Source organism: Rana temporaria, chromosome 2 (assembly GCF_905171775.1).
Source record: "Rana temporaria chromosome 2, aRanTem1.1, whole genome shotgun sequence".
NCBI lineage: Eukaryota > Metazoa > Chordata > Amphibia > Anura > Ranidae > Rana > Rana temporaria.
In genome coordinates this window covers 290,154,379-290,298,557 of record NC_053490.1, presented here as the reverse complement: position 1 = coordinate 290,298,557, position 144,179 = coordinate 290,154,379, and the positions used below count along the sequence as shown (strand labels likewise).

The 144,179-nt window shown below is 43.2% G+C and overlaps 1 protein-coding gene across 1 annotated transcript; it reads left to right on the top strand.

The window, feature by feature from the left end:
• Positions 1-48,147: 48,147 nt before the first annotated feature.
• FHL3 (four and a half LIM domains 3) lies at positions 48,148-123,191 on the top strand. Its single transcript, XM_040337214.1, has 6 exons — positions 48,148-48,289; positions 109,996-110,165; positions 113,703-113,877; positions 119,589-119,758; positions 121,476-121,662; positions 122,449-123,191. Exons 2-6 carry the CDS (start codon positions 110,010-110,012, stop codon positions 122,598-122,600), a joined length of 840 nt encoding a protein of 279 aa, XP_040193148.1. The 5' UTR covers positions 48,148-48,289; positions 109,996-110,009; the 3' UTR covers positions 122,601-123,191.
• Positions 123,192-144,179: the final 20,988 nt, after the last annotated feature.

Below are 144,179 nucleotides of genomic sequence, written 5' to 3'. Positions count from 1 at the left end.
GGGGGATATCAGAATCTGGAAGCCCCCAAAGGGTCTGCAATGGACTAGAGGAGGGGGACCCCATGCCGTTTTTTTATTTGTTTTTAACTTTTTTTTTACTGCAGCTTTATTTTTTATTTAGCTGTCGGCCCATTGACAGCTGAAGACTCATCAGTTGTTAGGGACGCCGGCTTCCCAGCCCCACTCTCTCATCGGGTGGCTGTGTCAGTTTCATTCCAGGACACTGTATTGTCCTGGAATGAAGGTGCCTGGGACCTGGGACAGAACTGCAAAATGTGGGACTGTCCCGGGCAATCCGGGACACGTGGTCACCCTAACTAAAAAGTAAGTAAGGTCTGAAGAGTCCAGGGGTCACAAGTAAGTAATGCAGTGTTTGGAGGTCAATAGTAAGTAACACCGAGTTCAGGGGCCAATAGTAAGTAATGCAGAGTGTAGAGATCAGTAGTAGATAATGCAGAGTGCAGAGGCACCAGATCTGATGACTGGCTGAACACACATATGCCATGGTATGAGGATGCAGGATGTTTAACTTTAACTTGCCTATATGATCTGAAAGTAGAGTATGCCAGGTGTATTGCACCCTGGTATGTACTGTAAATTATATATACAGTATTTTGCTGTTACTTTATTTGGTTTTGATTGCTTTATAGATTTGAGACAGTGATAATTCCCTGAAGAAGAGGGCAACACTTTTTCCTCAAAGCATTGGTTTCAACACCCTGTGCTTTCATCCTCTGTAGAGCCTAGGGCGTCTTTCACTAAACCATGTGGGGGCAAGTGATACATGGCCTCTGTATGTTATAGGCATTGTTTTTATGCTATTTTATATGTTTGGAAATATTTTACCATATTTTCCGGCGTATAAGATGACTGGGCGTATAAGACGACCCCCTAATTTTCCAGGAAAAATGTTGGTTTTGGGATATACTCACTGTATAAGACTACCCCCTTCTTACTAGTCTTTCTGGAAGCTGATGGGTAGCCAGAACCGCTGACAGAAACAGGCTTTTTCAAATCTCACTGTGCCATTACATTACATTCCTCACTGTGCCATTACATTACATGCCCCGACTGTGCCATCACTTGCCCCTCACTGTGCCATCACTTGCCCCCTCTCTGTGCCTGAGCTTGCCCCCTCTCTGTGCCTGATGTTGCCCCCTCTCTGTGCCTGATGTTGCCCCCTCTCTGTGCCTGATGTTGCCCCCTCTCTGTGCCATCACTTGCCCCCACTGTGCCTGAGCTTGCCCCCACTGTGCCTGAGCTTGCCCCCCAGTGCCATCACTCACTTTTTTTTCAGGCGGTGCGGTGCGGTGACAGTCTCCGTGCTGCGCGCATCAATGATTTAAGAGACGCGCCTTCTCCTCAGACTGTCCTGTGTTAGGCGGAACACAAATCTTCCCAGCAGCGCCTCTGTTCTGTGTTCCGCCCATCAGGGATGTCTTCTCATCTCGTCCGAGGATGAGAAGGCATCTGTGATAGGAGGAACACAGAACAGAGGCGCTGCTGGGAAGATTTGTGTTCCACCTATCACAGAACACGCTGAGAAGAAGGAGCGTCTTTTAAATCATTGACGCTCGCAGCACGGAGACTGTCACCGCACCGCCTATTCAGGAAAAAAGTGATGGCAGAGACCTTACCCGGCGTATGAGACATACGGTATATGTAATTAATAAAATTGAATATTTACTCTTTAATACTCTTGTTACACATTCTCTGTTTACCCATGAAATCCCTGGGGGTCAATTTCCTTTTGGAATTGCTATTTTGGAATGTGGGTTCATATTAGGGTTGGTCTTTTCCTTCCATTCATACTATATATGACTTTCGGCTCATTCCTGGTTATCACATGTACATAATTGGACATGTCCATAATTGCCAGGTAGCTTTCAATAGGTAGCTTGTGATTGATTTGTTACCAACACATGCCCTCGGGCACTTGCTAATTCGTGGGACTCTGGTATATGAACTTGGTGGGGGAATACAAGGGAAGTTCGTGTCAACAGTAAGGCTCGATTCCCACCTGTGCAGTTTGCTTTTGATCGTTTCTGCAGTGCTTTTAGCGTCCTTGCACACGCTATTCTGCCACAATTTGCCACAATTTGCGTTTTGCATTTTAATTGTTTTTTAGTCCAATCTTTTGTTGGGCAGATAAAAAAATTTGAATTGCGGTAAAATCACAGCAACTTGCAGCAAAATTGCAGAAAATGGCGGCAAAACCACACTACATGCTTTTCTACAGCTTTTCCATTGAAGTCTATTAAACCAAAAAAGCAAAAAAAGTTTTGTATATAAAAAAGTCCACGACCAAAAAGTGTTTCATGCCTCCCATTTTTCTGACATGAGAAAGAGGGACACCTTCCAGCACAGTGCATTTTTGCAATGGACACACCCCTGTCACATCCCTAAGAAGGAAAATCTAGAAGCTTCAAAAAGTAAAAAATATTACTGCAATGTGATAATAACCAAAGTAAAATAAAGCTGCTTGCAATATCACAACAACCAATTGTGCAAAAACATACATAATAAAAATTGCAGAGCTTAATAAATGAAGTTCAAAGTAAATCATTAAATATAGTGCTTCAAAAAATATATATAGTGCTTGAACATTAAAGTGCATAGTGACAGATGACAAAAGTTCATTGAAATAAAGTAAAAAAAAAAAGTGATTGTTAAAGCGGAGGTTCCGCCGACTTTTTTTTTAAAAGTCACCAGCTACAAATACGGCAGCTGCTGACTTTTAAAAAATGGACACTTACCTGTCCAGCGGCCCACGATGTCAGCAGCCGAGGCTGAGCAATCGCTCGGACCTTGGCTGCTTCTGCCGCCATCCTCGGATCGTCACTGGTCCCCGCTCTCTCCTGGGAACAGTGTTTCCCAGAAGAAAGCGGGGGGGGGACGTCACAGGCTAGATTCCCCGCAGGGATCAGACCCGGAAGTGGTACAAATACACTTTTTGTGTGAATCTCCACTTTAAGATAAAAATCCACCTGGAGCACCTCCACCGTGATAATAAACAGGATGTGAGCTCACTAGTTCTCTAGACTCCAGGTTATAGGAGTCGAGGATTCTATCTCTGTCCACACACTATACACATGTAAACAGCCTTATATAGTGTGACTTAAGCCCAGTACACATGATCGGTCCATCCAATGAAAACGGTCTGATGGATTAACCGATGATTAACCGATGAAGCGGACTGAAGGTCAGTCGTGCCTACACACCATCGGTTAAAAAAAACGATCGTGTCAGACGTAAAACACAACGACGTGTTGAAAAAAACGAAGTTCAATGCTTCCAAGCATGCGTCGACTTGATTCTGAGAATGCGTTGATTTTTACATTTAAAACAAGTTGGCTTTTTTTTAACCGATGGATAAATAACCGATGGCGCCCACACACGATCAGGTTTGGACCAATGAAAACGGTCCATCAGACCGTTCTCATCGGTTTAACCGATCGTGTGTACGCGGCCTTAGTCCCCCTAAACCATGATTGGCCAAAGTCACCCTGCCTTTGGCCAATTATGGCTCTCTTACCAGAGTGCGCTATAAATGGCCAAAGCATGCAGGTCTCGCAGTGCATTATGGGACATTCTGCGGTGCTCGAATTTCCCACGAACGCCCCATATGTTCGGTCCATTTTAGAACAAACGAACACCCGATGTTCGATTTGAACTTACGTTCGCCTTGAACCGTGGGCTCCTCCCTAATATCTGTATATCAGACCAAAAGGGGAACAACTAAGGAGGAAAAAGGGACAGAGGTAGTTGGATCCAAAAGATGGACAGTCCCTCCAAACTCATCTTCTCCTTGGTACAGTAATGCAGTAAAAAATCGTCACATTAAAATTTTCTTCTAAATTAACATTTTCATCTACAAATACACTACCTGAGTCAATACAGATAGTAACTTACTCTAAATACACTGAAGGTATCAGACTACAAAATTATTAATATTTTCATGCAATGTTTTATATACTCTGCATGATCACATGAAACCAAAGCTGATAAATAAAAATGAGTCATCGCAATGTTTATTTCATGCTGATATATGATTCCAAATAATAAAAGGACATCAGGTCTGGACTTTGTCATACCACAGATGTTTCCTTATCTTAATTGAAACAATGGGGAACTGCCATCGTAACAACCCACTGGGCCACTATAGGGCATAAGACCAAAGAGGATTATAGGAAATTCAAATTTACAATCCTTTAATCATGAGCTCATATACAGGGTCTAGGAAATGTCTGTATCTTGTATATTTTTAAATAAGGCATATTGTGCATATACAGATTGTGTGCATGCAGGCAGGATGGTGTGGTGGGTAGGTGGCAGGTTGCGTGACAGAGTGGTCATCACGTCCTCCATGTTTTCCTCCTCATTGGGTGCCAAGCAAGGGTCACATGAGAGGCTTTGCCCAGGGTGGGTACTTCTGGGCTATGCTATGTACTTTGTACAAGGTCACTGCCATACACATAGAGTACCTTTACTTGAGCCCCGCTTATGACCCGGTAGATGATAAACATGAATGAACACTAGTAAACTCTCTGGATGTCATAAACAGTGACATGGTCCCTTCTGCATTTAGGAAGGACATGCAAAGCCAATGCCTTCTCAATCTGTCCAGAGTATCACCGCTATCTCACTCCCAATAATGGTATAGATTGCATGCGCGCACATACTTCACTTAACTCTTCCATGCCTGTGTATGGGATGAGGTTCTCGGAGGTGCAGATCTGCTCCCACAGAGGCACTGGGCTCACCCAAGCTCCATTTGGGTGTAGACTGAGCTAATCCTTTGGCCAAAGCAGGGGCCAATAGGAGGCCTCTTTGGCATTTTTGCTATGGGCAGACAGTCCTAAGCTGTGGCAACAGCTAATCACAGTCCTTGTTTTTTCCTTGTCATATGTAAGGTTAAGGGAGAAGAGCAATAGGAGAGGAGAGTTTTGTGCAGCAAAGGAGCAAACATCTGTTGAGTGGCATAAAAGGGCTTCTGGCAGCCAGCACTCGTTCCCCCCACTGAAATTCTTAGGTCTGCAAATAACAAAAATGTTTATACACACATTTACCTGAACAAAGCTCAATATAGTGAGCACTGGGATCAGAAATGTCAGCATTTTTTTCTTTCGTCAAGTGTCTTTTATCATGACTGATGAGGATCCTCATCACTCAACGACGTGATAAAAAAATGTTCCATGATATAATTCCATTGTCTAAGTTTTTTTTTTTTTTCCTAAAAGTACTTGCTAAAAAGTGTGTGTTTTTACTAATTACATATTTTTCTGAATGGGTAGGGTTAATATACAGTATCTGACAAAAGTGAGTACACCCCTCACATTTTTGTAAATATTTTATTATATCTTTTCATGTGACAAGAAGTTGTAAGAAATTACACTTTGCTACAATGTAAAGTAGTGAGTGTACAGCTTGTTTAACAGTGTAAATTTGCTGTCCCCCTCAAAATAACTCAACACACATTCATTGATGCCTAAACTGCTGGCAACAAAAGTGAGTACACCCCTAAGTGAAAATGTCCAAATTGGGTCCAAAGTGTCACCATTTTTTTTTCCAGCACTGCCTTAACCCTCTTGGGCATGGAGTTCACCAGAGCTTCACAGGTTGACACTGGTGTCCTCTTCCACTCCTCCATGACAACATCACGGAGCTGGTGGATGTCAGAGACCATGCACTCCTCCACCTTCCATTTGAGGATGCCCCACAGATGCTCAATAAGGTTTAGGTCTAGAGACATGCTTGGCCAGTCCATCACCTTTACCCTCAGCTTCTTTAGCAAGGCAGTGGTCGTCTTGGAGGTGTGTTTGGGGTCGTTATCATGTTGGAATACTGCCCTGCGGCCCAGTCTCCGAAAGGGAGGGGATCATGCTCTGCTTCAGTATGTCACAGTACACGTTGGCATTCATTCCCTCAATAAACAGCAGCACTCATGCAGCCCCAGACCATGACACTCCCATCACCATGTTTGACCGTAGGCAAGGCACATTTGTCTTTGTACTCCTCACCTGCTTGCCGCCCCACACGCTTGACACCATCTGAACCAAATAAGTTTATCTTGGTCTCATCAGACCACAGGACATGGTTCCAGTAATCCATGTCCTTAGTCTGCTTGTCTTCAGCATACTGTTTGTGGGCTTTCTTGTGCATCATTTTAAGAAGAAGCTTCCTTTTGGGATGATAGCCATGCAGACCAATTTGATGCAGTGTGTGGCGTATGGTCTGAGCACTGACAGGCTGAGCCCCCCCCCCCCACCCCTTCAACCTCTGCAGCAATGCTGGCAGCACTCATATGTCTATTTCCCAAAGACAACCTCTGGATATGACACTGAGCACGTGCATTCAACTTCTTTGGTCGACCATGGCGAGGCCTGTTCTGAGTGGAACCTGTCCTGTTAAACCACTCTATGGCCTTGGCAACCATTCTTTTTTTCAATTCCTCAGAGAGGAATTACGTGTTACATGGTACACCCTGAATATAGGTGTAACATGTTACAAAAGATTAACTTATTCTTTAAAGGATAACTGAAGTCCAATTTTTTTTTTTTTTTTTTTTTAGATTTGGATAGAGTAGTGAATGATTAGAACCAGTCAGTTCTTTAGTGCTCTGTTTTGCCATTAGGAAGATTTACTCTCTCTGATTGTCCTAATCTGGTGATGTCACTGGGATTAAAAATAAGGTTAAATGCAAACTTTGGAGTAGCCACAAGAACAGGAACAAAAGGACACTTGTTAACCTGACTACTGTCTAAAAGCATATTTCACCCACAGTGGAAACATTTCCTTCCACCTCTTTTTGAGTCAACAGGACATAAAGGTAAAGATAGCAAAAAATACTTAAAAAATTGAAAGTGGTTTTAGCCCTACCCTACTCTGTTCAAGAGGAAAACAAAGTTTTACCTTTAGATTCACTTTAAAAGCAGTATTTAACCAAGGCCACATAAACCACACGCATATCCCAATTCTGCTACCATAGATCGCATTTCTTGGAATTTATTACCTAAAAACTGCTTAAGATGCCCTTTTTAATACCATAGCAACACCCTTGGCAAATGGTGTTATTTTATTATGCATGCCGAACATTTTCTCTAATGCCAGTCACAATTTTCAGAAGTACTTTAAAGTGATACTAAATGTAGCACCCTGGTGTTTAGGCAGGGTTGATAAGTAAATTTAGTTTGCCAGAAAGTAGTTTCCCTGGTTAATTGTTAGTAGATCCACTGATTCCTCTCTAGTTTTGGACTTGTTGCACCCTCTCTCTTCTGTCGCTAGGTGGCTTATACTGGTGACATTAGACAAGGGCTTAGTAAGGTCATGTTATGAATAGTGTTGCTCACGAATATTCGCATTGCGAATATTCGACTCGAATATAGCATATTCGAGAAATCGCGCTATATTTCGAAATTCGCGGTGAATATTCGCAATTCCGAATATTCGATTTTTTACAATTTTTTTTTTGAATCAGATCACATCCTAGATATCTCCATCGACGTCTAAAAGCATTGCTGGTATAATTAGAGACCCTGGGCCGAGTAGCTGAAGCGTTCATTGAATTTTCCAGAAAGATCGCAATGCGATTATTCGGCAAACGCAATATCGCGCGATTATTTTCCTCGCCCCGATCTTCCGCATCAGAGCGATTTTTACAGTTTCATTTTTAAAACAGATCACATCCTAGTGATCTCCATAGACGTCTGAAAGCATTGCTGGTATGATTAGAGCCATTGGGCCGAGTAGCTGAAGCGATCATTTTATATTGCCGAATATTCGCAATGCGAATATTCGGCAATAGGAATATTGCGCGATTATTTGCTCCGCCCTTTTGCATCAGAGCCAATCAGAGTTCTCCTTCCACACTCGTCACAGGTTAGCAACCAATAGGAACCTGCCTGCATGGACATTATATAAGCTCACTCCCAGCACCATTTCATTGCAGATTCAGAAGCTTGCTATAGAGTGTGGAGGCTGTTTCTGTGTTCCTGGTTTCCTGGTTTCCTGTGTCTTTGTTCTTGATTGATTTAGATCATCACCAGCATTGCTATTTAGTGATTCCAGTGGATCTTTTCCAGTATATCAACTGCTTTTTTCAAAGCAATAGACCCAAGAGCTTTTTTCAAAGCTACGTTTTGTGCTGTTTTGTGCTGTTTTTTTCATTTGTGTTACTGTTTGATCCTGCAATCCTCCCTGTTCAGTTATATTTGCAAGAGATTTCAGAACACATATTGATCTGAGCTTTATAAAAGAGCTTTTCTAAAAGCTAAGTTTTGTTCATCTTGTGTTACTGTCAGATCTTGCAGGTTCACTGTTCAGTGATATTTGATAGGCATCTCAGTTCAAATTTTGTTTAGTTTTCCCTAAAGAGCTTTTATAAAAGCTAAGTTTTGTGTTCAGTTTAGTTAAATTTTGTGTAGTAAGTGTACACACTGTTAGTGTACATTTATTTCATCTAGCTTAGCTTAGTGTGTGTTTAGTGTCTGTGTTTAAAAAAAAAAAAAAAAAAAAAGTTAGTGTTTGTTTAGTGCTTTTTTTTTTTTTCTTTAATTTTGTAGTCCTTGTCTGGTGTACTACTTTTCTTATAGTTTAGTAGCTGTCTGTGTACGTCTTTGTCTGCGTGCCTGTCTTGTAAAAAAAACACAAAAACACATTTTGTTCACATTTTCCCCCCCAATAAAGTTTAACCCCCCCACACACATATCAGCAATTATGAGCGGCATCCGTGGCCGTGGCAGTAGGGGTAGGGGAGTTACTCCCAGTGCTGGATCGCTGCCAGCACGGGGTACCTCTCGTGCCCCTACTAGTGGTAGAGGATCGGGTGCAAGGGGAGTACGCCTGATCCGGGAGTTCTTCCCATCGGGCAGCCGCCCGATATTGCCATCTCAGGCTCAAGTAGTGGTGGACTACATGGGGCACAGCAGTGCCACTGAGTCGTCGGTCCCGACTCACAGTAGTACCACCATTACACCGTTGCCTGTACTACCCCCCCCCAGCCCCCAAGAGTCCAGCATCTTACTGTTCGACAGCGACAGTGATAGGGATCTCTTGGGGGAGGCCATGCATCAGGCAGACCTCCAGCTCTGTCCTGATGGTCAGGACCTTTTTGAAGGGATGGATGAGGAGGATGGGATACCTGCTGGCAGTATCCCAGAGACATCCCTTCAAACTGGTGCTGCTGTTTTGGTGCAGGAAACAGCAGCACCTAGTCAGACCCAGGCGTGGGTGAGGGGACAGCGGAGCCAGGCTAGAGGCTCCATGTCACGTGGTTCCCTCAGACCAACACATCTCAGCCCTTGGTCTGACATCTCTGGGGGCGAAGAGGGTGACCCATCATGGTTGCCATCTGACGCGTCGGCTCACTACGTCAGTGACGACGGGGAAGGTAGGCACCCTGGTGAAACGGTGCGCCAGGTCACCACCAGGGAGACCATCGTCAGGGTCTCCACTGGTGATGGCAGCAGGAGGTGTCAGGAGGAGGAGCAGCAGCAGCAGCAGGCAGCTCCACCTGTGCGCACCGAATCCCAGCAGGTGCAAGTAAGCGTCACCCCATCTGACAGGAGGGCGGTGCTGAAGTCACCTGTCTGGAATTTCTTTACCCTGGTGGCAGACAACCCTACCGTGGCCATCTGCCGGATTTGTAAAGTGAGGGTGAAGAGAGGGAAGTGTTTGGCTCGGGTGGGTACCACAGCCCTGAACCAGCACCTCAGGATAAACCACTGGGCGTTGTATGAGGAGATGAAGCGTGGTGGTGGTAGCAGCGCCACCACCACAAGTGAGCAGGGTACAGCAGCCCCTGCCACATCTTCATCTGTTTCCAGCAGGTCATGCCCCCCCGCTCCCTCTAGTAGAGGTACTGGTACCGGCAGCCAGACCTCTACTTCCACAGCACCCTCCACGTCTGTGTCCCGCACTGCCGTCCGGCGCCAGGCGTCGATTTCAGACGCCTTTGACCGCACCACTCCCTTCCCCCCTGGAGACCGACGTGTGCGTTCCCTCAATGGGCTCCTGGCAAGGGTTATTGCCCAACATCTGCTGCCCTTCAACATAGTTGACAGCAACCCCTTCAGGCAGATGTTGGAGCAGGCCCAACCCCAATGGCGTGTCCCCAGCCGCCATTTCTTTGCCAGGACTGGTGTCCCTGCCCTACACCAGCACATTGTTCAGAATGTAACCCTGTCGCTGGATCACGCTGTCAGCGACAGGGTTCATCTGACAATGGATGGCTGGACCAGCAGGCATGGGCAGGGACGCTACATCAGCTTCACGGCCCATTGGGTTTCCCTCCGAGGCGTCGGTGAGGGATCGTCGGCAACCGATCTTGTGGTGCCGCCCCGGGGTGTCCAGGGGAGAACTGCTGGTCTCCCTCAAGCCACTGTCTCCGCAGCTGCTGAGCCTCCCAGCAAGCGCCCCCGTAGCTACTCAAGTGTGGGGCACGTGCGCTGTCAGGCCGTGCTCCAGCTTGTTAGTTTAGGGGACCGGAGACACACTGCAGAAGAAGTGCTGAAAGCACTTCAAGCTCAGGTCCAGAAGTGGCTGACACCCCGAAGGCTCCAGCCAGGTATGGTTGTCTGCGATAACGGCAGCAACCTACTCGCCGCCCTCCATGCTGGCAGTCTGACGCACGTGCCCTGTCTGGCACATGTCCTCAACCTGGTGGTGCAGAAGTTCCTGCGCACTTATCCAGGGTTGAGTGACATTGTGGCAAAGGCGCGTAGGATTGCCAGCCACTTCAGGCGCTCCCCAACCGCTACCGCGTCCCTGTCCAAATTGCAGCGGAAGTACAATCTGCCCCTTCACAGGCTGATTGTGGACAGTGTGACGCGGTGGAACTCCACCCTCCACATGCTGAAGAGGTTGTGGGAGCAGCAAAGGGCGGTGAGGGAGTACCTGATGGAACTAGGCACTCAGAGGGCTTCACCACAACTCCCTTTCATCGCCTGTGCGCAGTGGGGGCAGATAAACCAGGTCTGCCAAGTGTTGTCCTCCTTCGAGCAGGCGACCAAGATGGTCAGCAGTGAGCAAATTGGCCTCAATAGCGTGCTGCCAATACTGTTCATGCTGGAGAGGACACTAGATCGCCTGCTCGAGGCTGGGGAGAGTGCCTTGGTGGAGCAGGAGGAGTCAGCAATGCTCCACCGAGACCAGGGCCAGGACCAGGAGGAGGAGGAGGAGGAGGAGGATGATGATGAAGAGGAGGAGGAGGTGGTTGCTGGTGTCGTCCCGGAGTCAGGGCCTGGTCAGGAGGGAGAGCCGGTGTTGGGGGCACCGATAGTCCGGGGGTTGGGCATGTCTGAGTTTGACCAGCAGCGCCTCAGGGAAGAAGAGTCGCACCTCATTCACCTGGCCAGCATTGAGGAGTCACAGCGGGCTGTGCTCTTCCCCATGGCTGCCCACATGCTCAGATGCCTCAGGAGGGACCCCCGGGTTAAGACCATCAAGACGAGGGATGATTTCTGGATGGCCACCCTTTTGGATCCCAGGTGCAAGGGGAAACTGGAGCAGTTCATCCCAGCCAGCCGGAGGCAGCACCGGATGGAGGAACTGCAGGCAGCCATTGTCAGACGGTTGGAGCAGGCAACTCCCCGGCCTCCAGTTGTCCCCCCTCATCTCACCCAGCAGGTGGCTGCACCCAGCTGCAGCCGAGCAGGGGACCTAATGGAAGAGATGAGGATGTTCTTCCAAACCGAGCGACCCAGTACCACCACCAGCAGCAGCAGCAGCAGTCACCACCAGCGGCTGGCCCACATGGTGGCAGACTACATGGCGTCCGTCGGTGCTTCTGACAGTATGAGCACCGACGACCCCATGGAGTACTGGGTTGCCAGATTGGACACCTGCCGCGAGCTCGCTCAGTATGCGCTGGAGTTATTGTCTTGCCCCCCCTCCAGCGTACTATCTGAGCGGACATTCAGCGCGGCAGGTGGGGTGGTCACGGACAAGAGGACCCGTCTGTCCACAGAGTCCGTGGACAGACTCACATTCATAAAGATGAATGAGTCCTGGATCGGCGGTGACTTTCTGGCACCCGTCGTCGGTTCAGGGCGCTGAAGGGTCCCTTGCCATGCATTCCCTGATGAAGCCCCGGACCTGATGTATTTACAGTGCTGAATATAACTATTTCAACATCAGAGAAAATCAATGTTAATATTTGGTACAGTAGGCTTTCTTTGCAATTACAGCGGTCAAAAATTTCTTTTATTTTTACACCAGCTTTGCACACACTGGAGGAGGGATTTTGGCCCACTCCTCCACACAGATCTTCTCTACATCAGTCATGTTTCTGGGCTATCGCTGAGAAACACGGAGTTTGAGCTCCCTCCAAAGATTCTCTATTGGGTTTAGGTCTGGAGACTGGCTAGGCCACGCCAGAACCTTGATATGCTCCTTACAGAGCCAATCCTTGGTTATCCTGGCTGTGTGCTTTGGGTCATTCTCATGTTGGAAGACCCAGCCTCGACCCATCTTCAAAGCTCTAACTCAGGGAAGGAGGTTGTTGCCCAAAATCTTGCAATACATGGCCCCGGTCATCCTCTCCTTAATACAGTGCAGTCACCCTGTCCCATGTGCAGAAAAACACCACCAAAGCATGATGCTACCACCCCCATGCTTCACATTAGGGATGGCGTTCTTGGCATGGTACTCATCATTATTCTTCCTCCGAACACGGTTAGTGAAATTATGATCAAAAAATTATATTATAGTCTCATCTGACCACATGATTTTCTCCCATGACTCCTTTGGATCAGTCAAGACAATTATGTCAGCAGTTATTTCACACCCTATATACTCTTATTAAGACTGCTGTACATCATGGCAACTCCTGCCCATGTGATATGACTCTGTATCAACTACTACTGTTAATACTACTACTGCTGCTTCTGCTGCTGCTGCTGCCCAGTCAAGACACCTATGTCAGCAGTTATTTGACACTCTATATACTCCTATTCCTACTGCTGTTCATCATGGCACCTCCTGCCCATGTGATATGACTCTGTATCAACTACTACTGTTAATACTACTGCTGCTGCTTCTGCTGCTGCCCAGTCAATACACCTATGTCAGCAGTTATTTGACACTCTATATACTCCTATTCCTACTGCTGTTCATCATGGCACCTCCTGCCCATGTGATATGACTCTGTATCAACTACTACTGTTAATACTACTGCTGCTGCTTCTGCTGCTGCTGCTGCCCAGTCAATACACCTATGTCAGCAGTTATTTGACACTCTATATACTCCTATTCCTACTGCTGTTCATCATGGCACCTCCTGCCCATGTGATATGACTCTGTATCAACTACTACTGTTAATACTACTGCTGCTGCTGCTGCTGCTGCCCAGTCAAGACACCTATGTCAGCAGTTATTTGACACTCTATATACTCCTATTCCTACTGCTGTTCATCATGGCACCTCCTGCCCATGTGATATGACTCTGTATCAACTACTACTGTTAATACTACTGCTGCTTCTGCTGCTGCTGCCCAGTCAAGACACCTATGTCAGCAGTTATTTGACACTCTATATACTCCTATTCCTACTGCTGTTCATCATGGCACCTCCTGCCCATGTGATATGACTCTGTATCAACTACTACTGTTAATACTACTGCTGCTGCTTCTGCTGCTGCTGCTGCCCAGTCAAGACACCTATGTCAGCAGTTATTTGACACTCTATATACTCCTATTCCTACTGCTGTTCATCATGGCACCTCCTGCCCATGTGATATGACTCTGTATCAACTACTACTGTTAATACTACTGCTGCTGCTTCTGCTGCTGCCCAGTCAATACACCTATGTCAGCAGTTATTTGACACTCTATATACTCCTATTCCTACTGCTGTTCATCATGGCACCTCCTGCCCATGTGATATGACTCTGTATCAACTACTACTGTTAATACTACTGCTGCTGCTTCTGCTGCTGCTGCTGCCCAGTCAATACACCTATGTCAGCAGTTATTTGACACTCTATATACTCCTATTCCTACTGCTGTTCATCATGGCACCTCCTGCCCATGTGATATGACTCTGTATCAACTACTACTGTTAATACTACTGCTGCTTCTGCTGCTGCTGCCCAGTCAAGACACCTATGTCAGCAGTTATTTGACACTCTATATACTCCTATTCCTACTGCTGTTCATCATGGCACCTCCTGCCCATGTGATATGACTCTGTATCAACTACTACTGTTAATACTACTGCTGCTTCTGCTGCTGCTGCCCAGTCAAGACACCTATGTCAGCAGTTATTTGACACTCTATATACTCCTATTCCTACTGCTGTTCATCATGGCACCTCCTGCCCATGTGATATGACTCTGTATCAACTACTACTGTTAATACTACTGCTGCTTCTGCTGCTGCTGCCCAGTCAATACACCTATGTCAGCAGTTATTTGACACTCTATATACTCCTATTCCTACTGCTGTTCATGATGGCACCTCCTGCCCATGTGATATGACTCTGTATCAACTACTACTGTTAATACTACTGCTGCTTCTGCTGCTGCTGCCCAGTCAATACACCTATGTCAGCAGTTATTTCACACCCTATATACTCTTATTAAGACTGCTGTTCATCATGGCACCTCTTGCCCGAGTGATTTGACACTGTATTGTCAATGTCTACTACTACTATTACAGCTCAGTCAAGACACCTGTGTCCCAATTTTTTGGTACACTATTGACTACTATGACCACTACTGATGCTGTACAGTATTCCCCAAGTGTTTTTATGCTATGTATTACTATTACCACTACTGCTTGTAAATCATGCCTGTGTGATACTTAGTGGGAATGCTTTAATAAGCATTCCCAGTATGGATACCCGTAAATATATTAATCTTAATTAGTGTGAATGCTTTAATAAACATTTCCAGTATTGATATACGTAAATTTAGTAATCTTATTATTCCTTACGTTTTTTGGTTCTGCGTAACTTCGGCATACTTTCAGCTATTGAGACCATTCAACTGTAAAAATGTTCGTCTCTTTCAGCTAATGATGGGACTTCTTCAAGTTTTTTTCTACTTTTTACACTTTTATAAATTTTAAGCTTTTAGACCCTTTTTTTAACATTGAAGTCAATGAGAACATCCTTTTCCCCTTTGAATTCACATGCCCTGCCAAAAGTTTCAGCTACTTCATACTTTCACTTACAGACACTGAAAAAACTGTAAAGCGGTCACAAAATATTTAGCTATCCGGCTATGAATTTTCAGATCTTCATCGTTTACAATTTTTTGTTGAAAACGCAATTTACGTTTTGCGAATTTTTCACAAAAATGCGATAGGTTATAATGTAATCCTATGGAGGGGATTTAGAGTCTGTCATGTGACCTTAACATTGGAGATCTTTGTAATTAAAAATATCTTTACAAAAAGGGGAAACAAAATGGTCTCACGCCCACAAGATCTACTTTTCATACACAATTTTTATATCAAAACGTAGCTATGCTTGTCTGGTTTCTGGCAATGTGATCAATTCTGCGATACGTATTTTAGTTTTAGTTATTGGAGCAACAGCCAGAAATTATGTCTCATAGACTCTCATGTTAAATTATCTAAAAAATGTTGCTGCAAAACTCACAAAGACGCTGTTTTCTAAATCGCAGACATGGCCACATTTTTAAGTTTATCAACATAAATTTAATATCAATGCGTTCACAAGGGCCGTGTATTTCAAACGGTGTAGTCGTTGTATCGATCGCATGTACGGTTGAGGATTTATTAAGCTTTGTTTGGAGGCTTAAATCATGTATTTGATCTGTGAATTAAAAGCGTTTGTAATGTTATTTCTTTCCATAAATAACTTTCCTGACCTCAGTGCAATATTCCTCCTCACTGACCTGGGGGGGAGGGGAAACCTCTTGAGGGGGGAGGGGCGACCAGGAAGTCAGCATACTCTATACTTTGCAGATAGAGAAAGAAGCTGTGTGTCCTAAAGATAGTGTAGTGGTTATGGTGAATGACTTTGGCAAGGGGCTCAGCAATTAAGCTATTCAGCATTCCCACTCGCATTTTCCTCAGGAAATGCATTGTCTAGTTACATTATATTTTAATACTACTGCTGCTGCCTCCATGCTGAGTAAAGCTTCATGACCTCTCTGGCACAGCGGATTCACCAACAGCCTCCGCTTCAAGCTACCAGACCGTATCGTAACAGCAAGTGTAACTAAAACAATTAACCTTATGTTAAACCCTGGTTTGCGGCCTTTATACTGCAACCATTAGGCTGTCTGCAAGAGCAAATCTGCACTCTCTCTCTCTTTCTTGCTCTCTCTCTCTCTCTCTGTATATATATATATATATTTATTGTTGCTTTTGTTATGTTCATTTTTCAACAGTTTATTTTGTGTTCGTCGTGTCTGTGTCCGTGTGCTTTAGTTTGTCCTAGGTTTGTGTTAAATAAAATGATAGTATAAAATGTTTTTGCTTATTATGAAGTTAGATGTGTTGATGTTGATTTGTTCGATGTGAAGTTTGATGTGTTGAAAAACCTAAAAATCGATCTCAAAAAGAAATGAAACATTTCCAAAAAAAAACATTTTTTAATCAAAAAATTAATTCAGACATAGCTGAGCATGAGCTTCTGAAGCCTTTCCAGCTCAGCAATATATTCTAATTGCTGCTGTTCTAGCTGCGTATTTTGCTGGACCAGGTATTTAATTTGTTCATGATTTCCCTTTATCCTCTGATGTGTCTTCTTTAGCAGCGCGTGCTGCTGCATCATCTTTCTTGCTACTGTTAGGATATAATAAAAAAACATTTGGATTTCAAAGAACGTTACCAAATAAATAAAATATTTTTTTTGCTTATTAATCAATCATTATCATGTGTATACACTTGTTATGTGTCTAACACATCCCGGGAGTGCAGAATTATTAGGCAAATGAGTATTTGGACCACATCATCCTCTTTATGCATGTTGTCTTACTCCAAGCAGTATAGGCTCGAAAGCCTACTACCGATTAGGCATATTAGGTAATGTACATCTCTGTAATGAGAAGGTGTGTGGTCTAATGACATCAACACTCTATATCAGGTGTGCATAATTATTAGTCAATTTCCTTTCCTTTGGCAAAATGGGCCAAAAGAAGGACTTGACAGACTCTGAAAAGTCCAAAATAGAGAGATATCTAGCAGAGGGATGCAGCACTCTTAAAATTGCAAAGCTTCTGAAGCGTGATCATCAAACAAAAGAAACGTGTGGAAAAACAAAGGCGCAAACTTAACTGCCCATGACCTGAGAAAGGTTAAGCGTGCAGCTGCCAAGATGCCACTTGCCACCAGATTGGCCATATTTCAGAGCTGCAACATCACTGGGGTGCCCAAAAGCACAAGGTGTGCAATACCCAGAGACATGGCCAAGGTAAGAAAGGCTGAAAGACGACGACCACTGAACAAGACACACAAGCTGCGACGTCAAGACTGTGCCAATAAATATCTCAAGAAAGATTTTTCTAAGGTTTTATGGACTACTGAAATGAGAGTGAGTCTTGATGGGCCAGATGGAAGAGCCCGTGGCTGGATTGGTAAAGGGCAGGGAGCTCCAGTCCGACTCAGACGCCAGCAAGGTGGTGGTGGAGTACTGGTTTGGGCTGGTATCATCAAAGATGAGCTTGTGGGGCCTTTTCGGATTGAGGATGGAGTCAAGCTCAACTCCCAGTCCTACTGCCAGATTATGGAAGAGACCTTCTTTAAGCAGTGGTACAGGAAGAAGTCACCATCCTTCAAGAAAAAAATGATTTTCATGCAGGACAATGCTCCATCACACGTGTCAAAGTACTCCACAGCGTGGCTGGCAAGAAAGGGTATTAAATAAAAAAAAGTAATGACATGGCCTCCTTGTTCACCTGATCTGAACCCCATTGAGAACCTGTGGTCCATCATCAAATGTGGGATTTACAAGGAGGGAAAACAGTACACCTCTCTGAACAGTGTCTGGGAGGCTGTGGTTGCTGCTGCACGCAATGTTGATGGTGAACAGATCAAAACACTGACAGAATCCATGGATGTCAGGCTTTTGAGTGTCCTTGCAAATAAAGGTGGCTATATTGGTCACTGATTTGTTTTTGTTTTGTTTTTAAATGTCAGAAATGTGTATTTGTGAATGTTGAGATGTTATATTGGTTTCACTGTTAAAAATAAATCATTGAAATGGGTATCTATTTATTTTTTGGTTAAGTTGCCTAATAATTCTGCACAGTAATAGTAGTCACCTGCACACACAGATATCCCCCGAAAATAACTAACACTAAAAACAAACTAAAAACTACTTCCAAAAAAATTCAGCTTTGATATTAATGAGTTTTTGGGGTTCATTGAGAACATGGTTGTTGTTCAATAATAAAATGAATCCTCAAAAAATACAACTTGCCTAATAATTATGCACTACCTGTATACTTCTAGCATCAATACCATATTATGGTTCTATAATCTGACAGGTGCGCTTTATATGTTGTCCATTTTTATATCTACATTTTGTTGTTGAAATGTTATTAATCATTGTGCACATATTTACCTTCCTGAGCGAGGCTCACAGGACCGCTCTCTTCCTCCTGCTCTTCCGCTTGAGAAGCTGGGGTGGTGGGGGGGGGAATCTCCTCAGCTTGCTCCTCAGCAGGAGCTGGGGTTGGGGAGTGGGAGGGCCCTGGCTGCTCCTCTTCATCCATCTCCTCCTCTGCCGCATCCTCCTCTGCCGCATCCTCCTCCTCCTCCTCATCGGCCTGGCGCCTTCTGCGCTTGGCGCGGATAACTGGCATTGGAGCTCCTATAATAACACAATGTTCATATATTATAAAAATGTTTTCTAATGACGTATGCAAATTCTGTGTACTCTGCTGTATTGTATATGAATACAAATTGATTTATATAGACAGTTAACCAATGGGACAATGTTATATTAAAGGGTCTTGTGGGCACTACAGGGGACTGAGCGTGAGCTGGGATGCAACCATGTTAAAATGAGCTGTTTTTGTCTCCTTTGTTTTGTTCAGACCATCTCATGTTAAAAAAGGGCCTGATGGAGCACACGGGATTACTATAACAACCCCACTCCTAACACAGGAATTTAGTGGTAATCTATATATATAAAACTCAACGTGTGTGTGTGCATAAATGTATGTATGTATGTATGTATGTATGTATGTTCCAGCATCACGTACAAACGGCTAAAGATATTTATATGAAACTTGGCACACAGGTTACTTATATGTCAGCCACAAACATAGGATAGGTGGTTTAAACCTTACCCACCCCCACTTGCCATGGTCGGGGTTTTTCTTTAAAGTCCCATGCAAAGCAATGGGAAAATTATGTTCCCACATAACTTCTGTGTTCCTGTCTGCTGCCCCATGTCTTTTTTCAACAGTACTATGAATACCTTGGCCGGTGGTGATATATGTTAGCACAACATGGCATCTTGGTTAACAACATCTGACCTTACATGAATTACATATGACCTTACATAACTGTCACCAAAGGAGCTGCGGTGGCTCCACGCGATTGCCACTGCACTGACAACTGATTCACCTCTGCAGCTAGGGGTTCGGATCCCGCTCTCGGCTACCTGTGAATTGAGTTTGGTGGTCTCAGCCCCGCCACTGGTGGGTGTGCTATGCGAGGTTGGGTTGGGAGGACCCCCTCACACCCGCCATTGCCAACCGGGGCATGGAGAAAGGTGGCAGATTGCCTCTGGGGGAGGCCTCCCAACTCCTGCAGGCCGGCTCCTCTCTCTTTCGAGTTCACGCACAAAATACACTTTTTTAAAAAAAAACATAACTGTCAACAATAACTTACCTGGATGATATTTAGCCCGAAGACGTCTGACATTACCCATTTGGCGCCTCTTGAGGTCAGACCACTTCTTAACAATGGCCTTGTGGTCATGTTGGCCGCCAAAGTCAGCGATTAGGGCGCTGACCACAGCCCTTTTCTGTGGCTGCCGCCGCAGGTCATCATATCCTGTTTCCAGGAACTTCTGCAAGATGAAGAACAAAGTATATTGTAATACTTCTGTTGACAGCCTTATGGATATATGACGTAAATGTATGCTATTCAACAATTGGAAGCATTCTCGCCTTATTAATCAATGACAGGGGTAACATGAAAGATTTTATATCCTGCCATTTCGGTCGCCACCTTTTTTGCATAAATATAGCAGCCATTATCATTTGCATAATTATGAATATATTATTAACAACACAGGATACACGTATAGGGGAGATATGCGTTGCTAACTCTTTTCCCTGTCAGGAGCCTAACGCCCCGGGGGGTCAGAGACGGGACCTTTTTCGGAGGACCACTGACGTATGTACCAGTCGCAGTTTTTTGTGATGTCACTCTTTAGGTGTGTGCACATTTTTCACTGCATCCGGGTGGAGTTTTTGGGTTGTGTTTTGCACGCCACAGGCTTTTCAACAGGAAAAATACAGCTGGAGGCAGAATGGTTGCAAAACACTACGTGTTTGTTACTTTACTCTGGGTTTCAAGACCAGTCCACCTCCAGCTGTTGCAAAACTACTACTCCCATCAGCCACGGTCTGTCAGTGCATGCTAAGAATTTTACTTTTGCTGCATTTAGGGTGCCACAGTTTAGAGACCCGTGCATAAAGGCCTGAAAAATGGGGGCCTGCAGAACTTACAATACTAGAAGTGCCAGCATTCCCAGGCATGCTGGAAGTTGTAGTTCTGCAACATCTAAAGGGCAATATGTATTCGAACGTCCTTGGGCCTTGAGGACACTGAAGTCAGGACGTTCGCATACGTCCTATGTCCAAAAAATTTTTAAATTCATTATGCTAAATAACAAGGAAAAGTGCCTAAATACACATTTGCCAACCAGGGTGTCTGCAGCTGTCCAGGCATGCTGGGACTTGTAGTTTTGTAAAAGCAGGAGACACATTTTTTGTGAAATACTAATATATGATCATATATACTAACTTTTAAACTAGACTAAAATGCTGGGCTGGGCTGGGACTTGTAGTTTTGTAAAAGCAGGAGACACATTTTTGGTTAAATACTAATATCTGATCATATATACTAACTTTTAAACTAGACTTAAATGCAGTTGAAGATGATGAAATAACAGTGGTCAAAATACTTACACAAATCAGCAACTTTTCCTCAGACTTAGTGAAATTGCTTCCAACCATGTTGCTGTGTGATTGCGCTGCGATCATAAGTTGGAAACTGGCAAGGCTCCAGGAAATGGTCGCGTGTTGTTCGCGTGTTGATTGCGCTGCTTGGACCGAGATGGGTCCATATGGCTTCGGCTGTATGGACCACAGTAACTCTTTTCCCTGTCAGGAGCCTAGGAGCCTAACGCCCCGGGGGGTCAGAGACGGGACCTTTTCGGAGGACCACTGACGTATGCAACCGTCGCAGTTTTTTGTGATGTCACTCTTTAGGTGTGTGCAAATTTTTCCTTGCACCGGGTGGAGTTTTTGGGTTGTGTTTTGCACGCCACAGGCTTTTCAACAGAAAATAACCAGCTGGAGGCAGAATGGTTGCAAAACACTACGGGTTTGTTACCTAACTCTGGGTTTCAAGACCAGTCCACCTCCAGCTGTTGCAAAACTACTACTCCCATCAGCCACGGTCTGTCAGTGCATGCTAAGAATTTTACTTTTGCTGCATCTAGGGTGCCACAGTTTAGAGACCCGTGCATAAAGGCCTGAAAAATGTGGGCCTGCAGAACTTACAATACTAGAAGTGCCAGCATTCCCAGGCATGCTGGAAGTTGTAGTTCTGCAACATCTAAAGGGCAATATGTATTCGAACGTCCTTGGGCCTTGAGGACACTGAAGTCAGGACGTTCGCATACGTCCTATGTCCAAAAAAATTTTAAATTCATTATGCTAAATAACAAGGAAAAGTGCCTAAATACACATTTGCCAACCAGGGTGTCTGCAGCTGTCCAGGCATGCTGGGACTTGTAGTTTTGTAAAAGCAGGAGACACATTTTTGGTTAAATACTAATATCTGATCATATATACTAACTTTTAAACTAGACTTAAATGCAGTTGAAGATGATGAAATAACAGTGGTCAAAATACTTACACAAATCAGCAACTTTTCCTCAGACTTTGAGAAATTGCTTCCCACCATGTTGCTGTAATATTGGGAAACTGGCAAGGCTCCAGGAAATGGTCGCGTGTTGTTCGCGCAATTGCGCATGCGCGATCGAAAAAATCGCAATCGCAATATGTATTTTGGTTAAAATATCATACATATTCGATTTCAGAGTGCTGCTACAGCAGTTTTCGAAATATCTGCAATAAATTTCGCATTCGCATGTTGCGATATTTCGATAAAATATCAGGAATATTCTGAGCCAATCAGAGCGCTCCTCCAGCATATCTCGAAATTGCGCAATAAATATCGCATTCGCATGTTGCGATATTTCGATAAAATATCAGGAATATTCTGAGCCAATCAGAGCGCTCCTCCAGCATATCTCGAAATTGCGCAATAAATATCGCAATCGCATGTTGCGATATTTCGATAAAATATCACGAATATTCTGAGCCAATCAGAGCGCTCCTCCAGCATATCTCGAAATTGCGCAATAAATATCGCATTCGCATGTTGCGATATTTCGATAAAATATCACGAATATTCTGAGCCAATCAGAGCGCTCCTCCAGCATATCTCGAAATTGCGCAATAAATATCGCATTCGCATGTTGCGATATTTCGATAAAATATCACGAATATTCTAAGCCAATCAGAGCGCTCCTACCGCAGTTATTAAAAAAATCGCAATTATTTTCGCATTCGCAATAGCGAAAAATCGCATTCAATTAATTTCGATAAAATATCACGAATATTCGAATTTAGCGAATATATCTCGAATATTCGAATATATATTCGAGATATATCGCGAAATCGAATATGGCATATTCTGCTCAACACTAGTTATGAATGGATGGGGTGTCTCCGCCAATTGACGGGGGGTTTCTTTGGGTGGAGTCAGACACACTTGTTTATTTGGGTGGAGTCAGGTGATCAGGGTTCTGTGTCACGGTATATTGACGTTTGGCATCGCTTCTGCCATCCAATGGTGTGGAGTCATTTCCTCACTCGACTTCATGCCTCAGAGTAAAGGACCGCATCGTCTCCGCAGCTACCAACGGCTCCAGTAAGAGCCCACTGACCGCAGTCTGAAAGCGGACTGACCGCAGTTTTAAAAAATACAGAGATTATGGCAGCTATCTGCTGCCATAACAACAGTATTCAACGTCAAAGTACAGACTTATAATGACAAATTAACAACAAATTAAAAAAGGGATTAACTCCAGAGATAAAACGATAATTCTCACACTCTACAAGACTCTGGGTTGGGCTGCATCTAAAATATGCCCTCCAGTTCTGGGCACCAGTGCTCAGGAGGGATGTGCTGGAAATGGAGAGAGTCCAGAGAAGGGCAACAAACCTAATAAAGGGACTGGATGATCTAAGTTTGGGGAAAGACTACAAGTACTGAACTTATTCTCTCTGGAGAAGAGATGCTTGAGAGGGGATATGATATCAATTTACAAATACCATACTGGGGACCCCACAATAGGGATAAAACTTTTTTTGTGAAAGGGAATTTAAAAAGACACGCAGCCATTCACTAAAATTAGAAAAGCGGTTTAACCTTAAAGTGTACATTCACCTTTACAGAAAAATCTATAAGGTGAACTTACACAGGTCCACCTCCTTGCCCCTCCCCCCGTCCCGCTGACCCGGACTGTGGCAATCTCGGGTTCTAAGCCCCAGTGAATCCACAACAGGAGCCCAGGGCTTAGAAATCCTCTCTGCATCCACGCATCTTCTGCATAACTGACAGGACGGGCTATGCGGCTGTTGATTGGTCGGCGTCGCCCATGTGACGGCACTGACCAATTGGAATGCTCCAAAACATCCCTCCTGACGAGGGACAATTTGGACATTCAGTTCAGCGGATTTGTAAGCCTTGGAATCCTGTCGCGGATATACCATGGCTTAGAACCAGAGATTGCCACAGTCCAGGTCAGCGGGACCGGGGGGGGGGGGGGGGCGAGCAGGGGGACCTGTGTAAGTTCACCCTACAGATTTTTCTGTAAAGGTGAACTTACTCTTTAAACTGCGTAGAGGGTTCTTTACTGTAAGAGCAGAATGATGTGGAGTTCTCTTCCACAGGCAGTGGTTTAAAGCAGTAAGCATCGATAATTTAAAAAAACTGATAGATAGGCACCTGAACGACCATAACATACAAGGATATACAATGTAATACTGACATAAAAGCACACACACAGGTTGTACTTGATGGTCTTTTTTCAATCTCACCAACTATGTAACAGAAGGTAGAGATAGAGAACAGCAGGAGCAACCAGTTTTTTTGCAGAATTCAGAAAACAAATCTCAAAGTGACTCAGGGAGTATGAACGGCATGTAATACAGCATTTATTGTTTTGTTTTTTTATGTGAGTTTAGTGACACTTTAAATCTACTCTATGGCAATAAATGAACTGTCCACACCCTTATACATACCAATGATGTGGCTAGAGAATGGCACCTGGCACATGTAACTATATTCAATCATAAAAAATAAGTTACACAGGATAAGAAATAACTCTATCATATAAGTAGTGTGATATAGCTTTCATTCTATACTAGCTTGTTTAGACATAGGGTTAATGTGTTCTTTTGTGGATTCCACGGATCCACCTTAAGCTACGTGCTGAAGTTTGTATGCAATACTTTATGAGTACATAAAGCTGCATTTTCTCAATAAACTGCCAAAGTAGGAGTAAAAAAAGGGTTGCTGTTAAAAGCACTGGCCATGTTCCAATTACGCCAAGGTTTAGTCAAATTCTGGCTAATCTGCAATCATACAAAAGAGTCAGTGGAAAGCAAAGGCTGCTATAAAAGCTGTAAAAATATGTAACTGCAAAAAAAGGCAGCTAGCCGCCCACATCATCTGTAAGATTACTTCAGCTCCATGTATCCCAGCCAAATCTTTCTCATTATAAAGTGCAAAACTTGTTCCGTTTCTCATAAGCAGAGCTATCCTGCAAGTGTGATCCGACCTGATAAAAGAACAACACAAATTAGTTAAAGGAAAAAAAAAAGATTATTTTGGTTAAGGTAAAGTAAAAGCATCTGTGCCCATTTCACTTGAATGGAAATTTTGCAGAGGAGTAGCCTTGAAAATGATCAGTATCAACAAGACAAATCAAAGCAGAAAGCTTTCCTGCTTGGAGCCAATAGTAGGCATTCTGTCTACTACTGCTTGGCCATGTGAAGTGTAACAAAGAGGTAAATTCCTGGTTACAATTATTTAATTGTGGATAGGTTGTATGCTCACCCTTTCGGTGTAATAATTAAAAAAAAAACTCACAAGTAGCATAGTAAAAGTTTACAACCACTTTAAAGATGGAGTACAGACAATAAACTGAATAAATAAATACAGCTTCAGTTCAATCCAGGGAGCTCTTCAACTTCTGGAAACATCAGAAAGTCATAGAGGCAATGGCGCAACTACCATGGTCGCAAAGGTTACAACCGGGCCCTGACATTCCGCCACTGTCGGGGGGCAGCAGCGAGGTTGCAAGCCACAGGCCTCTGAGCTGAGATCATCTCTCTCATACAACCCAGAACCTGCACTGACAGTTACCCCTCCCTCCCTCACTCCCTCACACGGATGGGAGAGGAGAGAGACGATCTGCTCCTTCTCCTCCTGCCCCTCTCCTCCTTGTTGCACTGCGTGAAGAATTTGATCATTCAGCTGCTGGACTTACACTTCCCATGGTGTATACACAGGAGGAGAGGGGCAGGAGGACAAGTAGCAGATCGGCTCTCTCCTCTCCCATCCGTGTGAGGGAGAAGGGAGGGGTAACCGTCAGTGCAGGCTCTGGGCTGTATGAGAGAAATGCTCTTGACTCAGAAAATTGGTGAGGAGGCACTGATAGGCAACACCGATATTCTGATAGGCTGCACTGATGGGCACTGATAGGTGGCATTGATGGGCACTGATAGGCTGAACTGATGGGCATTGGTGTGCACTGAAAAGCGACACTGATAGGTGGCATTTATGGGCACTGATAGGCTGAACTGATCATCAGGTCATTGATGAGCACTGATAGGCACTAATAGGCAGCATTGTTGAGCACTGATAGGTGGCACTGATAGGCAGCATTGATAAGTACCAATAGGTGGCACTGACAGGCAGAATTGATAGGTGGCATTAACACTGATAGGCAGAGGAGGCAAAGTTCTGAAAGGATGTCCATGGATTCCCTACCAGAACTGAAAGCACAGGGCTCAGATGGAAGAAAGGGTCCCTTCATGCTTTCTTGCACCGAGCCCTGAAGGTTCTAGTTACGTCTCTGCCTGGAGGTGACAATCTTCACATAAGTTTCACATTTTTACCAGCTGAAAATAAATAAGCTAGTAGTATGTGTGCCTACTCTGTAAGGTAGGGAAGTGGGGCTATTTAAGTGGTATTCCCACAAAATGAAAGATATTAAAGTAAACAGCACCCTTTAATATGCCCTACAAGACTGAATAGACTGAAAACTATGGCTGTCATTGCTTACTCAAAATAAGTAAATTGCAACATAGCTGTGCATTGTGACTGAGGATGCAGAGGATCTCTGCCCACAAACTTGAACACTGGAGATAAGAGGTTAGCGCTGACTTCCAGGGGAGTGAGGAATACGGTAAGTAGGATTTTTTTTACAGGAACCCCAGAAAAACGAGCAGCTAGCCCTTGCAGTTTAATTTGTCAGGAGTTTAACTTTAAGAAATATTTAAAGGGAATACACACATCCATTCCTATACATAAGTAGCACAGACACAATAGGAAAAAAGAAAAGGATTTCTGCTACAATGAAAGAGTTAAGACCGAAAGGAAATTACAGTTGTCTGAGTCACATATTGGAAATGTGATGAAGGTCCAAGAGAAATAAAACATTGGCTGATGGCCTTTCGTTTTGCCCCCTTTGTCATGACTTTCAGATAAATGATGCAGAATGCTTGGTAAAGCCAGTATGAAAGCGCTAGTTACAAATATGCCGTATAATCTGAACGTCAAACCATTTAGTCTTTCACAGATCTGCTAAAACTACCGTAATTGTACTGATGCAAAAGTTACTGTGCAATAGAACTACAACATGTTGTAGGGGATTTAAATGTATGTTTTTTAGGAATATCTTTATTTTAATTGTGAGACCTCCAGTACCAAAACTTACCGTTAACCTGCCTTTAACCTTTATCCTAATTCTAAAGCCCCCATACACACGGTCTGACTTTTTGATAACAAACTTCAAAATGAGCAGGTTTTCAAAAAAATCAGATCGTGTGTATTCTTTCAATCGGACAAACATTTTCAGGTTTCATCGGGCAAATGTTTGCTCTGCAAACGGACAAACTTTTCGGCAACAAAAGTCCTACGATACAAAGTCCTATCGTGTGTACAGAAATCCATCGGACTTTTGTCCAATATACAAACACGTATGCTCAGAACCAATGTTAAAATCAAGTTGACCAAAGGATGGCGGTAAAGAGCAGAAAAGAGCTGAAAAACCATGTGATTTTGGGAAAGATTGCTGAAAAAGTCCTGACGTGTGTATGCATACCAAGTTCACGGCCAACTTCCTTCAAACAAAAATCCACTGAAAAGTTTGTTTGAAGTCCAATCTTGTGTATGAGGCTTTACATAGCATTTGTGCCATGTTCCTACATGCTTTTGTAAGCCTAGCTATGACAAAGAACAGGGTGCAGAGGGCCCCACAGTCATTCCACAACATAGCTAGCAAGGAGATGGCTATTTGATAACTGCCACTTGTCGTGGCTTCAAGCTCTAGTCCGAGACAAATGGCGGCAAGACTAATGCAGGGGGATAGGAGGCTGACATGCCCCCACTAAATTTAAGTCACATAATTACGGTACCCCTTTAAGATATTTTGTCACTGGAGAAAAAAAAACATCTGCGGGTATCTGAACGCATGTGACGGGATCCCCAGTGTGTGTGCAGATGAGGAGTGGGGGGGGGGGTGGGTTGGGGGAATGATGCTGCACTGAAGTTACAAAATGTGGGTGCTAAATCCAGCACTGCTAACTTGCCCAAAATCCTCTTCCTCTCCTGGTCTTCTAAGAGCCAGGGGCATACTGTACCACTGTACTTGGCTATGTCACTTTTTCCAACGTGTTTTGTCATCTGGGCTTTCTGAAAAGCAGTCACAAGGGTCCTCATTTTGCCTTTTCAGCATTTGTGTGCTCATCTCATCTCCTGTAACTCACAGGCTGAACCCCTGTGTCTGTGGGTATTTAGACTTGGTCTCCATAGGACAGCACTTACATGTTGCAGGTCCTAAACCTCCAGGAAAGTTTGGGAGTTTTGGCCAGCAGGTCAAGTAGCCCTACATTGTACAGCACTGAGTGTCCTACTTTTGATCATACTTTCTTCTTTACAGACAAGGCATTGCCATCTGGCTCGTCTCAGCTGGTGGCCAGGGCAGCCATCAGGAATTTTACTGAGCTTCAGACATGAGCCCCCTGGAGCAGAGTACCGAGGTGGGGGTGCTGCCACCGCAAATTTAAAAATGGGGGGAGTGTCGCAAGTTGAGAGGCGGGGGGGCTCCATTAATTGAGAATGGGGGGGCCGCCGCGAATTGAGAAGCTGGGGGGCTGCTGCCACAAATGAAGGTCGGGGGGGCTTTGGGTGCTGACGGAAAAAAAAAAGAAATGTAAACAATAAGGTGGATGCCATCCGGGGGCCCTGGGGACCACCTGGCCCCTTAGAGGTCGGGGGGGGCTTTGGATGCTGACGGAAAAAAAAAGGGGATGCCATCTGGGCCCCTTAGGGGGGGGGCTTTGGGTGCTGACGAACAAAAAATAAATAAAAAAATAAGAAGGGGATGCCATCCGGGCCCTGGGGACCATTGGGCCCCTTACAGGTATACTGCCTGTACCCCCTGATGGTGGCCCTGCTGGTGGCCTCCACACTGCAGAGTGAAAGTTCCAAAGCTGAGTGCTTTTCATCTCGTCAGGTCACCTGTGGCCAGGTGACAAGTGCACCCCGTTGGGGTCAGGGATGCACCACAGGGTAGTGAACCCTCTAGCAGACTGCTGCTATCAGAGAGGAAGCGTGAACCCAAGATTCCCCAGGGCGCGGAGTCTAAGACCCAGCTTTGTGTTCACCAGAGCCTCTAGTGGTGAGGATGGCCTTCGCCGCAGCTGGATCCAGGTCACGACCCCTGGGATCCCCTCGGTCACGCTCCGCAGGGAGAGAGGGGAAGCAGCAAGCAGGACAAGTGATAGTGATGGGTAAGCCAAGGTCAGGGCAACAGGCAGACAAGGGTATCCGAGGGACAGGCAAAAGGTCAGGGTCACAGGCAAACAGAAGAAGTCAGGGACGAGCCAAAAACGGTACACAGGAAGGTAATCGTAGCACCCTGCAGACAGGAACTTAAGCTAACAACACGGTTGAACAGCACTGCAGACCTGTAGTGCAACAGTTAATATAGACTTCCTGGGTGGGGCCATACAGGAAGGAGAGGTGATAAAAAGGCAACCAGAACATAGTCAGGCCTCTAATGAACAGATGGAGACAGGTAAGCTGCCAGACTTTATTGCATATCCATGACACATCTCCTGCATTGCAGAAAGTTTATATCGCTGTATGGTCCTGTGCTTCCCTAGAGTATCAGAAGGCAGACCACACTAGGATTCCACTGCAAGTGCCCACTGTAGGGGATAAATTACACATTATTGATGAATGCACACAAAGTATATGGAGGGTGGAAGGAGAGGGAAAAAGGGGCATGGGGGAGGGAAGTGGGAGGAGAGAAGGAAAGGGAAAGAGAGGGAAGAGTGAGGGGGGAAAGGGGGGAACCAGTTGGTTTAAGAAGGGATCTGTAATACAGGTAAGAGTTTTATGTCTCCAGGAAAACTTTCAGACTAAGCTCAATATTAAGGCCTTTTGGCTGGAGAGTCTGAAGGAAAAAATCCATAGTTTTTCCTTTCGGATAAGGACTGTGTCGTAGCCCCCTCTTCGTTCCGAAAAATCAAGTGTATAAAAGCCCTTTACTGTCAGTCCAAGTGTTTTGCCCTGGTGAAATTGGAGAAAATGTCTGTTGGCCCAGAGCACAACCCATATTAAATGTATGAAGGCTGACTGATTGAATCAGACATAAATGTGCTTCACTGTTGCATCTTAACATTCAATATCAGGTGTTTGGTATTTTATCGAACCATTGGAAAACACTGGGATGAGCTCCCTAGTTTAGCGGCGCTGTATGGCTATTACGGATGTATTTTTCTCAGCTCTTTACATGAAGGATATATTTACGGACTGACGATTTGATCTATATCTATTAGCTGTGCTTTCCATCCAATGGTGCTACATCGTTATTAATGGAAGTAAGGCATCAGCCGTGAAACCAGAGGATACATTCTACAGACTATCCTGTATCCTCTTGCTGTGCGTTTCACTCAGTGGTAATATACCACAACCTCGGACAGTTGCTGATTAGCTACATACAAACACCTTGGAGACAATCCAGCCCAGGACTTATATATGTGATCCATTACAGCTAACAGCCTCTATTCCACAGGACTGCTACTATTTTCATACATTGGATGCTTGACTTTCATAGATTAAGAGGGGTCAATATTCATTCTTCATTCAGGTATTGCGGGGCATGCATCCCAAATCCACTTTTTAACATAACAACGTTGTTTTTTCTATTGTATGCAGTGTTTTTATAGATTATTGATACTCTGGAGGAACGTGTCTCATCTGGGGGGTCTGAGTACTGCCCCAGTGGGACTTATTTATACTTTGTGTGCATTCATCAATAAAGTCTATTTATATTTCTGAATTACACTGTGTTTGATTTTCCCCTAGACTATATTTTGAGACTCTTTCTTGTCTCAATACCCCCCTTCTTTTTCATCAGTTTCCATTGTCATTAGGGGAGGTATCCCGTCTATAAGACAAATTCAGTCACTCAGATATTATGTCATATCATGCAAGTTTGGATTCCAGTGCTTTTATTATATTTAGGATACCAGCCAACACCACCCACACCATGGTGTCCCACATACCCCCCCCCCCTCCTTACTAGTGTTCCAACATCCTGTAGGCGGCAGCATAATCCAAATATTTCTGAATTCCTGTGTCCCTAAATAGACTCAAAGAAGAGGATTCTGTGGTAATTACAAAAGTTTAGGTTTTTTTAAACAACACTCTAGTCCAATTTTTACCACTTGGTAAATCATAATTAATTTTTTTAACTCTTTCATAGCCTTCTCCCCTTACATTTTTTTTTTTTTTTTAATCATAACCTTTCATTTGCATTTGTTCCTGTTTGTTAAGACAAATGTAAAACAAATGATTTGTACCAGTAACATGATTCTAGTACTTTTCTAAATGACATCACATTTTATTAACTTCTTCATTCCATTCCCTTAGGTTTTTTTTGTTTCTTTTTACCATTTTAAATGGGGGGCACACTTTGGCATCCTTACATTGAGTGCAAGAGGAAAATATACCGACGCTGTTCACTATGAATTGAGTTCAACTATGCATTGATGTGAAATCCATTCATAAGTTGCAGATGATGCTTGACTCTGTGTCAGGTCTCAGTGCAGGGGTAAATTGAAATGCTTCAATTAAAAAACCTGTTCACAGGAGCGGAGTGACCCATGCCTGGTGCCCAGGCTTTCAAGCCCTGGCTATTGGAAGGAATGCAGATGAAGAAATATTAACATACTAAAGCAGGATTGGAACTTTTCTATTGCCAAAAACGGCACTGAAATCTGAAAACGTTGTGTTTGCCTGTGACATTGATATTAATTCAATATTAAAGACAGATTGCCTGATCCAGATTTTTTATTCTTATCAATAATAGAATACATCTACTGCCAATCAGCCATGTTGGATATCATCATTTACCCTGAGATCAGCATGGTGTGGAAGGCTTCTGACTACACTTCAACATTTCTCATCGCTAGACATTAACATGTATGCTTAGATTGTCTGAGTGTGTTAATATTCAAAAACATATTGCAGTGTACAAACAAATGGCAGTCAACTCTTCTGATCTCCTTCAAAAGTCCACCCTTTATATAGGTTCCATTTACAAAGTCCATGTTTTTCTGCTTATAATTAGCTAAGGGCAGTACAGAAAAAGGTCCTCTTGCCCAGGTTGTAAGGTGTTGGGAGACTGCCTTCCCCTTATCTTGTTGACTCTGAATCCTTTTTAACTTCTGCTTATTCCTGAGAAACTGGATTCAGGGAAAGATATCCAGATGGTCCCTATGGCCCCGGATGTCCCTGATATGTCCCATCAGTCTCCTTGTGAGAATTGGGGTATTCTCTTCTACCTGCTCTGTGTGAACTTCATACCTGGGATTTAAAGGCTAAGCTCAAATTTTATCAAAAAAAAAAAAAAAAAAAAATGCACACGATTTTGCAGGTAAAATAATGTTGTTGTTTTGCATATTTGATCAGTGGATCATGTGTGCAATGCCAGGCTCCTGATGACACTCAGTACAGCAATCTGCTCATACCTCCCATATCAGCACCCTGGTAGTTCATTAAAAACTACAAGCCGACTGCCGCAATGGAAGACAGGCCTTGTAGTTCATTCATTCACAGATCTCTGTGAATGAATGACCTGTTGTGTAGGCAGGGCCCCCACACAGCTGTGCTGTTTTAAAAATGTAACAGTGAATGTGAGCAGCAGAAACCTTGCCTACTGTCAAAGGGGGTGAGGGGGAAGAGGTAGGCTGCTACACAGTATCATGTTACATGTTGCACCCTAAATACAGGTGTAACATGTTACAAAATCTTATCCTTTAAAGTGGAACTAAAGACAAGAAATGCTCACCTATGCTCCAACACTCTGATGGTCCCTCACTGGTGCTGCCATTGTGTTTGTTCTAAATTATTCATTTTTTGCAATTGGTTTTGCTTTAAGTCTGGTTCCAAAGAACAGAGGGCCCCCTCTTCATCATGGAATCCCATTGTGAGTTGGCTTCCTGACCTGGATTCTGTTAAAAATTACATAAATGTTGCAGGACCCTTACCTCTGGTAAGGTTTCCTGACCTGGTACCTACGCTGAAGTATGATGAGAGTACTACTACCAACTGCACTGATCCCCTTAGAGACAATGCTGACTTCTGGCTCTCTTTCATTAATAGTCTCCACACTGAATGGAGAGGTGTGCACACCTGTATGCTCCTAATCTCCTGCATAGTTAGAATAAATCATTGTTGGATAGCTCTGTGCTCCCCTGGTGTATCAACAGGCAGAACACACTGGGATCTTGCTGCTGATACATCCTGTTAGGGGCAGTGTCTGGAGGCCTTTAGAGGACCTAATCACCTCAAGATATGTCCTGCATCCACAGTCTCTTGGGAAAGCTCCTCCAGATCCCTTCCTCAGTTCTGTCTTAATCAGGTATAGGTTCTTAGAAGTTCCTGCCCCTTGTTGCTTGACTATGTATGCTTCAGTAGACCATAGTGGGTCACAAGATTCTTAGAACCTAGGTTTGTGCTCAAGGTTAGAAAGATTCTGCAGAGTTTTTTTGTCAAGCCCCAAAGAAACCCTAAAGTGGGTGTGTATTTTTGCTCATCCTTTGTTTTGGTGTTCCATTGTACCAGTCTGGGGTTGCGATCCTGTATACTCGTTATTCCTGCCTCCCTTTGTAGGAATCTCTCTCGTGCACTGAACATTTTTTTTTTTAGTCAGGCCGACTTCAGAGTTAGTACCCTTGAGTTCACTACAAGTCTCAGGGGTCTCTTAGCTCTTCTTTTGGCATATTACACGGTAGGGATTCTCACATTCTTTGGATATCTCTTTCAGGTAGTTATTTTGTTTAAAGCCGGCTTTTTTTCACAGCATCCTGCTGGTTTAGGTTCAGTGTTCCATTGACAGAAGAAACAAGGTAGCTATACTGCATCAGAAAGGTCTCTTCAAGGCAAAGATTTCAAAGCAGACTGAGCTTTTAAGATGTACTGTTTAAGCTCCTTTGAAAAATCACAAGGAAACCCACAACACTGATGATCGTAGATGCAATGGCAATCCAAAAAAACATAAAGCTGAGGTCCACCCTAAAAAAAAAAAAAATACATAAAAATGCTCAATTTTTTTTTCTTTTTTAAATGTTTTACTTACCAGAAATTGCAGTTGCTAGGCAGATCTTCCTAATCTGCCTCTTCCTAGTCAGCGGCTGGTCTTTATTCTTGTCCTCCTCTCGTTGTCTTCTGGGGAATGGGGCGCGCTGTCTTCTGGGAACTGTGTGTATCCCAGAGAACAGCCGCCCATTCATAAAGCGCAGTGCGACTCGTGCATGCGCAGTAGGAAACGGGCAGTGAAGCCGCAAGGCTCCACTGCCTGTTCCGCTTCGTGAGGATGGCGGCACCAGGACCTGCCATGATCAAGGGATCGGCCTCGGGGGGCTGAGATCGCGGGCGCCTAGGACAGGTAAGTGTGCTTATTAAAAGTCAGCAGCTACAGTGTTTGTAGCTGCTGACTTTTAAATCTGGAACACCACTTTAATGCAGTAGATAAAGACACATCATGCTTATTTTCCTTTAACATTGGAAGATTTCCAGCAGTGCCATCAGCACAGAACTGGTAGAATCCCGTAGGACCCAGGTACACCCATCTACTGTCTGGTCAGAAGTGGTCTTCGTGGAAGCCATACCTTTGGTGTAGAAACAAGGCTAAGTGACTTACAATAACTAAGTATGAAAACATAGGAACTGGGGTGCATAAAAATGGCAGCAGGTGCTCTGGTTAAAATTAGAAATGTGTCTGTAGCAGGAGGCAGTTTGTTCACCAACGTGCCGAAGAATAGTACAATAATTAGTGTCTGCAGAAAACAGTGAAGCATGGTGGAGGTTCCTTGCAAGTTTAGAACTGCATTTCTGCTAATGGAGATTTGGTCAGGATCAATGGTGTCCTCAATGCTGAGAAATGCAGGCAGATACCTTTCCATCATGCCATACCATCAGGGAGACGTGTGATTGGCCCAAATGTATTCTGCAGCAGGACAATGACCCCAAACATACTGCCAATGTCATTAGTAACTATCTTTAATGTAAACTAGAACAAGAAGTCCTGGAAATTATGGTTTGGCTCCACAGAGCCCTGATCTCAACATTAATGAGTCTGTTTAGGATTACATGAAATATTTAAGTCAGCCTACATCCACAGAAGATCTGTGGTTAGTACTCCAAGGCCCCGTACACACGAGAGGATCTATCCGCTGGAATTGATCTGCAGATCAATTCCAGCGGATAGATCCGCTGGTGTGTACAACCCAGCGGATATTTTTCCGCTGATTTTTTTCGGGCCGACCGATTTCCAGCGGATAAAAATTTCTTAGCATGCTAAGAAATCTATCCGCTGGAATCGGCTCCAGCGGATCGATCCGCTGGTCTGTACAGACTCACCGGATCGATCCGTCTGAACCCATCCCTCGCATGCGTCGTAATGATTCGACGCATGCGTGGAATTCCTTATATGACAGCGTCGCGCACGTCGCCGCGTCATCATCGCGGCGGCGGCTGTCTCTGGTCCTCCTCGCAAGTACTGACCACAGTCATGCGAGAGCGCTCGCATGGTGGTGAGTAATTGCGGGCGTGCTCCCGTGATACAGCGAGCGGCCATAGCCGCTCGCTGTATCACTCGGCCCTGCCCCTCGGCGCACCGCATCACTGGATGTGACTGACAGCAGCGCCAGCCAATTGCTGCGCTTCTCTCAATCCATCCGCTCTAGCCAATCAGCGGCCAGGCTGAGCGGCGAAGAGGATCTCGGGACCGCGCGCAGGACTTTCGATAGGTCAGGTAAGTAAAACGGGGGCTGGGGGGGGGGGCGGTACACACTGACGTTTTTTCACCTTAAAGCATAGATTGCATTAAGGTGAAAAAACATTTTCCTTTACAACTCCTTTAATCTTTACAAAAAACACTGTTTAGCAGTAGCAGTATCACCCCCCCCCCCCCCAAATACTTATCTAAGACATCACTTGATCCGGCGCTGTGCCCATCTGCAGCCTCTCCCCTCTCCACAGTCTTTGCTAAGGGAGCCATTGGCTTCTGCTGCTGGACGCACACAGCCAAGCTTGAGATGGAGCCTGCATGTCTGCCCCCATAGAAAGGGGCTTGCTATGAAGACAGGCACAGGAGAAGTGGAATGGTCAGCGCCATCGAGGAACCCCCAATAGTGGAAGTTCGGGGCTCCTAACTATTAAATATTTAGTATTTTAAGGGAAAAAAACAACCCCCGATAACCACTTTAACAGAGATTGTTTTATTTGTATGCATTATTGCACTTTATTTAGTTGTAATATCCAATATTGAATAATATAATTGTATAGCACTGTATACTATTTCTTTAAGAAGTGTATTTTATTGTATAAGGGATAGGGATGAGCTTCGTGTTAGAGTCGAGTCGAGTCGTAGTGTGTACTGCCTGGGTCCTCTGCAGTGTGCACCTAAATCTACGTGGTGTGTACTGCCTATGTCCTCTACAGTTTGCACCTAAAGCTACTTGGTGTGTACTGCCCATGTCCTCTGCAGTTTGCACCTAAAGCTACGTGGTGTGTACTGCCCCTGTCCTCTGCAGTTTGCACCCAAAGCTACTTGGTGTCTACTGCCCGTGTCCTCTGCAGTTTGCACCTAAAGCTACGTGGTGTGTAGTGCCCGTGTCCTCTGCAGTTTTCACCTAAAGCTACGTAGTGTGTACTGCCTGTGTCCTCTGCAGTGTGCACCTAAAGCTACGTGGTGTGTGCACTGCCTTTGTCCTCTGCAGTTTGCACCTAAAGCTACTTGGTGTGTACTGCCTGTGTCCTCTGCAGATTGCACCTAAAGCTACGTAGTGTGTACTGCCTGTGTCCTCTGCAGTGTGCACCTAAAGCTACGTGGTGTGCACTGCCCGTGTCCTCTACAGTTTGCACCTAAAGCTACGTAGTGTGTACTGCCTGTGTCCTCTGCAGTGTGCACCTAAAGCTAACGTAGTGTGTACTGCCTGTGCCCTCTGCAGTGTGCACCTACAGCTACGTGGTGTGTACTGCCTGTGTCCTCTACAGTTTGCACCTAAAGCTACTTGGTGTGCACTGCCCGTGTCCTCTGCAGTTTGCACCTAAAGCTACTTGGTCTGTACTGCCCGTGTCCTCTGCAGTTTGCACCTAAAGCTACGTGGTGTGTACTGCCCATGTCCTCTGCAGTTTGCACCTAAAGCTACTTGGTATGTACTGCCCGTGTCCTCTGCAGTTTGCACCTGAAGCTACTTGGTGTGTACTGCCCGTGTCCTCTGCAGTTTGCACCTAAAGCTACTTAGTGTATACTGCCCGTGTCCTCTGCAGTTTGCACCTAAAGCTACGTGGTGTGTACTGCCCGTGTCCTCTGCAGTTTGCACCTAAAGCTACGTGGTGTGTACTGCCCATGTCCTCTGCAGTTTGCACCTAAAGCTACGTAGTGTGTACTGCCTGTGTCCTCTGCAGTGTGCACCTAAAGATACTTGGTGTGTACTGCCCGTGTCCTCTGCAGTTTGCACCTAAAGCTACGTAGTGTGTACTGCCTGTGTCCTCTGCAGTGTGCACCTAAAGCTACGTGGTGTGTGTACTGCCTTTGTCCTCTGCAGGCTATTAGTATGTCTGGAAGGACAACAAGGAGAGGCAGAGAGTCACGAGCCAATAAAAGAGGGCAAGCAGGCTCTGCGTCTAGAGGCAACAGTGGACACGGTGCATCCTCATCAGCACATGGCCGTGGGACACGCTCGTCCTTTTTTTCGGCAGCTGGTCGTGTTGAGCCGCAACATTCCGAAGACTTGGTAGAGTGGATGACCAAGCCATCCTCATCCTCTCTCACCCAGGCTCAGGGTACTTTGTCTGGCAAAGCAGCTGCCAAGGCGTCCTCTTCCCTCTGCTCAATGGCATCAGTCACTCCTTCCCTAGCCCCACCATGTCCTCCTGAGGAGTCCCCCGAACTGTTTGAACATAGTGTTGGGTACATGCTGCATGAGGATGTGCAGCGTTTTGAAGGCTCTGATGATGGTACACAGCTAGAGGAAGGCAGTAACGTGAGCCCAGAGAGAGGGGGTGCCCAAGAAGGACAGTAATCTGGCAGTCATATTCCCCCAGCTGCAGCATACTGCCAGGTTTTCTACAGTGATGAGGAGGGAGGGGATGATGAGGTCACTGACTCTACGTGGGTGCCTGATAGTAGAGAAGAGGAGGAGGAGGAGGCACAGGCACATCTCCAATGAGGCAGGATGCCCTCCAGGGGCCAGCTTAAGGGCAGCACACCGACTGCATCACAACACAGAGCTACGCATGTGCAGGGTGCTGCTGTGTCTTAGCGTTATTCCAAAAGTTCTTTGGTGTGGGCCTTTTTTGAGACAAGTACATCAGATCGCACCCCTGCTATTTGCAACATATGTCTCAAGCGTATATCACGTGGCCAAAACATCACCCGCTTGGGCACCACATGCTTGACCAGACATATGTCGACCTGCCATGCAGTTCATTGGCAAGCGTACCTCAAAGACCCACACCAAAGAACAAAGCGGACCTCCCCTTGCCCCTCATCAGCTGGGATCTCCAACCCCACTATACCCTCAGTCCTCTCTGAAGCCTGCACTGATAGGACTTAAGGTGTAGAATTAGGTGTGTCACAGCCTAGTACATGCGGGCAATCTACTATTGGTACACCGATGGCAGATTGTACCAGGCAAATTTCCCTGCCCCAGCTGCTGCAGCGCCGAAAGAAGTTCTCTCCCAGTCATCCACATGCCCAGCAGTTGAATGCTAGCTTAGCTAAATTGCTAGCACTTCAACTGCTGCCTTTTCAGTTGGTAGATTCTGCCCCCTTCCGTGAGTTTGTGGAATGTGCGGTACCTCAGTGGCAAGTTCCCAAAAGCCACTTTTTATCACGGAAGGCGATTCCGGCTCTCTACCGCCATGTGGAAGGCAATGTCCATACCTCGCTGGACAGGGCGGTCAGTGGTAAGGTGCATATTACCGCTGACTCATGGTCCAGCAGGCATGGACAGGGACGTTACCTATCTTTCACGGCCCATTGGGTGACTCTGCTGGCAGCTGGGAAGGACGCAGGACAAGGTACAGTAGTGTTGGAGGTTGTTCCGCCACCACGCCTCCAAAATGCTACTACTGGTTGTGACACATCTCTCTCCTCCACCCCCTCCTCTTCTTCTTCCTCGGTGGCCTCTTCCTCTGCTGATGTGTCCTCGGAACCAGCGGTGCTCCGTCGGCGTTCAAGGGGCTACGCAGGTACGCAGGCAATGAGATGCCATGCGGTGCTTGAGCTGGTGTGCTTGGGGAACAGGAGCCACACTGGGGCAGAGGTTCTGTCAGCTCTGCAGGGGCAGGCTCAGAGGTGGTTGACGCCATGCCAGCTTAAGCCAGGAATGGTGGTTTGTGACAATGGCACCAACCTCCTCTCCGCCCTGTGACAGGGACAACTGACCCATGTGCCCTGTTTTGCTCATGTCCTTAACTTGGTGGTGCAGTGGTTCTTTGGCAGGTCCCTGGGCTTACAGGATGTCCTGAAGCAGGCCAGGAAAGTCTGTGTGCATTTCCGATGGTCATATAATGCCAGTGCTCGGCTGGCAGACCTCCAAAGGGAATACAACCTGCCCAAGAACCGCCTAATCTGTGACATGCCCAGCAGGTGGAACTCTACGTTGGCCATGCTGCAGCGGCTGCGCACGCAGCAGAGCGCCATCAATGAGTATTTGTGAGAATATGGCAGCAGAACTGGGTCAGGGGAGCTTGTTTTTTTTCCCCACGCCAGTGGGCCATGATCAGGGATGCATGTACTGTCCTGTCACCATTTGAGGAGGCCACGAGGATGGTGAGCAGTGACAGTGCATGCATCAGTGAGACTGTCCCTCTTATTCACATGTTGGAGCACACGCTGCGTGGAATAATGGACAAGGCCCTCTTTATCCAGACAGTGTTCCTGCTTGCCTGCCTATCACACAGGAAGAGGACGAGGAGGAGGAGGATTGTGTCAGCATGGAGGTGAAGCCTAGCACTCAGCATCAGCAGCAGTCTTCAAGGGATCAATTACAGTCCCAAGAAACCCATGGACTTGTACGTGGCTGGGACGAGGTGGCTGTGGATCATGTCGTCCTCAGTGACCCAAAGGACTCTGCACCGAATGCCTCAGCAAACCTACGCTGTATGGCCTCCCTGATCCTGCAAAGCCTGCGGAAGGATCCTCGTATTCGTGCTATCAAGGAGAGGGATCATTACTGGCTGGCAACTCTCCTTGATCCACGTTACAAGAATAAGGTTACGGACCTTATCTTGCCGGCACAGAGGGAGCAGAAGATGAAACATCTTCGGGAGGCCTTGCAGAAAGGTCTGTGCAACGCATTCCCAGAGACTGGGAGGTTACAAAATCCTGGTCCTGGACAACGTGTTGCTGAGGCTTCGGTCAGTCACAGAAGGAGCAGTGGAGAAGGTGGCCGTCTGACCGATGCGTTCAGACAATTTTTTAGTCCGCAGCCCCAAGGTATGACCGGTTCCAGCAACCATCACCAGCATCTGTTTTACATGGTGCGGGAATACCTAGGGGCAAGATCAGACTTGGACACCTTTCCTACCAAAAATCCTCTGGCTTAGTGGGTCTTGAGGATGGATCACGGGCCAGAGCTTGCACAGTACGCAATTGAGCTACTGGCTTGTCCTGCATCCAGCGTTCTTTCAGAACGCACATTCAGTGCTGCTGGAGGCTTTGTAACTGATCACGCCTCTCCACCGACTCGGTCGATCGACTGACCTTCATTAAAATGAATCAGGCTTGGATCACCACCAGCTACCAAGCACCTGATGCTGATGTAACTGAATAATTATTTTTTTTTAAATGTCAGATCCCTTCAAGACTGCCTATGCTGATGCTGAGTGACTATCCTGTTATGCTGAGTGACTATCCTTTTCCTCCTCAATGATCATGCTGATAGCTTGTAAGAACATTTTTGGTTCTGGGCACCGCCACCAGTGGCTAAGGCCCAATTTTTCTGCCCCTGTTTAACAGGGGCGTGTAATTACAATTTTTGATGCAATGCTTTGCAGCGGGCTCATTCCTGCGCTCCAACTAGAGTATCTGTGAGGGGTTGCAGTGTTGTGGCACCAGTGGCTAAGGCCCAATTTTTCTGCCCCTGTTTAACAGGGGCGTGTAATTACAATTTTTGATGCAATACTTTACAGCAGGCTTATTCCTGTGCTCCAACTAGAGTATCTGTGAGGAGTTGCAGTGTTGTGGCACCAGCACCATTGCCTAAGGCCCAATTTTTCTGCCCCTGTTTAACAGGGGCATGTAATTAAAATTTTTGATCCAATACTTTGCAGCGGGCTCATTCCTGCGCTCCAACTAGAGTATCTGTGAGGGGTTGCAGTGTTGTGGCACCAGTGGCTAAGGCCCAATTTTTCTGCCCCTGTTTAACAGGGGCGTGTGTAACAGGAGTGACTTTTGGGCACAGATTGAGCCAGGAGATGGGGTGGCGAGTGAATCATAATTCATCTATTACATGAGATGGGACATTAATAATAATTCATGTTTGCAGGATGTCTTGAGATATCACAAGTTGTTGGCTTATTCAATGTGGGGACACATTCTTTTGAAAGGTGTTAATTGCATCTTCTCCTAGACATTTCATTGTCCATTGTGTAAAGGTGTTAATTCAGGTCTGCTCCTAGACCTTTCCATCGTGTGATAGCACGGTTTGGAGCCTGTTGATGCAGAGGTGTGAATACCTTTCTGTCAAGCTGTATGCGGAGACAGAACGTCTGTCTAGGGATGTGGATTGAGAAGAGATCATTGTGTGATGGTGTTTTGTTTGAGTTCTGTTAATGAAGGAATGTGCAGTGATTAGGTCAGGATAATTATAGCCCGGCTCATTTCTTTGCTCCAACTAGAGTATCTGTGAGGGGTTGCAGTGTTGTGGCACCAGTGGCTAAGGCCCAATTTTTCTGCCCCTGTTTAACAGGGGCGTGTAATTACAATTTTTGATGCAATACTTTACAGCAGGCTTATTCCTGTGCTCCAACTAGAGTATCTGTGAGGAGTTGCAGTGTTGTGGCACCAGCACCATTGCCTAAGGCCCAATTTTTCTGCCCCTGTCTAACAGGGGCGTGTAATTACAATTTTTGATGCAATACTTTGCAGCGGGCTCATTCCTGCGCTCCAACTAGAGTAACTGTGAGGGGTTGCAGTGTTGTGGCACCAGTGGCTAATACCCAATTTTTCTGCCCCTGTTTAACAGGGGCGTGTAATTACAATTTTTAATGCAATACTTTGCAGCAGGCTCATTCCAAACAGATGTCCACTGGCCTAGACACATATCAGAGGAAGACTGAATTGTGCAGGCACATGGTATTTAAAAAAAAAACAGGGGCAGGAAGTCAACCACACCTTCCACCTTCGCCGAGATGGGGGTTGGTTGAGCATGCCACAGGAAAAGGTGGGTCAGGGCCAAATTGAACAAACAGTGGTAGGGTCTTAAAGGTGCATTAAATATACCAGGAGTGTGGTTCATACAGAGTGCAGAGTTCCAGAGTGTGCTACATACATAGTGCAGGGTTCAGGAGTGTGCTACATACAGATTGCAAGGTTCAGAAGTGTGCTTTGTGCAGAGTTCCGTAGTGTGCTATATACAGAGTACAGGATTCAGGAGTGTGCTTCAAATTAACTAATACACTGCCCAACAAGAATTATCTTGCCTTTGTGGCTGTGTGTGACGAAGAGTCTAAGGATGAGCTTGGACGTGTTATTTGGATATACCGTATTTATTTGCGTATAACACGCACCTTGACTTTAAGATAAAGAACTGTGAAGCAAAATAAGGGTTAGTGTCCATCAATGCAACCTAATCAGTGCCCATCTGCATCTTTGCCATTGCCATGAATGCAGCCTCACCATTGCCATTAATGCAGCCTTATCATTGACATGAATGCAGCCTCACCAGTGCCATGAACGCAGCCTCACCAGTGCCATGAACGCAGCATCAATGGTGCCATGAATGCAGCCTCACCATTGTCATGAATGCAGCCTCTGAATGCAGCCTCACCACTGCCATGAATGCAGCCTCACCATTTCCATGAATGCAGCCTCACCATTGCCATGAACGCAGCCTCACTGGTGCCATGAATGCAGCCTCACCATTGTCATGAATGCAACCTCACCATTGCCATGAATGCAGCCTCACTATTGCCATAAATGTAGCCTCTGAATCCTGCCTCACCATTGCCATGAATGCAGCCTCACCATTGTCATGAATGCAGCCTCTGAATGCAGCCTCACCACTGCCCTGAATGCAGCCTCACCACTGCCCTGAATGCAGCCTCTCCATTGCCATGAATGCAGCCTCACCATTGTCATGAATGCAGCCTCTGAATGCAGCCTCGCAAAAAAAGGGGGAGGGGGAAACAAAAGGGTTGCAGAAACAATTAGTCAGAGAGGAATATGGATTAAGACTGCATTCATTAATTATCCACATAAAAACACATTTAATTACACAGAGGTACCAGTGTCTCCACAGCACTAATAAAATTAGAAGTTAGAAGTTAGTCTAAAAAGGATAGGTGGCCACCACAACCACGCACACAGCTTGCATACTTAAACCTAAATAAATGCAGCCTCACCATTGCCATGAATGCAGCCTCACCATTGCCATGAATGCAGCCTCACCATTGCCATGAATTCAGCCTCACCATTGCCATGAATTCAGCTTCACCAGTAGGGGAAAGAGACCGCCGCTCTAGATGAGTGCACCTCGGTGGTGAGTTATCTTAGCTATGACTAAGCATTGTATAACAATGTGAATCGCGTCAGCTATGTGAAAAAAATATATATCATCCCACTGTTTGCTGTTTCTCTGTTTGTGCAGTGTTTTTTTACTGGATTAAAGGCTTTTATTGTTTTTTACATTTATGAGTGCGGCTGTCCATACCTTTTTGCTTCTATTTATAATTCAGCTTCACCATTGACATGAATGCAGCCTCACAAGTGTCATAAATGCAGCCTCACTATTGACATGAATGCAGCCTCGGAGGTGACAGGGATGGGGGCGGGACGAGCGCCAACAGATAACATACAGGAGAGTCTCCTGTTTACTCAGCGGCCTCTTTATTACAAATTCCCGCCTACTATAATAGACAGAACAGTCGTCCAATGCCAGCCCAGGAGACAGGGTTTTCCTATTACAGAGGCCGCCAAGTAAAAAGAAGATTATCCTGTATGTAATCTGATGGCACTTGTCCCGCCCCCTCCCTGTCCCCTTATGTTAATGTTAGCCATGCATTTTAATTTTATTATCCGATCGATGTGCAATTCAACCGAACCAATAAAATCTGCAAACAATAAAAGACCCATAACTTTTCATCGGATTTGATCAAGATCAACCAACTAATCTGGGCAGAAAATGATTAGTCATTTTGCATCCGTCGGCAGCACTGAGATATTCTGTTTATGAATACGACTGTATTTTGCGTGATCAGATTATGAGATTACAGAGATGCGATCGATAATTTACAATTGTAAATTAAAATCTTATTTTAACCTTTTACCCAGCTGTGGTGTCCGTTTAAAGTGGAATTAAAAGCTAATTTTTTTTGCCTTACAGGTAATTAGTAGATGTTCACAATGTCTTCAGCTAATTATATCATTGCACCATGTGCAGTATGCTCTGTTTTCAGTGCTGAGTGTACCCTGAATGCAGAGAGCACTATGCCATCATGATGACTGCCATTTACAGCAGTGATGTCATTGCAGTTCGGCCAATCAAAGGTCCAGAGCATGCAAACCTGGAAGAAAGACCAGGTGGGGATGGAAGTGCTGGAAAAAAAGGTGACAGTGTGCCACTGGAGCGCTCCATTTGAAAGGTAAGTCTGTCATAATATGCTAGTATGCAGCACAAACCTGCAGGTGGCGCTTTTTTAAATACTGCTTTAACAGGATCTTGGCTGTCACAGTGCTGACATGATTGCAAACTGGTCCCAGCTGAATCCAGACCATTACTAGAGGTGGGAGCTGTCTTTGGCATCTCAGTCACTGTGGTAAGAGCGTGCTCACAGCACAGAAACCTCAGCTGGTCATGGACGCACCACTGTTGGGGGCAGAGGACACTACTTTGGGGGAGCAGAGAGGACGAGGACATTACTGTGAGGGGTGGCAGAATACACTGCTTTTGGGGGGCAAAGGACACTACTGTGGCAGGGAGGGAAGAGGGGGCAAGGACACTACTGTGGGGAGGTGGGCAGAGGACACTGCTTTGGGGGGGGAAGAGGAGCAGAGGACACTGCTTTGGGGGGGGCAAAGACACTACTGTTGGGGGCAGAGGACACTGCTTCGGGGGAGCGGAGGGGACAAGGACACTACTGTGGGGGGTGGCAGAATACACTGCTTTGGGGGGGACAAAGGACACTACTGTGGTGGGGGGAAAGAGGGGGTAAGGAAACTACTGTGGGGAAGGGGGCAGAGGACACTGCTTTGGGGGGCAGAGGGGCAAAGGACACTACTGTGGGGGGAAGAGGACACTGCTTTGCGGGAGCAGAGGGGACAAGGACACTATTATGGGGGGTGGCAAAATACACTGCTTTGGGTGGGGGGGGCAAAGAACACTACTGTGGCAGGGGGAAGAGGGGGCAAGGACACTACTGTGGGGAGGGGCGCAGAGGCGCAAAGGACACTACTGTGGGGGGCACAGGACACTGCTTTGGGAGAGCAGAGGGGACGAGGACACTACTGTGGGGGTGGCAGAATACACTGCTTTGGGGGGGGGGGGGTTTACAAAGAACACTACTGTGGTGGGGGAGAAGGGGCAAGGACACTGCTGTGGGGAGGGGGCAGAGTACACTGCTTTGGGGAGTGCAAGATACTACTGTGGGAAGGGGACAGGGGACACTGTGGGGTGGCAGAATACATTACTTGGGTGGGGTAATGTAAAGTGGGGCAGAGGATACCACTGTGGGGTGGAGTGATGTGAAGGGGGCAGAGGATACTTCTGTGACACAGTGTGGGTTATTTTCTAAAGGCAAATCCACTTTGCACTACAAGGACCTACTACAAGTGCAAAGTGCACTTGAAATTGCACTGAAAGTGCACTTGGAAGTGCAGTCGCTGTAGATTCGGGGGAAAATGCAAGGAAAATAAAAAAACAGTATTTTAGCTTGCACATGATTGGATAATAAAATCAGCAGAGCTTCCCGTCATTTCAGATCTTCCCCTCATATCTACAGCGACTGCACTTCCAAGTGCACTTTCAGTGCAATTTTAAGTGCACTTTGTACTTGTAGTGCAAAGTGGATTTGCTTTTTGGTAATCCCCCCCCCCCCCCCCCCGTGTTCTTCGTGCCGTCTTTATATAGCAGACTTGATCGTTTGCGCCTTGTGGTATCTTTAATTTCCTCCATGTTGTCCAGGTAGACCTCAACCTCTGATAAGTTGCCTACCCCTGCCATAGAGGAACCCCGTTCCTCTTGACTTCCTTTCCAAATATAGTGCTACTGCGAAAGAGAGCCACCTACAGGGGAGAAAATAGACTGCACCTGCCTACATATTGTTGGAATAAGTCATCTCATAGAGATCGATCCTATGTGGAAGTGTGTATAGCCACACCTAAGGCTGCCCATACATTATTCAATTTTCTTTTTTAACCACTTAACGACCGCCGCATGTATATGTACGTCCACAGAATGGCACGTACAGGGAGATGGGCGTCCCTGCCTTTCCGCGGGTCCGATCGGGACACCCCCCCCAGTACATGCGGCGGTCGGTTCTTCCGTGGGAGCGATCTGGGCCGCCCCCTCGCGATCGCTCCCCGGAGTTGAAGAACGGCTTCACTGTGGCGGCTGCATCGATCGTGTCATCCCTTTTATAGGGAGACTCGATCGATGATGTCAGACCTACAGCCACACCCCCCTACAGTTGTAAACACACACTAGGTGAAACATAACTCCTTCAGCGCCCCCTGTGGTTAACTCCCAAACCGCAACTGTCATTTTCACAATAAACAATGCAATTTAAATGCATTTTTTGCTGTGAAAATGACAATGGTCCCAAAAATGTATCAACATTGTCCGAAGTGTCCGCCATAATGTCGCAGTCACGAAAAAAATCGATGATCGCCGCCATTAGTAGTAAAAAAAAAATTATAAAAATGTAATAAAACTATCCCCTATTTTGTAAATGCTATAAATTTTGCGCAAACCAACCGTTAAACGCTTATTGCGATTTTTTTTACCAAAAATATGTAGACGAATACGTATCGGCCTAAACTGAGGGAAAAAAAAAGTTTTTTTATATATTTTTGGGGGATAAAGTAAAAAATATTGGATTTTTTTCAAAACTGTCGCTCTATTTTTGTTTATAGCGCAAAAAAAGAAAAACCGCAGAGGTGATCAAATACCACGAAAATAAAGTTCTATTTGTGGGGAAAAAAGGACGCCAATTTTGTTTGGGAGCCACGTCGCACGACCGCGCAATTGTCTGTTAAAGCGACGCAGTGCCGAAACGCAAAACCTGGCTTGGGCATTTAGCTGCATTTTGGTCTGGGGCTTAAGTGGTTAATATCATTTAGATTCCCTTTTTAACTAAGAAGTGCAAGGATCTGATTGCATACACATTGAAGGTGTTTAGGTTTGTATTGTATAGTTTTGGTAAAATTGTATAATGTATGGGCAGCCTAAGAAAGCAGCAAGCAGAAGCAATGCGATCTAACCCGTGTGAGCCTTTTAAGGTAACATGGAGAAGAAAGGAGCCTATAAAGTTTCCATGATTGAAGAAGAGGAGGGCGAGCTCTTCCAGGAACACCATCATAAAGCATATGGGAACGTCATTGTCCTGATCATTTATTAAACCGCACTGTCCTCCTTGGAACACTTCTGATGAAAGTCAGCTGCTGCTGTCCCATCTGGAAAATCGCTGTGATGTTGTTGTGCAATAGTCCCCCTCTCCTCTCCCCCCATTCCTGAGCCCAGGCTGTGGCAGTGAAGGGGTTAGCACAGCAGAGATCAGCGAGCCAGGTACCAGTCTGGTCATTGTCACTCCCCGGGCCCCGCCCCCTGTCATAGAGCAGACAGTGGGGTGGGCGGGGTCTTGTCTATGCTAATAGCCCTACCTTAGGAATTAGGGCTAGTCATTTCCTCTGTGAGTAACTGATCACATCTCTCCTCTATAGAGTACGGCGCGTGTGTGTGCGCCAGGAGCTCACTTACTGCTCTCTCATCTCTACAATACACACTGGACACCTGAGGATCACAGCAAAGGTAAGTGATCACTGGACTCATCCCTGCACACACACTCTTGTCTTTGTTATTACACTCTCTGATCAGTCCTGATCTCTTTCTTCAATTGCTCCATCCCTTCAACTTCTTCTCCCCAGGAGATGGAATCTGCCTGCAGCCTTGTGTGTAACAACATACACATGGAGCAAGACCTGGGCTAACACTTGGAACTTATTCTCATTAACAGGGGGGGAGAATTCCATATGTTTACTAAGACTGGAGCAGCTTTGCCTAGTAACCAATCAGCTTCTAGCTTCAGCCTGTTCAGTTAAGCTTTAGAAATGAAAGCTGTACGCTGATTGGTTGCCATGCACAGTGGCTTTTGTCTTATGCCCCGTACACACGATCCGAAAATCGTACGGAAAATGCCGCTTTCGAAACGATCGTACAATAATCGGATCATTAGTACAGCGCTTCCGAGAGCCGATCAGGACAGTTCATCCGATTTTATTTATCGGACATGCACGAAAATCTTTTTCGTACGATGCCAGATCGTCCGATTTTCGTATAATCAGTACAGCTGTCGTTCGAAAATGCAATACAAATGCATTACAACACATGACATCACTTCCGATTTTTTTATTCTGCCATACGAGAATTTTCGTGACTTTAGTAAACTCATCAGATTCGACATGTGATTAGCATACAAAATAAAACGGAGGATCATTCGTCCGATAATCGGATTGTGTGTACGGGGCATAAGTTCAGGGCCTTTCTTGGTATAGATGAGTATGAACTTTCCCTGTGTACGTTTTTATGTCATCTGATTATAGAAATGATCGGCATTTGAAATGAATAATGCTTTAAGCCTAGTGCACACAATCCAGAAAATTGGATGAAAATTACCCCTTTTGTAGTGATTGTATGATAATCTGATCGTTCGTACACAGCTTTCCAAGTCGAAGTGCAGTCACTGCAGAACTGAAATGAGGGGAAGCTCTGCTGATTTTATCAACCAATCATGTGCAAGCTAAAATTCAGTTTTTTTTTATTTATTTTCCTTGCATGTCCCCCTTAGATTTACAGCGACTGTAGTGTAAAGTGATTTTTGCCTTTCGTAAATAACCCCCATGGTGTGTGTATGGGGTCTTCTTAGTAAACTCTTAATTTTCAATATGAGGCTAGCATGCAAAAAAATAATGGACAATCTTATTCTTTGTGTGTGTGTGTGTGTGTGTGTGTGTGTGTGTGTGTACACACTAGGCTTAAGGGTCACCATACTCCCCACATTCTTGTCCATACAAGCTTTGTACAATCAACCTTCGATATACCAAAACTTTGTAATGTGGGGACTAAGGATGAGCTCTGGCGTGTTTGCATGGTACACGTGCAGAGCCCGCAAGGAAGTGTGCACGGCGCTGCGCTAATCACAGCCAGGGAGACATTTCCCGATCTCTGCAGCCGAGCATCGGGACAATGTCTCCCTGGCTGTGATTAGCGCAGCGCCGTGCACACTTCCTGGCGGGCTCTGCACGTGTAGCATGCGAACACGCCGGAGCTCATCCTTAGTGGGGACTTGCCTAGTCTATCCAATCAATTTGTATCTAATTTGCGAGGTACTTGCACTACGTAGATGTTGGTAGGTCTAAACTATGGTGTACAATCCAACAGAAACGTGTAGTGATCACCATACACAGTGCAGTAAAACTGAGCGGCCAACAAAACGTTCAAATCGGACATTGATTGAGCGAGACAAAAATGGCTTTCAATTGACCCAAGTCGATCAGTGGTGACAGGGGGGGGGGGGGGGGGATCATATAGGGTCAATCAATGGTGTGTTTTTGTGTCCTAAGCTGTTTCCATGGGTCATACCTTCCAGTCAGTTGAGAGTACAAAAGACAACCTATGCTTTTATTAGATTGACTTAATACAAGTAAGCCAGGTATTTGCTCCCACTTCCAGGCATAGATCGCTTCGGTGACCTACGCCATGTCCGGCGCCTTTTTTGTCTCCCCCCCCCACTGTCTTCTGGGAGACACACAGGTCCCAGAAGACAGCAGGGATCGCACAACGCAACATGCGCAGTAGCGGCTTCACTTCCTGATTCCCTTACTGAAGATGGCAGGAGCCGAGGGACAGATCAGCTTCGGGTGCCAACATCGCGGGCGCCCTGGACAGATAAGTGTCCATATATTAAAAGTCAGCAGCTGCAATATTTGTAGCTGCTGGCTATAAAAACAAATTTGACGGAACTCTGCTTTAAGGTTTTAAAGCAATTTGTCGCTCGGCAATCAAGATTCACCAGCGATTTGAGTTGGCGGTAAAATCACCAGTGACAGTTGCTTGTTTACGAAAGCACCACTCTCTCTATTTGTTGGTGGATTACTTATCAGCAGTAGAGCAGTGGCTGCCAAAGATGGTTCAAATCTCGCCTGATTCAGCAGGAACCAGCCAAGATTTGAACCATGTATGGGCAGGCTGATCGATCAACTTGGGTACAAACAGCCTGTCAGATTTTACATGTGATTATTGCTAGCGCCTGTTTAAAGCCGCTAGCAATAATCACTGTATTCTCCTGGTGGGGGTGGCTTCCCTGGCCACCCCCCCCCCCCCCCCCCCCATCGGGGAGACACAATGGCTCCATGGGAGAGATTCCCCCATCAACACTGACTGTTATGATGAGGGAATCTAGTGATTTTTTTTTTTTTTTTGCAACCTGTGGTTTCAGGAAAGAAATCGCTCCATCTATGGCTGGCCCAAGTATTTGAGACAATTTTGTCACCTCCTAAATGCCCTTTTTTTTCACCCATATGACATTAGCCCAAGGTTGATGACCAATGGGGCATTTCTGACACTAGTGACAAATTGCCAGTGCCAAGATCACAAAAAAAAAAGGCTGTGCGTGTGCCTATGGGATGTCTCCTTTTGTAGCGAGATGCAGTGAGGTGTCACCCTCTCGCTGGCGTGCTGAATCTCTATACCATAGGAATAAACAGGCAGCCTCTTGTCGATCCTGCCACTCCCATTTTGACAAATGGTCAGTGGCAAGATCTCAACAGTCACCCCTGTGTAATCAGCATTAAGCTGATGTCAGATGGGCACTTTTATTATTTATTTTTTTGTGAATCGCTTAAATTTTTTAATCGCTTTGTCACTTAGCGATCAAGATTCGGCAGCATTTTGTGCTGGCAGCAGATTTGCAGTTTTGCTCCCAATGCATCGCTATGGAAAGTTGCTATAAGGAGAGTGATTTGTAGCAGAGCACAACCCGATGCTGTAGCCCTCTCCCTGGTGACTGGCAATTAAATCGCTGGCATTGGCAATTTGTAGCAGCGATTAATCTCTGTTACAAATCATGTATTTGGCATCAGCAGAAGCCAATCTGTTTAGATGAAAGGTGGTTGCTGAGGAGGATATGCTTGTGATCATTTGTCTGTACTGTAGCATGTTGTGTGCTTTACTATTGCAAAATGTCTATATATTTATTGTACAGGTAGATGTGTAGGTGTAGGGTAAGGCTTTATCAATGTAGTGGAACTTCCTGTAGGTAATATTACATAATACATGTATGAGAAAGCATGTGTCATGTTAATCTAATGTACAGTGTTACCAGGTTTCATTAAACTTGCATATTACAGTTTTTGTCAGCTGACACTGCTCAGGACATTACAACTCTTTTTAAACTAAGCGGAAGTGATTCAGTAAGGCTGGCCATAGATGCCTAGTTTTTTTTTTTTTTTACTGAACAGTCAGAGAGCTGATCGGAAAAAAATAAAATAAAATTCTCCCATCCACCCTTGCTAGGTGAATGGAGGAAACCTCCTTTCTGTGACATTTGAGTTCTGACAGCGGGAGCTCCTCCACTATCCGAAATACACTGATCAGCCTGCTGATCGACAAAAGCTTTCCAACAGTCCTGTTTGACAGAAGTCGATCATTTAGCTTGACTTCTGTCAAGTGGGAATGGCTATAGATGGATCAAAGTCTGGCTGGTTCAGCAGGCCATCTATGGGCAGCTTAGGGCAACACATTCCTTCCGGTGTATATGTAGTTTGGAAGTTTTGTGCCAACTTATTGAAAACTATTTTCATTGTTCGTACCAACACAAGCAACAAAATTTGAGTAGTTTTTATTTGCAACACTTTTTTTTTTTTTTTGCTGTATGGTGCTATTGTTGTAACAGATTAAAAATAAATAAATTCAACAATATCCACGTAAGTGCTGGTTCCCACAGGGGGAACCCGACTTACAGGGCAACTTTTCAAGGCGACTTCAGTGCGACTTTGAGCAATTTACATCGCGACTTAAAGTTGCCTCCAGGACAGGTGACTTTGGCTGTGGCCAATCAAAGAATAATCAGCTCTGTGGGAGGGAGGGGTTTGTCTGGGTAAACATTTTTTTTTTTCCTTTCTTTTCCCTGTAAAGTTGTTTCAATATAAATGGAGATCCAACTTGGAGGCAACTTTCAGGGGTCAAGTCCTGGGGAAAAATGTGTAGGAACTCCCACCCAAGATCCACTCCCCCACCAAAAAAATAAATAAAAAATGATACGCTCATATGCATAATTACTAAACCGCATGTGTGTGTGTTTTTTTTTTTTTTTAGATCCACTGTACCTTAGTAATTATTTATGTTACTGGCCGCTTCCTGTATATGGATTCATCGGGTAGTATATTCGGATATATTACGTCACTTCCTCGATGCCGCAATGTCTCCTGGGAGCTTTTGTCATTGTTCCCAGGAGACATTGCGGAGGTCTGCCGCGAGTTATCCCGGGATTTAGAAAGAAGCAATGTCTCTTGGGAACAATGACAAAAGCTCCCAGGAGACATTGCGGCATCGAGGAAGTGACGGAATACCCGCACACTACCCGATGAATCCATATACAGGAAGCAGCCAGGAACATAAAGGATTGCTAAGGTTCACCTGCCCCTGACAGTGACTCGAGCTGGGCATCGCCGCTTAGTGAAGGATCGGCTCGGGCGGCTCGGCTGCTCTAGTCCTGCAAAGGGAACGGAGTTCCTGCTGTGAAAATAGTGCAGGAACTCCGTTCCCACGCGTTCCCGCAGGACTTGAGCCAGTGTGACCCGGAACTGAAAGTGGAGGTTAAAAAATTGAATGTTGGAGAAAATTCTTGATTGTGTCACAAATGTAACTATTTTGTTGAGACAATTTTGTATATAGGGTTTGCCTGCAAACCGCTCCAGTGTAAAAGGGGTCTTACTAAAATCATCCATTCTAAGCCAGGGTTCAGTAGAACCCTAGGGTTCCTCTTTGGATTGACCTATGACCGTGCTTTGCCAGTCAGGGGTCTCAGGCCCACATCTTTGGTGGAGACATTGAGGTTGATTGGATAATAAGGCTTCTAGTTTTGTTCTTATTATTTTGTTTTGTAATCTAGAGATGAAGTTCTTTTTTTGTTGCTGTTTTGTAATTTAACTTGTCAAACAAAAAAGAATTAAAAAAACAAACAAAAGTTCTATTTAGGAACTACTGCTCTAAATAAATTAAATAACCTGGTACCAATTACTGTGATTCAAAATTCAATTTCTAAATTGCTGCATTTGTAAATTTTAAAAGCCAGTATAAAGGAATAGTAGTGGTAAAAATTACACTTGTGAATTTAACTACTTTTTTTTTTTTTTTTTTGTATATGTCTCCTTTTAAGGGGGGGCGTGTCCTATGTCTACATACTTTTCATAATGGGTGTCTCTTGTTCATGGGTGTACCCAGATACACCCTAATCGCCCTGTGCAGCATAGATTCCCCCTTCTGTCCTAGCCACGCCGCTGCTGGTATCCCTCCTCTCCCAGGGGCTGATACTGCAGGATTTTTTAGGATGAATGGGGGAAGGGGCTGGTAAATATGTAATTTACTGACCCCCTTCCCTTTCTGAATAAACATATAGCTAGATTCAGGTAGGCAGGCAGGCTTATCCTTGCGGCGTCGTGTATCGTGTTTACACTACGTCGCCGTAAGTTAGCGAGGCAAGTACATGATTCACAAAGTACTTGCCTGCTAAGTTACGGCGGCGTAGCCTAAAGCGGGCTCAAGGGCGCCTAATTCAAAATAGGCTGAGGGGGCGTGTTTTATGTTAATTTGGGTTGACCTGACGTGATTGACGTTTTTTTGGAACGGCGCATGCGCCGTCCGCCTAAATATCCCTGTGTGCATTGCGGCAAAGTACGCCGCACGGGCCTATTGGTTTCGACGTGGACGTAAATCCCTATTCACGGACGACTTGCGCAAACGACGTAAAATTTTTGAATTTCGACGCGGGAACGACGGCCATACTTGACATTACTATTCCAGCTATTTGATGGAATAACTTTAGGCCTGATAATGCGTTACGTAAACGGCGTATCTGTACTGCGTCGGGCGTACGTTCGTGAATAGGCGTATCTAGTGATTTACATATTCTATGCCGACCGCAATGGAAGCGCCACCTAGCGGCCAGCCTAAATATTGCACCCTAAGATACAACGCCCTAATAGGCTGCGCACACCTAGGCTTGTTCCCATCTCAAAAAGGTGTGTGTGTGTGTGTGTGTATGTATGTGTGTGTGTGTATGTGTATATATATATATATATATATATATATATATATATATATATATATATATATATATATATATATATATATATATATATATATATATATATAATTTTATTAAAACCTAAATGAAGAAATGTATGTATGCATATCTATGTGTAATTCAGCGACTGTATTATCACCATTGTCTTCATATTTAGTTCCTAGTTATGTACATACATTTTATTACATAGCAGTGCTAGAAGGCTGGGTTTGGTTCTGTAACCGAATACCTACAAGATAAACACAAGGGGAGCCCTTGGATCTGAGAAAAATGGATATCGTCTATGAACACTATGTATGCTGCCAAAACAGTTTCTGTAATGATTTATTTTCCTTAGCTTTGCTGTCACTACTGACAAGTATAAACTTATTTCTCTTGGATGACTTTGTTAATTTAACAAGAAAATAACTCTAAACATTGTTTATTAGTGCTTTTTGCCTTGAGAACCTTTTAAGCAGTGCAACTCCAGACAAATCTTCTGTGGTTTTTTTTCTGGGGGGTGGAGTACAGATGGATTTGAACCCCCTTTTATTATTTTTTTTACTGCAGTCTGTATCCGTGGGATGTCCTTTCACTTCCTGCTTGGTTTGACATCTATCTCCTAGACAGGAAGTGAGGGAAATCTTCCCAGTGAGAACAAAAAAAATACACTCAAAGCCTGGTAATGCCCAAACCTTTCCCCACTGGTAAAAAAAAATCTTTTCTTTTTGGATTTCCCTATGTGGTGATGGAATCCTTGATGGTGGTTCTAACAGTTTGCCATTTTATTCAGATTCCATTTTTGGATGGAATTTTTGGTTTTAAAAAGTCAGATGTTTGAGGATTCTCCATTTTCAAGTCCTGTGCGCAGTGTAGTTATTCCCACGCCTGCAAGCCTCCAGCACCATAGTTATTTCATAATTGGATTTTGCTTACTAAAGACAGAACTGTTATTCGCCCATATATGTGTCATCTGTTGGATGACTTGATGAGGCTTGGACTGGCATTCAACATGCTGATGTGTTGGCAAGCCAGGCTACTACGTAGTTGTTAGAACTTGTCTCTTCATGACATCAATTAGTATGAAGCCTCAAGTGCTTTGCAATTAACCATTCGTTATGACTGCTCTTAATATAAGGTAGTGGTTCCCAACCTGGGGTGTGCGTACCCCCAGGGGTAAACACCGGTACATTTAGGGGTACACAATTTTTTTTTTTTTTTTTTTTTTTTATAATGGCAGGCAATTATTGATAACGTGAATGAAAACAAAGTGTCACTTGGTCACCGAGGGGTTTAATTACTAAAGCTGGGGAGTGCAAAATCGGGCTAACTTCACACCAATCATCTTCTAATCTCGTTTCAATTAAGCTTTGGCAATACAACCTGGAAGCTGATTGGTTTCTATGCAGAAGTGAGCCTGATTTTGCACTATCCAGCTTTAGTAAATAAACCCCCTAAGCGACACTAGGTAGGCCTCTGTAGGGAGGAGCAGAGTGATCTAAGGTCAACACCTTCTTTTCATGCTCCACCCATCAACAGAAGTCCCAGCATGCAGCCATGCCGCACATTATACAGGTGCCCACCTCTCCCCTTGAGTCTGTACAGGAGCGGGCCATAGACTGTGCAAATTTCGCACGATTCCCCCATGAACACACAGTGTTAACAGAGGAATCCCTCCTGCCGAGCAATTGTCTTCTCCCAGCGGCAGTGGTGGGTGAATCCGGCCTCACCAGGAGAAGTCATCGATTATGGATAGCGGCTATAGCAGTCGCTTGCATGTTAAATCCAGACGAGCTGGTTGTACTCAAGTTGATTGAATAACGTACATTAAGGTTAGAATTTTGAGATTCTAACTGTCTATGGCCAGCCTAAATAAAACAGTCCAATAATGTAATTAAATAGCAATGGAACATTAAAGTGGTTGTAAACCCAGTGAAGTGACTGGCCTCAGTCGATGCATAGAGATGAATCAAATGCTTCTACCTAAGTTTTACCATTTGTATCTGCACAACTTTCTTCTCTACCTATAGATATGAAATAATAGCAACTATATTGACGACAAACATGTTTGCTAATATGGAAATGGACTGTCAAGGGGTAAAGTTTATAAAAAGAGGGTGCCAAGAGATACGCCAGTAGAAAAAAAAAAGTTGAACTGCTGATGAAGGGAGTATGGACTGCTTTAGAAGTTTGAACGGATTCCCTGTTATGAGTGCTGTGTCAAGGCCAAAACAAATTTCATGCTACATCGCATGTATCCAAAATCGTTATGGAATGAAGGAGGAGAGACCATTGGTTGAATCCTTCTTCTTTTCTTTTTTTTTTTTTTTTTTTTTTTTTTTTTCATATTTTCCATTTTCATCCCACGTAAAGGGGATTTCCATTAAACAGAAATTCCTCGCCAAAGCAACCCTTTCTTGTATTACCAAGATGCGTCATAGCACTTAGTGGTCACTGCCATCCACAACTCACGTCCTCCACTCTTGCCCATCTAAAAAAGAAAAATATGCGCATGCTTAAATTGATGATTCACAATTTTGCTTTTCTTTAAAGTTTGCTCTATATATTTTGTTTTATAGTTTCCTCTCCTGGTAATGACCTAGAGTTTGCAGTGTATGGACAGGATTTTGGCAGTTGCAGGAAATGTGTGTTTTATCATCTGTGTTGCTTATCTCTAACACAAGTGTTTGAGCTGTGACTGCTGATGTTTGCATTTAAAACCTCTGTACTGTGGACACATATATACACACTTACTGGTAAAAGCCATTACTGAGTTGCATCCAATCCAGTAACTTCCTGTAGAGTGACAATTGCAAATCTCCGTGTCTGCCCCAGGGACACTTTCTTGGTACATTGTTTCTGAACATAATACTAATCACAGTACATCTACCTTGGCATCTAGCTTTCTAGAACTTTAACACAGTTGTTGACTGTGTTGAGATGCCAAAATAGATGGGCCTGGTTACAGATCTTTGGCTAGTCCCCATTTGTCAGTGATTCATCTCTATACATGCTTGTGATGTTCTTAAAACAAATGATTTCAGAAGGCCATTGATCATTTCATATGGAGTGGTCAGAACTTGATAAAATACTTTTGCTGTGTGTGTGTGTGTGTGTGTGTGTGTGTGTGTGTGTGTGTGTGTGTGTGTGTGTGTGTGTGTGTGTGTGTGTGTGTGTGTGTGTGTGTGTGTGTGTGTGTGTGTGTGTGTGTGTGTGTGTGTGTGTGTGTGTGTGTGTGTGTGTGATTAAAAAAAAAATATATATATAATATTATATTGGTATAGATCTGTTTTGCCCATTTGTGTGAATCCACTTACTGTCAACTTACTCATTATGTCTGGTAGAAGTCTATTCCAAGCATCAACTACCCTTTGGTAAAACAAAATGGCTTATGTAGTATCTTCTATCAATGTTGTAGCGAACAAGAGGTTTACTTTTTAAATATTGCTCACTGCAGACAAAATGTTGTTTGTTTTTGCATGTATAAGCTAGTTTTCCAGTATAAACATGTACGGTATATGCTTTTGTGGTATTATTAGACATTCTTAAAAAATGAGGAACAGCTGGGCTGTCACTCCCGTACATGTGACCCATCTCACCAGCTGACTTTCATGAAGGGTTAGTAGAGATTTCTGGACATTGAGGAAGTTCATTATAGCTGACTAAAGACATGTATGGAGGAAGACTTAATTCTATTTTTCTTATTCTTCTATTATCTGTATTGCCCAATTTCCTTTTCTATCAGTAGTGCTGTTTGTGCAGCAATGTCCTGTGTTGGACTCGGCACTTCAATGCATGGTTCATTTGTATCTTCATTTAGCTAATTGTTATAATCTAGCAAGGTCATTCAACCCCCAGGCCTAGTTTGTTAAAATATAAACCCGGTTTTTCAAATGGCTAAGTTTACTGCATGTGATTATAGTAGCCAAATCCCAGGATTGTCCTGCAGGCTATCTTGCAGGACCTAAAATGCTTGGAACCAGTGCAAAGTGGCAGCTGGGTGCCAGGCAATGGACGGCGCTCTGTGTTCCAGCATCCAACACTGTAAGAACTTCCTGAATGTCAGGCGGAGTTACTGTGTCCCCACTTCACAGTAGAAATATAGTCTTGTGCGACATGCTCATGAGATATACAATGGCAGAGAAGTGTGGAACTGTTTAATCGGGTATGGAAAACCGCTGACCACCAATGAAAGGGATGGGAGGGTTAATTATTGCAAATTACCACAAATGAAAGGGGTTGGGGGACTAATTACCACTGCCATAAGACACCAATGAAAGGGGTGGGGGGATTATCACTGGCACTGACCACCATTGAAAGAGGTGCACATATTACTAATTACTGCCGACCACCAATTAAAGGAAGTGGCGAGGTTAAATATTACTGCCACTGACTGCTAATAAAAAAGAGGGGGCTTAATTATCACTGCCACTGACAACCAATGAAGGGTGGGGGGGGTGATTTATTATTTAAGAGGGTGTGGTGGTGGTGGTGTTAAATGCTAGAGACCACTAATAAAAGAGGGGTCAATTATGATTTACACTGACCACCAGTGAAAGGGGAGAAGGGTTCATTATTTATACTGTTAATGACCACCAATGGAAGGGGCTTTAATTATCACTGGCACTGATCAGCAAAATGAAAAAGGGGTGGGGTGTGATTAAGTATTACTGCCACTGACCACCAAAAAGTAAAGAACGGAGTGAAGCTCTTCTTTAACTCTAAAAACCTAACACTTCATATTCTAAAATGTAACCTCTTGTCCACCTAAAGCATAACCCTAACTCTAATGTTTTAATCACTGACTTGTACCTTTTAATACTGCTCTTTACATGAAACCATACCTTCCCTGAAATGGGAACAAGGGATACCTATTAACAAAAGTATGTAGGACACGCCCCCTTAAAGGAGAATTCTAAAAAACTAAAAAAGGTTAAATAAAACCCACAAGTTTTACCTACGTTTTTTTACAACTACTATTCCTTTTATGCTGGCTTTTGAAATCTGCAATAGAGCCATTTAGAAATTGGATGAAAGGGTTAGCAATGTGAAAAACTTTTGGAAAGATAAATTGTGTGTATGTATGTGTGTATATATATATATATGTGTGTGTGTGTGTGTGTGTGTGTATGTGTGTATATATATATATATATAATTATATATATATATATATATATAATATATAGAGAGAGAGAGAGATATATATATATATATATATATATATATATAATCTCTATCAAAATGAGGGACAGAGAGACTTTGTTTCAAATCGGGGATAGTCCCTCCTCCCTTTTCAGGGACCACGCAACAACATGTTTTAAAACCAAGACTACTGAAACTTGCACCAAAAAAGTAATGCCAGGTGTTTTTTTTTTTTTTTTTTTTTTTTTGCCCTTTATAAAATGAGCCTGCGCATGTCTCATTTGAGGATAAGCATTTGTAAAACCGATTTACAGTAAATGAAGCAGTGTGTGTAATGGCAATCAAGTGTCCATCTTTTCTATCATGTACAGTAAAGCTGAATGTTGGGCGGCATCGGCCAGTTCAATAGACTCTAGCAGACATTCGGCCAGTGTGTACTGGAGTCGGTTTTACGGAAGCCAGCCATTTTGGCTTCTGTTGAAGGGGCATGACCGGAAAAGAGTTTCTGATCGGCAAATTTAGCCAATGGCTGAATGTGCTGACCAAAGTGTTCTGGCGGGGGGGGCCATTCCCCTGTCAGAACACAATAGCGCAGCAGTGGAGATCGCTGTACTAATGCCATGGCTCCTCCTAAGCTTTCAATTTTTTTTCGTTCAGCCCTGCTGGGTTGAACGAAAAAAAAAAAACTGCTGGTGTGTACTAGGCTTAGGTTTGCTGTAGTTGCTATAATTTTATTTTAGTATTTATCAATTTAGGCCACCAAATTTAGCAAATCTTAGAAAGCAATAGAAATTCTTGTATTGCCGTTTCAATAATCTCCTTTTTGCTTCCCACTTCCCACTGTGCCTCCTTTTTATTAACAGCTCTGTTCAGGCACCTTCATGAATTATGAAAACTTGTGCTAACTTGATGGTGCATTACATAACTAAAATAACTGCCCTAATTTGATTTTATGAATTGGCCTACTGACATCTTTAGTACATAATGGCACCTTCGAGGTCTATCACATTTTCCAAAATGATCAATCAGAATAACATATTTTCCCACAGAGAAAAAAGATTGGCGCGAGTGTATAAATCAATGTTCATTGCACAGTTACTACTTTCGAGGGGATGAAGACTTCGATCTTGCGCTGGGGTTTTTGTGTTAATTTCTAATTTATCTCCCGTACAGTAATTGTGGTGTGAATAACCTCTATCATAGTAGATTTGTATTGCTCTAAATTTGGAAGGTACATGCCCTATTTCAAAGGTGGCTTGCACCTATGCCGACAAGTATACTGTTTTTGTGATTTGTTGTAGGTTCACGTTTTTTATGTCCTTGTCCATGAGAAAACAGTCAGAAGAAAAAAACCTCAAAGATCGATATTGCATTGTTTGTTTATTTTACAGGTCTCTAATATGTTGATGCCTTATACATTTTTAAAAAGGGTAAAAACATTTGTAATAAGAATATTTTCAGCTAGGACAGAAAATACCTGAAATGAAAGCCCTCTCTTCCCTCTCTTCCCTCTCTTCCCTCGGGTGTCAAACTTAATTTCTTTGTGGGCTGCATTATGATTGCCCTCACAAGGACTGGTTGTATCTGTAGGATTAGATGTCCAGCGCATCCCCCCCTTCCCCTTACATTGTCAAGAGCCAATTTACCATCAGAAGTTGAGTCTCCCACTCTCCCTTACATCACAGTGCACCCCCCTTACCTTATGCTGCTGAGAAGAAGCTGGATGCATTGCTTGAATGCAGAACGTAAGGGTCTGGAGGAGGACTGGAGCTCTCCGGCAGCTGCAGGAGAGGTGCGAGGCCCGGATTCGGCCCGCAGGCTTTGTGTTTGACACCTGTGTCTTAGGCCTCGTACACACGACCGAACATGTCTGCTGAAACTGGTCCGCAGACCAGTTTCAGCGGACATGTTCGGTCGTCTCTGCGGCCGACCGGACCGGATTCCCGGCCTAGCGGACAGGTTTCCAGCGGACAAATGTTTCATAGCATGCTATGAAACATGTCCGCTGAAAGCCTGTCCGTCGGACATGTTCGGTCGTCTGTACGACTCACCGGACATGTCCGCTCGGCCGAAAGCCCTCGCATGCGTCGAAGTGATTCGACGCATGCGTGGAAGCATTGACCTTCCAGGGTCGCCGCTTCATCGTCGCGGCCATGTCACCGTGTATCCTGTCCACTGGGATTTCGGTTTGATGGTGTGTACAACCATCAGACCGAAAACTGCTAGCAGACATGTCCGATGAAACCGGTCCACGGACCGTTTTCATCGGACAGATCCGCTCGTGTGTACGAGGCCTTAGGGAATAGCAATAAAGAGAGGAAGACGTGTTTTGAAGTCCAGCCTGGGAAACAAACATGGATCACTCCATGGTGGTCAAAGAAGAGTAAGTGAGGACCACCCAGGGACAGGAAGTGTGTTATTTGTAGGATTACCAGGTGGAGACAAAGGGGGCAATAAAAATGGGGGGAAAAAAATAATCTAACAAAGCCACCACAGCTAAGGACTGGTTCTCTGCGAAATATTACATTTTTAGTTTTTTAGATATGCTTTAATAGTTTACTATACATGATGTACGATAATATATGTACACAATTTCATCCCATCCATCTAATCACAGAAGCAGAAAATATATATATATATTTTTTTTATTAAAACAACAAACCTGTTCTGTGCAATGCCCCAATCCTTCTCTTCTTGGGTCCCCTGCTGGCAATCCTTGCTCCCCCCCCCCTTCCACCTGCCCCCACAGAAAACCTCTTTCTATGGGGCACTCATACAGGTCCCGAGCTGCAAGATGCATTGCTAGACTCTACCCCCCCCCCCTTTGCTTCCCCTTTCCAGGATTTGATTGACAGCAGGAGGAGTCAATGGCTCCTGCTGCTAGTAGTCTGCCCAGTGAGGAGAGAGCTGCTGCTTTCATGCACGGCACAGGATTGAGATTGGGCACAGGTACATATAAGGGGGGTTGGGGGTTGATGCTGTGCATAAAGTGCATTAGAGTAAAAAACCTTTGAGGTTTTAGAACCACTTTAAATCTGTGGTCCAATGTCTTCTATCTTCTCTCCTCCAAGTGTGGGAAGGTCCTAGGTTATGTGGACACCTCCCATTAGTTGTTCAGCGGCAGAGGCCTCGTAGGTTTTGTTTATGCTTGTGGTGCCCTCTGAAAGGTGATTCACGGTGGAATGTTTTTTACAGAGCAGATGACAGGAGGCTCAGAGGCCACATATCACCTCCTGGATGCCTGTGTTAACCATTGAAATTCCATCACCAAGTAGCAACTGTGTTACTTTTAGATGCAGTTGCAGTGTGTTTCTGGTGCAGTCTCGTTCACCTTAATAGGTCGAGTTTGGCAGCATTACTGCCTGCTGAACACGACATGTGGTATATTTTTGCTCCGGCTGGGCAGCAAAGAATGTACCACCCTTTCAGGCTTTCATGTTTGTTTAAGGCAGGCAGGAACAAGGCTTGAACTAGAACCACACGCAAGTTTCTAGATTGAAAATTCTCAGTTATGTATTGCCATGCAAGTTAGTGCACCACATTTTAATTCCGCAGCTTAATAGACTGTACCAAGGAATTTCTAAAATGACACCGCTCGGTTACAAATCTTGTGTCCTTTTTGAGCTGCAGAAGTATCTAATTTGGGGGTTGGCAAACAGTTGGTTATGCAAGTTATCGGTTATCTGCCTTTTGCCTTTGTATTTGCGTTGGACTACTCCTAAAAGTCCTTGACTGATCTTTATTTACAACTGACATGTGCATTTCATATGACTAGACAGAAACCGGAATTGCTTTCATGAGCCCATGAATACCCCTACTTTGTAACACTTCCAGGAAACGAGAGCATACCACAGAGACCGTCTTGATACAGTACACAAAAGATCTTTTTGATAAGCTGCAAACATTTTCAATTTGTTATGGTGTAATGTTACTTTTACAGGATTAACCAGTTTTTCAGCAAAGCAGTAACATTCTAACCCTATTTCATACCATTGTCTGTTTTCCTTTCGCAATAAAATGAAAAATGAGCTTGCATCGTCCTATTGATCTAAAAAATGGCTATTCCATGCCGAACATCTAAATCTGTTTTTCTTTCCATCTTTAAAGGCCAACTCCTATCTATTTGCACCATGTTGGATATTGTACTCATATTTAGGGTGTAACATTGTGCAAATGGGCCCCCTCTGTGCCTGCTGAAGGTGTGAGCAGGGAGATCCTCAGCAGTCCACGCTTGCCACTCCGGCTAATTTATCAATATCTTTATCCTGGTATAACAATCGCAGAGTTGGAACTCTTGCTGCAAAATAACGGTAATCGTATAGAAAAAGCTTCACACATACCAGCCAAGAAAAGTTCCAGAATTGCGATCTAAAAGGAAAAAAGTGGTACAAATGGGGTGTAATTTTACTTGATCTGAACAATGGTGGTCATGTTTAGTGGGCTGGGAGCCAGACAGATCACATTTGAGGTGGTGATCCATGTCATTCGACCTGAAAATGCATGCCATCTCAAATAATTGAGTTAAAATTAATGCAATGAGTAGGATTAGGTTTTTATGCGTTTTGTACAGAATAAAGTTTTAACAATATATGTGTGTTTTTATATATATATATATATATATATATATATATATATATATATATATATATATATATATATATATATATATATATATATATATATATAGGAACCTCCCTTAGCTAAAAAGGCTTTTATTAATACCATGTCATTGATATTGATTTAAAGCAGCTGTGCAAAGGAAAACCTGAAAACATGGCTCATTGGGGGTTCTTGAGGAGTGAGGTTGAGAACCACTACTCTATTGAGATCTGGTAACTGTGGAAGCCATTGGAGTACAGTGAATTCATTGTCGTGTTCAAGAAACCAGTTTGAGATGATTTGAGCTTTGTGACATGGTGCATTATCCTGCTGGAAGTAGCCATCAGAAGATGGGTACAGTGTGGTCATAAAGGGATGGACATGGTCAGCAACAATACTTGGGTAGGCCGTGTTGTTTAAACCATGCTCAATTGGTACTAAGGGGCCCAAAGTGTGCCAAGAAAACATAAACCACACCATTACATCGCCAGCCTGAACCATTGATACACACGGCAAGATGGATCCATGCTTTCATGTTTACGCCAAATTCTGACCCTACTTTCTTAATGTCGCTGCTAAAATCCAGACTCGTCAGACCAGGCAGCGTTTCTCCAATCTTCCATTGTCCAATTTGGGTGAGCCTGTGCGAACTGTAGCCTCGGTTTCCTGTTCTTGGCTGACGGGAGTGGCACCTGGTGTGGTCGTCTACTGTTGTAGCCCATTTGCTTCAAGGTTTGATGTGTTGTGTGTTCAGAGATGGTATTCTACACAACTTGGTTGTAACAAGTGGCTATTTGAGCTAATGTTGCCTTTCTATTATCTCAAACCAGTCTGCCTATTCTCCTCTGAGCTCTGATATCAACATGGCATTTTTTTTTTCCGCACAACTGACTGACACTGGATATTTTCTCTTTTTCGGATCATCCTCTGTAAACCCTAGAGATGGTTGTGTGTGAAAATCCCAGTAGATCAGCAGTTTTTGAAATAATGAGACCAGATTGACTGGCACCAACTACCATGCCACGTTCAAAGCCAATTCTTTCCCATTCTGATGCTTAGTTTGAACTTCAGCAAGCCATCTTCACCACGTTCTAGATGCCTAAATGCATTGAGTTGCTGCCATTTGATTGGCAATTTGTGTTACCAAGCAATTGAGTGTGTATATATCCAGAATAGCGGGCAGTAGATGTGGTATGTGGTTTGTCCTCTTCTATCATGCCAATCCTCTTCTACCTTTTTTAGAACAGTTCCACTGCTGTTCCCACCTTTTGCTAGAAACCAATTCTGTACGTGAAGAAAGTGCCTAGCTCTCTGATTCTCTTAATCACAGTGACACATCCAGGATTTGTATGCAATGTCTGTAGGGTGTTTCATATCTAAGGGGCAAATCAGATTAGACTGTGTTGAAGAGTCAGTCCTGTCATATCATCTGCCTAGAATGCTTAGGATCCATGTCATGACATTTTTACTGAGCTGTTATAACACATTTTATTACTTACTGTTTGCATTTCATCATGTTCTAGCGTTGTAGCAGTTAAGTGTTGAAAGAAATCCTTGCTCACCTGAAACCAGACTCAGACTTGTCAGTTGTTGCTTTATTTACTAATGCAGTGTATATACGGTAATAGATCTTTATGATGCATTGCTCTCTGTAATTGTAGTGCGTTCTTTATAATTTCTCTAGTTCTTGAGAAACCATGGACTGCACTGTAGGGTGTGGCTGTATCCATTGACATCAGCGACTAGTTAGTTAGTGTTTCCACTTAAACTGATACCATGAGGAATGTTGGAAAAGCAGTGCATTTATTAGGTCAATTTAGTATAATAATTCTGCATACTGATGCTCACTCATGAAGTGAAGAGAATTTCCTCTTAAAGAGCACAATGGAAGACCCTCCCCTCTAGACGACTCCTTATCAATACTTGGTTGACTAAAGCTGGCTTTAGATGGATAGAATTTCGAAAGAAAATTTGTGGGAAAAGTCTTTGTGCTAAAATTCTTGCTCGAGATATTACATCAGGTGTCCCCCATCCCCCCCCCCCCCATTGGACCCCTTCTATCAGGTATCCCACAGCGTTGTATCCGCCGCCATTACAGAAGTAAGAGGCTGAGGGGGAACAAAATGGAGGCAGAGCTGGCCACCTACAATAGAAATTGAGCTGTGGCACTTCCCGACCCTTTCCACAACAGGTCACAGACAGACTGGGGGCAGGGTGTGGGCAGCTCAATTTCTATTGTAACCACTCGGCAGGCTCCGCTTCTTGTTTCTAACTTTGTCTGGTCTTCTAGAAATTAATGTCTGGCAGAGAAATTGTCTTCGCTGGCCGCGGCCCTTTATCACCAGGCGAAAAATTGGGGGGGGGGGGGAGAGAGTGTATTTCCCGGGAAAAGGGTCTAAATCCCAGGAAATTCGGGACGATTGGCAAGTATGTGTTGGGCTGGCCATACATTTTGTTTTGTACAGTTTTCTTTTTAAATTCATCAAAACCTTTTATAATAGGAGGTCAAACCAAAACATTTTCAATCTGTATGAGATCAGGTGGGCCCTTGCACTACATGGTTGAAGGTAATCTAAAGAAAATTGAACAAGAATGTTGTATAATGTATTGGCAGCTTTAGAAATTGGTTTACGAAAAAATTACCACCTTGCTCCTTAAAAATGTGTCATCACTGCAGTCGAAAACGAATGTTGATTTGACCCACCAATAATTAGAAAAACAAGCAAACTTTCTGAGAACATTCTTTTTCTAAGAATTTGTGTCCAGCATTCTACCCATCTACTGTATGACCAGCTTAAGGCTAGCCATAAATGCAAAGATTTCACAAAAAAACATAAAAATAGATTATAGTAAAAAAAATATATATTCTCTATCTCTGGTTAGACAGAATGGCTGGCACCAACTTCCCTGCCAACTATTGTATCCAGACAGCTTGAGGTAAATGCCCGAACAGTGACTGCAAGTTTTTTTTTTTTTTTTTTTTTTTTAGGCCGGGTGGTGGGCTGGTGGCAACCGAGCCACCCACAGCTTGAATTTGAAGCCAATTTGGCAAAAATTGTAAAGAATTCTAGCCATGTATGGCTAGCATTAGACTCGGGCAATCCTATCCTTCAGTGTAAGAAAATGAGTTATATGGAACATTTCCTATTGTTTCTAGACCTCACCCTTGGCTAGGGATGAGCTTGGTTTCAGTCTGACCTCAGAAGTTGGCGATCATTGCTGTGCCAATAAATGCAGGTCGGTAGCGTACTTGCCTCGCAGCTGCACGTAAATCAAGGGGTAGAGATCCTCGTCAGATCCTAGACTTGATATAGGAAATCAATGACATTCATCCAATATGGACATGTGCCCATATTGGGTGAATGTCGTCAGCTACCACGTCTTTTTGTTTTTATCAGCTGCAGGACAGGGAAACTCCCTCCTGCATCTCATTGGCCCATCAATGACGGCTAACTTCCAGATGTGGGCCAAACTCAAGCTAATCGCCCTTGATGACCATGCACTCCAGTAATTCACAGCAGAAGTCGGGCTAATCCACATATCAAACTTTTGATAGGCCCCCTGTGAGGCTAAAAGAACAAAGGGCACCTCAAATGGTGCCTAGGTGTATGTAAACTAGCACAGAATGTCCAAACGTTTTGTAATTTAAAGGATTAATCCACCCAAAGTTTGTATTCCAGTTATAGATTGAGTATAAGAATACTTTCTAGATATGAGAAACTTAGGTGCAAGAAATAACAATTTTGAGTGGCCTGAGCCTTTAAGGATGTAGGCAGTGAATATAAGAGGGTTTCTAAGACCACAGTTGTGTTGGAATTCTCCTCAGACAAAGAAAACTAAGTTGAAACCACAGACCGCTAGATTTGTTCCAGTCAGCTGATCAGCAGCAGATTCCCTTCCTTTGTCTGAAGATGAAACACCTTTTTCAATGGTCTTTTTTTTTTCTTCTTCAATATGTGTGCAGGTTACAGAGCGGAGGTTAAAAATATTCTGCAATGCTAATCTAGATTTAAAAGATTTTGATAGCTAAACAGCACTTTCAGACAGTTATGTGCTGAGAAATTGTGCCCATTCATGTCAGTCCAGGTTAAATACGTTATTTTTGTCCATTTGGGTTGAAATAATAAGCTCTAAAATTTGTTCCAGCCATCCATGTTGTTATCCGGAGACAGATGAATTGGCACAGGGCTCCGTGGTCCCCTGCAGAGTGGCGCTCAGGATGAGGTCTCCCAAGGCAAGAACTAAATTTAGCTGTAATGTCAGGGCCGCATTCCTCACTGTCAGCATCAATGTAACATTTTCTAAACTCTAAGAATAAATAAAAGTCTTCAGAGCTGCATTCCTACAGCCAAAATGTAAAATCTTTCCTCGTGCTTTCTTTATCAGTGCCTGCTATGTTGTGCAGTGTTCCGGCACTTTGCATATTAATATACTGACCTATGTATGAAGTATAGGTGGAGAAATGTCTAGGGCAGTGGTCTCAACTGCAGCCCGAGGGCCGGATGTGGTTCTTTGCTTGCCTTTATCCGGCCCTTGGAGAACTATTCCTCCCACTGAAACCAACGATGGGGCACTATTCTTTCAACAGGCACCAATGACGGGACGCTACTACTCCCACCGACTCCAATGATGGGACAGTATTCCTGTGTCACCAATGATGGGGCACTTTTACCAACCTCCAGGACATTTTCTACTTTTACTGGCTGAAGTGTGGAGGATATCCAACGAGCTGGGCACTCTGTATTAAATTGTACTGTTTGCCCTAACATTGTAAAGCCCTGTGCAAACTGTTGGTGCTATATAAATCCTGTATTATAATAGGTTCATATAAAAAACGTAAACTTTAACTGAAATATCGCTTAGTAATATGCAAAAACAAGCACGTTTTTGATGCTCCCATACAGTGGCAGGTGTTGGCTTTTGTGTTTCATGAATAATTTTAGGACGTGTTGTGCCTTTGCCACAGCCTGCTGCCTCCGTTGAATTCATATTGCAGCATGCCACAAACGCACCTCTAATGTCTTTTTATGCGCCCATATGTTTTTGAAGCATTCAGAGTTCATTTTCTTCTGAGGGAAAACCAGAAAACTCTGTGTCATTTCGGCAGCGTTTAATGTGGTGTGACCCGTGTGAAACGCCTCTTGACACCAGTGCCCAGTTAAAGTGGTTGTAAACCCACTTTGACAACTTGCACCTACAGGTAATCCTAGATTAAGGCTTACCTGTAGGTGCAAGAAATATCTCTTTAACCTACACGGTTAAGGAGATCTATGCAGAAAACACTGCACCGATGTCTACGGTGCATGCACGCCGTAGACAACGGCACACTGAGCATCCCGGCATTCTGAAAGGGAAAATGCCGGGATTATGTGAGTCCCGTGTATATGTGTGGGAGTGACGCCATCGCCGCTCCGGCCAATCACAGTGCCGGAGTGGCAATACCAGGAAGAAGCTGCGAGGGGACATGGCGGCGTAGGGGGAACGAGGTGCAATTTGGGGGCTTCAATTTCAGGTAAATGCCACATGCTATGCATACTAGCTCATTATGCCTTTCTTTTGCAGGTGTTGTTTTTTTTTTTGTTCCAGTATTAATTTTAAGAGGGTTTACTTCCTCTTTAGCCACTTCAATAGCCCAAGCCAATTTCAGCTTTCTGCGCTGTCGCTGTTTAAATGACAAATGTGCAGTCATGCTACACTGTACCCAAACAGAATTTTTATCATTTTGTTCCCACAAATAGAGCTTTCTTTTGGTGGTGTTTGATCGCCTCTGGGGTTTTTATTTTTTGCTATACAAATAAAAAAAGACCGAAAACATTAAAACATTTTGTTAATAAGTACGTTTTTCTCCTTCACTGATGGGCACTGATATTCCCCCCCCCCCCCCCCCGGTCAATAGACGTCCAGGCAGGATAATTAAACCACTTCCCGGACGTCAATTCACTATTGACCGGGCGGGAAGTGGTTAAAGGCTACGTGTGTGTGTTTTTTTTTTTTTTTTTTTTTTTTACTTATTTTTTTCAAAAAAAAAATTATAAATATTTTGTAGGAAAATAAATTGCATTTATAAAGGGGTGTGTGTGTTTGTTTTTTTTCTTTTCACGGGAGCCTACATGGTATTGAACCCCGTGGGTGCAAAGTCAAGCTCCTGCAGACTTTCTCCAGCTCTATCTGTAACTCCTGTACAAGCTCTCAGTTACAGAGCTGGTGGAAGTGTCAATGGACTACAAGGGCTCAGACTATGGCATTTGTGGTCCATTGATAACTACAGTCTGTCTGCTGCAATAGAAGACAGGACTTGTAGTTTATCCATTCACAGATCTTTGGAGACCTGCACACCCTCAATGATTTTAAATGTAACAGTGGCTGTGGGGAGAGGAACCCTGCACATTGTCATGGGGAGAGGGCTCTGGGGGTGGGACGCAGATGCTTAAAGGGATTGTAAAGGTTTGTTTTTATTTTCTAAATTGGTTCCTTTAAGCTAATGTATTGTTGGTTCACTTACTTTTTTTTCCTTTGATTTCCCTTCTAAATGTTTTTATTCTTTGTCTGAATTTCTCACTTCCTGTTCCTCCTCAGTAAGCTTGCCCCCATCATCCAAGCCGTTCTGGCTGGGGGTTAGTCAGCCAGGACAGCTTACTGAGGAGGAACAGGAAGTGAGAAATTCAGACAAAGAATAAAAACATTTAGAAGGGAAATCAAAGGAAAAGGTAGGTGAACCAGCAATGCACTAGCTTAAAGGAACATATTTAGAAAATAAACAAACCTTTACAACCCCTTTAAGAACACATTACACCCTGAATAGGGTGTAACGTTCACAAAGGTGTTTTTTCATTTTTGCAGCTTCATTAGGTCCATGTGAACAAGGTCACTTCTTTTTTTATGTAGCTTAGTAAGATGCAGTCAATTACATTGCACCATGGTGCACTGAGAAAGATGCTGCAGTTTTTAGCTCGCACCAAGGCAACAGGGTAATGTGAACTGACGTGAAAGGAACTGTCACGCTTACCCCTAATGCAGGTGGTCAGACACTATAGTTGGCTTCTGTGTTCTTCACCTATAGCAGCCCCCTTTCCAATAAAACAAGCAGGTCTACCAGTACTTGGTTGCCCCCAGGACTTCTACACAATGCTATAGTGCCTGGTTACCACGGCAGGAGCGAACTGAGCAAAGAAAACGGGTACTTGCATTTGGCAAATGGGCAGAGTGGTTTAATGAAGGTCCAGGAACAAGGCAGGCAGAGTTCAGAGAATAGTCCATATCCAATCGGCTGAGCAGACAAATGCAATATCACAAGCACGAGACTGCAGGCTTTGCTGGCCTAAATCAGGTTTGGTCTTCACCCAGAGATCAATCACCTTGCAGGTGGACAGGGAAAATGCATCATAGCCAAAACCAGGAGCAGCTATGATGGAGCAAGAACACGCATGCTCCTGACAGGAACGTGGCTTTTTGCCCTGTATGTGTTGAGCAAGACCGTTCTGCTTTGGGAGTTGGGAAGGAACACAATTGATCTTGAACTAAATTGTTTAGTGAACAGCTAGTAGGATTTTCTGCATATGAATGGTCAGAATTCTGATTAATTTAATTATGTGTGTGTGAGGCCCTGCATTTGGTTTTTTATTATTAATTAACCTAAATAAATTGCCATGCATATCACTAATTTTAGTATTTTATTTTCATATTTTGTATAAATGAACTGGTATGTCACAGCACTAGTAATCTGGTACAGTTTTGAAATGAGCATATGATAATATACCAGCTATATTTCCTTTTTTTTTTTTTTCCACCTTTCAACAGTATATTGATTTACTAACCCAAGCTGACGTCTGGATAAGATAAAATGGATATGGGTTCAAACTGCTTGATGTTGATTGTTTAAAACAGATGGCAGCATCCCTAACTGTTGGCTGCAAAAATAGAGAATGGCTCCAGGGAGAAGGTTATAGGAGGACAGGTGTTTTTTGTTTTTGGCCGATACAGTTACACAGCAGTACATTTTGTAGTGTCTTTGTCATGGCAAAAATAGTTATGTCATTGATAAAACATTATATCGTGTTACAGCCAAAAAGCTTAACGGAAAACAGAGGCTTCTGTCCAGCACATGCAACTCTTGTCTGACTCCCAGGAGTGATTTTAGAACATATCTGTGCAGCATTATGCACTGTAATGTGCTTACCTTAGAAGTAGCATTAGTAACAGGTCAGATAATTATAGCCCCCAACCTAGACTGAAGCCCTGTACACACGATCAGATTCCTGATGGAATCTAATCCGATGGATTTTTTTCGTTGTGCCTACATCCCAATCGGACTAAATTTCGACCGTGCCAAAACGCGGTGACGTACAACACTATGACAAGCCGAAAAAGTTCAGTGCTTCTGAGCATGCATGGATTTTTCTCCGCTGGAGTTCCACACAGACGATCCGATTTTTATTTTATTTTTTTTCTATCGTGTGTGTGTGTGTGGGTTTTTTTTTTTTTTTTTTTATCCATTGGAAACATTTAAAACATGTTCTGTTTTTTAACACCGATGAGGGGGGTAAAAAGACTTATGGGGCCCACACACGATCGGTCTGTTTTCATCGGACAAACCGATCGTGTGTACACAGCTTGAGAGTTTCAGCAGGTAACAACTGTCAAGATAACAAAAAATAAAATAAGGTAAAAGCCCAACCACAGCACTACCTGCTGGGAGTTTGCATGTTCTCCCAGTGTTTTTTGTGGGTTTCCTCCAGGTGCTCCAGTTTCCTTCCACGCTCTAGGCTAATTGGCTCCTGTCTAAATTGACCCTAGTATGTGTATGTGAGTTAGGGACTTTAAATTGTAAGTGCCTTGAGGGCGGGGACCAATAAGTCTCTTATAGTGTCACTCGGAACTGCTGGGAAGGAACGAGTCCCTGCCACCGACTTGGCTCTAATAAGACTTAGGATTTGTAGTGAGACCTTTGCCACAGGCCCAATACTTGTGAACATGGATAGTAGAGCGAATCCTCCTAGTAAACACAGTTTTGCCTGAATCCTCCTCGGGTAGACTTTATAGCTATGGGTCACCGACTGACAGTTTGCAGCATACAACCTGTCAGTGTCCGGTCACCCAGATCCCCGATGGATGGTCTAAGCCCTATTGGATCACCTGCCTCCGGGTTCTCCTCAGACCGACTCCCCACCGAACAGCACAACTCGCTTGGGATCTTCTTAAGAGTTAGGGGACCCAGTAAGTCACTGGGGCCCCTTGGCAGCATCAGTTACTCCGGGCCATGAGGGCCCAGAGTCAGGAGCTCTCCGCGTAGCACGTGCGCTCCGGCCTGGTAGGCCAACTCGCCGGGGCCGTGATGTGCGCACACCCTAAAGGTGGGTGCCGGAACCAGGAACCCGCGAAGAACCCTGGAAAACGGCGTCTGCCACAGAAATACCCTCCCCCAGCATGCCCCGTAAGGGAAAACTCCTCTGATTGGCTGCTGGGGGAAAAGGGTGCCTCCGCCTGGACCTCTCTGGCGCCACCTGCCATCCAGAGATGGGACTACATCTCCGGAGCACAGAATGACCCAGGGAACAGTTCAGGGCTGGCAACACCCAATTTTAGATAAATCAACATTGATGAGAGCAGATAACTCTCTCATCCCACTAAATTTGACATAGCACTGAAAAGTACACAGGCGCTACACATATATATGTGAAAGGTCTACAGCGCTACTATAGTGAAAAAATTAATTATATCACTTAATCAATAAATAAATGAAAAAGCAGCAATTATAACGGTGAACTAAACCAAGCAAAATATGTGAAAAAAGGATAATGCGCTAAATCAACTGATTAAATAAAGGTGTCAACACATCAAAATTACTGGAGGAAAAAGACACATTGATACAAAGAATAAAGTTCCAAATTCTAAATATATATCGTCCCTTGTTGCTGTAATCCTGAAGGCAACTCAGTAACACTTTGCCAAACCACACACGCACAGTGTGTGAGATATAACCAGCTTGATGATGTAATGATCAAACCTGTCAGGTCAAAAGTGCTTTCCCCCAGGTATTCACGTGTTCAGATATGCAAAGAAAGGGAGACAGAGAAAAGACCGATAGTGTGATACCGTTAATGAAACACCAGCGTCTCACAACACTCAGAACATCACTCACGAATCCCCGATATTAAATAGGCTTCAGCGTGTGTGCATGTAAGCTGCTCAGCTTGTCGGGCTCCTCATCCGGCACCTCCGTGCGTCCCGTCACTCAAGCTCCTCCCCCACGCGTATCGTCACTAGACACGTGACTTAATCAGGCGCTACACATGCTTTGCTGGGGTTTTTGCCTTCTTCTGGATCAACTGTGGTTAAATATTAACAGCACAGTGTTAAGAGTGAACAAGAAACAGTTTTAAACATCCTTGCTCTTTCTCAACCTCCACAGGAGGAGTCAGTTGCAATTTGAGAAAGAAAGCATGGACTCGAAACTGTTGCTTGTTTTCTCTTAACACTGTGCTATGGCTATCCGACCTCATTGCAGGAAGAATAAAAGATTTTCACATCTCATGATGGATATTGTGGGGTTTATTTTATATTAAGACAAACCATTACCAAAATGACTTTAGTGTATGTATTGTAAAGCATCGACGGTCCTATAGTATAAACTTGCAGGATTCTACATGCTACTATTTATCTGCATGAGGTTTTATATGCAACAAAGGTGTGTTCTGCGCTACGTGTCTGAATCAGCTTACACCTATTGTTCAATTATGAAAATGCTTGTCTACACAACTAAAATACGCCTACAAGTGTCTTGTGTAACAAATCCATTGTGATGGTGTTTGTTTTTTTTATTATTTTTTTTTTTTTTTATAGCCGGAAAGTCTAAAGTTGCATTTTTCTTCCTTCTTTTTTTTTTTTTTTCTTTTTTTTTCCTGTGAACTGTTGGATTAAGATACAACAATGTTCGGTGCTAAACTGTATCTATGGTCAAAGTAGTTTGATTTGTATAGAGCAGGGAAGGATTAGAACTCCTGTCAAGTTTACTGATGTCGGAGGCTCAGTTGGCGAGATTTCATTACTTGCAGTCTGTTTAAAAAGGTGGTGCCCAGAATAGGATGAGGCTCTTAAAGAGGAACTGCAGTCTGCTCGCATAATATGTAATGAAAACATCTTTGCCATTCTGAAGCTTCTCTCCAACCACTTTGCATATTATTTTATATATAACTGTGATTCTGTACTTGCCGCAGAAATCTCCCTCCATTGAACCTGGCTGCATCCATTTTAACTTTGGGCAGCTGAAGCTGCTGCCTGTTCACTTCCTGGATTTAGACAGACACACAGAAGTACATCTGCAGCTCTCATCGGCCCTCTTATGACTCATCCCCCTCCCTTCCTGGCAAACTCTCACAAGAGTGAGAGAGCGAGCTGTGCATGATGTCATAAGCCTAGGCTTTTTACCAGACAAGATACAGGAAGTGGGCTGTATAAGGTATTTACCGGCAGAAAAAAAAAATATTTACTATCCCAAAGTTAAAACAGCAAGGGCAGAAGATTTAATAGATGGAAAGATGAAAAAATGACTGAAGGTCCACTTTAAGGCCGGGTTCACATATGTGCGACCGCGGTTCCCAGCAGTAGGTCACTGGTTCAGGTGCGATTCTGGACCAAATTTTTGCCTGAATTTGCACCTGAATCAGACCCAAAAACGCAGAGGACCCTTTTGGAATGCAGACCAAGACCGCCACCGGACCTGTGTGAACCGGCTCCATTCCAAGCCGAGCACGCTCACATGTAATATGAATTGGGTGCGGGGAAACCCACATGCAATTTGCATGACCTATCTGAACCCGGCCTTTAAAAGTAAAAATGCCTTTTGTGCTGGAGTGTCTGTCAGCTTCATACTGTTTGTTTCTCTGTTGCAGATTTTACCTCACTTTCTGTCTTATAAATGCAAGGGGACATTTAGGAGCCCGGATAACAGTAAAGCCTGATGCAGTGCTAACCTTCTCCCTTCTCTCCTTTTTTCTCATTCGATCCAATGCTAAAATAAGTTTTGGGTAAGTTAGGCAGCGTTGCCCATAAATATATTTAATATGAAACGCTTGGAACTGACGCATTGGAATTGAGGGTTTTTCTTTTGGTTCATTTTCTTTATGCACATAACCTTGAAATGGGTCAGTAACATGTCGCCTTGGCACTGCTGAGTATATTTGGCTGTAAATAAACCAGGAGCTTTGACAGAGATATCTTCCCTATAGGGTTCCCAAGTGATGATGCTACAAAGAAAACTGCTGCATTAGGCCGGTGTAGAAATGTGTTCAAACACAATGACAGAACTTTAGAGGTGTCAGATGAAGATATATGATTTTCATAATCTGCGTTTGGCACTAGTTAAGTCAGTCGATGATGGTTTTAGGGACCGCCGGAGAAATAGTATGAAGTATCAAGGGGCACACAGGTCGTGCAACTCAATCCGTGATGGTTCATGAGCACACCTGTCTTTTAGAAGTGAGTGAAGTGTACAGGTGTATCCTGTTTGTAGCAGCCAGGGGAATATTATCAGCTTGTCTATAGCATGCCTGCAGACAAGGATTTCCTAAAATAACATGAGACAGCAGGAGGACGGCACTATTATTGCTACAAGCACAATGACCTCAGGAAATCCCTGGCTCCCATCTCTCGTCTGCATCATATTCATATTTTCTTAGATGTGAAGCAACACCAGGCATGAATTGTTTCAGTACCAGTCCTGTGAGGGGTTTAAAAATCTAGGTAATGGAATGAAATGGATAAGTAAATGCAAGCAGGTGTACTCTACTAGGAAATCACATGAGTTCACAAATGCCCCATGGGTCCAGTTGGCCAAATATGAAGGTTTTTCATCATTTCCAAATGACTGACCTGCTCAAGATCTTTTTTTCCACCACTGACTTTTATTGTGCAGCGGATTCTGTACAAGCTCCCATAGCCTATTAATCACTGTCAAAGCTTATTTTTATGTGGACGTTTTCGTCATGAAAGATTGTCACATGATTCTGAGCCTCAATTTGCAGATGAGCAAAAGTTCCTTTAGTGCTCTAATAAAATGTATTTTACAAAGCGCTTATTGCACTATTATGCCTTTTTAGAAGTTTTTCATTTAAAGTGGACCTGAACTCAGAAAGTGAAGACTTGCTATTTTATACAGCAGAGAACAGCTAAAGCTGTCAAAGCCTTACTCCTGGGGGTGAAAAGGGGTCCCCTCCAGCACTGCAAGGGTTAATAGGGTTGCAAGGGTAATCTTTATTACTTCTTATTCCTGGCTTTGGCACAGATGGATTTAAGCTCTAGGCTATGGTTAGTCCCTCAGAATCTTCATGGACAGTGTGGGGCTAATAATTTTGAAGAGTTGAGCATGCAACAACTGGCAGAAGAGCCTTTAACCTGGTACACATGTAATGTTTTTTTTTTTTCTTTGTTCAACCCAGCGGGCAAATACTAACACACGTGATGATGTTAACATGGCGATCTCCCCTGCTGTGCCTTTATGTTCTGGGGGCAGAACACACTGATCAACGCTCGTAGCCATTGGCTGCAAGCGATGATCGGATGCTGGTTTTCCAGCATGCAACTTTGATAAGACTGGCTTCTATCGGAAAGACTGCTATACACACTTTGGCCTATGTGTACCCAGCCTTAGAGAGAACTTTGCAGGGGCCCAGTTGCATGGAGTAGGATGTAGGTAAGTAACACACACCTTATCCCTGCATCCCTAGACTAAATGAGTATTTACCCCTTGCCCCACTCCAAGGTTATATTTAGTCTCATTGCTGAAGTTCAGCTTTGACTGAGCTCTAACAGCAGTGGTGTGTGTGTGTGTGTGTGTTTGCGGTTGGGGTTTTTTTTTTTTTGTGAGGGGGGGGGGGGGAGTAGCAAACGGGGCCGGTGATCTGCCGATATGGTTCCGGCTATCGTGAAAGTTCCTTAAGGACTGAGCTAACTTGCCGACGGAAATCTCCAAACCTCGGCCGGCATCCAGGGCGATGTGGATTTCGAGGAAAGTGGGCAGTCGGCCTCATGTCCTCGCTTCGCTCGGACGGCTTGCTCCGCTCGCTCGGCCTCCTGGCTCTTTTTTTAACATCCTCCAATCCACAGGGATGTTAAAGAATGAGCCTGGATGCCGGGAGAGGTTCGGAGATTTCCGTTGGCAAGTTTGCGCCTGTGCAGTCCTTGAAGGAACTTCCCCGTTAGGGGAACCTTATGAACAAGTCACTGGGCTTCCAAACTTTAAATCCCTGTTAATTTTACATGTAACACTTTTGTGTTACAAATTATGTAAAGTAGACCTGTGCGTACTTAATGACCTCATAGCTGTGCTCACCAGCCAAAGTGCCAAAGAGAGGAGGCTACCAGGGGCTGGTCACATGGAAGAAAGAGCCTGTGGACGAGGAGTAACGTTTGGTAATGTGATTCTTATGGGTACCTTGGCAAACGTAAGAGGGGACTGCAAGGGATGTATGTGTGTGTGTGTGTGTGTCCCATGTCCTTTTTGAAGCTGAATTTGGTGGCAAAAACTACCTCTCCTCCATCCACCACACTGCAAGAGTGGAATGCACTTACCTGACTTGCCCCTCAGGTTGGTTCCTGCTCTCTCCTCAAAGCTCCAGTCTCCGCACCATCACATGCAATGCAGAACCTACATTGTACTTGGTTGGGGTGAGCACGAAACCGAAGTGCCTTAGAGAGGGGGCGACAGGGGACCAGACACATGGATCCAGGGAGCCTGCTAGAGCCAGGAGTAAGGTAAATATTTCTCAACTACCCCTAAACTAAACAAGCATTTAACCCTTTCAGTGTAGAGGGGCCCCACTGTAAATGAGGTTTTGGTCACGTTCTTGGAGTTCAGCTTTAAAAATATCAGGCATTAGCAGCATTCTTTTATTCTATGCTATGTGTATGTCATTTTGCTTGATTTGGTTAACAAATACAGTATTTTACAGTACAAGCATAACGTATATATCTTTCACTTGCTGATTATTAACCAGATCATTTAACACAAATAATCCTGTTTTACGGCAACAACACCCTTAACCACACAGATTTAAAGGGGTGGATTTAAACGAAAACCGTGACGTATTTTAAACCTTTCCTAGTCTGTAAAATGAATATCACTTAATGCTTTAGGCTTATTTATACAATGTGAAATGCTAATTATTGATGGGAACTGTACATTTTAAGCATACTTATTTTGATTTGTGATTCCATTAGACTCTCTTGGCCTTAAAGCTAATAGTTTTAATAGCAATGTAAATGTTGTCTTTTAACAGCTATCTAACGCCAAAGGAACTTATTATTTAATTGTCAAAGTCTTGTTCATTCAGACCTCCAATACAATTAAGCTTGTGAAAAGCAGACACTATACTATTAGAATCGCATATTCTGTAGTTGAGGTCACCTATTCCACTACTATGGTGGATTACGCCAAAGCTTTTCATATAGTAGCATCTGCTTTAATAAAACCACACCAACAAATGGTGTTTAAAGCAGAAGCATGGGAATAAAGGAATATTTGAGTTGAGAAACGCCCATAAAACTGGGTAAGATGATTTTGCTGTCCTGATTCATATAGATGCAACCTAGGAGGAGCATTTGAGGCTCAGGCTAAATGTAGTCAGATTTTTCCCATTCCCTAATGACCTGGCTCTGTTGGCAAGAAATTGGCCCAACATCCTTTTAATTTAAAAAATTGAAGGCGCCAGGTGAAAAATTGGCAGCCTAACCGTGCCTGCATCCAATCGGATGGAGGCACTGTACAACTGTACAAGTATTCTGACAGCTGGCAGTACCATACAATGGCTGCAGTGGGCAAATTATCCATTCTGTTTAATGTGGAGGAAGGAATCATGCAGGCTGGAGGAAAGCGCCTCCCCTCTGCCAAGTGCCCCCATAGCATTCTATGTGTCCATTGACACCCAGAGCACAGCTGGGCACTGATTCAACACCTTCTGCTCTCCTTACTGGCTGTGGTTCACTGCAACAGTAGCCAATGGTTCTTGCAGCTATTTCTGAACTCAATGTAAGTATATGTGCGCCATACCTGGTCGTTTCCTGGAAATCATTGCAGTAGACACAGTTGCTGTACTACAATGACCTCTAGGTCTCGTACTGAGTGGCTGACCTGCTGCTTGGACATAATCACTTTGCTTGGCACAGTCTCTATTGAGAGGACACTTTTAGCATTTTCTCAATAAAGCAAAGCATTTTCTGATTGGATGAGGTGGGGATCATGATGTAACTGCCCAGTGCCCCTATATGGAGACCTCTTGTTCTGGGGGTGACTCCAAAATTTTGGATTTTATTTTACTTTCTTTCCCTAGAACAATAATCACTAGTACAAATAGAGGGTGATTTCCCCCCCCCCCCCAATGGGAACATGGCCAACAATGGAAATTTTACAGCGGGTCAAACCTTTCCCACTCTTTCTGGTAACATAAGAAAAAAAAAAAAAAGATTTTGCCTAGAAATATAAGTAAATGCATCAAATTTAACCCTGGCAAGTAAAATACTACCCAACGACTTCTAAAAGAAGCTTGTGAGTACTGTTATCAGGGCTTTTTTCAGGGGGAACTTGGAGGAACTCGGTTCCACCACCTCTGGCTCAGACCCTTTGGTGCCTGCTCACCACAATCACTTGTAAACACAGAAGTCTGGTTTCTTTGTTTACAAGCAACAGCTCTGCACTCTGTGTGTAACCCCCCTGAACTCTGCACTCTATATGTAATGCAATCCTGCTATTTAATGCCCCTTCAAGACCCTTCTGTTTGTGAAATCTGAACGGGGTCGTGGTTGAGTTCCTGCACCTATTTTCTGAGAAAAAAAGCTCTGACTGTTAACATGCAGCCTAAATGCTGTAAACAAAAATTAATTATTCTCCTACATATAGGGCATGCATTTGTATTTTTAACTTTTTTTTTTTTTTCCATAAACTATTACTATTTTCTTACAATAAAGGGATCATTTGTTTTATAACGCAAAGGAAATCTCATGGCAGTAAAAAGGTCTACATATATTATGTATTCTTTGTGAGAAAATAACATTTCCTTCCATATATATCTTTATCTCTGTAGGTATTTCTGCTTCCTTCAGCGTCTCCCCTTCCTCCCCCACACAGAAGGGAATTCCTTTACGACAGTGAGGGGATATATTTGTCTGTAATTGAAAGCAAATGTATAGTATTGTCAGGCAGTTCTAAATTTAGTAAGCTTGACTTATCATTTTTAATGACCCGTGGGGAAGAGTCTAGCCATTACTGCTGTGCACTTCCATGCAAACAGGTATTGAAATTTTTCAAAGTAAAAAAGATGCCAACTGTATCTTTTTAAAGGTTCTTTCCTTCTGAAAACCAGTATTTTAGTTCTTGGCCAACTCTTGCATTACATCACTTTAAGAGGTTCTTATGACTTTTTAGTATCGGCACACTTACCTGTCCAGGGAGTGCACAGTGCCTTCCTTACCAGGGGTGGTTCTTTGCCAGACTTCGGGTCTCCAGTGCTGGCGAGTTTACTGTGGAAAGCCAACTGTGACTCCTTGCAGCTTCCCACTGCACATGTGTGAGCCATGCTGTACTTTGTGTATGGTCCCGCAGCCTTCTGGGACCTGTGATGTATCCCAAATGGTTGCAAGCAGGGAGGGGAGGAAAACATCCGCCTAGGCGATCCAACTGGAAGTGGGAGCAGGTACTTGTCAATGCCAGGTACTGGCTTTCCCCCCTTTTAGAAAAAAAAAGTGCCAAGAGAAGTGGGGAGGAGGGCATAAAGCGGAAATTCCCCTTTTATGCATGAAGTTCTGCTTTAAATGAAATTTTTGCTAAAAACAATATGTCGGCCTCCATGCTTGACCTCCTTTAGAAGATGAAAGTTGCCTTCCCAATAAGCTGATTCATTGAATCACTAACTGAGAATTTAAAAAGAGGAACATTCCGACAGCAAGGCAACTAGCATAATCAAAAAGAAGGTTAATGGCAGCCAAACCTATTTCTCTCAGCACAAGTTGTCATTACAGTTTTTAATATAAAATAAATCCGTGCAGTGCAACAAAATAAATTTTAATATGCATATAAATCTCAAATTATTAAAATGGAAGACAGTCCGAAACTACTATTCAAAAATGTAAGTCTATTATTATTTATTATTATTTTATAATATTTATTATTATACATGGCATCACAGGCTCAGCTCCTCCCTCCTATTCTTAGTATAACCAGCTTTAGCCTTGGCTTGATTCCAGGCATCACCCCTTCCTTAATATTTTCCCTCTTTTAAACAAAAGAATATCTATAGACGTGCCTTTGCATGGTATTGCATTGATTTCTAATTGCTGACAATATTCACCCAAATTTCTCCAGAGTCATTTGACAAATTAACACAGACAAGTATACTATTGCTTACAAAAGCTAAAATTGCCTGCTCTAAAAAAAGTAACTGCCGGTGTAACTAATTAAGGGACTGTCCCCCTGCCACCAACTTTCATCTTTTGTTGCCTTTTGCAGGAGCACTTGTGTCACCAAAACATTCCAGTCTAACTTGGGGCAGGAGATATTTTGAGATATTTTGAACATACATGCATGTCCGAATGTTCACTGATGTCTGTGGCCAGCTTGACAACGTCCATCATCCTCAACATAGTAGAAATTGTTGCCTAAATCCCGCGGAGGCCGACTCCTTTTATTTAAAACCCCCTTTTGTTTTGGATCTATGGATTTCACACTGCACCTGTGATGTTTCATCATGACTTGGTGTTCATAAAATGCACTTTTCCAGTGGAAGCTTCCAGCAGAACAGCCTCACATTTCACAGAAGTGTGGAAGAACGATGCAGTGGCGATGTTACCTCACCCTGCAAAAATGCTTTGTTCCAGAGAAAGTGGAAACTGTTTGAGGTTTGTGGTTTAAATGGAGCTGATTGTGTGTGTGTGTGTGTGTGCTCTACCAGATCCAAGGCAGCAAAAATAAGGGAAGTTTAGGTTTATTACAAATCACCCCACTACTATCACATCTAGGAGTTTGGCAGTACACTGATTGAGGTTACTGATTTGGAAGTTGTTGTTCTCTAAATCAACCCTCTAATAAATTATGCAACTGCAAAGTTCCTGTACTGAGTTTGTGTGTGTGTGTGTGTGTGTGTGTGTGTGTGTGTGTGTGTGTGTGTGTTTTTTTTTTTTTAATTAAAAAAAATTGTGTGTATATGTATCTCCACCTGACTGTGGGTGTTGCTGTCAGCAGGAGTCAGGGTTGGAAATGCAATGGGCTGGATGTATTGGGTGCCTCTTGCCCAGAAGCAGCCCAGTGACGTGGTCCCTGCCAATGTGCATTCTGGGAGAGGTACTTAAGGGATGGATGCCGTTCTGGCGGGGTCTTCCGATCCTGACCTGATGGCCCTCTTGGCCTCAGGGATGTGTTAAGAGCCTTTTGGTCTCGGAGCCTGCTGGCCCGAGGCTCTGTTACTGAGAGTAGGCCCAGGAGTTTCTGGGGCCTACTAGTCCAGGGATGGTCCTATGCTGTCTTCTCTGCAGGAAGAAGCCGAACAATTGAGGATTCAATTAGAGGACACATCCTGACTAATCTACCTCAGTGCGGCCAGTTTGGCTGAAAGACCCTGGCACCATGAGCTGTGTAATTTCTTTAGAACTTTGCAACATGCGTGTGTGGTTACATGATCCTGTGGCAGAGGACCGTGTAACGTCTCGACCGCATTCATCAAGTCTGTGGCAGAGACTTTTGAACGAGCTTCGCACCGGCTGCTAGGCCAGTGAGAGAGGCCTATCCGGTGTTCACTGAATCTAGTTTGGAAATGGTTGTCCTCTGGATCCAAGATCATACCCTTGATCCACAAAGCAAGGTACCTGAATCTTCCCTAACCCTCTATCCCTGTGACGGAACTTGTTTAATAAAACCCTTGAAGAAAAAGAAACAAAGTGTTGGTGTGGACATTTGTAACTCCTTCAAGAAGGACCCCTAGGACAAGCATGGTGAACAGTAAGGTAATGGCAGGCCCAAATCTAAACCAGCAGCTCCTACCTAGTACTCTATCTATCTAATACTGAATCAGGATCTATAAATGGAAGGGGCAGATGTATCGCTCACCTGCCCATCCTACATTCATAGATCACTTTCCATTCATAGAAGATGTAGTACTGGCTTCTATGAATGGCGGAGCTGGGGAGAAAGGGTGGGTATAGTCATGCATTCTTGATGAGAGCCTATGACAGCCTCTTTTGTCCTGTTAACCCCCGCCGCACTAAAAGTTTATGGCGGCATTGGGTTCAGGGGTTCATGAACAGAGGAGGATTTCACCAAATGAAAAAAGGTTCAGCACAAGGGACACACCATACCGAAGGTAAGTTTATGCCTCTTGTGCAAATTTTTGTGTTTGTGTGTGTGTGTGTTTGTTTTTTTTTTTTTTTTTTTTTGGCTGTAATGATGCTTTAAAGCTGAAGTTTATAATCAGCTCATACTTTGCCTTTTTTATTTATTATTTGTTTACACTCTTGCCTGCTACTGTGGCATTATGGCTGGTGCTTTGAAGAAGCAAAAATGCTGCGTTTTTAATTTGGTCTGTAATTAGGTGACTTTTTCGTCTGAGAGGGCGTCTGGCCTTTGTCTGATACTAGACTTGTAGAACCTAAAACGGTAGCGTAAAGGAGTGGGTATTTAGTCTGGTTGTGTCTTGTGGTCAGTGATGTCATTGGGTTCATCCTGACACAGCTGGAACAGCAACCAAAATTACTCAGCTTGCCTTCTGAAGGAATTCTGTTAACTCATTTGCTGCTTATTGAACATGTTTAGCTAGGATTTTTTTTTTTTTTCTGTACTTATCTACACATATAGTGAGAAATATTTTAGCAAGAGAATATATCAAGCAATATATAATCTACCTTCAGACTTTTAAGGCCCCATTCACACGAGAAGCAATTACAAACACCTCTAAACTCACGTTTTCAAAGGCAAAAACCGGCGTTTAAAACGCCCGTTTTTGCCGCGAATTGCGCAGCGTTTTGCGGCGAATTGCGCAGCGTTTTGCCGCGATTGCGGCTGTCAGCCCTTATCTCAAAGACATTGTAGACCCTCCCAAAGTTTAAAACGCAAAAATAAAACGCTTCTGAACCCAAAATTTTGCGTCTGAAAAAACGGACATAAACCCAACTGCTTTAAAACGGCAAAAAACTTGATTGTGTGCATGGACACATAGGATAACATTAAATGTGTTCAGGGGCAGTTCAAAAAAATGCCCAAATGCCTCTGAACTCGAGTTTAGCAGCGTCTCGTGTGCATGGGGCCTAACTATGCTGTCTGACCGTAATCTATAATTGTGGCAGTGATCCAAAGAGAAATGCAACATAAAGGTCATCCTTCCAAAAATACAACCTTTAGAGCCCATTCACACAGGGGCAACACTACTTCTAGCACGACTTTGGGAGGCAACTTGGACACGACTTGAGTATGAATCATCAGGCAACTTCAAGTCGCCTCCAGGACAGGAGGCTTTCCAGTGGCCAATCAAACAACAATCAGCTCTGTGGGAGGGAGGGGTTTGCCTGAGAAATTTATGTTCTCTTACTGTATTGTTGCTTCAGTTAAGACAGTGATCTGACTTCTGAGGCAACTCCCATTGAAATCAATGGGTACAAGTTGCCTACAAGTCGGATTGAAGTAGTACAGGAACCTTTTATGAAGTCGGAGCGACTTAAGTAGTGTACATTAAGACGGCTCCCATTCACTTCTATTCATTTTCTCGACCGCGCGACTTGGGGCGACTTGAAGTCGGATCCCAGGTCGCCACAGTGTGAAACTGCTCTTACCCTAGATGGCAGGAGGCAATGACTCCAACTGAATGGATCGGTGTTTGCATAGGTCAATCTTGTCATGAAGGACCCTGCTGTTTGTCAACCAGTGAAAACAGTTTGCGCCCATGTCATATGGTTTTTCAAGCTCTGCAAACTGTCTAAGCGCCTTCTAGGATACGTTCTAGTGCAGGGTCAACCAATTTAAAGTTCAGCAGGCACATGCACAATTTACTGGGCTTACAGGATCAACCTGAGGGCAGGTTATCTCCGCTGGTTGTCAGACATCATAATCATGCAAAATTATGTTGGTGGAGCAATGGACCTAGAAGTATAATGAATAAGAGTTAATGAGTATAATCTGATCCGATCAGCAGTCTTAAGAGCAGCTCTCTATTACACAGGATATCCCTAAGGGTCCCTGTGGGCAGTCAACAGAAAGTGCAAAAGATGAGTGCTACACAAGTTTAAAATAAGTCCAGCATAGATTTATTGGAGGGTCAACAGATAAAAGCCATTAGGTCATATGTTACTGATTAGGACTGATCAAACACATATGTATACATTTAACTGGTTATTCTGCCTATTTTTCACTCCCTAATACACCAGGGGTGTCCAACCTACGGCCTATGATGGCCATGAATGTGGCCCAACATAAAATTGTAAAACTTTCTTAAATTTTTTTTTGTTTGGGGGGGGGGGGGGTTTGTGTTTTGTAAAAATGTTATTTACACTTGGCAAACACATGCGGCTGAAGAAAAATTTGAAATTTGCCTCTTTATTGGACCTTTAAAGTGTTATCTTGCCGCCCAAAAAAATCTCCCACTCTTCGGTCACGCCCTATTCATTATATCAGTTTTAAGCAGCACTTATATTTGTGGGCAACTAATTTGTAAGGCTGAAGGGCAAAATTGGAGCCAAAATATCTGATGAGTGCCTTGATTATTCATTGAGAACTAGCTATTGATGAATACGCTTATCAAAACAATATGGAGTATTAAAAACAAGTCAAATATCGCATTCGTTTTATGTTGCCCTCTTTTTACTTTATCATAAAAAATGTTTTATTAGGTACATTGTCTGTATCCGTGATTGTAGACGATCACCTTGTAAAACAACCCACTCAGTTTAAAAATAGAAATGAAAGGCAAAACATTTTTGTATAGATATAAAAACTAAAATGTATAAATACTTTTTTTTTTTTTTTTTTTTTTTTTATAAATGATCACATTCCCGCTGTTCTCGGCTGCATAACAGCTGGGGGGAGGAGAAGCAGCAGCACACCGAGCATCCCAATGAATGGCTATGCAGCGGGGATGTGTCAGGACAAGTCTGATCATTGGAGGAAAGCACACTGGCTTCCCAGAATAGCTAGATAACTGACCATGCTATGCTCTCCTACTTAGTGTGGTCAGTTTTTATTAGGACAGCAGGGGGACTAGCAGGAACGTCAGGTATTTCACATAAAGGAAGCAATACAAAGAGAACAGTACACTTTCTTATACAAGTACATGGTAAAGCAGGCACATGTCGGGAATATGAAGTGTTGGGGTAGCAAACACTTTAAAGTAGAACTCCACCCAAACACTAAAATCTCGGCATCTACAGACATCCACGATCTAACCCTAGCCTATCTAACCATGTAAAGAAGAAATCGGTATACATACATTTTTTTATAAAGCCGATCCAATCCCATGCTGTGGAGGTGTGTGCCGAGAAGGCAGCCAACAATGGAATCCCTGTTGTAAGTCTGTGGGGGATGTCACTTCCCATTTATTACACAACCGTTGTCAGCTATGTCATCTGTGTTAAGTGTCTCCCCACAGGGATGTAGTCCCAAGGGAGGGGGCGAGCACGCTGACTAACCCCCAGCCAGAATGGCTCGGCTCATGGGGGCAAGCTTACCGAGGAGGAACAGGAAGTGAGAAATTGAGACAAACATTTAGAAGGAAAATCGTAGGAAAAGTGAACCAACAATGCACTAGCTCAAAGGAACCTATTTGGAAAATAAAATACAAACCTTTACAAACTAATTCATTTTAGATCTATCTACTGATATTGTTTTAATGTTTGTTTGTTTTTTCCTTGTCCTGATAAAGAGAGATTTGTGAGCCCTCAAAACTGATTAAAGGGGTTGTAAAGCTTCCTGTTTTCTCACCTTTAATGCATCCTATGTATTAAGGTGAAAAAACATCCAATGCAGCGCAGCCATTGGCTCCCGCTGCTGTCAGTCAAATCAATGGCGCAACGCGGCACACCGGGGGGGGCGGGGCCGAGTGATGCACTTGCCGGCTATGGCTGCCACTGTATCACACGGGAGCGCGCCCGCAAGCTAACCCCCTTGGGAGAGCACTTCCCAAAAGGGGGTTAGCTCTTGCGGGGAGGAGCCGAGACAGCCGCTGAGGGACCCCAGAAGACGAGGATCTGGGCCACTCTGTGCAAAACGAACTGCACAGTGGAGGTAAGTATGACATGTTTGTTATTTTTTAAAAAAAGAGCTTTTACTAACCCTTTAATCTTGACAAATGGCCAACAGATGAAATAATCTACCCATACTGGACTTTTGAACTTATGATAACCTTGTGTGGCGTAGTCATCTTTTCGACATTAGTTGTGTTGAGGTTTCTGCTTATTGCAGTAATAGAAGTAATAAATGGAGAACCCCTATAACGATCATAACCTGAAAAGAGAACTTTCTTTTGCTGAATGTGAAATATGTAGGTATGCAAGAAGGATGATTAGATTTTACATCTTTAGAAATCAATGCAAACTCTGTTTTCTGCTTGTTTTCTTTCCTCTCTGGAGGTCTGGTCCTGCGTGTGTCATGCACTCCGATCTACAAGCCGGTTTGGAACTGGTTACCCTCTGACCAGTCATTTTCTAACCACATGTCTCCAGCATGACCTCGTCCAGCTGCACAGCTGTGCTGTCAATGTGGCATTTACCAAATGGGGGTAGGGAGGTAGCACTGGCCCCACCTGCCATAAATAAGGCTGACAAGTGATTCATCTATGGTTAGCATGCAAACCCCGCTTTTAAGAAGCTCTTGTATTTCCTGTTCTCAACTGCACTTTTATTTTCCACCTTGTAATCACAATTTTGTACAGTGACTTCATGCCAGAAGGAAGGATTCGGTATTACATATTTTGTTTTTGGCAGATTTAGCTTCGTATGCACAAATTTAACTCTTGCGGAGGGAGAACACAGCATTTTCAGATATAGTTTGTTTTTAGGTGGAGGCCAGTCCTCCAAACAAAAAAAGCTGTAATGTTTTTGATGCACTAAAGCAGCCCAAATTCTTGTAAAACATTTATTCCCAAAGATGAGCAAAAATATGAGCTCACAAGTATTCATTACTGTCTTCTAAATCCCTCATCTCTTGAACATCACACTGGGGCAGGATCAGGCCACGTTTAGCTTGGCTTGCGTGCTGCATAGAAATTTGTATCCACAAAGTAATGATCTCTTCTACTCCTATTTTATGTATTTACTGTATTAGTATAATACATTCTAAACTTTAGATATTTTTAAAGTAGAACAAAAGGCAAATCTAAAAAAAAAAGAAAATCAAAATAAGCGCAAGGGTTCTTTGCACTGTAATGCCCCGTACACACGATCGAAATTTCCGATGGCCTTTAAATCCGATGGAATTTTTAATCAGAATTGCGTTCAAGCTGTCTTGCATACACACTGTCAGACCAAATTCCGACCGTTCAAAACGCGGTGACGTAAAACACTATGGCCGTGACAAGAAGTGAGAATCACTGGTTACCTCCAAAGTCATCAAAACACGTGTACCTATTGGAAGATATGTAGAAGATATGATGGGAGGGCGGTAAAATTGTGACTCAACCAGCTTTTTTTTAGCAGCCATGGCTTCACATCTGATCAAGCCCTTAGTTCTATTTCCCTAGTGGTTAGCTGTCCCTGATTTCTAAAGTCAACTTCAGGGTTTGTATGGTTAGAAATACAGTGGATATAAAAAGTCTACACACCCCTGTTAAAATGTTGTCCGTTTTCTGTGATGTACAAAAATTGAGACAAAGATAAATAATTTCAGAACTTTTTCTAGCTTTTAATGTGACCTATAAAATCTGCAACTCGCCTAAATAACCACGCTTCCTTCAAACTAATGTTTTCTAAAGCCCATCTTCTCCAAGATACATTCATCAACTCCTGGTCTCCATGGATCTCGCATACCTCCTGCACCATACCATTGCCATAGTAATGTGAAATAACTTTGTATCTACAACCAATACCTTCTTATACAACTGCATCACACCAACTAGCCACCACTCTCCATGATCCAGTGATAACCTTACGAACTCCACGCATTTCTAAACATACCACTCTGATATAGACCTAAAAAATGTATCCGCGTGTTACCAATATCTAAGCAAAATTACCTTCCTTGGGGTGTCAAGCCTGACCATCGCCATCATGTTCTGTTGGTCCCTACCTCCCTGCTCCATTACCCTCCTTGCCTCTTTCCCCTCTTCTTCCTTTCTCTTCTCTCCTTTTGCCCATTGGGCTTTTGAAAATTGTGCCAATAATACTAAAACATTTGACCAGCTGCCTTTTTGATATGTTATAGGTATTTTATACCTGGTTACTGTACTTTTTATAATGACGAAATAAAGAAATATTTAAAACAAAAACATTTACAATCTTTTAGGTGGAGGGAAGTAAAAATTAAATAATATGGTTGCATAAGTGTGCACACCCTTAAACTAACACTTTGTTGAAGCACCTTTTTGGTTTTATTACATCACTCCGTCTTTTTGGGTATGAGTCTCAGCATGGCACATCTTGACTTGGCAATATTTGCCCACTCTTCTTCTTTGCAAAAACACTCAAAATCTGTCAGATTTGTGAGGGCATCCTCCTGTGCACAGCCCTCTTCAGATCACCCCACAGATTTTCAGTTGGATTTAGGTCTGGGCTCTGGCTGGGCCATTCCAAAGCTTTAATCTTCTTCTGGTGAAGCCATTCCCTTGTTGATTTGGATGTATGCTTTGGGTCATTGTCATGATAAAGATGAAGTTCCTGTTCATGTTCAGATTTCTAGCAGAAGCCTGAAGGTTTTGTGCCAATATTGACTGGTATTTGAAATTGTTCATAATTCCCTCTACCTTGTCTAAGGCCCCTGTTCCAGCTGAAGAAAAACGGCCCCAAAGCATGAAGCTGTCACCACCATGCTTCACAGTGGGTATGGTGTTCTTTTAGTGATGTGCAGTGTTATTTTTGCGCCAAACATATATTTTGGAATCATGGGGAAAAAAAGTTCAAAATTTGGTTTCATCAGACCATAACACATTTTCAAACATCGTTTAGGAGACTTCAGATGTGTTTTTGCTAAATTTTAGCTGGGTTTGTTTGTGTGTTTATTTTTTGTTTTTGTAGCCCAGACATATGAAGAATACGGGAGATTGTTCTCACATGTACCACACAGCCAGTACTTGCCAGATATTCCTGCAGCTCCCTTAATGTTGCTGTAGGCTTCTTGGCAGCCTCCCTGACCAGTTTTCTTCTCGTCTTATACATTTTTTAGGGATGTCCAGTTCTCCACTTGATGACTGTCTTTACGGTGTTCCATGGCATCTTATGGCTTGGACATGCTTTTGTACCCTTCTCCTGACTGATACCTTTTTAACAAAGAGATCCCTCTGATGTTTTGGAAGCTCTCTGCGGACCATGGCTTTTGCTGTCGGATGCGACCTAAGTAAATGTCAGGAAAGACCTATTGGAACAGTTTTAACTTTTTTTGGGGGTTAATCAGAGGCACTTTTAAATGATGGCAGGTGTGTGCTCACTCCTATTTAGCCTGCATTCACACCTGAGCGTAGCGTTTTGCTGCGTTTTTTACTGTGATTTGCCGCGACAAAACGCAGCGTTTTTTACCGCGATTTTGTACAGGTCTAGGGTCACCAATGTAAAACGCTCAATTCGAGCGACAAAAAAGGGTCCAGAACTTGTTTGGGCTTCAGGCGTTCGGCGTCAGGCGTTTTGTAGTGGAGATGTGAACCATCTCTATAGAGAATAATGTATTTTTCCCCTCTAGCGTTTTGGGGCGTCGCGCTTCAGGCGACAAAATGCTCAGGTGTGAATGCAGCCTTAACATAGGGTGGCTGGGTTCTGTGATTCCACAAGCTGTGTCTCTCGCTGCAGTGTGTGTTGTTCAGGAGTCCCGGGCTTTCCACCAAAAATTGGACACTTTGGAGGACGGCTGAGCTCTGTAGTTCCACGAACTGTGACTCCAACTGTACCGTGTCTTGTTCTCACAGAACCCAGCCACCCTCCTGAGCGCTTGTGACTTCTATTGTGAGAGTCCTGGATTTCTGGTGAGTGGGGGGGGGGGCATACAGAGGGGAGTACGGGTCATATACTTGGCACTTTATTTTGCACATATTAAACTTTTGGAAGCAGTACTGCAGAGTTTTGAAATTTCACGAACTCTATACATGTTGTTTTCTATTTAATTATTCTCATTTATTTAAATCCATATTATTATTTTTTTTTTTTTTTTATGGTTAACGGCACTATTGGCATTTATTTTGTGCTATTGATATATTCGTTTTAGCACAAGTTAACGCTCTTACTTTGATCACATATTTTAAAGCACACACACGTTGAAAGCAGCAACCTTTATTTTCATTATTAGTGTTCACTTATAGTCTCTACACGTTTAATTCACAGCATTTTCTATCCATTAGCACAGGAATTTGTAGGTCTGTTGCATAAATCTATTTCCATTCCATAAAGTGCAATTAGGCTACAATAAAGTGTGCCAACAATTGTATGCAACTAGGTAATACTAAAGTAACATTCATAATGGCCAACTTGAGTGCTGTATACAGTTTACCCTCCCAGCGAATAAAAGCATAGCAACTAATCCTAGTGTGACATTAGTGCTCCGTGGAGCCAAAGGAAGGAGAATTGTAAGGCAAGACACTGACTCACATCTTGGCATACAAATATAGATACTAAAACTAGTGTTTCTCCAACCTCAAGATCTGCTAGCACTACAAGCCTCACCTCTTGCCTGACCTCCCAATACCATATTTATATCGGAGAGTAAACTTGTCATGAAAGAAATATTGAGTCCTTGTTCACATCTGAGCACCCTGTCGCTTGTAGCAAAATGTCTTTCGCTCGAAAAAAGTACATTAGATACATGTCATGCAGAATTGTGTGTTTTTTTGTCCCCATAGACGTCAATGGAAATGCCAAAAAAAGTATGACATGAACTTTTTTTCAAGCATTTTGTTGCGTGTTTTGTGCTTAAACAGCAGCTGCACACCTTTTAGTTGACAAACACCTGATAAAAGCTGCCAAAACGTGCAAATCTGCTCCAAAAAATGCTTTGAAGGGTTACACTTGGGTATGAATGTAGCCTTATAATCCAATAAAGGGCATAATGTTAATGCTAAATCATTTTCAATCATTGATGGCTGGAGTATATTTTTGCCATAATTTTCCTCCTGAACCTTCTCTGGTTCTCCCACATCAGGAGCTCAAAATGCAAATGGTAACTTTACCTTTTTGGAGTCAGAGCTCTGGCACAACCCTTTGCCACATGTGCATTTAAGGTTAGTGGCACGCTGCTGACGCCTCGTCAGCGGCAGAATCCCTAAAGTGGTATGCCGCCTTACCTAATGGATTTCAAAGCAATTAAGAGGTGTGTGTGTGTGTGTGTGTGTGTGCGTTTTTTTGGAATCCATACTTGCCTAGGTAGATGCAGCATCGGTCCCCTGCTGGCTCTAAAATGCCACTGATCGCTCAGTCACCAGCTCTCTGCTCAGGGAGCTCTGAGAACCATTGGTCACCGGTTTTCTGCTCCTGCCCCTCCTCGCTCACTGGAGTGCTGGGTTGTGGAGGGGGCAAGAAACACCAGCTCAGGCTCTCAGAGGCTTGCTGAGTGGCTGAGCTAGGTGCCTGTCCAGGCATGTGGGCAGATCCAAAGCATACGGTCGTAGTCTTTCCTAAACCAGCTCTGTGACGTCGGCCAACAATAACTGGTCACAAGAGTGTGAAACGAACTGCACCCATGTGATCCACAGAAGTACAGCCACTTCTGTACTTCTACTTGAAGCCAGCTTGCTGGTTTGGCTCGCCATTGGATTAAAGTTGACTTCTGTCACTGCCATTTGGAAAGTGTGGGGAATTTGATGCTTTAACCTCTTGACCACTGGGCACTTAAACCCCCTTCCTAACCAGACCAATTTTCAGCTTTCGGTGCTCTCACAATTTGAATGACAATGACTCGGTCATACAACATTGTACCCATTTGAAATTTGTGTCCTTTTTTTCACACAAATAGAGCTTTCTTTTGGTGGTATTTGATCACCTCTGCGGTTTTTATTTTTTGCGCTATAAAAGAAAAACGACAGAAAATTCTGTAAAAAAAAAAAACAAAAAAACTTGTTTCTGTCATATTCGCAGGTTATTTCTCACACACAGCATATGTTTACCACGAATTACACCCCAAAACACATTCTGCTATTCCTCCCGAGTATGGCGATACCCCATGTGTGCGACTTTTACACGGCGTGGCCACATAGAGAGGCCCAACATGCAGGGAGCGCCATCAGGCGTTCTGGAACACCCAGACCAATTCTTACAATTACATAGAACCCCAAAACATTATATATGCAGAGTATTGGGGTATTGCGGAGTATTGGGGTATTGCAGAGTATTGGGGTATTGCAGAGTATTGGGGTATTGCAGAGTATTGGGGTATTGCAGAGTATTGGGGTATTGCAGAGTATTGGGGTATTGCAGAGTATTGGGGTATTGCAGAGTATTGGGGTATTGCAGGGTATTGGGGTATTGCAGGGTATTGGGGTATTGCAGGGTATTGGGGTATTGCAGGGTATGGGGGGTATTGCCAGAGTATGGGGGGTATTGCCAGAGTATGGGGGGTATTGCCAGAGTATGGGGGGTATTGCCAGAGTATGGGGGGTATTGCCAGAGTATGGGGGGTATTGCCAGAGTATGGGGGGTATTGCCAGAGTATGGGGGGTATTGCCAGAGTATGGGGGGTATTGCCAGAGTATGGGGGGTATTGCCAGAGTATGGGGGGTATTGCCAGAGTATGGGGGGTATTGCCAGAGTATGGGGGGTATTGCCAGAGTATGGGGGGTATTGCCAGAGTATGGGGGGTATTGCCAGAGTATGGGGGGTATTGCCAGAGTATGGGGGGTATTGCCAGAGTATGGGGGGTATTGCCAGAGTATGGGGGGTATTGCCAGAGTATGGGGGGTATTTCCAGAGTATGGGGGGTATTTCCAGAGTATGGGGGGTATTTCCAGAGTATGGGGGGTATTTCCAGAGTATGGGGGGTATTTCCAGAGTATGGGGGGTATTTCCAGAGTATGGGGGGTATTTCCAGAGTATGGGGGGTATTTCCAGAGTATGGGGGGTATTTCCAGAGTATGGGGGGTATTTCCAGAGTATGGGGGGTATTGCCAGAGTATGGGGGGTATTTCCAGAGTATGGGGGGTATTTCCAGAGTATGGGGGGTATTTCCAGAGTATGGGGGGTATTTCCAGAGTATGGGGGGTATTTCCAGAGTATGGGGGGTATTGCCAGAGTATGGGGGGTATTGCCAGAGTATTGCGCAGGGATAGCTGAGCTGGGATGGATTTGCAGTTGTCCAGCCACAGCAGTGCTGACACCCCGCGCTCCCCCCCTCTCCTCTCGCACTGTACCGAACGGTACAGAGAGGGGAGGGAGGAACCGGCGTCATCAAATGACGCCGGTTTGTTGACAAGTGATCGCTCCGTCATTTGACGGAGCGATCACGTGGTAAACGGCCGCTATCAGCGGCAATTTACCGTGATCCGTGAAGCGCCGGGTCTTCTAGACCCGGCGAGCACGGACACTTCCGCGAGCGCGCCCCAGGGGACGCGCAAACGCGGAAGTGCACGAGGACGTCCCAGGGACGTCCTGTCACAGTAACTCGACCGCGCTGTAGCAGTATTTTTGCTATAGCGCGGTCGGCAAGAGGTTAATAAAATATAAAATATATTTTGCTGTGCATTGCTATATAGCAATATGAAGAGGAAAACACAATGACGCCACTCTAAGTGTAATAAGTAGTGTAACATTTATTGGATAAAAACGGCAGCAAGCTTACTCGCAAGCGTTGGTGAGATTAGGCAAGTATCAACAAAGAAACGTCCTCGGCTGTCACTGTATGTGGCTGTGTTTTGGAGCGGTTGGCGGCGGTGGATGGCGTCGCTTCCTCTATCTCTGACACACTGGGAGCCGAGCTGCGATGTCAATTCCGGATGGACGCTGGATCAGATGGATGGCAATACTTCCGGGTGATGTGGGGGAGCCAGTAGGCGACGCGTTTGCAGAGAAATCGCTCCTTTCTCAAGCCTGAGAAATGAGCGCATGCTCCGCAAACATGTCGCCTACTGGCTCCCCCACATCACCCGGAAGTATTGCCATCCATCTGATCCAGCGTCCATCCGGAATTGATGTCACAGCTCGGCTCCCAGTGTGTCAGAGACAGAGGAAGCGATGGCATAAACCGCCGCCAACCGCTCCACAACACAGCCACATACAGTGACAGCTGGGGATGTTTCTTTGGTGATGCATGCCTAATCTCACCAACACTTGTGAGTAAGCTTGCTGCTGTTTTTATGCAATAAATGTTACACTACTTATTACACTTAGAGTGGCGTCATTGTGTTTTCCTCTTCTGCCTTCAGATTCGCTTCCAATCTTCAATAGGCTGCCTGCAAGTGTTTTATTACAAACTCAAAGGACTATATCAACAGTCTAAAGTTTTAATTAGCTCTCATGAGCTCACCTGTTTATTTGTTTTAGCTGCATTTCCATTGCTGCTGGTGCTAGCGCTTACTCTCTCATGTGTATCTATATAGCAATATGGTCTGGTGGCTACATGACCTAGCGCAGTATTCCACAGCTTTTACAAATTGAGCTGAGATCTTCACATGTTCTGCTTTAATACGGGGAAGGCATACATTGGCGGTGACTATCAGTGAACGTATTTACAGAGGCATTTGGCTGTATTTACACATTTGGGGCTTATTTGCACCATATGTCTAGCAGGCAAACTAAATCCATTCTTATGTATCGGTAAAACCAGAGTTGAGCATTGCAGGCTATTCTGAAAATATTGTACACACTGCAGTTTTTGTCTGACCTCTGTTTCCTATTTAAATTAACTTAATGGAGATTGTAAATTGCATCAGAAAGGATGTGATCGCAAACTGGTGTGAATGAACCCTCAGAGAGATGTATTGTCTTTTTCCTAATTTCCTGCTTCTCGGCATGCTTGTTTTCCCTTCCCCCAGTGCTAGAAGAGGAATCCTGGATGAGTGGTGCTCCTCGCTGCTGTCTAACCCCTACATCTGCTAAAGAACTTGTAATTTTAGAACTACAAGAAAGCAAAACAAATGCCATTCCCTACTGTCAGAAAACCTCAATGAATGATGTTTAACGATTGCCCTTAAGCGTAGGCAAATCGGAATGAATCAAGCTGCTCAACCTTGACCCTGTAATATTTAAACTGACTGGTTATCCCATCTGGTAAAGTCCACTATGCAGTGCAAATTTGCAGTGATTTGTAATGGGAGAGGCTGTAGCATGTTGAGGTGGAGTTACTTGATCACAGCACATGAAGTTCATTTATTGTTGGATGACAGCATTTATTTTCAAATGACAGGGTAGTTGTAGGTTAGGGAGTAGAGCAGTCAAACTGTTGCTTAGCTTTTCTTACCTTAGACCGGGGGTACTCAACCTTTTTGAAGAGTTAGGGTCGCTTATGTGATCTGGTAACTGGTCCTGAGCCACAATAAAATGAAAGGGTTTCATAGTATAACTAGAGACATATTCCTGGGAATTATAGGCCAGTCAGCCTAACTTCAGTAGTGGGTAAATTTATTGGAGGGGATTATTAGGGACTACATCCAAAATTTTACGGAGGAGAATATCTTTAGTGGTAATCGGCATGGATTTATGAGGGGACATTCCTGCCAGACCAATCTGCTAACATTCTACGAGGAAGTGAGCAGCCATCTAGATTTGGGGAGGGCTGCAGAGTATCTGGACTTTGCAAAAGCATCTGATACAGTCCCCATAAATGCTTAGTTTACAAGATAAGGTCTACATGCTTAGACCATAGGGTTTGTGCTTGGGTAAAAAACTGGTTACAGGGACAGGTGCAAAGTGATAACATGTACTCAGACTGGTCTGAAGTAGTGAGTGGGGTACCCCAAGGTTCTGTTTTGGGATCAAGTCTATTGAAAATATTCATAAAACTATAGAGTTTTTGCGGATGAGACAAATCTAAGCGGAGTAATAACCTCTCATTAGGACATAGAAATTTTGCAGAATGACCTGAATAAAATAATGGAGTGGGCAGACAAATGGCAAATGAGGTTTAATGTGGAGAAATGTAAAGTAATGTTAAAAAACATAATTGTAAACTATTCACTAGGTAGAGTACAGCTGGGGTGGTCAAGGATGGAGAAGAATCTAGAGGTACTAGTAGATGAAGCCGGCAGAATATTGGCATGCATAAAAAAGTATATACTTCAGGGACAAAACCAAAATGCTGCCACTTTATAAAACTCTGGTCAGACCTCATCTGGAGTTTTCGGTCCAGTTCTGGTCACCAGTGCTCCGAAGGTATGTGCTGAAGAGAGAGTCCAAAGAAGGGCAACAAAACTAATAAGGGAACTGGAGGACCTCAATTACGAGGAACGGCTGCAAACACTAAGTATATTCTCGCTGGAGAAAAGACATTTCAGAGGAGATATGATGGCGATCTACAAATACCTCAATGGGAACCAGTACAGGAAATAAACTATTCAGTCATAGGGAGTGTAAAAGGACATGGGGCCACACAATAAAACTGGAGAAGAAGCAGTAAAACCCTAAACTGCGTAGGGGGTTCTTCACTGTTGGGGCAATAAGAATATGGAACTCTCTCCCACAAGCGGTGGTGATTGCGGTGAGTATGGATATATTTTAAAAGACTTTTAGATGTACATCTTAAAGCAGTAGTTAACCCGCCGCCGTGTTTTTTTTTTTTTTTTTTTTTTTTTCACACCTGAAAAGCAAAAGCCATAATGTGCTAGTATGCACCGCATACTAGCTCATTGTGAAATACTTACCTTGGAACGAGGTGTGTGAGGAACTTGCGCCGAGGAAGATGTCATCTTGCCTCGGAGTGTCTTCCGGGTATCGCTGCTCCAGCTCTGTTATTGGCTGGAGCGGTGATGTCGTCACTCCTGCGCATGCGGGCGGGAGACTTCTTTCCGGCAAGGTCTGGCGTCTGCCGGGCCTTTAGCCGAGGATCTCCGCTGCTGCAGTCACCTTATAGGTTTAGGAGATATTCTTTATACCTACAGGTAAGCCTTATTATAGGCTTACCTGAAGGTTAAAGTGGTAGTACAGAGTTTACTACCACTTTAAAGGACACAACATACAGGGATATGGGAAAGCATTAAAGACACTGATACACATGCACCCACACAGGTTGAACTGGATGGACTATTGTGTTTTTTTCAGACTTGCCTACTATGTAACTACTAAGTATAATGAATATCCCCCCAGCTGCTGAATGCTGGCAGGATGGAGAGGAGGAGAAGAAGCTGACTTTCAGCAGTTGCAGGAGGAAAATGGAGAGGATAGGTTCCTGTAAATGCCACCCCTCCTGTAGTAAAAAAAAGTGTAACACCAAATGTGACCAGGGATGCTGCATGCCCTGACACTACACCATTGGTTGGCAGGGGGGGGGGGGGTGTTATTAAAAATGGACACCCCCTCTTCTAAATCACAAATGTAAGCAAGTCCTTACTGTTCTGAGCTCCATATAAGGCTGCTTTCACACTGATGCACTGCAATTTACCTGCACCGTGGATGTAGCGCAGTGCACCTGCAAATTTCCTGTGAACTAGCTGCGCTTTTCCATAGACTTTTTTTTTTTTTTTTTTTTTTTTATATTTTGCAGGTTTGGTGCAATTTTTTTTAAAGTGCACCAAAATCTTGTATGTAGTTTGAGGGCAACATCAGGGGGCTCTGAGGGTCAACTACTCATACAAGGGAGATGCTGTACATGCTTTTTCATTCCAGAGGAGAACATGCCTCCCAAAGACAACCCTAAAGGCTTCTCTATGTGTTTCAGTCGTGTACATTACAAATTATTTGCCTGTTCACTGGAGCTTCCACATTATAAGCTAGGTGAAAGTGTAAGTGCTTGGCACTTGCTGTGGAAAGGGTTCCGAGATGCGGCAGAGAAAGTTAGACTGTGCTCAACTAGAATAAAGCTGTAAGGGATATAATGTATCTCTAACCACTGATACACAAACGCACAGAAATGTCAATGGTGGTTTCCACATTTATTTCTTATGCCGCGTACAGACGATCAGACATTCCGACAACAAAACCGTCGATAAATTTCTGACGGATGTTGGCTCAAACTTGTCTTGCATACACGCGGTCAAACAGATGTTGTCGGAGGTTACGAATGTCAAGAACGTGGTGACGTACAACACGTACGACGGCACTAGAAAAGAGAAGTTCAATACCAGTCGTATTCGTAGAAGTTTGGTGAGAGACGATTCACGCTTTTCAGCCTTGTGCTTTTCAGTCTGTTTACAGTGTGACGAATGTGCCATCTCCATTACAAACGCTACCACACCAAGTGCTTCTGTCTCGTACTTGATTCAGAGCATGCCTGGAATTTTGTGCGTCGGAATTGTCCACACATGATCGGAATTTCCAAGAATGGATTTTGTTTTCGGAAAATTCTGACAGAAAATGTCCGATGGGGCCTACACACTGTCAGAATTTTGCGGCATTACAGGTATTTGTATATCACTGACATTTTATGTAGCGCTTTACATATTGTACATTCACATCAGTCGTTAAACCACTTTAAAGAGGAGTTCCACCCAAATTTGGAACTTCCTCTCAATCCACTCCTCTCCCCCTTACATTTGGCATGTAATTTTTTTGGGGGGGGAGTGGGGGCTTCAGCACGAGTGGGACTTCCTGTCCCACTTCCTCCTTCCTGTAGGCGACTAAGCTTAGTCGCCTTCAGGAAGTGGCTGCTGTAGGCGATCGCCTAGGACACGTCACAGGTCCTAGGCGATCTCCTGGCCAATTACACGGCGCCGGGCCGCGCCGCTCGCGCATGCGCAGTGCCGCTCGCGCATGCGCAGTGGGTGCCCGGCCGTGAAGCCGAAAGCTGTCACGGCCGGGTGCCCACACTGAAGATGAAGACGCCGGCCGGGGAGGGGGGAGAGGAGCGGAGCCCCGGCCGGCGCGTCGCTGGAGCGCTGGAGCAGGTAAGTGCCTGTTTATTAAAAGCCAGCAGCAACACTTTTTGTTGCTGCTGACTTTTAATAAACATACAAATGGCTGGAACTCCCCTTTAAGACAAAGTTTTTTTGGCACTTTTTTTGTTTACAAGTTTTTAAAGCGGAGGTCGATAAAAAAAAAAAAATTAAGTCAGCAGCTGCTAACACTGTAGCTGCTGACTTTTTTTGTGTTCTGATCCATCACATATAATTCAGATTAAAAAAAACATTGAACTAAAGGCTGTGATGTAACAAAATAGGTAAAAAGCAAATTGCAGCCACAGTAGTGTGAACCTAGCCTAAAGAACCCTAGAGCTGCAAGGCAAAAACAAATACCAGTTGCTGCAGTTATGCATTTTAAATGCCTTAAATTTACTTTAAATACACTTTCTGACCTCCCCTGTTCAGTCTCCCTTAGGCTGGGAGAGGGAGGGTCATCCGTAGCATCCAACCAGGCTACAGTGCTTATGTGCTGACACTAGGAGTAGAGTGGTTCATTTTTTTCCTTCCTTGTCCAGTCAACAAGTTGGGTGTGTGCCCAGCTTGGAGCGGCATGAGTTCCTAAACTGTCTGACAGAGGTGTCTCCCTGCATATAATTCCAAATCCTTTCACATGCAAAGTAGTAATGATATAGTTGTGTTCAATGCGTTTACTACTTTGCCTGTAAATGACAAGTTCGTGGGTCATTCCTTTGTAGAACGTCATCTGCAGTATACAGATACTTCCCTCCTGTATGCCTACAGGTGATTTTCAGACTTTCAAGCCTTCGTGAGACATTCCCAAGTGGCTGTGCTAATGACAGCTTATGTATAGACAGGGTGGTTCTATGTATAAGTATCCTATTATCACCCTTGCCTCTACAAAGCAACGCGATTCTGAAATATTTCTGTGTCATGGAGACATGTGTCACTAATACATGACCTGAGGACAGGTTAGTATTAGCAAAAGCTAACATACTTCACGGATTACTGTACACACAACTAATTGTTTCTCTGCTAACAGCAGACGGCAAAGGCTAATTGTTTCTCAAATAGCTTTCCGAAAGGTTTTTGGCTTTGGGAAACTCCACTATTGTAGAAATACAGCAACCTAAAGCTATGCAGTTCTTTTGTATTCTTCAAATTGTAATAGAGTTGGTTTAGAACTACCTACAATGTATTATCATGATTATGTATATTCATATTGAGCCAACATATGCTTTGATTTAAAACCGCTATTAAATTAGAACTTTTATCAAACAAACTTTTTTTTTTTTTTTTTTTTTTTTATAGTTTCGAGTAGGGAATTATTCCATCTTATTTTTATTGTTTTCAACAAAACCGATCAATTTTCTTACAAAAACATGCAATTATTGGTTAAAGCGGTAGTGCACCCCCCCCCGACACATTTTACCATCGAGACAGGCATTGTAGCGCGAGCTACAGTATGCCTGTCCCGATTTTTTTAACCCCGTACTCACCTTGTAGTCGTCCATCATAGATTTCGGCTCCCGCGGGGAATGGGCGTGCCTATGGAGAGGGAGGATGATTGACGGCCGGCCCTGGCACGTCACTCTCCCCGAAGACAGCCGGAGTAGGTCTCGGCTCTTCACGGCGCCTGCGCACAGGCTATGCGCACGCGTCGTGAAGACCAAGCCTATTTCGGCTATTTCCGGAGAAGCGTGACGCGCCAGAGCCGGCCGTCAATCATCCTCCGTCTCCATAGGCACGCCCATTCCCCGGTATCTTCGATGGACGACTACAAGGTGAGTACGGGGGTAAAAAATTCGGGACAGGCATACTGTAGCTCGCGCTACAATGCCTGATTTTAAGGTAAAAGAAATTTTTTTTTTTTTTTTTCCCGTCGATAGGGTGAACCCCCGCTTTAAGTTATTACTAGGTCATGTGTGTACAAAGATTGTTGCATGCCTAGTCGGTATACACGGATTGTGCTTTTGAGATCGCGCCATGGTGTCATGGTCTGGTGTCTGACCATGACACCAGAAATCTCAAACGTAGCCATGCTCTTGAGCATCTGTGGCATAAGACAAAGACTTCAACCAATACAAATCTGCCCTTCAAAAGTACAATTCTTGCCTCCACACCGTCAAGCAGAGACATTTTCTCATTAACACCTTCTCCTCTAGCCCCCGTCAACTCTTCTCTACCTTAAACTCTCTACTTTGTACTACACTGCCTCCCCCCCCCCCCCCCTCACTCACTCACTGCACAGGAGATTGCTAATCACTTCAAAAATTAGATTGAAGCAATTTGTGATGAAATCTCCACTCTACAGGTATCTCCCCCCATTTAACACCCAATGTCAACAGGTACAATTGACACTCCCCTTATTCAAACCTGCTACATAGACAAAGTTGCTAAACTCCTTTCTAACGCCCACCTGTCCCCGGCACCCCATTTTTCTCTCCTTTTTCGTTTTCTTCTTTCTCTTTTTCTTTTTCTTCTTTCTCTTTTTCTTCTTTCTCTTTCTTTTTTTTCTTTCCTTCTTTCTCTTTTTTTCTTTCTCCTTTTTTTTTCTTTCTTTCTTTCTCTTTTTTTTTCTTTCTTTCTTTCTCTTTTTTTTTCTTTCTTTCTTTCTCTTTTTTTTTCTTTCTTTCTTTCTCTTTTTTTTTCTTTCTTTCTTTCTCTTTTTTTTTCTTTCTTTCTTTCTTTCTTTCTTTCTTTCTTTCTTTCTCTCTTTCTCTTTTTTTTTCTTTCTTTCTTTCTTTCTTTCTTTCTTTCTTTCTTTCTTTCTTTCTTTCTTTCTTTCTTTCTTTCTTTCTTTCTTTTTTTTCTCCCTTCATCTTCCCCAATGCTCTAAAACATGCACTGGCCACCCCCATACCTAAAAAGCCATCCTTGGACCCTACTAATCTTAATCTATGCCCTATATCCTTACTCCCCGTTTCCTCTAAACTCCTTAAACGCCTGGTCTACAACAGAGTGACCACCTCATAAAGCATAACCTTCTTGATCCCCCTTCAGTCTGGATTTCGCCCTCAACGCTCCACAGAGTCTGCTCTTTAAAAGTCACAAAAGACTTTCTAACCGCAAAAACCAATGGACACTATTGTGTACTCTTACTTCTGAACCTTTCGGCATGCTTTAAATACGGTTGACCACCCCCTCCTCAAAAAAAAAAAACCACTCCCTCAGTCTCCGTGACTGCCCAATTCAGTGGCTCTCATCCTACCTATCCCAACGCATATTCAGTGTCACTTACAGTTCTGCTTCCTCCACTTCTCTTCTCTTCTCCATCGGGGTCCCCCCAGGTTCTGTTCTTGGACCTCTTATTTTCAGTCTACACCTTGTCTCTATGTCAGCTGATTTGCCTCACACAGATTTCAATACCATATCATTTCTACGCGGACTACACCCAAATCTATCTCTCCACCCCTCAACTCACTCCATCAGTCTCCTCACGTATCGCTAATTTACTAACAGACATCCGTTTTGGATGTCACACCACTTCCTCAAACTCAACTTATCCAAAACCAAGCTCATAATATTTCCTCCCCAACGTGCCTTTTCCCCTGACTTCTCTGTCAAGAGCAATGACACCCCCATCCACCCATCCCCACATGCCAGGGTGCTAGGTGTTATCCTGGACTCTGAAATCTCCTTTCGCCCCACATCCTGATTTACTCCCTGGTTATCTCTTGCCTCCACTACTGCAACTCCCTCCTCATTGGCCTACCTTTAAATAGACTATCCTCCCTTCAGTCCATCAGTAATACTGCTGCCAGACTCATCCACCTTACAAACCTGCTCAGCGTCTTCCCCCAGCTACATCACTAGCCTAGTCTCAAAATACCAACCTAATTGTCCTCTTTGCTGCCAATACCTCCTGTTCCTTAGGTCCCTCATCACCTCCTCCCATATTTACCTCCAGGACTTCTCCTAAGCCTCTCCCATGCTCTGGAATACCCTATCCCAATCTGTCAGACCATCTCCAAATCTATCCACTTTTAGGCAATCCCTGAATACTTTTCTCTTTTCACCCCCCCCCCCCCCCCCAACCACAGTTGTTACTCTTTCATATTACTTGCTCCATCCCTCCTAGATTGTAAGCTCTAACGGGCGGGGCCCTCTGATTCTTCCTGTATTGAATGGTATTGTAATTATATTGTCTCCTCTGCGCTATATAATTTAATTTTAAGGTTTTTTTTTTCCTACATTTACAGGACTGAACATTGTTCAAAGTGTAGGGTATTGCGCATTCATCAAATACTGTGCGTGCGTGTGTGTGTGTGTGTGTGTGTGTGTATATAGTGTCACTAATCGGCAACTCCTTGTAGAGCTACCCTGTAAATATGATGTATGGTGTGTGTGTGTGAGAAAGACAGACTCTTGTTGTACCAGTAGCTCTGCCAATGAAAACAGTGCTGTAGACGCAGCCAGGCTCTTACAATATAAGGCTACGTTGAACACAAACTTCAGCAGTTTCCCACCAAGTGCTGTGCTTGCATAATGTTACATGCTTGCTGAACCTCCCTTGCAGGCTCTAACAAGCTTGATAATATTGCTAATTATATAGTGGTATTACCTATTTGTGTGTGTGTGTGTGTGTGTGTGTGTGTGTGTGTGTGTGTGTGTGTGTGTGTATATATATATATATATATATATATATATATATATATATATATATATATATATATTGTCAACTTTTAGAGAGGAAATATATGGCATGCATGGGACAGAAGGCATTCCATTCATAAATATTCGTTCTGGGAATGTTGGAGCCGTTTCCAAAAGCAACCAGTTGTTTTTCTGGTGCACTAAAACCTGGCACATTCGTACATTTGATGCTTTTAACATTTTATTTTGAAGCAAATGGCCTTTTCTGAACAAAACCATAAATATTTCTAGAAATTCATTCCTTCTGGAAATTTTTCATCCTGATCCTTCAAATTTTCTCACAGGGGCCAAAAATTAATGCTGATTTGACCCTATTAACTATTAGACAATTGAGTAAACCTTTTTAAAACAAGAAAAAATCCTAAATTTCTTCTAGTGTATTCATGATATGCATTTTAGGAATGACCATACTGCTTTTTAAGTGTGTGTGTGTGTGGTTTCTTCTTCTTTCTTCTTTCTTTCTTTTTTCCATGCTTGCCGTACCACATGCCCGTAATTGCATCACATTTGATTTGTGAGACACTTTTTTTTTTTTTTCACTAGTTCTCTGTATTTCACTACAATCACTCATCCTTCCTGAAAAGTAAGAGCTGAGATAAAATCTCGGCTCTATAGAGGGATCATTGTTTCAGTGGGTTAGAGATGACTGGAAGACTTGCAGCAAGAGAGAGAGGAAAATAGTAATATATATATATATATATATATATATATATATATATATATATATATATATATATATATATATATATATTTTTATTATTTTAAGGGGGGGAGGGGAATGTCCTCCACTCCACTGATTGTAAACAGTGTTTAAACACTGGGGCCACACTAGAAATTAGCATTACTACTTGTGAACAATCCCTATGCTCTTATGAGCTTTCTAGTCTGATGCCGCGTACACACAATCGGAATGTCCGACAAAAGTTCGATATGAGCTTTTGGTCGGAAATTCCAACCGTGTGTAGGCCCCATCGGACATTTTCTGTCGAAATTACGATCGTCTGTATGAAATTCCGACGCACAAAAATCCTACGCATGCTCGGAATCATTGAATTTAATTTTCTCATCTCGTTGTAGTGTTGTACGTCACCGCATTCTTGACGTTCAGAATTTTCAACAACATTTGTGTGATGGCAACACAAGTTTCAGCCAACATTCCATCGGAAAAAAATCCAGTTTTCTTGTCAGAAATTCTAATCGTGTGTACGCAGCATTACTCTGGGCCAACGAATCAAGAACACTAAGGCAAAACTAGAGGCGTTTTTTTTTTTTTTTTTTATATCTGTGTCCCCATTAGAAGATTTCTGCTCTATTCGTGTTCTGGTTGCAGCTCAAATTGGAAATTTTCTTTTGACTTTCACTCTGGAAGAGAGAGGGTGAACCTCTCTAATGGGATCATATATGGCAATAAAAACCTGACAGGTGTTCTAATCCCTCTACACTCTATCCAAAGCTAAAAAAGTTTTGCCTTTTTAGTTATACTTTAATAACCTTATTATCCTTGTACATCAAACACAGGTCTGCACTAGGAGCTCTAATAAATATTGTATACTATATATAATATTTTATAATGTACAGTATCCTGTGTACCACCCAGTACAGATCCCCATTTTTTCCTTTTTTTTTTTTTTTTTGCTGCAGTAGTTAATATATATATCTGCTGAATTGTTGTCCTTGCCTTTTGTGCAAACAGCCAGTCTGATAAGGTGGCAATGAATCAAGCCTGTGCCAAATATGCTGGCAGGTGGTTGGGTAGAAGTTCAGCAGTGGGGAATGTTTGTATAGTAAGGTGTTACTGTGTTGTGACTCGTCACACAGGTAACCATTTTTTTTTTTTAATATTTATAGGCATGTTCACCCACATTTTATTAAGCAATGTGTAGTTCTAGGGTGGTGGCAAGGTGTTTTTTGCTGTGGGTTCAGAGATGTTTTTTTTTTCTCTGCAGAGATGCTCAGAATCTATGTTCATGTCCACTGTGTGTGTGTGTGTGTGTGTGTGTGTGTGTGTGTGTAAGAATGTTGTAGGGCTCATCGTTTTTTGCCACAGGCAGGCTCTAAGGGGCATGTTAAGTTACACTGCATCTATGACCTTGAGGTGCTGGCTTTCTTGACCGGTAGACTGCTGGCCATCTTGAGGTGGCAGCATTAAAGTTTTTTATGCATGGCAATCGAACAAGATTTTTAAGGGCATGCAAATGAAATGTTGTGGACTCTATGATGGTGTCATTGAATGCTTTGAAAAAAAAAGATTTTTCAGAATTGTGTATCATGTACTTTCCGTTCCTCAAGCCATTGAGATATTGACTAGAGTGCATAGACACTTGCCAAAATCCTTCTGAATATGCCCACACGTGCACCCCTATTTATTTCTACGGAGAGCTTTGGAGTAACACTCCATGTGATTGATCCTTACCACTTTGAGGCCTTATACACACGGTCGGACCAAACCGATGAGAATGGTCCGACGGACCGTTTTCATCGGTTCACTGCTGAAGTGGCCTGATGGTCTGGTGTGTGTACACACCATCGTTCCAAAAATCGATCGGGTCAGAACGCGGTGACGTCAAACACACGACGTGCTGAATAAAACGAAGTTCAATGCTTCCAAGCATGCGTCGACTTGATTCTGAGCATGCGCAGGTTTTGAACCGATGCTTTTCTGTACTAACCATCGGTTTGGACCGATCGGGCAGCGGTCCATCGGTTCGGTTTTGAAGCCTGTTTTAAAATTTTGGACCGAAGGAAAACAGACCGATGGGCTATACACACGGTCGGTTTGGACCGATGAAACTGAACCTTGGTCCATTCTCATCAGTTTTGTCCGACCGTGTGTACGGGGCCTAAGATGCCAAGGGTTCATACTACGTACTCCTTCCTGCTCAGCCCACTTCTCTCTCTCAATGGACATGAAGTTTTCAGAGTGCCATTTTCTCCCTTCTGATGCTTGGGTCATGCTTGCATCTCCAACTTTCCTATGAGGTCTATGGGCAGCCTAAAGCTGGCCACAGATGGATCGAAATTTGGACAGTTCCATAGGCACTGTCAATGTTTTGGTCCATCTCTGGCAGTTTCCACTAAACAGTAGTTGATCTACTGATCAGTGAGCTGCAGAGCTGGAGGAAGAGAATTGTATGAAATGGTTGGGATTGATGCATTTTTGAATTTACCGTTTTGATGCTCCTAATACTTTTTATTAAACGCAATACATTTTTTGTTTTCTGTTCATGTTTGTCTTATGTGTATGAATTGCCACGCTGCCAAAATGCTTTGAAGAGAAAGAAGCCCTTCCAGATTCATGTGTTTAATTCAACTTTAACTTTAATTTAACTGTTCAGCCATTTTAAAAATACAATTCCTTTCTAAGAGTACGGTGTCTACTTTTTACCTTTTTTTTTATTTGCTAGAAAATTCCTCTGTGTTCCCTTCTAAATCTTGCTGTTCTACATGCCATCTCCCTATCTTTATGGAGAACTGTTACTTTTTTTTATTTTGTTTATTGCCCTTGTAAAACCCCAGAAATGTAGACGTCTACATTTAAAAAGGCCGTATTAGCTTGGACATCTAGCTAGAACATCAGTGATCATGATTGCAAACATTGTGTACTTAGCAGCTATTTATCAAATGTTATCAAAGCTTAATAGTACTAATTTTACAAGTGGTGTTTTTTTTTTTTTTTTTCTTTCTTGTAGATTCAACTTAAACAATGAGTGAGCCATTTGACTGTGATAGCTGTAAGGAGTCTCTCTATGGACGAAAGTACATCCAGATGGAAGAGGGCCCTTACTGTATACCGTGTTATGACAGCCTGTTTGCCAACACATGCAATGAGTGCAAAGAGCTGATTGGCCACGATTCAAGGGTAAGAATCTTTTAATAGACTTTCTTGGTGTTCCATGAAAAATAGACATCCCTTGATATCCTATCTTATGCCGCGTACAGACGGTCATTTTTTGTGATGAAAAAAAAATGACGTTTGAAGTGATGAAAAAAAACGACATTTTTGAAACTTCATTTTCAAAAACGATGTAGCATACACACCATCGTTTTTCAAAATGCTCTAGCAAAGCGATGTTACGTTCAGCACGTATGACGGCACTCTGTTCCATTGAAGCTCGCTTCATAACTTGCTTCTGAGCATGTGCGGGTTTAAAAACGTCGTTTTCAACGTCATTTTGCCCACACACTATCATTTTAATTGACACAAAAAACGACATTTTGAAAAATGACACAAAAAATTCGAGCATGTTCGAAATTTTTTTTGGTTGTTTTTCTGAAGACATAAAACAACGTTTTCCCCACACACACTATCATTTTAAATGACGTTTTCAAAAACGTCATTTTTTTCATCACAAAAAATGACCGTCTGTATGCGGCATAAGAGTTCCTGGCATGATCTGAGAGAAGGAGTTTTCTGTGTGCCCAGATCACAAACCCTTTAATGCCATCTTCCATTGGCCCTTTAAGTGATTTATAATGTCCAGGAGGGGTCCATGATCGGGAGCACATCACGCTGGACATTTGTAACGCGTGTCAGCAAAATCTCATTGACTTTAATTGAGCAGTACACATGGTAGTTCAGAGACCATGTTTTACCTGGATTGCTGTTTTCTTGTAATATGCTGTGCTTGCCATACGAATGGATGCATTTTGCATTTGAGCCATTTGAGCCATGGTTTACAATTAGGCTGGTTCAGCAGGGACTGGCCGGATTTCAATCGATGTACGGGCAGGCTGGTTAGTTAGACTTTTTTATACAATCAGACTGTTTGAATATTTTCTCTTGATTAGGGCCACACAGAACCCCTTCATCAGGTATCTCACAAAGAGGCCCTGCAAAACCTTTACATCTTGATTGGGGCCTTCCCTAGCTCATCTCGGCAGAACAAGTAGCGTTTATACTGGGGAAACAAGCTAGCGGTATTGCATGTAGGCTCCTGCATCTTGCCCATATTGCCAAATCCAGAGGACTAGCCTCTGTGGTCCTCTTTAGATCTCAAAAAAGCCTTTGAGTCGCTTTCATGGGGCTATTTGTTCTACATTCTGCATATTTCAGGCTTCTAGGATCACTTTCTTGGGTTCAAAGCCCTTTATCATGAACCTTAAACTTTTATTAAACATTCAAGGTTCCACTCTGCAAGACTCTCAAGGCTGCCCCCCCCTGCCATTCCTCCTGACTATTGAACATCTTGGTCTTCTCTATAAACATAACACTGACACCTGCAGTCTAGAGTTGGCTATTATCATAAGCATTGCCAGTGACCCTAATGTTCCTAACCAAACCAGTCACCGACCCCATCACATACATTTTTATAGAATCCGTTTTTTTTTGTGTTTTTTTTTTATCAGAAAAGGTCTTTATTGAGAAAAAAGAACCATACAAAATCGCAAACATATTCGTTACATTGTGCAGCATATAAAATACTGGATACAGGCTGTATCATAACGCAAATCTTTCTTCTCGCATAAAAGGTTACTAACCAAAATATGCTGTATCCAAACAAAATTATTAACATTGTCATACCTAGCGCTGTACATTTCACAACCAATTCTTTTCTCCCTTCCTTCCTCAACTCCTGGAAACTTATTGAGGAGAAACAAGGTAAAATAAAAATACATACAAAAAAAAGATAAGGGGGTAGAAAAAAAAGAAAAAAAAAAGGGGGGGGGGGAGTTTCACAGCTCATATACAGGTCAGACTTTCCGGCAGTTAACTCAATCAACATTGCAAGGGGGATGTGGTAACAGCATTGCTAGCACCCATCATCACATAGAACACAAAAAGACAGGTCTCCCTTTCACTGGGGATATTCAATGCCTACGCCCACCCCACAATACATCTCGTACCCCACAAGAGGGTCACCACCTCCGCGCTCCCACTGTCCACATTGCTCACCCTTTACCTCAGCAGTCTGTCCATCACCAGATCAACCGGGGACAGTCCGGGGGAATCCAACCAAGGTGCCCACAGTCTGTCGAACTTCCCCGGCCGACCCCTGTGTTGATATATACATTTTTCCAAGTGAATGGTATCGCCCATTTGGGCGATCCATTGCCTCATCGTCGGTGGCTCAGTAGCCTTCCAATGCCTCAAAATTAGTTTGCGGGCCTGAAACAGGGCCCTGGCTATGGCCTGTTTGGAATTATCGTCCATGGGGATGTCATCCAAAATACCCAATAAGCACGGTTTCGGGTCCGTAGGTATGGTGGTCTGGAATACTCTATTTACTGTGGCTAAAACCCCTGTCCAGTATGGGTGTAACTTGGGGCACCTCCTTAACAGGTGGATTAGGTCCCCGTGATCTCTCTCTCGCAACGGGGGCAGCTAGAGTCCGGTCTCACCCCCATTTTGTACAACCTAGCGGGCGTATAATGTACTCTAAGGATAATGTAGAGTTGTGAGAGCTGTTGGGCCACGTTTAAGGAACACAGTTGAACCCCCTGGCGCACCTCCTCCCACTGCTCATCCTCAAACACTCCTACATCTCTCTCCCACCTACTTGAAGCTGCAAGGGGGAATCCCTCCAGGAATATTAAAAGAATCATGGAATAAACTCTAGAAATAAATCCCTAAACTGGGATACTCCAGCCATGTATTTAAATATCGGCGTCTGCGATAGAATCCAAAGGTTCCCTCCCGACTGTGCCCTCACTGCATGCTGCAACTGCATATAATAGAATAGCATAGATCGCGGGAGGTGGAACCGCTCCCTCAGCTCCGTGAAGGGAATCAGGCCACCCGCCGCAAATATGTGCCTCAAGTGTGTGACACTGCATCTCCTCCACCGCGCCCCACAATCCAACGTGACTAACTCCTCGTAATACCCATTGGCCCAGATCGGACTGTATTCAGTGAATCCCTCCACACCCTGTAGTTGTCTAAGTTTATTCCAAATTTTTTGCATCAGCACATACGTGGGGAAACGTCTATTGGACTTCGCATACGCCAGAGCTTCCATACCCGTAGGCACACTATCAAAGCCGGTGACATGGCACATTAGGGCCCTAATGGGGTCAAACTGCACTCCACCCTCCCCCACTCCCAGTCCCGCCCGGGTAATATACTGTGCCTGAGTTATCCGTTTTTAAAGGTATGCTTAACACTTTTTGAGACCTGGGGCACTGGAATGTCACAAACTTGCAAATTTACACACTTCATTTGATCTCATCTCATTTCTTTACCCTCTTAATCACACCTAGAAGTGGAGTGCCTCTTTAATACTCTAATACCAGGCTCACCACATTTGTATATTCTTTTATGAATTGCAATAACATTTTTTAAATATAGCTTTATATCTAACACTGGGTGATAATGTAAATTTTATTAAATGGGTTTTATGTGTATAGCTTTTGTGTTTGTTTTTTTTTTTTTTTAAATATATTTTACCCCATTTTATAGGAACTCTACTACGAGGATCGTCATTATCATGAGAACTGTTTCCGTTGCTTCCGATGTGAGCGTTCTTTGGCAGATGAGCCTTTCACGTGTCAAGATGAGGAACTACTGTGCAATGATTGTTACTGCAGCGAATTCTCCTCCAAATGTGTCAGTTGTGACAAGACGGTCATGCCAGGTACCTATGGACAATAACGCCTTTGTACCTTTCCTTAGCATAGGAATCCAAGTCTTCGTAAAACTTCTTCATGATTGTCCAAGCTCAAGATATGTAGAAGTAGACACAATTATAAAAGCATGCAATAAACCAGCTGTTATTGTTGGGTGAGGAACCAGTGGATTAATCCCTTACCATCTTTTTCTTTTTCGCTTTCAAAGTTCAGTGACAAGCTGTCTGTGCTGCTCCCATTCTTGTTGAAGGTAGAAAACCCCTTTTTAAATTACCCATGAAATGCATTCATCTCACAAATCTTATGCCTCGTACACACGACCATTTTTCTCGGCAGAAAAAAAAAATGAAGTTTTTCCCGACTTGATTCCTCTCCAGCCTAACTTGCATACACACGTTCATGCAAAAAAAGTCCGACCAAAGCGCAGTGACATTCAACACGTACGACAGGGACTATAAAGGGGAAGTTCCTTTCAAATGGCGCCACCCTTTGGGCTGATTTTGGGCTGCATACTTGATTCTGAGCATGCGTGTTTTAGTTTTATTTTTTCTCGGAAAAGCATACACACGACCGTTTTTTGCGACGAGAAAAAGACTAACGGGAAAGACAACGAGAAAAAGAGCATTTTTTTCGTCAAACTGCTAGGGAGCATACACACAACCAATTTTCACGACCAATGTAAAAAATGGCAGTTTTCTCGTTGTGAAAACCGGTCGTGTGTACAAGGCATAAGACCTAATTCGATCATAATCACTACATCAACTTGGATCTCAAGAGGTGTAAAGAAAAATCTATTTTTTTTTTTCTTTGTATAAAGACAAGGGGGCTTTAGTAAAAGTAAAGTTATCAATGTTAGGATGTCCTTGGCACAGTTTACAATAACAGAGGGAGAGCCAAATTGCTGGGAAATGTTTAACAGAATGTCAGTACAAAGTAGAATCTCTCTATGTATGACTTCATACTAATTTAATCCTTACATGAATATTATGTATATTCATTTATATAGTGTCAACATACTCTGCAGAGAATAATGAACCATTTACATCCATGTGCACCCCAGAGGAGCTTATAGCCTAACTTTTCATCAGCACTCATATATCATGCATGGTGTCTGCTGGGTTCAAGGAGTCTCAACAGCAGTAAATGTTTTAACAATAAGTCAACTTTAAAAGTGTATTTAACGACCTTCCATACTAGACACTTTTACCCCTTACTGCCGAGGGCAATTTAAATTTTTCTGCACTGTCGCACTTTGAATGACAATTGCGCGGTCATGCAACACTGTGTACTCAAATAATTTTTTTTACCATTGTGTTCACACATATAAAGCTTTGTCTTGGTGGTAGTTAATCACCACTGTTTTTTTTTTTTTTTTTTATTTATTTTTTATTCTTGCTAAATCAACGAATACAGACCAAAAATTTGGGGGGAAACTTTTTTTTCTTTTGTTGCTGTTAAAAAAAAAAAAAAAAAAAATGATCTTCATGAATTTAGGCCAAATTGTATTCTGCTACATTTCTTTGGTGAAAATAACCCAAATCGGTGTATATTATTTAGTAGGAACGTTAAAGTCCACAAACTATGGTGTGTGTGTGTGTGTGTGTGTGTGTGTGTGTGTGTGTGTGTGTGTGTGTATATATCAATCCTGATGTACTGACTGATCTAATTTCTTGAGGCCCAATGTCAGGATGGTGCAGGTATCCCACAAATTGCCCCTTTTTTTTGGAATGTAGATAATGTAAGGTATTTAGTAAGAAGCAATGTTTTTTGAAGGTGTGTGTTTGTGTTTGCGTTTGGTTTATTTTTTTGTGAGATTTTTTTGGAAAATTTCTAAATTAAAGAAGCCATCCATTGTTTTTCAATAATCATGTGACCTGCTGCGATTGGTTACAGCGGTCACATGGTACCAGAAGCGGGCCATTATAGTGATACAGATCATGGCCCTGCGTGGGGCGTGATCCAGGAGGATGTCATATGACGTCCACCCAGATTGACGACAGGCCCGCCCCGGTGTCATTGGACCATCGGCCGTACGGAACCATTTAAACCCATAAAAAAAAATCTAATTTATTGCAGTTATTGCAGCTTTCTGGCCCATAGATGGCAGTGGGCTTTTCTTTTGTTTTAATCTGGTAATCCTCAGATCGCACACGTCTGTCCTTCTTCTTTTTTTTTTTTTTTTTTTTTGTCTATGCTTTTTACGTCTTCATTGTATCTTTGGGGGAAGCCATGGTTGTCAAACAGGCTGGACTTTAACTGTATCTGCCTTTCTTCATCTTCACACATGGCGTATTGATGGGACTAGTAGGTATACAGTAACTTGTACGTTTAAGCTCACAGTAAGTGACGGGGACACAAAATCATTAGGTATTTTCTGTACTTGATGAAAATGTTTGTAGCTCCAAAGGCAAAGACTAACGCAGCCACAATGTCCAAGAACTGCTAAGCTGCACTATATAAATGTTTTTTTTTAACACCCTTGCTAAATTTAAACTTTTGTCTCTAGTTTTGATATTTGCACCTCATGCTTTTTGCCACAGATGTTGCTATTGCTTGTCTGCTGCTGTTTTCAGTGAAATTAAAATATAGTTACACTTAAAATGTATGCTGTGCCTGTTTACATAATGGTAGCTATCTGGTTCACAGAAAGCAAGCCATAGTTGGGTCACTTTTTTAACTGACATAGCTAACACTGTGAATGGAGGTTTAAACATTTTATAAATGTGGTGACTCATTTAAAAAAAAATAAACAGTAAAAATGACAAAACTCTTAGCAATGTTGAAAATATCCTCAAGGATGTTGGAAAATGTTTGCTTCTTAGGCTTCTGAAATCATTCTTTTAATGGGCAGACAGATGAGTCATTGAAAGGAGACTTTCACGGTATAGGCATTTGACAGTAAGTGTTGATAAGATTTTAAATGCGTCTACCCAGAAAATTGTCACAATAAATTCCAGGTGGTAGGAATATATTGCCTTCTCTATGAAATATTTGTTATCTAGTTTAGCCCTAGTATTTGCTTGTGGGTATGGCTGGCTAAAGTGTTTAGTATTTTTATAGAGGTACAGCCAAGAAAGGGAGGTCCTTTTTCTGTTCCGCGCAACTGGTGCCATTTTAGGGTTCTCCTTCACCACTCTTATGTCTCTCGTCTGTCTGTCTTGATGCACAGCACAGATGGCATAGGCAGTATTGTTGGCCTTAAAGAGTTAAGCAAGCCATAGATTATGCAATTTTTTTTTCTTCCAACATGAGTGGAAGGAAAGAAAATTGCTTGACTCTCCCATCAACACGGACTCCCACATCGCTATTTTATTCTGCCAGCAGTGAGCGTGGGGAGCCTTCCCTGTCGGCAGATTATAGCCAGCAGCACTTATTGCTCAGAAGAGACCCATCAGACTGATTGTACACAAGTACGTTGATGGATCAATTTGTGTACAACCAGGGTGCCTTTACATGGATCAAAATTCGTTCAGTTTCTGCTGAACTGGACAAATTTTGATCTATGTATGGCCGGCTTTCATCACTGAAGTCTTCTAAAACGTGTAAGACTTCTGCATCCAAAGATGGGAATGTACCCATTTCTTCTGGAGAATCAGGACGACACTGGATGGAAACAAGCACCTTGAGGCGATTTAGTTCGCACTTGTAGCGCTATACAAGTTATTCACTCACTCACTCACTCACATGATGCAATACAAAGACTAGTAAATCATACTACTTGCGAAATATCTGTTTTTTCATGGACCGCTAATAAGTGTGATGGGAACAATAAATTGTAATCCCCAACGATATAAATGGTTATGTTCAGTAACACATTCCAAAATACGCCTGTGCTATCTAAATAAAAATATTGCTTGACAATCTTTTGGAGGATAGTCAAATACTTCAGTGTTTGTTGTATCAAAGTAAAGACCTAGCCATGTTTGGCCAAGTTGCAACGACTTAAAAAAAACTGCAACTCAGGTTGACCCATGCTTACACTAGGCTTTTATCCAAAATGAGAATGCACATGGTTATTAATTTACAAAGCTCAAGACTGTAGAAATATGCAGTGTCTTATGAAGTATATTTTGTGTTCATCTATAGATAATTGTTTTGGTTTATATTCTGTATCTTGAGATGTTGGCTTACAAGTTAGGTGACGATGAGTTATGTTGTCAGTTAATTAAGTCACATTCTGCATTGTAATCTGGATCGTATCAGGTCGCACGTTAGTCTTATGTGGGTTTAACTGAAGCAATATTCTGTTTCTGTCTTGGCTCTGCAGCTGATTTGTATTACTTAAAAGTCTTCTTGGGACAGGAGTAACAGGATTAAAGGATTCTCTGAGCTATAAATATTTAAAATTCCCTAAGCCCTTGTGGACTTTTCCTAGAAAACAGATAATTTTTGTTCTCCCAACTTCAGGGCTCACAGAATATGAAAGTCAAAGCTGTAATGGGAAGCAAGGAATAGTGAAGGGAGCTGGTTTCTAATATTAGATGGCAGTATTTTCTAGAGGTTATGCAGGGAGGGGACACTGTAGTAAAGAAAATGTCAGATAACAATTTCTGCATTGGGTCATCGGAATGCATAATTTATGCTCCAGTAAAGGTGGATGATATAATACAGGTAGGGTAGAATGGAGAAAATATCTCTACATCACTTTACAATTCTAGGGTCTGATATTCTATAGTCAACTGGATTTTCAATTATGCACTGTAGGCCACGGTCTATAGGTGACCGTAACAAAAGGCTGCTGTTGCCTGACTAATCGTCACACATTTTTTATTTATTTTTTCCCTTCTACCTTCAGTAGAACACAGTAATATAATAAAATAAGCAAGGCGAGGATAGGTAAAACAGGAAGGCAAGGGGGACCTGTTTTTGGCACCAAAAGCTGTGTGTCTAGTGATGGGAATCCAGTCCTGGCTATTGCGTAAAGCGAGGTGAACTGAACCAGTGCCCACTTCAAACATCCTATTTCATGGATAGTTTTTCCATTCCAATACTTTTTATTGGACGTTTGAAGTTACATGGGTTAATTTCAGTTTACGTCTTGGTAAACTTTGGTCCTGAATATCATCGATAACCTGGGGTGCCACTGGAGTTTTTGAAGTTCATTGTCTTTTGACTTGTTCTGTTCTGTTGTACTCGAAAAAGAGGAATGTACATCTTGCTGAGATTTTACAGTTTTGTCATGTCAGAGTAACTTAAGCAGCTACCCTAGTTAAAAGGAACGTGGCATTGAAATGAAAAAGGTTAGGGTTGGAGCTGGTTTTTGGTCTAAGCAGTAAAATTGCACTCAATATCAACATACATTTTTATAATTTTTGGGTTTTGCCCAGAAACAATTTCACTGTTCAAAAACAGATAAAACATGTCTATGGAAACTGTCATGAAAACGGCATTTTAGATTGCACCCACAGTACTATGCTGTTTTATGCGACGCAATTTGCAAAAGTAGCACCTGCACTACGTTTTTGCACTCTCCCATTCATTTTGCAGCTCATTGAAATCAATCGGCTGTAAAAACTGATGCTTCCGAGCATGTACGTTTTTTAGTGTGAACTGGCCCTTTTGTCATATTTCCCTTGACCTACAATGTTAAAATGTTTGAAAACTTGAGTTGTTAGTATAAAAATCAATAAAAATTATCACCGCTTTTCTGAGCTTGATTTTAGGAAATGGCACAAAGTTTGCTAGAGTTGACATTTAACACCATTTTATTTTTTTGCAGGCTCTCGCAAATTGGAATACAATGGACAGACCTGGCATGAGCACTGCTTCATCTGCAATAGTTGCAAGCAGCCCATTGGATCCCGTTCTTTTATCCCAGAAAACCAAGCCTATTACTGCATCCCATGTTATGAAAGCAAATTTGCACCACGATGCACACATTGCAAAAAGGTACATGAAATTAGACTTCGAAGTGTCTGATTCTATGAATCGTCTAGCAATTTACATTTGTGTAAAGTTACAGGACCTCAAAACCATGTCTTTTATTTGAACTTGTGGTGTGTAATAAATTTACAAAAGGAAAATATTCTCTCAAACGGAGAACATTTGTGCTGTTGTGAAATTTTATTTTTACTGTATAACCTGTTAGGCCGCGTACACACGGTCGAACATGTCCGCGGACATGTCCGACCGTGTGTACGGCCTAGCGGACAGGTTTCCAGCGGACAAAAGTTTCTTAGCAAGCTAAGAAACTTGTCCGCTGGAAACATGTCCGTCGGACATGCCCGATGGTTAGTACACCTAATCGGACATGTCCGCTGGTTATGACGTGTAACCAGCGTCCCGAAATCCCGCGCATGCGTCAAATTGATTCGACGCATGCGTGGAAGCATTGCACTTCCGTGTTTAAGAACGTCGGTGTCTTCTACGTCACCGCGTTCTCTGTCCGCGGGGATTTTGGTCTGATGGTGTGTACACACATCAGACCAAAAGCTCCCAGGAGACATGTCCGATGAAAACGGTCCGTGGACCGTTTTCATCGGACATGTCTCCTCGTGTGTACGGGGCCTTAGATTGCTTCGTAATCGTTTGGATCATGTAACAATTTAAACTGGGTTTGTGATGCAAACGTTTTTCGAAGTGGTGCTTTTTAATGAACATACAGATATTTAGTGCATTTATCTTGGAAACATTTAAATTTATCATGCTTATTCAATTGCAACCCTCCAGTAACTGACTTCTGCAGGAGAATTAAAGGCTGGTTAAAGCCTGGGCCCTGATCTGAGATTATTTGTGCAGAGAAGGTTTAGTTTTGATAGGTAATTTTAGATATTCCACTGGACTGTATGATCTTACATAGTGTCAATAAACTCCAAAAAGAAAAAATCAGTATGTTTGGTATCCTGCCTTATACACATTTTTGTGAATCTGTTGCAAATCTTTCCTGGATATCCTGTCAGTAACACAACTTCCTGTTGTGGTTTTAGAAGGCCAAGCCGATATCTTTGGTTAGCAGCAGAATTGTCAGCCCCCCCATGCACGCTTGTTTAGTTGTCCATTGAGCTGCCTATCTGGTAGACCCAACAGCCAACTGAAGACCCACAATGTTGCTGCTAACTCAAAGGCAGCAAGTGACTTTGCTCTGTTTGCCTGAAACCAGTTGTGCTGTTACTGGTAGAATCTCCAAATAAAAACTTTGCAGATTAACAAAAAATCATTTGTTTAGGAAAATGATATACAGTAGGGCATGATGCCAAACAAACCTTTTTTTAAATAGGTTTAGGGTTTAAAGCCTAAACATTTTCGCCTGTTTAATGCATTCCTTGCATTTAAGTTAAAACAAATGTTTAGGCAGCAGTATGCGCCTTTTTTATTTGTTTCATTGCTTGATTTACCTGGAAGTAGCCAGACAAAATCATGCAAAAAATGTAAAACAAATTATATTGTGCATTGATGTGCTAAATGATGCCCCAGCAAAACCTTCCCTTCAACCAGTCCGTTTTAGCACAGCCGATGTTAGATAAGGGATAACAGACCATCATTGTCTTCTGCATGTTAATGAGTTGAGGGCTGTATGCCAATTTTTAAAGCCATCTTCTGTAAATCACAAATTACTTTGTTTTACCATAAACCTTTCTGTATCTCAAAGACCTTTCATTTCTTGCAGGTTCTAAGCAAAGGTGGAGTGACATACCGGGACGAACCATGGCACAAAGAATGTTTTGTCTGCACGGGATGCAAGATCCAGCTAGCTGGGACACAGTTCACCTCTCAGGATGAAAAGCCATACTGCATCAAGTGCTTTGGAAATCTATATGCCAAGAAGTGTTTTGGCTGCACTAAACCTATCACAGGTACTGTATATTAAAGATAATTGACGTCTTAATAAATGTGATTAACCTAAAGTTATATTTCCCCTAACACGTTACATTCATACAAAAGAATGCACACTATTGGCATGTGGTCTTATTGAAATGGACGTTCTCTGGCACAAATTCCAGAGCATAAAAACCCATTCTGCCTCTGATCCAAATTGTGAAAACATGCAGAGAGCGAGGGACAAACTGCTTGCTTCCTGTGTCCAGCCGTAAAGAGACCAAACCCTTTTATTACCATAGCTTTATAGACAGAATGAAATCATTTACATGAGCTCATTTGATTGGCTTAGTCCATATATGGCTTTCTTCTTGTGACGTTTATTCTTGGCATCATGGCACACTTCAGATTCATGGAGGCCATCTTCCTTCATTCGATGGAGGGGGTTTTGGAGTAAAAAGTACAAGGGAGGGGTTTGGAGACATCTGTTTTTACTATTACTTCCCAGGCTGACATTTAACACTATAAATACTTTTTAAGGAAAATAATATTGTTGCAACACACCCACACATACATATCTATCTATCTATCTATCTATCTAGAAATAAAACAATATAAGAAAGAGAAGCAACATTTGAGTAGTTCAGGAGAAAAGTAGCATAACACAAAATAATAATTTTATTTTAACTTCATCACATTATTTATGGGTAATCATAGAAATTAATACCCATAAATAAGACCACATGCCAATAGTACTTGTCTACTTTTAGGGCTAAATAAGAATCGAATAGTATAAATCACCATTTTTCTTTTTTTTCTTTCAGGTTTTGGTGGAGGAAAGTATGTCTCCTTCGAAGACCGCCACTGGCATCACAGCTGCTTTAACTGCGCCCGTTGCTCATCGTCGTTGGTGGGGAAAGGCTTTATTCCAGACAATAGTGACATTCTGTGCCGTGACTGTAATAGTGACCTTTAGGCTTCCAGCTCATGGGTGAACCTCCTTTTGTCATGGACCCATTTAACCCTTTGAAGAAGCAATACAATGTAGATGAAAAACAGCTGAAAAACAAATCTGTAAACAGGCTTTTACACAGTATTTTCATGTACTTTATATTAATATTGTTGTATTTGTATGTGCATCGCCTATTTTATTTCTCCTGGGGTTAATAGTACATTTTAGTTTTGTATTGTGCCATAAATGATGCTGTTATTTCTCAGTAAGAATGTTACCGGTATATTAGTTTTTTGTTTGTTTTTTCTAATACGAAGGAAAAAAAATATATATATATATTTTTTTTTTTTAGGCATCAATTTCTAGTGATAAAAATATTTCATGTGTCACATTTCACGGTTATGAAAACCCAGTCAGGCAGCTCACTAGAAACCAGATAACACTGTGGAGCAAAATGCCTTGAGTCACTGAAAATACCTACTTGATGAGTTTCACTGTCATGATATGATCAAATCAGCCTCTTGTACAGTATGCAATGTTCCCAGTTACACTGGCAATGCAATAGATGGTTTGTAAATCAATAATGTTGCTTATAAAAATAGTTTTCTTCAAGAACCAGTGCTACTTCTTTGATACATACATACATACATACTAGCAAATGACACATACTACTCCATAACTGGCATATAAACCTCTTAAACCTTTGGATAGCAGAAGAAACTAGTTTCTGATTGACAATAATCCATCCATCCTATGTCAAGCTACTCATGTGACTGAAGGAACACAAATGTAAGAAGGCGGCCGCAGGGTGTGATAGCAGGAAAACCTGAATCACATGGGAGTTCAGGTACATGTGATAAATCTTTTTAAGTGTTAAAACAAACCAAAGGAATACACCTTTAAAGCAAAGTATTGCCAAAACTTTTTTTTACATTTCAACAGAGGGAGAACTTCTGTCAAGGTTTTATTTCTGACTGTATTTTTGCTACACCTGATCTGAAAATCGGACGACAGATCGTCCAACTTTTTTTGCTTGCTAGTTGCAAGTAGACATTGAATAGGTTATAAAAGTTACGAAAATTCTCGTACGACAACTGTACTGATTAAATGAAGACTGTACGATCTGGTATCATATGAGAAACATTTTCGTGCTTATCCGATATATGAATAATATCGGATGAACTGTCATGATCAGCTCTCAAAAGCTGTGTACTAATGATCAGATTAATGTGCGATCATTTTGAAAGCAGTATATTTCATAAGATTAGATCATGTGTATGGGCCGTTGGGTACCTCTCACACGAGTCTGGATCCATCTCTGTTTTTAAGATGGATTCAAACTTAATCACAATAAGCTGGCTGATATAATTGGACATGCGTCTGTTTAGATCCGCTTACATATGAGCCTCTTCAGTAAGGACCTAGACAGCAAATAAAACCTGCCCAAAGTTTTAGTCCTCCTTCAGATTTTGGTGTTCACTATAGACATGGCATAGTTTGTATCTAAAGTAAAGGGTGGTGGGCTTTTGGATATTTAAAGCTTTTCCAATTTTAAGCCTATAAAGGGGTTGTAAAGGTAAATGGCTTTCTTTTACCTTAGTGCAGTCCTCCTTCACTTGCCTCATCCTTTGATTTTGCTTTTAAATGTCCTTATTTCTTCAGAGAAGACCTCACTTCCTGTTCTTCTGTCTGTAACTCCACACAGTAATGAGAGGCTTTCTCCCTGGTGTGGAGTGTTGTGCTCGACCCCTCCCTTGAACTACAGGAGAGTCAGGCTGCTCTCTACATTGCAGACTTTCCTGTAGTCCAAGGGAGGGGGCGAGCACGACACTCCACACTAGGGAGAGACTCGCATTACTGTGTGGAGTTACAGACAGAAGAACAGGAAGTGAGGATTTTTCAGAAGAAATAAGGACATTTAAAAGCAAAATCGAAGGATGAGGTAAGTGAAGGAGGACTGCACTAAGGTAAAGGAAGCTATTTAGGAAAAAAAAAATGTACCTTTACAACCCCTTTAATCATTAAAATGTTATTTGTACAAGATAAGGAGAACATTTTTTTCTCTCTGCAATTCCATTTCTTCTGCACCTATAGAACGAAGATATCTGTTACTAAAACACAAACAAGTGCATATTGCTTGTTAGTAACCTGATATTTCCAACAGCAGAACCTTGGTTTGCAGAGGGCAGAAGCCAAGCATGATCAACTCCCAGTTTCTTTTCTCCTCTGGTACCACTTCCTTTTATCAGTGGTGCTACACATCCCAAACACAGCTAAAAAAAAAAAAGCCCCAACATTTAAAATCGCTGACTTCTCCAATGTTTTGTTGTTATGACTGATTGCACTGGAAATCCAACTGACATGACTCTATAGCTTGATCAAGTTACAGAAAGTATTTTTCAGTGATGATTAAAGTCATTTTCCTCTTTTATATTTGTCCTTTATTTCGATTTTCTTTTCGTTAGTTTTTCAAACAAAAATCTTGAATAAATTGTGTTTAGAAAGACATGGCAGTGACAAAAAAGTAGCGCTTTGTTCTCGTTTTTGAAACCCTGTAAATGTATTCACTGAGCTCATGTTGATATTTTTGATGGTATGGAAATGATGTGTAATTATGGTTAGCAGGTAAAATGATGTAACATTTATTTTAGAATCATATTTTCATGTTAGTGTGAAAGCAAGCTAGACATATATTGCAGTGTATTAGCATGTTGGTGCAGCTGCTACTTGTCGGCTTCCTGTAAAGAGTCATTATTCTCTATAGTGAAATTTACTCTGCTGAAAAGCCTTCATTGTGCTGTGTGTGTATTGCTGTGCCATACAGACCTTTTGTTACATGTAGTGATAAACAAGCAGTCTTTAAGGCTGATACACACAAGACGAATATCGGCCGGTTTAACAAAAACCATCCACCATTCTGCCAGTGTGTGTGCAGAAACCTGTCCAAAAGAAAACCAGCAGGCAACCTGCATCCAAACAGCGTTTGCAACCAATGGTTGCAGGTGCTGACTGGTGTGTTCTGGTGGGGTGGCAGTCCCACTGTCGGAACACAAAATACCATGCTGTTCCTTTTTGGTCTTATATTTTCTTGGCGCTTTTTTCAGTGTTGCCTATTAACTTTAAAGCAGAGTTCCATCCAAAAGTGGAACTTTTGCTTGAAGGACTTTTGACACGTTTGGCATGTCATAGGTGGGTACCTAGTTTTTGACAGGTACCCAGCTCCCACTTCCGCTCTGGCCGCCTAGGTGACTCGAGCAGAAGTTTTGCTCTCCCCTCCCACCCTGCAATTCTGGGACACGTTGCAGGTCCCAGAAGATTGACTGACTGGCCATTCAGAACGTGCAGCACGACTCGTGCAGTGCGCTCATGGCTGTAATGCTGCAAGCTGTGATGACAGCCGCATTACTGGATCGTGGGACAGGTGAGTGTGTATGTTTATTAAGTCACCAGCTACACTTTTTGTAGCTGCTGACTTTGAATAAACACAGAAATGGCAGGAACTACGCTATAGCATTTAACTTTTTGGTGACCTTAAATTATTGACCTTTTTGCACAGGTTTTTTTTCCAGTTGCTCTACAGCCTCCTTGCAGTATATTACTGTTTGTAGCTATGACTGTTAGTCTGTATTCCTCAACCCTTGATGGTCACTACCAAATTGCAAAAAAAAAAATGTAAGTACACCCCGTGGGACCCGCAACCTGTGCTAAAAACATATTAAGGCTAGAACTACGTGGGAGAGTTTAATTAGGTCACACTAATTTCTTGCTAGCAGTCCGTTTATGGCTACAGATGGAATACGGTACAACCTATGGTTCATTCTATTCAGGTTGCATTTATTAGCACAAAAATTACACAGTTCTCTAATAAAGTGTGATTAATCGCTACTACCATGGGTAGCCATTTGTTCCATCTGTGTAGAGATCAGTTGCTACCACTAGAATTTCATTACTAGGAAATCTGCCATGTAGCTTGGCTCTTATGCCCCGTACACACGATTGGGTTTTCCAATAGGAAAACTGCGAGGAGAGCTTTTGGCCAGGAATCCCCGGCCGTGTATGCTCCCTCGCAGTTTTTCCGACGGGAAAACTGCCAAACCCGCCTGCAAAAAAAGAGAACCAGCTCTCCTCATTTTTTTTTTTTTTTTTTACAGACTTTTTCCTGTCGGAAATCCCGAGCGTGTGTACGGGGCATTAGAGAGACATTACAAAATGCATGGTCAGTGCCAGGGGCAATTCTTCTTACCCTCACAACCGTGTAGCTTACTAAGCAGCAGAGGCCTAGATTGTGAACTTGTTAGTAGCACATACTGGCGTGGGTTTACTAAAGGCAAATAGACTGTTCACTTTTGCATGGGAATTTACAAGGGGACTTTCCCTTAACTTTTTTAATGTGATGAAAATTCTTATGGAAAAGAATGCCCAATCGAATGCAAGGGGAAAAAAACTGTACAGCTTCACATTATTTACTAAACCAGGGGACGTAAACAGCCTATACTTCTTAGATAAATCAACCCCATGGTGTTCAGTTTTGGGGAAAATGTCATACTGGGGCTATTGTTAAAAAATAAAAATAAAACTGAGTTTGCTTGTCTGGTTGCAGTTGTTCAGGTTCTGCACATGCTATTCAAGTAATGTCTCAACCTTCGATGCAATATTCTGTCATTTTCTGTATGTGCTTAATTCAGTTAATTCAGTTAGGAGTAGTTTAGGAAAAAATAAAGCACCAATCAGATTTGAAGGTTTAGTAAAAAAAAATTGATTGTGTTTTTTTTTTTTTTTTTTTTGTATCCCATGCTGTAATTTTTCATATTCGCGAGTGTAGTAATGATGTGTACTTTTTGTCTCTGTTTTACAATGTTATATACTGTCGTATAATATATAAAATACAATTCTAGTAACACACCTTTTTGTGTTTGACCCTGTCACTGCAAGAAGAAGTCATGTTGTATTGCAGAGCAATGGTTAAGGCTTCTACCACCGCAAGGTCCTCCATGTAATTAATACTATGCATGTTTATTTTGTTTTCCTATAGCATTTATTTTATCATAAAGACTTTGATGCAGGCTTATCAGAGTTTTCCAAGTTTTGAGAAGAGTGATAATCAAAGTTTTTGTGTTTTTGTTTAATTTTTTTATTTTTTACGAATTCTGTTTCTAGCATAAATCATGCTTTTTGTTTCTTTAAATTGTAATAAAATGTATTGGCTGAGGTTTCCTGACCGAGTGTTCATTGACATTTCCTGCAATTTAACCGTGGCTGAATAATTTTGTGTCACTTTATCCGTAGTAGCGGAAATGGCAGGTAAACTAGTAAAACCGTTTTAGAACATGTGTACTCCTGCTAACCATGCAGGATGTTCTAAATGACGCATAATGGAGACACTTCGCAAACTTAAAAATACAAAGACCTGTAGAAGTGTACCTCCAGCATAAAGCCGACATCCTGTGTTAATTGAGTTGCAACCAAGCTGCAATGAAGTAACAGGAGTCAATGCACGTTGCGATGAAGTCGCTCAAATGTAATGCAGGAACCTTTTTTCTAAGTTGTCGTGACTTGAGTCGCACCGATTAGAACGGTTTCTTTGCCGTTGAGAGTTAAAAGTCGCACCCCCTTAAGTCGCAGCAGTGTGAACCAGCTCTTGAACCTGAAAAGAGTTCTAACCTTTCTCCATTTGATCCAAAACAATGTATTGGGTATAAATACACATTGATACAAAAAAGTAAACTGTTCAATATGGCTTTATGCAGTCTTGCCTGCCTTACACACCCCTATGGCTATCCTACCTGTGCAAGCATGATTCCGGTAATAGGGTTTAGTCAGGAAAGTCCCTACTGAAGCCCTACCCTACCCACACTACATCCCAGCATCTCTTACTAATCATTACTTCCAATGCACCCAGTAACTCGCAAAATCGGCACATACAGTGCCTTGAAAAAGTATTCATACCCCTTTGAAAATTTTACAGCCAAAAACAAATGTATTTTTTGTGATAGACCAACACAAGGTGGCACATAATTGTGAAGTGGAAAGAAAATTATAAATGGTTTTAAAATTAATTTTTTTACAAATATGTGGCGTGCATTTGTATTCTGCCCCCCTAAATTAATACTTTTGTAGAACCACATTTTGCTGCAATTCTTTTAGGGATGTCTCTACCAGCTTTGCACCTCTAGAGTGATATTTTCCCCATTCTTCTTTGTAAAAGCGCTGTCAGATTGGATGGAGAGTGTCGGTGAACAGCAATTTTCAAGTCTCACTATAACGAGAAACGCATGACCACACTGGAGATCTATTTTCTTGAAATCCTTTCCCAGCTCAATCTCTACATTTTAAGGACATTTCCCAATGAGGACTTTTTGTGTTTGCAATTTTTGTTTAAAGATGACGTATTATATTGTGTCCGTTTTTATATTTCTCAGCAATTATTGATCTGATAATTGTGTTTAATGACGTTAGATTTTTAGGTTCTTAGCACTGCATCTAATTACAATTTTCAAGTCTTGCCACAGATTCCCATTTGGACATAGGTCTGGACTTTGACCGGGCCATGCTAACACATGAATATACTTTGATCTAAACCATTTCATTGTAGGTCTGGCTCTATGTTTGGGGTCACTGTCCTGCTGGAAGGTGAATCTCCGCCCCAGTCTCAAGTATTTTGCAAAATCTTACAGGTCTTCTTCTAAGCTTCCCCTGTATTTAGCTCCTTCCATCTGCCCATCAACTCTCACCAGCTTCCCTGTCCTCGATGAAGAAAAGCATCCCCACAACATAATTCTGTCACCACCATGTTTCACAGTGGCAGCTGGTGCTCAAAATTTGGGGGGGGGGGGGGGGGGGCAAACAAACCTGGAAAAAAAAAATCAATTGCAGCCTCACTGTGCCCCATCAAATGCAGCCTCTGTGACCCCAGCCCCCCCACCGTGGTCACTGTCTGACCGGCACACACCCCATCCTGGTGGCCGGTGACGGAGTTGTGGGACATGCAGTGGCTCCTGTGTCCTCTCTGGTTCTCTGTCCTCCCATCTCTTCTTTCATTCCATTAGGCGTACAAGCCTGTGCCTTCAGCCAATCGGGTGACGGGTATTAGATCCGCACCTCCTGATTGGCCGAGAGGCGTTTCAGTGTTGGCAAAATTAAATGAATATTTGCTTTTCTAACACACCTGTGTGGACTGCGAGCTCAATGCTTTGTGCTCCAAGTCCAATTTTTTTAACGCCTATTAGAGCCAATGGGGCAGATCCTCAAAGAAATTACGCGGCGTATCTCTTGATACGCCGCGTAATTTCGAATTTTGCGCGTCGTATCCACAAAACAAGATACAACGGCATCTGTGTTCGATCCGACAGGCGTACGTCTTTGTACGCCGTCGGATCTTAGATGCAATTTTTCGCCGTCCGCTAGGTGGCGTTCACGTCGTAATCCGCGTCGAGTATGCAAATTAGCTATTTCCGACGATCCCCGAACGTACGACCGGCCGTCACATTTTTTTACGTTGTTTCCGTTCGGCTTTTTCCGGCGTATAATTAAAGCTGCTATATGGTGCCATACTCAATGTTAAGTATGGCCGTCGTTCCCGCGTCTAATTTTTAAAAATTTACGTTGTTTGCGTAAGTCGTCCGTGAATGGGGCTGGACGCCATTTACGTTCACGTTGAAACCAATGACGTCCTTCGACGTCATTTGAAGCAATGCACCCTGGAAGTTTTTAAGGACGGCGCATGCGCAGTTCGTTCGGCGCGGGGACACGCTTCATTTAAATGAAACATGCCCCCTACCCGCCCAATTTGAATTCCGCCGCGAGAGATACACTACACCGCCGTAACTTACGGCGCAAATTCGTTGAGGATAAAGCCAGGTAAGTTACAGCGGCGTAGTGTATCTTACATCTGCGCCGGGCGCAGTGTATGTATGTGGATCTGCCCCAATGGCTCTAATCAGGTGCTTAAAAAAAAAAAAACACCCCTGCCGCTGGAATTCAGGCGCCCCGTGTCTGAAAAAGTGGCTATAGCGGCCATGGATAGATTCATGCAGTGCTCTTTTTTTCTTGTCGTGTTTCATGTCAGTCTTTTTCTCGTCGCGAAAAGCGATCATGTGTATGCTTTTCCGAGGGGAAAAAAATGCACATGATCAGAATCAAGTATGCAACCCAAAAGGTGGCGCCATTTGAAAGGAACTTCCCCTTTATAGTCCCGTCGTATGTGTTGTACATCGCCGTGCTTTGGTCGGACATTTTTTTTTGCATAAACGTGTGTATGCAAGTCAGGCTGGAGAGGAATCACGCCGGGAAAAACTTTGTTTTTTTTCCTGCTGAGAAAAATGGTTGTGTGTACGAGGCATGAGGATATCAGAGTAATAGGGGCTGAATACAAATGCACGCTTTTCAGATGTTTGTTTGTAAAAAAAAAAAAAAAAAATTTTTAAAAACAATTTATAATTTTCCTTCCACATTATACTTATGTGCCACTTTGTGTTTGTGGATCACATAAAATTCCAATGAAATACATTTACGTGTTTTTGGTTGTACCATGAAAAAATGTGGAACATTTCAAAGGGGTATGAATACTTTTTCAAGGCCATGTATACTGTATGTCTTGGCTTGTGGCTCATCCTTCATAAATGATGCACTGTCGGGGCTATATTGCCTGCCCGCTCAATCTTCTACTGCAATTTGCAATTCCTTCCTCTTCTGTTTTGGCCTCTACAATATAATGGCAGAAAGATTTTATAGTTCATCCGTTCTTGCTCTGTTATATGCTTCAGATCTCTGCACTTTGTGAGTTGTGCTGTATGTTACATACTCCAGACCACTGCACCCAGAAGGCTACACAAGACATTATGTACATTTGTCTAATAGTCTGTATGTTGTGCTGTGCATTAATGCTCCAATTCGTTGTACTATGTACACTGTGCTGTAACTCACCTTTTTTCAGACCACTGCACACAGTATGCTCTGCTTAACTTTACACTGTATTGTAAAAGACTTTCCTGACCACTGCTCTCATGTTGTGCTGAAAGCTTTATAATCCTAACTGCTGTGTGCTCTGTTGTGGATTGTATTCTTTGGAACATCCTTGTGTGTACACTGTGATGTATTGGTATAATCTGGACTACTACACTCTAAACATTGTGCTGTACTACTACTATTGTGCTGTAATACTACAGACTGCTGAATTGTTTACACTGTGTTGTACATTACATACTCCAGACTGCTGCATCTCATACAACATCCTTTACATTACATATTACAAACAACTGCACCCTGTATGCTATGCTGTTTGTTACATATTCAAACTCGCTTTATTTTTGCTGTACATAACATGCATCAGACTGCTGAATTTTGTGTACATGCTGTACATTATACACTCTAGGCTGCTCCAGTCTATACCCTCTTCTTTTGTATAATTATTAAACCACTCTACTCTGCATGTTGTGCTGTGGATTATATACTTCATACTGCTCCACTCTATTTACTACCACCATTACTTTTTTTTTGGACTTTAGAATGTTACCCTACGGAAGCCTGAGAAAAATGGTGGAACTGATAAATACTAAGTGCCAGATCCTCAAAGAAGTTACGCTGGCGTATCTATTGATACGCCGCGTAACTTCTAGGATGCCCCGTCGTATCTTTGTTTTGTAACCACAAAACAAGATACGACTGAATGGGGGCTAGATCCGACTGACGTACGTCTTAGTACGCCGTCGGATCTTAGGTGCATATTTACGCTGGCCGCTAGGTGGCGCTTCCGTTGATTTCCGCGTAGAGTATGCAAATTAGCTAGATACGCCAATCCTCAAACGTCCGGCCGGGGCATTTTTTTACATCATTTACGTAAGGCTTTTTTCGGCGTAACGTTACCTCTGGGTCTATGAGGCGTACGCAATGTTAAGTATGGACGTCGGGCTAGCGCCAAATTTTCTGTCGTGTACGTCGTTTGCGTAAAACGTTCGCGAATAGGGCTTTGCGTAAATTACGTTCACGTCGAAAGCATTGACTATTTGCGACGTGATTTCGAGCATGCGCACTGGGATACCCCCACGGACGGCGCATGCGCCGTTCAAAAAAAAAGTCATTTACGTGGGGTCAAGTAGAATTGACATAAAACACGCCCACATCTTTGTCATTTGAATTCCGCGCCCTTACACCGACACATTTACAATACGCCGCCGTAACTTTAGACGCAAGTGCTTTGAGAATACAGCACTTGCCTCTCAAAGTAGCGGCGGCGTAGCTTAAAAACGATACGCTACGCCTGCTTAAAAATACGCTGATCTACGTGGATCTGGCCCTTAATCTGTGAAAAAAGGAAATCCCTGCATATAAGTGCTGTTTGCAACTCTTACCCAGTCTGCCATAGTAGCCTGCTGGGTGAACTGGGATATGTGATGTCTCATCTGTGCAGTGAGGGGAGATGGAAGTACCGGCCTGGTAGCATGCACAGGAGTCACAGCCATGGCTGTACATTAAGGTGCCCAGATTTTTAAAATGACATCGGGGTACGGATTTTTAAAATGAAATCCTGAGACTTTTTTTTTTTTTTTTTTTTACTAGTAATGGCGACAATCAGCGACTTTCTTCCCGTCACCGCCTGCCTCGCAGCCTGGTTAAGCAAAACTGTACCCTAATAAAATCTATGTCCTTTTTTTCCCACAAATAGAGCTTTCTTATTTAGGGCCAGTTCACACCATAGAAACACAGTCCACGTGCGTTCCAGGTGCTTTTTTGCATGCACGTTTTTAATGTGTTTTTGATGCAGTCCAGTGCTCTCCCCCTACCCTTAAAGTGCTACTTCACACCAGATGCAGTTCCGTTCAGCTCCATTAGCTTTTTTTCTGTACAAAATGCATGCACAGGGTTTTCCATGTATTCCAATGGCTCTAGTTCACACCATGAAGTCAGTTTCCGGACAATGGATTAAGAACAGCAGACAGAGCATTAATATTATTATACATGTTTTATATAGCGCCAACTGTTTGCACAGCGCTTTACAATGTTAAGAGCCCTTTCACACTGGGGCACGTTAACGGTAAAACGCCGCTAGTTTTACCGGCGCTGTGCGGGCGGCAGCAGATGTTTTAAAGCCCAAAGAAGGGGTTAACAAGGGGTTAAAAGCACCGCTGTCTAAGCACTTTGGCAGCGCTGCCCATTGATTTCAATGGCAGGGGCGGTTTAAGTGGAGTTCCTATTAAAAAAAAAATATTAATAGTTAGCAGCTACAAATACTGCAGCTGCTGACTTTTAATAATCAGGCACTTACCTGTCCCAGGTTCCAGCAATGCGGGGGAACGAAGCCCCACTCCTCTCGGCGACACCGGCATTGTCACTGTGGGCTTCACAGCGCAATGTGACTGGCCGAGCAATCATCTGAGACTTGTGACGTGTCCCAGATGATTGCCGAGAGGGGGGGGAGGGAAAGGTGCGCCCCAAAGACGCTGCTTACAGGACTTTTTTTTTTCGGTCCTGCAAGCGCACTGCCCCAGTGTGAATGTACTCGGGCTTTTACACTAAGGAGGCTTTACAGTCGCTATTTTTAGCGCTAAAATGCCTGAAAAACATCTTCAGTGTGAAAGGGGTCTAAGAGCTGCTCACATTTGAAAAATAAGTAGCATTTATTTGCTGTGCAGCTAAAATAAAGCTAGTCGAGTCTGGGATGAGTTGAAGCTTTGCCAACTCCTTCCATTCAAGTCTTGGATAATGCGCCTGTAGCGTTTACAGCACTTTTTTAAAATCGTTTATCAATGGTCACTTAGAAGGTGTCTGGGTGTGTGTTTTTTTTTTTTTTTAATGCACCCTAAATGTGCGTTAAATACATCAAAAACACGTGTTAATGCTATACGCATGTTGGTTAACATTTGTCAGCGTTAAGCCTCGTACACACAATCGGATTATCCAACGGGAATTGTGTGCTGACAGTCTGTTGGTGGAAAATCCGACCGTTTGTATGCTCCATCAGACATTTGTTGTCGGATTTTCCATGGACAAATGTTAGCATGCTTTAAAATTATCTGTCGACAATTGTGTGTTGTCGGATTTTCTGATCGTTTGCACACAAGTCGAACAAAACACAAAAGTACAAACACACGCATGCTCGGAAGCAACGCTTACCATAACACAACATTAGCAGAATGTTGTGTGGCGCTAAAGAGCTGAAAAACCACGTCGTTTTGTGTTTTTTGGCCGACAATTCTTTGCCGTTTGTATGCAAGACAAGTTCACGGCTAAAGCCCTTCTGAACAAAAGTCCTACGCTTTGTCCGATGAAAATCCGATCGTGTGTACGAGGCTTTCGAATTTTTTTCAAGCGCCAACTTTAGAGTGTTTAGAAAGCTTCATAGCACGTTGCACCTTGTTACAAAAAAAAATAAAAAAAAGTTTCCCTATTTAAAACGTAAAGTCTAATGTGCATAGCGTCTATTTCTCCAAACATATTTTTTCTGAGATAAGCAGCATGAAAACGTAATTTTTCTATCGCAAGGCTGCGGCGAAGAATGAGTTAAAGTCGTAACTTTAACAGTGCAGGGCTTATTGCTAACAGACTACAGGGTGCTCTTAAAATGGATTGGGAGCTCTGTGTTTTTCACCAAAAAAGGAAATGAAAAAGGATTTGTGAAGGGCTGGGTTTGGGGGGGTGGAGGGAGCATGGGACACATCTGGATTTTATCCTTGTCATGGGTATTCACGGCACCATGTCTCCTCTGTGGAAAGACTCCTGGACGCATGTTACAAAGGAAACTCCATTAACCCCTTCGGAGCAAGATGTTTTAGTATGTCTGAGTAACAGGACTATTTTATATACTACACAGTTTGCCTAGCAACAAATAATCAGATTTGCTTTCCTGTATAGAAAATTATTTCATGCAATGTATAATTATTAGAATACAAACAATGCATTAAACATTATATTAAAATATGCCAAAAAAAAGCTTTGATCTTTCTTATCTGGCTTAATCTGACACACCTGGAAGTCTGCAGAAAATCTGAATCATGCAATAGTCATTCCGGTCATTTGATGACCGCACGTATTTGCAGATGTGATCACATCATCATGGGCTGAAATCCTGGCTATTCAATATTTCAGCGGATTTTATTCTTCTGCATGAGTCAGCTGAGCCATATATACAAAAACTGATGACAGATTCATTGGCCAGTATGGACACGTTTATTATAATTATCCTATGGCCAGCAGTGTTCATTTTGACGTCAAATTTCGATTTTGTTTTAGATATAGGGCTGGATTCAGATAGATTTCTTTATCTTTGTGCGGGCGTAACGTATCTCCGATACGTTACGCCGCCGTCATTTTGGGCACAAGTTCTGTATTCAGAAAGGACTTGCACCCTTAGTTACGGCGGCGTAACGTATGTTGTGCGGCGTAAGCCCGCGTAATTCAAACGGGGATGATGTGGGCGCGTTTTATTAAAATGAATCGTGACCCCGCGTATTTGATGTATTTTTCAAATGGCGCATGCGCTGTTCGGGAAAAAATCCCAGTGCGCATGCTCAAAATTACGCCGCAAAGCCTCATTGGTTTCGAAGTGAACGTATCTTACGCAAAGCCCTATTCGCGAATAACTTACGCAAACGATGTCAAATTTTCAAAACTCGGCGCAGGAACGACGTCCATACTTAACATTAGCTACGCCTCATATAGCAGGGGTAACTATACGCCGAAAAAAGCCTAACGTAAACGATGTAAAAAAATTCGCCGGACGTACGTTTCTGAATTGGCGTATCTACCTAATTAGCATATTTTTCGCGTAACTATACGGAAGCTCCACCTAGCGGCCAGTGTAAATATGCAGCCTAAGATACGACGGTGTAAGACACTTACACCAGTCGGATCTTAGGGAAATCTATGCGGAATTGATTCTCTGAATCAGGCGCATAGATACGACGGCCCGCACTCAGAGATACGACGGCGTATCAGGAGATACGCCGTCGTATCTCGTTTCTGAATCCGGGCCATAGTCTTTTGACTAAAATGCCATTTTAGTTTTAGTTGTATTTTAGTCTTTTGACTAAAATTACATTTTTTGTATCATATTTTAGTCATCTCAGTTGTTTTAGTCATATTTTAGTCGACTAAAACCTCCAGTACATTTTAGTCGACTAAAACCTAATGGGTTTTAGGTTTAAAAAAATGCATTATTTATCATTACTACCCACAACTTAATTCCTCGAGTTCAGTCAACCTAGTTCACAATAGGACGAATCATTATCCAATTTATTCAGCTCATGGACATGATATTTTGCTCACTCCTGTTGACAACTAATGTTATACTAAATACCAAGGTTAATTGCGATTTTGTTTGTTTTTATATTTATTTATTTATTTATATATATATATATATATATATATATATATATATATATATATATATGTGTATGTGTGTGTATATATATATATATATATATATATATATATATATATTTTTTTTTTTTTCTTCCTATTTCATTTTATAACGCTTTTTATACTCCAAGCTTGGTGCCCACTTCCTGCTCACAGTTAGTACCCAGAGTAGAAATAAAAATTAAGCTGCGCTGCGCGAACAGTGGATCAAATAAGGTGATCAGTATGCCAACATAGATTATATTACATATAATGCTGGTAAGTATGTGACAACCATGCAAATAGTGATGATCAAAAGTTCATATGAAAGAAAACATGAGTAAAGTGACATGTGCATGCATAAACCTCAGTGCAAAACACATGTAATAAATCCCAAATAAAAAGTTCATAATATGTTCAATCTCCGTGCAAATTCGAATGCAAGTCGCAGAAAAGTGCTGAAAATATCCCAGGAAACCGTGTCTGTATAGCAGAATAGATGAAAGCCTCCACCTCCTATCTCTAATCTGCTTACCGAATTGAGTGGATCCCTAATGAAAGAGATCACATACACATTTGGCTCATCAGCCCTGTTGATTCTCAGTCAATCCAGCAATAAGGTCTCCAGCTCAGTATTCACAATGTAACTCTCCAGCAGGTCACCACATGGATGATGGTCCAAAAAGGGAAAAAACCAACATAGAGCAGTATTGCAAATAAAAGGGTAATTTATTAAAACGTCAGTTACACTCACATTTTAGCAGAAAACAATGGGCATTTGTTGTTATATCTAGCCGACCGGCTCTCTCGTACCGCTCGTCCTTCCGGATGGCAGTGAAGGTACACAAATGGTGACGTCAGCACGCCGCTCCTCCCTACGCTGTTTCGTCCAATAGCAGACACATGTGACTTCATCATGTGTGACGATACGCGTCAGGATTGGAGCGCTGGACAACCCCTAGCATCCGACGGACGTAGTACGAGTTAGCTACTCGTGGATTTATGCCATTAATACCAACTTAAATGTGAGTTTTATGTGCTGTTTTAAATTAAATTTGATCGTTTTTACTGGATTATGCGATGTGTTTTGCTTCCCTATTGCTTTGATTGTTCCACTGCTGCATGAGCTGTATAGTGTTTCCAGCCTGACATCCCAGCCTGACATATATGGAAACTGCCTGACATGCATGGAAACTGGTGAGAGAGGAGAAGCAGGACACTGACGAGCTCGCTGCTCGTGGAGATAAGCCTCATATTTTATATTCCATGTGAGTGCATCTGAGTGTGTTATGTGCAAGACCCCCCCCCGGCTCTATAAATATTACACCATCCTGTTCTATGTTCCTTATATTTGCATGTACTGCCTTGGAATGTGAGAGCAATCTATACCATCAAGACCAGACCATAAGGGTTTTCCTATCAGGCTCTTTTTGCTTGATGTAAGGTGAGCTGCTGGGACCACCAGAGGTGTGTGTGGAGATTTTTAAGGTGACGGTCTATCCTTTCTTCACCAGAGTTGGATGTGGGGTCTCCCTTCGTTGAATATCTGTCCTCATTTTTCAACCATCAGACTTACCAGACTTTTGGAGACCTGGGGTTTCTTTCGTTTCTTGGACTTTTTTTTTTTTTGCATATGTGTATCTTTTATATTTACTGAGTTATTGTTCAATTTTTTGCTATCTATAGTTATTACCACGGCATACCCACGTATTCACTGTCACTTGTGTTCCCCCCCTTTCCCCCTTCCCCTACCCTTTCACACATTTGCAATATACTATTCATAGTGATCTATAATGTCTTTATAAATAAAACCAAGTTTCATAAACAAACAGAAAGACTTATTTTTGACAAACAAAAGTACAACTAGAAAATATAAAAAACACAAACAACTGTATATTCTATTGACTGTAATGCCATTGCACAGTAGATGCCCCCTACATAGTCGTATGTTTTAAAGGGGTTGTAAAGGTTCGTTTTTTATTTTCTAAATAGGTCCCATTAAGCTAGTGCATTGTTGGTTCACTTACCTTTTCCTTCGATTTCCCTTCTAAATGTTTTTTTTTTGTCTGAATTTCTCACTTCCTGTTTCTCCTCAGTAAGCTTGCCCCCGGCATCCGAGCTGTCCTGGCTGGGGGTTAGTCAGCCAGAACAGCTTACTGAGGAGGAAGGGAAGTGAGAAATTCAGACAAAGAAAACAAAGAAAAAACATTTTTAGAAGGGAAATCGAAGGAAAAGTTTAGTGAACTAACAATGCACTAGCTTAAAGGAACATATTTAGAAAAAAAAAAAAAACTTAACAACCCCTTTAATCATAGGCGTCCGCACGGGGTATGCCGAGTGTGCCTGGGCACACCCTAATCATCCCATGCACATTAGCATTATCACTCTGTGTGCCGTAGGAAAGATGAGAAAGATCTCCCTTTTAGCAGCTCGGCTCTGCTTACGCTCTTCTCTGTGCCAACAGGGATATCAATGCGCCGGGCCATATATATATATATATATGTGTGTGTATGCAACTTTGAACTGTTAAGTCACACTGGTGTGAACAAGGACTCAAGTTCTGCAGGTGTATTGAGTGATATATACTTGATATATTAGGCTCCTATCTTGTGCCAGATTTTGGTAAAGGTTCCTATGTGCTGCTGTGGTGACAGTACCAGGACAGGTTTGTCCATCTTGAGGAGAAACTCCACACCAAAATGTAAAAAACAACGACGTGGGGTCTCCCCTCAGATCCATCCTAGGCCTTTTGAGTCTGGTATTGATCTTAAAGGGAACACCATGCCAAAATAAAAAGCGTGGGGTCCAGGGGCATCATTAGGGGTGGGCTGAGAAGGCTGGAGCCCCGAATGGGTAGCCGAAAAGCCCCGAGTCTCAGGCATGCCAAAGTTAATTAGTAGCCCCGAGCGCCGCCGAGCAGGGACGATTCTTCTCCCCACCAAGATGATAGCAGACCCTTTGGTCGGGTGTGGATTTTAAGGGCAACCCCCATACCCAAATTAGAAAAAATGAGGCATCCCCCCTAAAATCCAGTGTAGTCAGGACAGTGTAGTCAGGACAGGACAGTGTAGTCAGGATAGGTCAGTGTAGGTCAGGGTATGTGTGTCAGGTAGGTCACCCTGCGCCGCTCCACCGACCGCACCCGCACCCCAACCCCCCCCCCCCCCGGCTTGGCTTGGCTTCGGGCTGAAGCCCCTGGTCTTTTTGGCACCTAGCAACGCCCCCGGTGGGGTCCCCACCAAGATGATAGCAGACCCTTTGGTCGGGTGTGGATTTTAAGGGGAACCCCCATAACAAAATTAGAAAAAAACAGTGTGGCGTCCCCCCTAAAATCCAGTGTAGTCAGGACAGTGTAGTCAGGACAGGACAGTGTAGTCAGGACAGGTCAGTGTAGTCAGGTCAGGTCAGTGTAGTCAGGTCAGGTCAGTGTAGTCAGGATAGGTCAGTGAATGCAGGATAGGTCAGTGTAGTCAGGTCAGGTTAGTGTAGTCAGGTCAAGTCAGTGTATGCAGGACAGGTCAGTGTATGCAGGACAGGTCAGTGTAGTCAGATCAGGTCAGTGTAGTCAGGTCAGTGTAGTCAGGTCAGTGTAGTTGGGTCAGGTCAGTGTGGTCAGGTCAGTGTAGTCAGGTCAGTGTAGTCAGGACAGTGTAGTCAGGACAGGACAGTGTAGTCAGGATAGGTCAGTGTAGGTCAGGGTATGTGTGTCAGGTAGGTCACCCTGCGCCGCTCCACCGACCGCACCCGCACCCCAACCCCCCCCCCCCGGCTTGGCTTGGCTTCGGGCTGAAGTCCCTGGTCTTTTTGGCACCTAGCAACGCCCCCGGTGGGGTCCCCACCAAGATGATAGCAGACCCTTTGGTCGGGTGTGGATTTTAAGGGGAACCCCCATAACAAAATTAGAAAAAAACAGTGTGGCGTCCCCCCTAAAATCCAGTGTAGTCAGGACAGTGTAGTCAGGACAGGACAGTGTAGTCAGGACAGGTCAGTGTAGTCAGGTCAGGTCAGTGTAGTCAGGTCAGGTCAGTGTAGTCAGGACAGGTCAGTGTATGCAGGATAGGTCAGTGTAGTCAGGTCAGGTTAGTGTAGTCAGGTCAGTGTAGTCAGGTCAGTGTAGTTGGGTCAGGTCAGTGTAGTCAGGACGGGACAGTGTAGTCAGGACAGGTCAGTGTAGTCAGGTCAGTGTAGTCAGGACAGGTCAGTGTAGTCAGGTCAGTGTAGTCAGGTCACGTCAGTGTTAGTGTATGCAGAATATGTCAGTGTGTGTGTGTGTACTGACACACACTCATGTAGGTCAGAGTATGTGTTTCAGGTAGGTCACCCTGCGCTGCTTCACCGACCGCACCCGCACCCCAACCCCCCCCCCCCCCCCGGTGCCGGCTTGGCTTCGGGCTGAAGCCCCTGGTCTTTTTGGCACCTAGCAACGCCCCCGGTGGGGTCCCCACCAAGATGATAGCAGACCCTTTGGTCGCGTATGGATTTTAAGGGGAACCCCCATACCAAAATTAGAGAAAAACAGCGTGGCGTCCCCCCTAAAATCCATACCAGACCCTTATCTAAGCATGCAGCCCGGCAAGTCAGGAAAGGGGGGGAACAAGCTAGTGCCCCCCCTCCTGGACCATACTAGGCCACATGCCCTCAACATGTGGGGGGGTGCTTTGGTGCATGGGGGCTCTGCGCCCCCCCCAACCCCAAAGCACCTTGTCCCCATGTTGATGGGGACAAGCTCCTCTGCCCGACAATGCTGGCCAGTGGATGTGGGTGTCTGCAGGCAGGGGGCTTATAGGAATCTGGAGCCATGTTTTAACAAGGGGGACCAGATCCTACACCCCATGTGAGTAAGTATGAGGTACATTTTACCCCTACCCTTTCACCCAAAAAAAGTGTAGTGTTGCAAAAAACAAAAGACAGTTTTGGAAAAGTCCTTTATTAAAAATGAGGAATGTCCCCCATGGTAGCTCAGTGTCTTCTTCCTCTGGTCTATTCCCTTTGCTTCTTCTCACTGATCTTCTCCCTCTGTTTCTTCTCCTGGTTCTTCCCCCTCCACCGATGACTTCTTCCTCCACCAACCCAGTCTTCCTCTGCCAACTCGGTCTTTCTCCAACGTTGTTATGTCAGGTCCGTTGTCTGCCTTTTCTTATATAGCCATGGGGCATGGCCATCTGGAGAACGCCACATGGGGGACCTGCCCCCTCATGTCACCAGAGGGTCTTGTATGGTCCTGGGTGGGAGAACCCCACGCAGTTTGTTTTTTTCATTTAATTTTATTTTGGCCTGGGATTCTCCCTCAAGATTCATAGTCGGATCCCATTTATTGAAGTCACATGGAAGTCAGATCAGAAGTCATACTACTTTTGTGTCGGATCAGCGTGAACAAAGCCTCAGTCGAATACATTTTTATAAAAATAATCAATTTTTTAAATGATTCTAATTTAATTTGGATTTAATTGAACAAAACAACAAGAAAGTGTTGTGTTAATAAAGTGGATGTAAACCCAATTCATGAAATTTGAGCTGGGCACATATATCTGCAGTGTTTTCTTATCCCTTTTTAAAGCACTCAGTCACATTGCTTTCTCCTGCTCCATTCTTTTGTTATTAGCATGATCATTTCTGACAAGTTCTCCGACACAGCAGATAAAACCAGCCTGAAGTTTGTGCCAGGGTGGGTGCTATTAATAGATTAGCAGAAAGCTGATTTACTCACAGGACAGCTCTGAAAGTCTCTGCCTATCTGGAGGGGGGGGTGTGCCTTTCCTCCAATCAGCTGTCTCCCAGGGTAATCCAACACTACACTGCTACTGTTGAATGAGGAGGTGAATATTCTAACACTATGTGCACTTTCTAAAGGATATATAAAGCTGAAGACAGAAGATATACAAGTAAAACGTATGTAAGAGGATTTGTTTAATCTCTGTGTATCATCTGAGGCTGTTCACTTCACTGGGTATATGTGAGGGTTTACGTTAAAAGAAAATATCAATAAGCACAATCATACAGTACATTCCAATCAAACCTAGACAAAATCTATGTACATGGTCAGCATTAAAGGAAGAAGAAAGAGCTAGGTAAAAGATAAGGAACCTTAATTAGGAGAATACAAATAGCACATGTGTGGGTAGTGAAGAAGGCTGTGGTTTATTGGCTGGAAGTCATGCTCATAGGCCTAAAGCTTCATTTATAAGGGAAGCAAGAAGACGGTAAAACAGATGGTTGATCTGTGTTGTTTACCTCCCACCTAAAACCTAACATGGCAGCCAGAGATTTATGCACATTCCACAGCACTGGAAATTTTAACTTGGCATGTTAAGCTTGATAAATGCTTGATAGATGGCAGTGGGACCACTTCACAACCAGGAGCCAAACACTTGACTCATAGCATTATCATGCAATGTCTCTGTTTGGCTTTGTAAAAAAAAAGTGGTGGCAGCATTGCTTCCTGCACACCTGAAAACTCTTCACAGCCACTTCTGAAAAGCGATCAACTGCACATTGCGTTTCGGTGGGGAAATAATACTCCCACCCATGTAAATGAGACCTTTGGGTGCCCACATAAAAAGTATTTAATATTTTTACTTAAGTGGATGTAAACCCAATATATTTTTTTTGATGTAACAATGTAGTGAATAAGATTTCCTCTCATCAGTCTTGCCACACAGAGTTAATCTATCTCTGAGCAATCCTCTTTTTTTGTTCAGTGAAAATTTAACAGACTTCAAGATAAAAACCTGTCTAAATAAAAAAATCCTTTCCGTCCCCTTGCTTCGAGTGACATACATTACCTCTCACAATGAACTGTGGATCACCCCCCATATTATGATAAACATCCAGGAATGTGCATGTGTCCAAGCTAGTGCACAAGATAATAGGACGGAAAGGACCTTTTATTTAGACAGGGTTTTTATCTGGAAGTCTGTTAATTTTCACTGAACAATAAAAAGGATTGCTTAGAGCTGGATTAACTATGTGTGGCAAGACTGGGCACAGATGATAGGCCTCCTGCAGATATACGTTGGCAGAATGGCATGGCTGGGCAAAAGCACGTACCTGTATGTCCTCTTTAAGTGCCCAGCTGTGGGTCGTGGGCGCGCGCCCGCAACCCGGTCCGAAGCTCCGTGACCACGGCTGCGGGACCTGCGGACCCGATCGCCGCCGGAGTCCCGCAATCGGCTCCCGGAGCTGAAGAACTGGGAGAGGTGTGTGTAAACACAGCTTCCCCGTTCTTCACAGTGGCAGCTTCATTGATCGTGTGTTCCCTAATATGGGGAAACA

Coding starts and splice junctions, on each gene's coding strand:
- FHL3 (XM_040337214.1), top strand. CDS start 110,010: ATGAGTGAGCCATTTGACTGTGATAGCTGTAAGGAGTCTCTCTATGGA. Junction 113,878..119,588: donor TGACAAGACGGTCATGCCAG/GTACCTATGGAC, acceptor ATTTTTTTGCAG/GCTCTCGCAAATTGGAATAC. Junction 121,663..122,448: donor CTGCACTAAACCTATCACAG/GTACTGTATATT, acceptor TTTTTCTTTCAG/GTTTTGGTGGAGGAAAGTAT.